The 133,197-nt window shown below is 49.7% G+C and overlaps 36 non-coding genes across 36 annotated transcripts; all 36 read left to right on the top strand.

Annotated features, from left to right (window-relative positions):
• The first annotated feature begins 1,373 nt into the window (after nt 1–1,373).
• Nucleotides 1,374–1,492, top strand: LOC139360533 (5S ribosomal RNA). Its single transcript, XR_011617981.1, has one exon. It is a non-coding gene; the product is annotated as a 5S ribosomal RNA (ribosomal RNA).
• Nucleotides 1,493–4,296: 2,804 nt separating this feature from the next.
• On the top strand, nt 4,297–4,415 carry LOC139360540 (5S ribosomal RNA). Its single transcript, XR_011617998.1, has one exon. It is a non-coding gene; the product is annotated as a 5S ribosomal RNA (ribosomal RNA).
• A 4,415-nt stretch (nt 4,416–8,830) lies between these two features.
• LOC139360543 (5S ribosomal RNA) lies at nt 8,831–8,949 on the top strand. Its single transcript, XR_011618010.1, has one exon. It is a non-coding gene; the product is annotated as a 5S ribosomal RNA (ribosomal RNA).
• Nucleotides 8,950–11,759: 2,810 nt separating this feature from the next.
• Nucleotides 11,760–11,878, top strand: LOC139360547 (5S ribosomal RNA). The gene has a single exon (XR_011618022.1). It is a non-coding gene; the product is annotated as a 5S ribosomal RNA (ribosomal RNA).
• A 4,394-nt stretch (nt 11,879–16,272) lies between these two features.
• Nucleotides 16,273–16,391, top strand: LOC139360551 (5S ribosomal RNA). The gene has a single exon (XR_011618027.1). It is a non-coding gene; the product is annotated as a 5S ribosomal RNA (ribosomal RNA).
• Nucleotides 16,392–19,183: 2,792 nt separating this feature from the next.
• On the top strand, nt 19,184–19,302 carry LOC139360392 (5S ribosomal RNA). The gene has a single exon (XR_011617733.1). It is a non-coding gene; the product is annotated as a 5S ribosomal RNA (ribosomal RNA).
• A 4,362-nt stretch (nt 19,303–23,664) lies between these two features.
• Nucleotides 23,665–23,783, top strand: LOC139360557 (5S ribosomal RNA). The gene has a single exon (XR_011618033.1). It is a non-coding gene; the product is annotated as a 5S ribosomal RNA (ribosomal RNA).
• A 2,800-nt stretch (nt 23,784–26,583) lies between these two features.
• LOC139360569 (5S ribosomal RNA) lies at nt 26,584–26,702 on the top strand. The gene has a single exon (XR_011618052.1). It is a non-coding gene; the product is annotated as a 5S ribosomal RNA (ribosomal RNA).
• Nucleotides 26,703–31,074: 4,372 nt separating this feature from the next.
• On the top strand, nt 31,075–31,193 carry LOC139360578 (5S ribosomal RNA). The gene has a single exon (XR_011618063.1). It is a non-coding gene; the product is annotated as a 5S ribosomal RNA (ribosomal RNA).
• Nucleotides 31,194–33,987: 2,794 nt separating this feature from the next.
• Nucleotides 33,988–34,106, top strand: LOC139360586 (5S ribosomal RNA). Its single transcript, XR_011618074.1, has one exon. It is a non-coding gene; the product is annotated as a 5S ribosomal RNA (ribosomal RNA).
• A 4,423-nt stretch (nt 34,107–38,529) lies between these two features.
• Nucleotides 38,530–38,648, top strand: LOC139360591 (5S ribosomal RNA). Its single transcript, XR_011618078.1, has one exon. It is a non-coding gene; the product is annotated as a 5S ribosomal RNA (ribosomal RNA).
• A 2,800-nt stretch (nt 38,649–41,448) lies between these two features.
• LOC139360600 (5S ribosomal RNA) lies at nt 41,449–41,567 on the top strand. Its single transcript, XR_011618104.1, has one exon. It is a non-coding gene; the product is annotated as a 5S ribosomal RNA (ribosomal RNA).
• Nucleotides 41,568–45,949: 4,382 nt separating this feature from the next.
• Nucleotides 45,950–46,068, top strand: LOC139360609 (5S ribosomal RNA). The gene has a single exon (XR_011618115.1). It is a non-coding gene; the product is annotated as a 5S ribosomal RNA (ribosomal RNA).
• Nucleotides 46,069–48,856: 2,788 nt separating this feature from the next.
• LOC139360393 (5S ribosomal RNA) lies at nt 48,857–48,975 on the top strand. The gene has a single exon (XR_011617735.1). It is a non-coding gene; the product is annotated as a 5S ribosomal RNA (ribosomal RNA).
• Nucleotides 48,976–53,364: 4,389 nt separating this feature from the next.
• LOC139360624 (5S ribosomal RNA) lies at nt 53,365–53,483 on the top strand. The gene has a single exon (XR_011618125.1). It is a non-coding gene; the product is annotated as a 5S ribosomal RNA (ribosomal RNA).
• Nucleotides 53,484–56,279: 2,796 nt separating this feature from the next.
• On the top strand, nt 56,280–56,398 carry LOC139360394 (5S ribosomal RNA). Its single transcript, XR_011617736.1, has one exon. It is a non-coding gene; the product is annotated as a 5S ribosomal RNA (ribosomal RNA).
• A 4,382-nt stretch (nt 56,399–60,780) lies between these two features.
• On the top strand, nt 60,781–60,899 carry LOC139360630 (5S ribosomal RNA). Its single transcript, XR_011618129.1, has one exon. It is a non-coding gene; the product is annotated as a 5S ribosomal RNA (ribosomal RNA).
• Nucleotides 60,900–63,691: 2,792 nt separating this feature from the next.
• On the top strand, nt 63,692–63,810 carry LOC139360640 (5S ribosomal RNA). Its single transcript, XR_011618158.1, has one exon. It is a non-coding gene; the product is annotated as a 5S ribosomal RNA (ribosomal RNA).
• Nucleotides 63,811–68,182: 4,372 nt separating this feature from the next.
• LOC139360648 (5S ribosomal RNA) lies at nt 68,183–68,301 on the top strand. The gene has a single exon (XR_011618180.1). It is a non-coding gene; the product is annotated as a 5S ribosomal RNA (ribosomal RNA).
• A 2,794-nt stretch (nt 68,302–71,095) lies between these two features.
• LOC139360658 (5S ribosomal RNA) lies at nt 71,096–71,214 on the top strand. The gene has a single exon (XR_011618191.1). It is a non-coding gene; the product is annotated as a 5S ribosomal RNA (ribosomal RNA).
• A 4,425-nt stretch (nt 71,215–75,639) lies between these two features.
• LOC139360659 (5S ribosomal RNA) lies at nt 75,640–75,758 on the top strand. Its single transcript, XR_011618192.1, has one exon. It is a non-coding gene; the product is annotated as a 5S ribosomal RNA (ribosomal RNA).
• Nucleotides 75,759–78,554: 2,796 nt separating this feature from the next.
• LOC139360662 (5S ribosomal RNA) lies at nt 78,555–78,673 on the top strand. Its single transcript, XR_011618193.1, has one exon. It is a non-coding gene; the product is annotated as a 5S ribosomal RNA (ribosomal RNA).
• A 4,386-nt stretch (nt 78,674–83,059) lies between these two features.
• LOC139360306 (5S ribosomal RNA) lies at nt 83,060–83,178 on the top strand. The gene has a single exon (XR_011617624.1). It is a non-coding gene; the product is annotated as a 5S ribosomal RNA (ribosomal RNA).
• Nucleotides 83,179–85,988: 2,810 nt separating this feature from the next.
• LOC139360307 (5S ribosomal RNA) lies at nt 85,989–86,107 on the top strand. The gene has a single exon (XR_011617626.1). It is a non-coding gene; the product is annotated as a 5S ribosomal RNA (ribosomal RNA).
• Nucleotides 86,108–90,480: 4,373 nt separating this feature from the next.
• On the top strand, nt 90,481–90,599 carry LOC139360309 (5S ribosomal RNA). Its single transcript, XR_011617631.1, has one exon. It is a non-coding gene; the product is annotated as a 5S ribosomal RNA (ribosomal RNA).
• Nucleotides 90,600–93,393: 2,794 nt separating this feature from the next.
• LOC139360313 (5S ribosomal RNA) lies at nt 93,394–93,512 on the top strand. Its single transcript, XR_011617636.1, has one exon. It is a non-coding gene; the product is annotated as a 5S ribosomal RNA (ribosomal RNA).
• A 4,377-nt stretch (nt 93,513–97,889) lies between these two features.
• On the top strand, nt 97,890–98,008 carry LOC139360314 (5S ribosomal RNA). Its single transcript, XR_011617637.1, has one exon. It is a non-coding gene; the product is annotated as a 5S ribosomal RNA (ribosomal RNA).
• Nucleotides 98,009–100,806: 2,798 nt separating this feature from the next.
• LOC139360317 (5S ribosomal RNA) lies at nt 100,807–100,925 on the top strand. Its single transcript, XR_011617639.1, has one exon. It is a non-coding gene; the product is annotated as a 5S ribosomal RNA (ribosomal RNA).
• A 4,355-nt stretch (nt 100,926–105,280) lies between these two features.
• Nucleotides 105,281–105,399, top strand: LOC139360318 (5S ribosomal RNA). The gene has a single exon (XR_011617640.1). It is a non-coding gene; the product is annotated as a 5S ribosomal RNA (ribosomal RNA).
• Nucleotides 105,400–108,177: 2,778 nt separating this feature from the next.
• On the top strand, nt 108,178–108,296 carry LOC139360319 (5S ribosomal RNA). The gene has a single exon (XR_011617642.1). It is a non-coding gene; the product is annotated as a 5S ribosomal RNA (ribosomal RNA).
• A 4,389-nt stretch (nt 108,297–112,685) lies between these two features.
• Nucleotides 112,686–112,804, top strand: LOC139360321 (5S ribosomal RNA). Its single transcript, XR_011617644.1, has one exon. It is a non-coding gene; the product is annotated as a 5S ribosomal RNA (ribosomal RNA).
• Nucleotides 112,805–115,595: 2,791 nt separating this feature from the next.
• Nucleotides 115,596–115,714, top strand: LOC139360322 (5S ribosomal RNA). Its single transcript, XR_011617645.1, has one exon. It is a non-coding gene; the product is annotated as a 5S ribosomal RNA (ribosomal RNA).
• Nucleotides 115,715–120,085: 4,371 nt separating this feature from the next.
• LOC139360323 (5S ribosomal RNA) lies at nt 120,086–120,204 on the top strand. Its single transcript, XR_011617646.1, has one exon. It is a non-coding gene; the product is annotated as a 5S ribosomal RNA (ribosomal RNA).
• Nucleotides 120,205–123,002: 2,798 nt separating this feature from the next.
• Nucleotides 123,003–123,121, top strand: LOC139360324 (5S ribosomal RNA). Its single transcript, XR_011617650.1, has one exon. It is a non-coding gene; the product is annotated as a 5S ribosomal RNA (ribosomal RNA).
• Nucleotides 123,122–127,498: 4,377 nt separating this feature from the next.
• LOC139360327 (5S ribosomal RNA) lies at nt 127,499–127,617 on the top strand. The gene has a single exon (XR_011617651.1). It is a non-coding gene; the product is annotated as a 5S ribosomal RNA (ribosomal RNA).
• A 2,800-nt stretch (nt 127,618–130,417) lies between these two features.
• Nucleotides 130,418–130,536, top strand: LOC139360329 (5S ribosomal RNA). Its single transcript, XR_011617652.1, has one exon. It is a non-coding gene; the product is annotated as a 5S ribosomal RNA (ribosomal RNA).
• The last annotated feature ends 2,661 nt before the right edge of the window (nt 130,537–133,197 follow it).

Raw genomic sequence — 133,197 nt, forward strand, 5'->3', positions numbered from 1 at the left:
CCAAAGGCAGATTGAAAATACAGTCTTCACAGAGCGCAAACCCTGAGGATACAGCGGCCTAACTTTTTTAATGCCCAGGTTTTACAGGGCCAACTGCAAGACTTGACTCTGTGTGGATTTTGGCCTACTTATGGGGTCCTGGAACCAATCCCCTGTGGATACTGACACCCAACTGTATTTTCTGATTTCTCTTGTGGTTTCTTCTTTAACCCATTGGTTGTTTAAGAAAATATCTGAATCTCTTCAAATACCTGAGACTGGATAATTTATTAAAAAGAGACATTTATTTCTCTCAGTTCTCAAGGCTGGGGTGTCCAAGGTCAAGTCATCAGCCCATTCAGTGTCTAAGGAGGGCCCAGTCTCTCCTTCCAAGATGACACAACGTTGCTTCATCTTTCAGAGGGGAAGAACATTGTGTCCCCACACGGAGGAGACGGAGGGAATGAACCCACTCAAGTCCTTTTCTAAGGGCTCTAATTTCATCCATAAGGACTTCTACCCTCATGAGATAATCGCCTCCTAAAGAATCCACCTTTTTACCCTTTTTTTTTTTTTGAGACAGGGTCTCATTGTATTGCCCCTACGGCAGTGCAGTAGCCTGTAGCCTGATCATGGCTCACTGCAGCCTTGACCTCCCAGGCTCAACCAGTCCTCCTGCTTCAGCCTCCTGAGTAGCTGGGACTACAGGCCTGCACCACCACGCCCACCGAATTTGGTGTTTATTCTAGAGACAAGTTTTGCCATTTTGCCCTGGCTGGTCTTGAACTCCTGGGCTCGAACAATCTGACTGCCTTTCCCTTCCAAAGTGCTGGGATGACAGCGTTAGCCACCACCCCAGGCCAGTGCCCACCTCTTAATACTATCATATTGGCAAATAAATTTCAGCATATAAATTTTGGGGGACATTCAGACCATAGCAGTGTGTTCTTTACTTTCCAAAAAGAAAACAGGTCAGTTTATCAGTTTTCCTTGTATTATTGATTTTTAACTCGATTTTGTTGTGGTCAGAGAAGACATTTGATAATACGCTGTTCGCCCTTCGCCAGCCTCGACGACTCTGGGTGAGGGGGCAAGAGGGGGCCTCGCAGGATTCCTGAGCGGCAGGGATCCCAAAGAATACCTGCGCGACAGCGCGGAGGACCCGACGGGGTCCCAGGATCGTGGGCTGTGGGCCCTGACGCCTCGGAGCACTCCCTGTTCCGAGCGGGCCCGACGTGGTGGAAGCTCGGGAGCTCGGCAGCCGGGAGAGGCAGCAGGCGAAGAGGCTCCGGGATCCCGATCCGAGCACGACGACCCCGGGCTGGCGGTGCGGGCTGGAAGCCGGCGGGCATGGCTGGGCCGGGCTCTTGGGGCAGCCAGGCGCCTCTGCCGGCGTCTACGGCCATACCACCCTGAACGCGCCCGATCTCGTCTGATCTCGGAAGCTAAGCAGGGTCGGGCCTGGTTAGTACTTGGATGGGAGACCGCCTGGGAATACCGGGTGCTGTAGGCTTTTTGGCTTGCTTTCTTCTCTTTCTTTCTTTTCTACCTTCCTTTCTTCCCTTCTCTCACTCACTCTTCTTTCTTTCTTTCCTTCTTTCTCTCTTTCTTTCCTTTCTTTCTTTCTTTCTTTCCTTTTTTCTCTCTCTCCCTCTATCTCGCTCTTTCTCTCTCTTGTGCTTTCCTTCTTACTTTCATTCTTTTCTGTTTCTTCCCTTGCTATCTTTCCTTTCTTTCTTTGTCTCTCTCTCTTTCTTTCTTTCGTTCTGCTGTCTTTCCTTCTTTCTTTCTTTCTACCTATCTTTCTTTCTATCCTTCCTCCTTTCTTTCCTTCTTTCTTTCTCTCTCCCTCTCTCTTGCTTGCTCTTTCTTTCTTTCCTTCTTTCATTCTTTTCTTTTTCTTCCCTTGCTATCTTCCTTTTCTTTCTTCTCGTTCTTTCTTCTTTCTTTCTTTCCTTCTTTCTTTCTTTCTCCTATCTCTCTGTCCCTTTCTTTCTCTCTCTTTCTTTATTTCATTCTTTCCTTGTTTCTTGCTTTTCTTTCTCACTTTCTTTTCTTCCTTTCTCTTTCTTTCTTTCTTTCTTTCTTTCTTTCTTTCTTTCTTTCTTTCTTTCTTTCTTCTCTTTTTGCTCCTTTCTTTCTTTCTTTCTTTCCTTCCTTCTTTCTTTCCTTCCTTCTTTCTTTCTTTCCTTCCTTCTTTCTTTCTTTCCTTCTTTCTTTCTGTCTTTCCTTTTTCTTCCAGACGGAGTCTCGCTGTCACCCAGCCTGGAGTGCAGTGGCAAGATCTCGGCTCACTGCAAGCTCCGCCTCCCGGGTTCACGCCATTCTCCTGCCTCAGCCTCCCAAGCAGCTGGGACTACAGGCGCCCGCCACCACGCCCGGCTCATGTTTTGTAGTTTTAGTGGAGACGGGGTTTCACCGTGTTAGCCAGGCTGGTCTGGATCTCCTGACCTCGTGATCCACCCGCCTCGGCCTCCCAAAGTGCTGGCATTACAGGCGTGATCCACCGCGCCCGGCCTGCTGTAGGCTTTTGTGGCTTCCCCTCTCCCTCCCTTGCCCCTACTATCGCCATGCTTCCCAACCTCCCCGGACTCTGCTCCCCCCTTGTCGCCCGCCTACACCCCCGCCGCAGCCGGGGACCTCCTCCTGGGGGTCCGCCACCAAAGCACCACCGGGCAGCAGCATCCCACCGCTTGCGCCTCGCCGCCGCCCGGCCAGGAGCCCGGCTCCAGCCCTGGAGGGCAGGAGGCCGGACCCCAAAGGCGCAGGCGCGGGTTCCCTGCCGTTCCCGGCGCCTTCCCGCTCCCGGAACGCACAGGCGATTCAATCCATTCACCGGGCGGGCGCCGCCGCAACCTTCCAAACCGGGGGAAGGGGCGGGCAGGGCCAGCGGGTGCCACAGACGCCAGCCGAGACCTCCGCTCCAGAACGCAGGGGCTGCTTTATCCGGGGGAAGGACATTGCTTCGCCAGCAACCAGGAAAACAGTCCCTGTGCACCCGGATTCCCATTGCCACCAACTTCGCGTAAACTCCAGTCCCGAGGACACGCCAGAGACCCAGGCCTCGGGCCCCGTGGGCACGCCCGGTGCCACGGCTCCCGCCAAAAGGGCGGGCGCACTCTGCAAATCAAGGGGCCCACCGCACCGCACCAAGAGCACAGGGAGGTGCCAACACAGGAAGGAGCCTACGAAACCCACCCCCAAAGCAAGCAATTAATCCAAGACAAAACCCGTCTCAGCGCTCCGTTGCTCCTCTCGCATGGACGGCCTGGCCACCCTGTTCTGGCCCAGCCCAAGCCCCCTCCACCCTATCCCGGCCTGCTCAAAAGGGCCCTGCCTACGGGAGCAGGGCGCTCCCTCTCCAAGGCTCTATCGCTCTCGCTCTCTAGCTCCCTGCCCCTCTCTCTTCTGGGTTTGCCCCTGCACCTCGCGCTATTTCTGTCGCCTTTCCTCTGTCTCTCCCTCTCTGTCTGTCTTTCTCGCTCTCTCTGTCCCTCTCTCTATCTCTGCCTCTCTGTCTCTTTCCCTCTCCACCTCCCCTGTCTCTCTCGATCGCTGTCTCTCTCCCTCCCTCGGTTTCAATCTCTCCATCTATCTCTTCCTTGCTCTCCTTCAAGCCGTTTGTGTGTGCACGTATGTGTGTGTGTGTGTGTGTGTGTGTGTGTGTGTGTGTGTCTGTGTCTGTGTCTGAGCGCGCGCGCGTGTGTGGGTTCCCGCGCGCGAGCGCCCGGGTGTGTCTGTGTGTGGGGCTGTGGATTTGCTGCTGGTGGTGGTGGGGTGTTTCTGGGTTTCTCTCAGCCCCTCTCGCCGGGGATCAGGCTGCCGGCTCTAGTGCCAGCCCGGGGCAAAGCAGGGCCATCCCCCAACACCCCAGCCCCCACGCCCTCTTGCCCACCGGCCGGGTCTTGGTCGGGACAAGCCACCGTGGTGGGGGCGTTGTGAGAAAAAGGCCAGGCGCGGCTGGGCCGGCTGTTCGCCCTTGGCCAGCCCTGACGCCTCTGGGGGTGTGGGCCAAGAGGGGGCCTCGCAGGAGCTCCCCAGCGGCCAGGGATCCAAAAGAATACCTCCACGACAGGGCGGAGGACCCGCCGGGGTCCCAGGATCGTGGGCCCTGGGCCCCGACGCCTCGGAGCACTCCCTGTTCCGAGCGGGCCCGACGTGGTGGAAGCTCGGGAGCTCGGCAGCCGGGAGAGGCAGCAGGCGAAGAGGCTCCGGGATCCCGATCCGAGCACGACGACCCCGGGCTGGCGGTGCGGGCTGGAAGCCGGCGGGCATGGCTGGGCCGGGCTCTTGGGGCAGCCAGGCGCCTCTGCCGGCGTCTACGGCCATACCACCCTGAACGCGCCCGATCTCGTCTGATCTCGGAAGCTAAGCAGGGTCGGGCCTGGTTAGTACTTGGATGGGAGACCGCCTGGGAATACCGGGTGCTGTAGGCTTTTTGGCTTGCTTTCTTCTCTTTCTTTCTTTTCTACCTTCCTTTCTTCCCTTCTCTCACTCACTCTTCTTTCTTTCTTTCCTTCTTTCTCTCTTTCTTTCCTTTCTTTCTTTCTTTCCTTCTTTCTTTCTCTCTCTCCCTCTTTCTATCTCGCTCTTTCTCTCTCTTGTGCTTTCCTTCTTACTTTCATTCTTTTCTGTTTCTCCCCTTGCTATCTTTCCTTTCTTTCTTTGTCTCTCTCTCTTTCTCTTTCTTTCTTCCTTCCTTCCTTTCTTCCTTCCTCTCTATCTCTCTATCACTCTTTCTTTCTTTCTTTCCTTCCTTCTTTCTTTCTCTTTGTTTTCTTTCTTTCTTTCCTTCTTTCTCTCTCTCTCTCTTTCTCACTCTTTCTCTCTTTCTTTCCTTCTTTTCTTTTTCTTCCTTTGCTATCTTTGTTTTCTTTCTTTCTCTTTTCTTTTCTTTCCTTCTTTCTTTCTTTCTCCTATCTCTCTGTCTCTTTCTTTCTCTTTCTCTTTCTTTATTTCGTTCTTTCCTTTTCTCTTGCTTTTCTTTCTTTCTCACTTTCTTCCTTTCTCTTTCTTTCTTTCTTTCATTCTTTCTTCGGTCTTTGCCTCTTTCTTCCTTTCTTTCTTTCCTTCTTACTTTCATTCTTTTCTTTTTCTTCCCTTACTATCTTTCCCTTCTTTCTTTCTCTCTCTTTCTTTCTCTCTCTTTCTTTCTCTCTCTCTCTTTCTCTCTCTTTCTTTCTTTCTTTCTTTTCTTTCTTTCTTTCTTTCTTTCTTTCTTTCTTTCTTTCTTTCTTTCTTTCTTTCTTTCTTTCTTTCTTTCTTTCTTTCTTTCTTTCTTTCTTTCTTTCTTTCTTTCTTTCCTACTTGGTTTCTTTCTTTCTTTCCTTTTTCTTCCAGACGGAGTCTCACTCTGTCACCCAACCTGGAGTGCAGTGGCAAGATCTGGGCCCACTGCAAGCTCCGCCTCCCGGGTTCACGCCATTCTCCTGCCTCAGCCTCCTGAGTAGCTGGGATTACAGGCATGCACCACCACACCTGGCTAATTTTGTATTTTTAGTAGAGACGGGGTTTCTCCATGTTGGTTAGCTTGGTCTTGGTCTGGAACTCCCAACTTCAGGCGATCCACCCACTTTCCCAAAGTGCTAGGATACCCAAAGTGCTAGGATTACAGGCGTGAGTCACCAGCGCCCGGTCAGACTAGGGGTATAGTTTTAGGCTTCTGCTTGGCTTTCCTTTTCTGTGATGAATTTCACCTCACAGTCTTAGGATATGGTGAGGAGTTTTAGGCATCGATCTTCATATGGGATATTATTCTACAGTTTTCTCTTGTAAAATCTTTGTCTTGCTTTGGTATCAGGGCAATTGTAGCCTCATAGAATGAGTTAGGGAATACTCCCTCCTCTTCAAGGTTTTGGCAGGATTAACAAGGATTACTATTCGTTCTCTAAATATTTGATAGAGAAGTCAAGTCCAAGGCTTTTTTTTTTTTTTTTTTTTTTTTTTTTTTTTTTTTTTTTTTGGCAGGAGATATTGGGTTACTGATTCAGTCTCCTTACTAGTTACTCGTCTATTCAGATTTTCACTTTCTTTGTGATTTAGTCTTGGTAGGGTTCATGTTCCTAGGAATTTGTCCATTTCATCCAAGTTATCCAATATGTTGGTGTACAATTGTTCTTAGCACTCTCTTACAATCCTATTCATTTATTTCTTTGAGACAGGATCTCATCTGTCACCCAGGCTAGAGTGCAGTGGTGTGATCTAGGCTCATTACAACCTCCACCTCCCAGGTTCAAGCGATCCTCCTACCTCAGCCTCCTCAGTAGCTGGGACAACAGGCTTTTGCCATCAAGATGGGCTGAATTTTCTTCTTTCTTTCTTTCTTTCTTTCTTTCTTTCTTTCTTTCTTTAATTTATTTTTTTTCTTTCCTTTTTATCTTTTTTTTTTTTTTTTTTTTTTTTTTTTTTTTGTAGAGACCGGGTTTGACCATGTCTCCCAGGCTGGTCTTGAACTCCTGAGCTAAAGTGATTCACCTGCCTGAACCTCCCGAGTAGCTGGGATTACAGGGGCCTACCACCACACCCGGCTATTTTTTTTTTGTATTTTTAGTAGAGATGGTTTCACCATGTTGGCCAGGTTAGTCTTGAACTCCTAACCTCAAGTGATCTGCATGCCTCGGCCTCCCAAAGTGCTGGGATTATAGGTGTGAGCCACTTCACCCTGCCAATCGTTTTCATTTTGACTGGATCCAATAGTAATGTCCCCACTTCCATTTCTGATTTTAGTAATTTGAGTATTCTCTCTTTTTTTCTTAGTCACTCCATAAAGTTTGTCAATTTTATCTTTTAAAAAACCAACTTTCAGTTTTGTTGATTTTCTCCATTTTTGTATTTTCTGTTTTATTTATTTCTGAATTAATCTTTCTTTCTTTCCTTCCTAGGGTTTAATTTGTTCTTTTCTAGTGCCTAAAGTGTAAATTTAGAGTGCTAATTTGAGGTCCTTTGGGTGTTTTTTGTTTTGTTTCCTTTTGAGAGGGAGTCTCGCTCTTGTTGGCCAGGCTGGAGTGCAATGGTGCGATCTCGGCTCACTGCAACCTCTGCCTCCCAGGTTTAAGCAATTCTCTTGCTTCAGCCTCCCAAGTCGCTGGGATTACAGGCGCCTGCCACCACAACCGGCTAATTTTGTATTTTCAGCAGAGACAGGGTTTCTCCCTGTTGTTCAGGCTAGTCTCGAACTCCTGACCTCAGGTGATTGGCTCACCTCAGCCTCCCAAAGTGCTGGGATTACAGGCATTAACCGCGACGCCTGGCTTTCTTTAGGTTTTTTTCATGTAAGCATTTCACACTATAAATTTCCCTGTTAGCACTGCTTTCACTGCATCCCAAAGTTTGGCTATGCTGTGTTTTCATTTTCATTCATTTCTGAGTACAGCTGAGCCTTGAACAACATGGGTTTGAACTGCAAGGGTGCACTTATACAGGAATTGTTTTCAATAAGTACAGTAGGTCCTCTGATTTCATTAATTCTGCATCTGTAACCAAAGGCAGATTGAAAATACAGTCTTCACAGAGCGCAAACCCTGAGGATACAGCGGCCTAACTTTTTTAATGCCCAGGTTTTACAGGGCCAACTGCAAGACTTGACTCTGTGTGGATTTTGGCCTACTTATGGGGTCCTGGAACCAATCCCCTGTGGATACTGACACCCAACTGTATTTTCTGATTTCTCTTGTGGTTTCTTCTTTAACCCATTGGTTGTTTAAGAAAATATCTGAATCTCTTCAAATACCTGAGACTGGATAATTTATTAAAAAGAGACATTTATTTCTCTCAGTTCTCAAGGCTGGGGTGTCCAAGGTCAAGTCATCAGCCCATTCAGTGTCTAAGGAGGGCCCAGTCTCTCCTTCCAAGATGACACAACGTTGCTTCATCTTTCAGAGGGGAAGAACATTGTGTCCCCACACGGAGGAGACGGAGGGAATGAACCCACTCAAGTCCTTTTCTAAGGGCTCTAATTTCATCCATAAGGACTTCTACCCTCATGAGATAATCGCCTCCTAAAGAATCCACCTTTTTACCCTTTTTTTTTTTTTGAGACAGGGTCTCATTGTATTGCCCCTACGGCAGTGCAGTAGCCTGTAGCCTGATCATGGCTCACTGCAGCCTTGACCTCCCAGGCTCAACCAGTCCTCCTGCTTCAGCCTCCTGAGTAGCTGGGACTACAGGCCTGCACCACCACGCCCACCGAATTTGGTGTTTATTCTAGAGACAAGTTTTGCCATTTTGCCCTGGCTGGTCTTGAACTCCTGGGCTCGAACAATCTGACTGCCTTTCCCTTCCAAAGTGCTGGGATGACAGCGTTAGCCACCACCCCAGGCCAGTGCCCACCTCTTAATACTATCATATTGGCAAATAAATTTCAGCATATAAATTTTGGGGGACATTCAGACCATAGCAGTGTGTTCTTTACTTTCCAAAAAGAAAACAGGTCAGTTTATCAGTTTTCCTTGTATTATTGATTTTTAACTCGATTTTGTTGTGGTCAGAGAAGACATTTGATAATACGCTGTTCGCCCTTCGCCAGCCTCGACGACTCTGGGTGAGGGGGCAAGAGGGGGCCTCGCAGGATTCCTGAGCGGCAGGGATCCCAAAGAATACCTGCGCGACAGCGCGGAGGACCCGACGGGGTCCCAGGATCGTGGGCTGTGGGCCCTGACGCCTCGGAGCACTCCCTGTTCCGAGCGGGCCCGACGTGGTGGAAGCTCGGGAGCTCGGCAGCCGGGAGAGGCAGCAGGCGAAGAGGCTCCGGGATCCCGATCCGAGCACGACGACCCCGGGCTGGCGGTGCGGGCTGGAAGCCGGCGGGCATGGCTGGGCCGGGCTCTTGGGGCAGCCAGGCGCCTCTGCCGGCGTCTACGGCCATACCACCCTGAACGCGCCCGATCTCGTCTGATCTCGGAAGCTAAGCAGGGTCGGGCCTGGTTAGTACTTGGATGGGAGACCGCCTGGGAATACCGGGTGCTGTAGGCTTTTTGGCTTGCTTTCTTCTCTTTCTTTCTTTTCTACCTTCCTTTCTTCCCTTCTCTCACTCACTCTTCTTTCTTTCTTTCCTTCTTTCTCTCTTTCTTTCCTTTCTTTCTTTCTTTCTTTCCTTTTTTCTCTCTCTCCCTCTATCTCGCTCTTTCTCTCTCTTTTGCTTTCCTTCTTACTTTCATTCTTTTCTGTTTCTTCCCTTGCTATCTTTCCTTTCTTTCTTTGTCTCTCTCTCTTTCTTTCTTTCGTTCTGCTGTCTTTCCTTCTTTCTTTCTTTCTACCTATCTTTCTTTCTATCCTTCCTCCTTTCTTTCCTTCTTTCTTTCTCTCTCCCTCTCTCTTGCTTGCTCTTTCTTTCTTTCCTTCTTTCATTCTTTTCTTTTTCTTCCCTTGCTATCTTCCTTTTCTTTCTTCTCGTTCTTTCTTCTTTCTTTCTTTCCTTCTTTCTTTCTTTCTCCTATCTCTCTGTCCCTTTCTTTCTCTCTCTTTCTTTATTTCATTCTTTCCTTGTTTCTTGCTTTTCTTTCTCACTTTCTTTTCTTCCTTTCTCTTTCTTTCTTTCTTTCTTTCTTTCTTTCTTTCTTTCTTTCTTTCTTTCTTTCTTTCTTTCTTCTCTTTTTGCTCCTTTCTTTCTTTCTTTCTTTCCTTCCTTCTTTCTTTCCTTCCTTCTTTCTTTCTTTCCTTCCTTCTTTCTTTCTTTCCTTCTTTCTTTCTGTCTTTCCTTTTTCTTCCAGACGGAGTCTCGCTGTCACCCAGCCTGGAGTGCAGTGGCAAGATCTCGGCTCACTGCAAGCTCCGCCTCCCGGGTTCACGCCATTCTCCTGCCTCAGCCTCCCAAGCAGCTGGGACTACAGGCGCCCGCCACCACGCCCGGCTCATGTTTTGTAGTTTTAGTGGAGACGGGGTTTCACCGTGTTAGCCAGGCTGGTCTGGATCTCCTGACCTCGTGATCCACCCGCCTCGGCCTCCCAAAGTGCTGGCATTACAGGCGTGATCCACCGCGCCCGGCCTGCTGTAGGCTTTTGTGGCTTCCCCTCTCCCTCCCTTGCCCCTACTATCGCCATGCTTCCCAACCTCCCCGGACTCTGCTCCCCCCTTGTCGCCCGCCTACACCCCCGCCGCAGCCGGGGACCTCCTCCTGGGGGTCCGCCACCAAAGCACCACCGGGCAGCAGCATCCCACCGCTTGCGCCTCGCCGCCGCCCGGCCAGGAGCCCGGCTCCAGCCCTGGAGGGCAGGAGGCCGGACCCCAAAGGCGCAGGCGCGGGTTCCCTGCCGTTCCCGGCGCCTTCCCGCTCCCGGAACGCACAGGCGATTCAATCCATTCACCGGGCGGGCGCCGCCGCAACCTTCCAAACCGGGGGAAGGGGCGGGCAGGGCCAGCGGGTGCCACAGACGCCAGCCGAGACCTCCGCTCCAGAACGCAGGGGCTGCTTTATCCGGGGGAAGGACATTGCTTCGCCAGCAACCAGGAAAACAGTCCCTGTGCACCCGGATTCCCATTGCCACCAACTTCGCGTAAACTCCAGTCCCGAGGACACGCCAGAGACCCAGGCCTCGGGCCCCGTGGGCACGCCCGGTGCCACGGCTCCCGCCAAAAGGGCGGGCGCACTCTGCAAATCAAGGGGCCCACCGCACCGCACCAAGAGCACAGGGAGGTGCCAACACAGGAAGGAGCCTACGAAACCCACCCCCAAAGCAAGCAATTAATCCAAGACAAAACCCGTCTCAGCGCTCCGTTGCTCCTCTCGCATGGACGGCCTGGCCACCCTGTTCTGGCCCAGCCCAAGCCCCCTCCACCCTATCCCGGCCTGCTCAAAAGGGCCCTGCCTACGGGAGCAGGGCGCTCCCTCTCCAAGGCTCTATCGCTCTCGCTCTCTAGCTCCCTGCCCCTCTCTCTTCTGGGTTTGCCCCTGCACCTCGCGCTATTTCTGTCGCCTTTCCTCTGTCTCTCCCTCTCTGTCTGTCTTTCTCGCTCTCTCTGTCCCTCTCTCTATCTCTGCCTCTCTGTCTCTTTCCCTCTCCACCTCCCCTGTCTCTCTCGATCGCTGTCTCTCTCCCTCCCTCGGTTTCAATCTCTCCATCTATCTCTTCCTTGCTCTCCTTCAAGCCGTTTGTGTGTGCACGTATGTGTGTGTGTGTGTGTGTGTGTGTGTGTGTGTGTGTCTGTGTCTGTGTCTGAGCGCGCGCGCGTGTGTGGGTTCCCGCGCGCGAGCGCCCGGGTGTGTCTGTGTGTGGGGCTGTGGATTTGCTGCTGGTGGTGGTGGGGTGTTTCTGGGTTTCTCTCAGCCCCTCTCGCCGGGGATCAGGCTGCCGGCTCTAGTGCCAGCCCGGGGCAAAGCAGGGCCATCCCCCAACACCCCAGCCCCCACGCCCTCTTGCCCACCGGCCGGGTCTTGGTCGGGACAAGCCACCGTGGTGGGGGCGTTGTGAGAAAAAGGCCAGGCGCGGCTGGGCCGGCTGTTCGCCCTTGGCCAGCCCTGACGCCTCTGGGGGTGTGGGCCAAGAGGGGGCCTCGCAGGAGCTCCCCAGCGGCCAGGGATCCAAAAGAATACCTCCACGACAGGGCGGAGGACCCGCCGGGGTCCCAGGATCGTGGGCCCTGGGCCCCGACGCCTCGGAGCACTCCCTGTTCCGAGCGGGCCCGACGTGGTGGAAGCTCGGGAGCTCGGCAGCCGGGAGAGGCAGCAGGCGAAGAGGCTCCGGGATCCCGATCCGAGCACGACGACCCCGGGCTGGCGGTGCGGGCTGGAAGCCGGCGGGCATGGCTGGGCCGGGCTCTTGGGGCAGCCAGGCGCCTCTGCCGGCGTCTACGGCCATACCACCCTGAACGCGCCCGATCTCGTCTGATCTCGGAAGCTAAGCAGGGTCGGGCCTGGTTAGTACTTGGATGGGAGACCGCCTGGGAATACCGGGTGCTGTAGGCTTTTTGGCTTGCTTTCTTCTCTTTCTTTCTTTTCTACCTTCCTTTCTTCCCTTCTCTCACTCACTCTTCTTTCTTTCTTTCCTTCTTTCTCTCTTTCTTTCCTTTCTTTCTTTCTTTCCTTCTTTCTTTCTCTCTCTCCCTCTTTCTATCTCGCTCTTTCTCTCTCTTGTGCTTTCCTTCTTACTTTCATTCTTTTCTGTTTCTCCCCTTGCTATCTTTCCTTTCTTTCTTTGTCTCTCTCTCTTTCTCTTTCTTTCTTCCTTCCTTCCTTTCTTCCTTCCTCTCTATCTCTCTATCACTCTTTCTTTCTTTCTTTCCTTCCTTCTTTCTTTCTCTTTGTTTTCTTTCTTTCTTTCCTTCTTTCTCTCTCTCTCTCTTTCTCACTCTTTCTCTCTTTCTTTCCTTCTTTTCTTTTTCTTCCTTTGCTATCTTTGTTTTCTTTCTTTCTCTTTTCTTTTCTTTCCTTCTTTCTTTCTTTCTCCTATCTCTCTGTCTCTTTCTTTCTCTTTCTCTTTCTTTATTTCGTTCTTTCCTTTTCTCTTGCTTTTCTTTCTTTCTCACTTTCTTCCTTTCTCTTTCTTTCTTTCTTTCATTCTTTCTTCGGTCTTTGCCTCTTTCTTCCTTTCTTTCTTTCCTTCTTACTTTCATTCTTTTCTTTTTCTTCCCTTACTATCTTTCCCTTCTTTCTTTCTCTCTCTTTCTTTCTCTCTCTTTCTTTCTCTCTCTCTCTTTCTCTCTCTCTTTCTTTCTTTCTTTTCTTTCTTTCTTTCTTTCTTTCTTTCTTTCTTTCTTTCTTTCTTTCTTTCTTTCTTTCTTTCTTTCTTTCTTTCTTTCTTTCTTTCTTTCTTTCTTTCCTACTTGGTTTCTTTCTTTCTTTCCTTTTTCTTCCAGACGGAGTCTCACTCTGTCACCCAACCTGGAGTGCAGTGGCAAGATCTGGGCCCACTGCAAGCTCCGCCTCCCGGGTTCACGCCATTCTCCTGCCTCAGCCTCCTGAGTAGCTGGGATTACAGGCATGCACCACCACACCTGGCTAATTTTGTATTTTTAGTAGAGACGGGGTTTCTCCATGTTGGTTAGCTTGGTCTTGGTCTGGAACTCCCAACTTCAGGCGATCCACCCACTTTCCCAAAGTGCTAGGATACCCAAAGTGCTAGGATTACAGGCGTGAGTCACCAGCGCCCGGTCAGACTAGGGGTATAGTTTTAGGCTTCTGCTTGGCTTTCCTTTTCTGTGATGAATTTCACCTCACAGTCTTAGGATATGGTGAGGAGTTTTAGGCATCGATCTTCATATGGGATATTATTCTACAGTTTTCTCTTGTAAAATCTTTGTCTTGCTTTGGTATCAGGGCAATTGTAGCCTCATAGAATGAGTTAGGGAATACTCCCTCCTCTTCAAGGTTTTGGCAGGATTAACAAGGATTACTATTCGTTCTCTAAATATTTGATAGAGAAGTCAAGTCCAAGGCTTTTTTTTTTTTTTTTTTTTTTTTTTTTTTTTGGCAGGAGATATTGGGTTACTGATTCAGTCTCCTTACTAGTTACTCGTCTATTCAGATTTTCACTTTCTTTGTGATTTAGTCTTGGTAGGGTTCATGTTCCTAGGAATTTGTCCATTTCATCCAAGTTATCCAATATGTTGGTGTACAATTGTTCTTAGCACTCTCTTACAATCCTATTCATTTATTTCTTTGAGACAGGATCTCATCTGTCACCCAGGCTAGAGTGCAGTGGTGTGATCTAGGCTCATTACAACCTCCACCTCCCAGGTTCAAGCGATCCTCCTACCTCAGCCTCCTCAGTAGCTGGGACAACAGGCTTTTGCCATCAAGATGGGCTGAATTTTCTTCTTTCTTTCTTTCTTTCTTTCTTTCTTTCTTTCTTTAATTTATTTTTTTTCTTTCCTTTTTATCTTTTTTTTTTTTTTTTTTTTTTTTTTTTTTTTTTTTTTGTAGAGACCGGGTTTGACCATGTCTCCCAGGCTGGTCTTGAACTCCTGAGCTAAAGTGATTCACCTGCCTGAACCTCCCGAGTAGCTGGGATTACAGGGGCCTACCACCACACCCGGCTCTTTTTTTTTTTGTATTTTTAGTAGAGATGGTTTCACCATGTTGGCCAGGTTAGTCTTGAACTCCTAACCTCAAGTGATCTGCATGCCTCGGCCTCCCAAAGTGCTGGGATTATAGGTGTGAGCCACTTCACCCTGCCAATCGTTTTCATTTTGACTGGATCCAATAGTAATGTCCCCACTTCCATTTCTGATTTTAGTAATTTGAGTATTCTCTCTTTTTTTCTTAGTCACTCCATAAAGTTTGTCAATTTTATCTTTTAAAAAACCAACTTTCAGTTTTGTTGATTTTCTCCATTTTTGTATTTTCTGTTTTATTTATTTCTGAATTAATCTTTCTTTCTTTCCTTCCTAGGGTTTAATTTGTTCTTTTCTAGTGCCTAAAGTGTAAATTTAGAGTGCTAATTTGAGGTCCTTTGGGTGTTTTTTGTTTTGTTTCCTTTTGAGAGGGAGTCTCGCTCTTGTTGGCCAGGCTGGAGTGCAATGGTGCGATCTCGGCTCACTGCAACCTCTGCCTCCCAGGTTTAAGCAATTCTCTTGCTTCAGCCTCCCAAGTCGCTGGGATTACAGGCGCCTGCCACCACAACCGGCTAATTTTGTATTTTCAGCAGAGACAGGGTTTCTCCCTGTTGTTCAGGCTAGTCTCGAACTCCTGACCTCAGGTGATTGGCTCACCTCAGCCTCCCAAAGTGCTGGGATTACAGGCATTAACCGCGACGCCTGGCTTTCTTTAGGTTTTTTTCATGTAAGCATTTCACACTATAAATTTCCCTGTTAGCACTGCTTTCACTGCATCCCAAAGTTTGGCTATGCTGTGTTTTCATTTTCATTCATTTCTGAGTACAGCTGAGCCTTGAACAACATGGGTTTGAACTGCAAGGGTGCACTTATACAGGAATTGTTTTCAATAAGTACAGTAGGTCCCCTGATTTCATTAATTCTGCATCTGTAACCAAAGGCAGATTGAAAATACAGTCTTCACAGAGCGCAAACCCTGAGGATACAGCGGCCTAACTTTTTTAATGCCCAGGTTTTACAGGGCCAACTGCAAGACTTGACTCTGTGTGGATTTTGGCCTACTTATGGGGTCCTGGAACCAATCCCCTGTGGATACTGACACCCAACTGTATTTTCTGATTTCTCTTGTGGTTTCTTCTTTAACCCATTGGTTGTTTAAGAAAATATCTGAATCTCTTCAAATACCTGAGACTGGATAATTTATTAAAAAGAGACATTTATTTCTCTCAGTTCTCAAGGCTGGGGTGTCCAAGGTCAAGTCATCAGCCCATTCAGTGTCTAAGGAGGGCCCAGTCTCTCCTTCCAAGATGACACAACGTTGCTTCATCTTTCAGAGGGGAAGAACATTGTGTCCCCACACGGAGGAGACGGAGGGAATGAACCCACTCAAGTCCTTTTCTAAGGGCTCTAATTTCATCCATAAGGACTTCTACCCTCATGAGATAATCGCCTCCTAAAGAATCCACCTTTTTACCCTTTTTTTTTTTTTGAGACAGGGTCTCATTGTATTGCCCCTACGGCAGCGCAGTAGCCTGTAGCCTGATCATGGCTCACTGCAGCCTTGACCTCCCAGGCTCAACCAGTCCTCCTGCTTCAGCCTCCTGAGTAGCTGGGACTACAGGCCTGCACCACCACGCCCACCGAATTTGGTGTTTATTCTAGAGACAAGTTTTGCCATTTTGCCCTGGCTGGTCTTGAACTCCTGGGCTCGAACAATCTGACTGCCTTTCCCTTCCAAAGTGCTGGGATGACAGCGTTAGCCACCACCCCAGGCCAGTGCCCACCTCTTAATACTATCATATTGGCAAATAAATTTCAGCATATAAATTTTGGGGGACATTCAGACCATAGCAGTGTGTTCTTTACTTTCCAAAAAGAAAACAGGTCAGTTTATCAGTTTTCCTTGTATTATTGATTTTTAACTCGATTTTGTTGTGGTCAGAGAAGACATTTGATAATACGCTGTTCGCCCTTCGCCAGCCTCGACGACTCTGGGTGAGGGGGCAAGAGGGGGCCTCGCAGGATTCCTGAGCGGCAGGGATCCCAAAGAATACCTGCGCGACAGCGCGGAGGACCCGACGGGGTCCCAGGATCGTGGGCTGTGGGCCCTGACGCCTCGGAGCACTCCCTGTTCCGAGCGGGCCCGACGTGGTGGAAGCTCGGGAGCTCGGCAGCCGGGAGAGGCAGCAGGCGAAGAGGCTCCGGGATCCCGATCCGAGCACGACGACCCCGGGCTGGCGGTGCGGGCTGGAAGCCGGCGGGCATGGCTGGGCCGGGCTCTTGGGGCAGCCAGGCGCCTCTGCCGGCGTCTACGGCCATACCACCCTGAACGCGCCCGATCTCGTCTGATCTCGGAAGCTAAGCAGGGTCGGGCCTGGTTAGTACTTGGATGGGAGACCGCCTGGGAATACCGGGTGCTGTAGGCTTTTTGGCTTGCTTTCTTCTCTTTCTTTCTTTTCTACCTTCCTTTCTTCCCTTCTCTCACTCACTCTTCTTTCTTTCTTTCCTTCTTTCTCTCTTTCTTTCCTTTCTTTCTTTCTTTCTTTCCTTTTTTCTCTCTCTCCCTCTATCTCGCTCTTTCTCTCTCTTGTGCTTTCCTTCTTACTTTCATTCTTTTCTGTTTCTTCCCTTGCTATCTTTCCTTTCTTTCTTTGTCTCTCTCTCTTTCTTTCTTTCGTTCTGCTGTCTTTCCTTCTTTCTTTCTTTCTACCTATCTTTCTTTCTATCCTTCCTCCTTTCTTTCCTTCTTTCTTTCTCTCTCCCTCTCTCTTGCTTGCTCTTTCTTTCCTTCTTTCATTCTTTTCTTTTTCTTCCCTTGCTATCTTCCTTTTCTTTCTTCTCGTTCTTTCTTCTTTCTTTCTTTCCTTCTTTCTTTCTTTCTCCTATCTCTCTGTCCCTTTCTTTCTCTCTCTTTCTTTATTTCATTCTTTCCTTGTTTCTTGCTTTTCTTTCTCACTTTCTTTTCTTCCTTTCTCTTTCTTTCTTTCTTTCTTTCTTTCTTTCTTTCTTTCTTTCTTTCTTCTCTTTTTGCTCCTTTCTTTCTTTCTTTCTTTCCTTCCTTCTTTCTTTCTTTCCTTCCTTCTTTCTTTCTTTCCTTCCTTCTTTCTTTCTTTCCTTCTTTCTTTCTGTCTTTCCTTTTTCTTCCAGACGGAGTCTCGCTGTCACCCAGCCTGGAGTGCAGTGGCAAGATCTCGGCTCACTGCAAGCTCCGCCTCCCGGGTTCACGCCATTCTCCTGCCTCAGCCTCCCAAGCAGCTGGGACTACAGGCGCCCGCCACCACGCCCGGCTCATGTTTTGTAGTTTTAGTGGAGACGGGGTTTCACCGTGTTAGCCAGGCTGGTCTGGATCTCCTGACCTCGTGATCCACCCGCCTCGGCCTCCCAAAGTGCTGGCATTACAGGCGTGATCCACCGCGCCCGGCCTGCTGTAGGCTTTTGTGGCTTCCCCTCTCCCTCCCTTGCCCCTACTATCGCCATGCTTCCCAACCTCCCCGGACTCTGCTCCCCCCTTGTCGCCCGCCTACACCCCCGCCGCAGCCGGGGACCTCCTCCTGGGGGTCCGCCACCAAAGCACCACCGGGCAGCAGCATCCCACCGCTTGCGCCTCGCCGCCGCCCGGCCAGGAGCCCGGCTCCAGCCCTGGAGGGCAGGAGGCCGGACCCCAAAGGCGCAGGCGCGGGTTCCCTGCCGTTCCCGGCGCCTTCCCGCTCCCGGAACGCACAGGCGATTCAATCCATTCACCGGGCGGGCGCCGCCGCAACCTTCCAAACCGGGGGAAGGGGCGGGCAGGGCCAGCGGGTGCCACAGACGCCAGCCGAGACCTCCGCTCCAGAACGCAGGGGCTGCTTTATCCGGGGGAAGGACATTGCTTCGCCAGCAACCAGGAAAACAGTCCCTGTGCACCCGGATTCCCATTGCCACCAACTTCGCGTAAACTCCAGTCCCGAGGACACGCCAGAGACCCAGGCCTCGGGCCCCGTGGGCACGCCCGGTGCCACGGCTCCCGCCAAAAGGGCGGGCGCACTCTGCAAATCAAGGGGCCCACCGCACCGCACCAAGAGCACAGGGAGGTGCCAACACAGGAAGGAGCCTACGAAACCCACCCCCAAAGCAAGCAATTAATCCAAGACAAAACCCGTCTCAGCGCTCCGTTGCTCCTCTCGCATGGACGGCCTGGCCACCCTGTTCTGGCCCAGCCCAAGCCCCCTCCACCCTATCCCGGCCTGCTCAAAAGGGCCCTGCCTACGGGAGCAGGGCGCTCCCTCTCCAAGGCTCTATCGCTCTCGCTCTCTAGCTCCCTGCCCCTCTCTCTTCTGGGTTTGCCCCTGCACCTCGCGCTATTTCTGTCGCCTTTCCTCTGTCTCTCCCTCTCTGTCTGTCTTTCTCGCTCTCTCTGTCCCTCTCTCTATCTCTGCCTCTCTGTCTCTTTCCCTCTCCACCTCCCCTGTCTCTCTCGATCGCTGTCTCTCTCCCTCCCTCGGTTTCAATCTCTCCATCTATCTCTTCCTTGCTCTCCTTCAAGCCGTTTGTGTGTGCACGTATGTGTGTGTGTGTGTGTGTGTGTGTGTGTGTGTGTCTGTGTCTGTGTCTGAGCGCGCGCGCGTGTGTGGGTTCCCGCGCGCGAGCGCCCGGGTGTGTCTGTGTGTGGGGCTGTGGATTTGCTGCTGGTGGTGGTGGGGTGTTTCTGGGTTTCTCTCAGCCCCTCTCGCCGGGGATCAGGCTGCCGGCTCTAGTGCCAGCCCGGGGCAAAGCAGGGCCATCCCCCAACACCCCAGCCCCCACGCCCTCTTGCCCACCGGCCGGGTCTTGGTCGGGACAAGCCACCGTGGTGGGGGCGTTGTGAGAAAAAGGCCAGGCGCGGCTGGGCCGGCTGTTCGCCCTTGGCCAGCCCTGACGCCTCTGGGGGTGTGGGCCAAGAGGGGGCCTCGCAGGAGCTCCCCAGCGGCCAGGGATCCAAAAGAATACCTCCACGACAGGGCGGAGGACCCGCCGGGGTCCCAGGATCGTGGGCCCTGGGCCCCGACGCCTCGGAGCACTCCCTGTTCCGAGCGGGCCCGACGTGGTGGAAGCTCGGGAGCTCGGCAGCCGGGAGAGGCAGCAGGCGAAGAGGCTCCGGGATCCCGATCCGAGCACGACGACCCCGGGCTGGCGGTGCGGGCTGGAAGCCGGCGGGCATGGCTGGGCCGGGCTCTTGGGGCAGCCAGGCGCCTCTGCCGGCGTCTACGGCCATACTACCCTGAACGCGCCCGATCTCGTCTGATCTCGGAAGCTAAGCAGGGTCGGGCCTGGTTAGTACTTGGATGGGAGACCGCCTGGGAATACCGGGTGCTGTAGGCTTTTTGGCTTGCTTTCTTCTCTTTCTTTCTTTTCTACCTTCCTTTCTTCCCTTCTCTCACTCACTCTTCTTTCTTTCTTTCCTTCTTTCTCTCTTTCTTTCCTTTCTTTCTTTCTTTCCTTCTTTCTTTCTCTCTCTCCCTCTTTCTATCTCGCTCTTTCTCTCTCTTGTGCTTTCCTTCTTACTTTCATTCTTTTCTGTTTCTCCCCTTGCTATCTTTCCTTTCTTTCTTTGTCTCTCTCTCTTTCTCTTTCTTTCTTCCTTCCTTCCTTTCTTCCTTCCTCTCTATCTCTCTATCACTCTTTCTTTCTTTCTTTCCTTCCTTCTTTCTTTCTCTTTGTTTTCTTTCTTTCTTTCCTTCTTTCTCTCTCTCTCTCTTTCTCACTCTTTCTCTCTTTCTTTCCTTCTTTTCTTTTTCTTCCTTTGCTATCTTTGTTTTCTTTCTTTCTCTTTTCTTTTCTTTCCTTCTTTCTTTCTTTCTCCTATCTCTCTGTCTCTTTCTTTCTCTTTCTCTTTCTTTATTTCGTTCTTTCCTTTTCTCTTGCTTTTCTTTCTTTCTCACTTTCTTCCTTTCTCTTTCTTTCTTTCTTTCATTCTTTCTTCGGTCTTTGCCTCTTTCTTCCTTTCTTTCTTTCCTTCTTACTTTCATTCTTTTCTTTTTCTTCCCTTACTATCTTTCCCTTCTTTCTTTCTCTCTCTTTCTTTCTCTCTCTTTCTTTCTCTCTCTCTCTTTCTCTCTCTTTCTTTCTTTCTTTCTTTTCTTTCTTTCTTTCTTTCTTTCTTTCTTTCTTTCTTTCTTTCTTTCTTTCTTTCTTTCTTTCTTTCTTTCTTTCTTTCTTTCTTTCTTTCTTTCCTACTTGGTTTCTTTCTTTCTTTCCTTTTTCTTCCAGACGGAGTCTCACTCTGTCACCCAACCTGGAGTGCAGTGGCAAGATCTGGGCCCACTGCAAGCTCCGCCTCCCGGGTTCACGCCATTCTCCTGCCTCAGCCTCCTGAGTAGCTGGGATTACAGGCATGCACCACCACACCTGGCTAATTTTGTATTTTTAGTAGAGACGGGGTTTCTCCATGTTGGTTAGCTTGGTCTTGGTCTGGAACTCCCAACTTCAGGCGATCCACCCACTTTCCCAAAGTGCTAGGATACCCAAAGTGCTAGGATTACAGGCGTGAGTCACCAGCGCCCGGTCAGACTAGGGGTATAGTTTTAGGCTTCTGCTTGGCTTTCCTTTTCTGTGATGAATTTCACCTCACAGTCTTAGGATATGGTGAGGAGTTTTAGGCATCGATCTTCATATGGGATATTATTCTACAGTTTTCTCTTGTAAAATCTTTGTCTTGCTTTGGTATCAGGGCAATTGTAGCCTCATAGAATGAGTTAGGGAATACTCCCTCCTCTTCAAGGTTTTGGCAGGATTAACAAGGATTACTATTCGTTCTCTAAATATTTGATAGAGAAGTTAAGTCCAAGGCTTTTTTTTTTTTTTTTTTTTTTTTTTGGCAGGAGATATTGGGTTACTGATTCAGTCTCCTTACTAGTTACTCGTCTATTCAGATTTTCACTTTCTTTGTGATTTAGTCTTGGTAGGGTTCATGTTCCTAGGAATTTGTCCATTTCATCCAAGTTATCCAATATGTTGGTGTACAATTGTTCTTAGCACTCTCTTACAATCCTATTCATTTATTTCTTTGAGACAGGATCTCATCTGTCACCCAGGCTAGAGTGCAGTGGTGTGATCTAGGCTCATTACAACCTCCACCTCCCAGGTTCAAGCGATCCTCCTACCTCAGCCTCCTCAGTAGCTGGGACAACAGGCTTTTGCCATCAAGATGGGCTGAATTTTCTTCTTTCTTTCTTTCTTTCTTTCTTTCTTTCTTTAATTTATTTTTTTTCTTTCCTTTTTATCTTTTTTTTTTTTTTTTTTGTAGAGACCGGGTTTGACCATGTCTCCCAGGCTGGTCTTGAACTCCTGAGCTAAAGTGATTCACCTGCCTGAACCTCCCGAGTAGCTGGGATTACAGGGGCCTACCACCACACCCGGCTATTTTTTTTTTGTATTTTTAGTAGAGATGGTTTCACCATGTTGGCCAGGTTAGTCTTGAACTCCTAACCTCAAGTGATCTGCATGCCTCGGCCTCCCAAAGTGCTGGGATTATAGGTGTGAGCCACTTCACCCTGCCAATCGTTTTCATTTTGACTGGATCCAATAGTAATGTCCCCACTTCCATTTCTGATTTTAGTAATTTGAGTATTCTCTCTTTTTTTCTTAGTCACTCCATAAAGTTTGTCAATTTTATCTTTTAAAAAACCAACTTTCAGTTTTGTTGATTTTCTCCATTTTTGTATTTTCTGTTTTATTTATTTCTGAATTAATCTTTCTTTCTTTCCTTCCTAGGGTTTAATTTGTTCTTTTCTAGTGCCTAAAGTGTAAATTTAGAGTGCTAATTTGAGGTCCTTTGGGTGTTTTTTGTTTTGTTTCCTTTTGAGAGGGAGTCTCGCTCTTGTTGGCCAGGCTGGAGTGCAATGGTGCGATCTCGGCTCACTGCAACCTCTGCCTCCCAGGTTTAAGCAATTCTCTTGCTTCAGCCTCCCAAGTCGCTGGGATTACAGGCGCCTGCCACCACAACCGGCTAATTTTGTATTTTCAGCAGAGACAGGGTTTCTCCCTGTTGTTCAGGCTAGTCTCGAACTCCTGACCTCAGGTGATTGGCTCACCTCAGCCTCCCAAAGTGCTGGGATTACAGGCATTAACCGCGACGCCTGGCTTTCTTTAGGTTTTTTTCATGTAAGCATTTCACACTATAAATTTCCCTGTTAGCACTGCTTTCACTGCATCCCAAAGTTTGGCTATGCTGTGTTTTCATTTTCATTCATTTCTGAGTACAGCTGAGCCTTGAACAACATGGGTTTGAACTGCAAGGGTGCACTTATACAGGAATTGTTTTCAATAAGTACAGTAGGTCCCCTGATTTCATTAATTCTGCATCTGTAACCAAAGGCAGATTGAAAATACAGTCTTCACAGAGCGCAAACCCTGAGGATACAGCGGCCTAACATTTTTAATGCCCAGGTTTTACAGGGCCAACTGCAAGACTTGACTCTGTGTGGATTTTGGCCTACTTATGGGGTCCTGGAACCAATCCCCTGTGGATACTGACACCCAACTGTATTTTCTGATTTCTCTTGTGGTTTCTTCTTTAACCCATTGGTTGTTTAAGAAAATATCTGAATCTCTTCAAATACCTGAGACTGGATAATTTATTAAAAAGAGACATTTATTTCTCTCAGTTCTCAAGGCTGGGGTGTCCAAGGTCAAGTCATCAGCCCATTCAGTGTCTAAGGAGGGCCCAGTCTCTCCTTCCAAGATGACACAACGTTGCTTCATCTTTCAGAGGGGAAGAACATTGTGTCCCCACACGGAGGAGACGGAGGGAATGAACCCACTCAAGTCCTTTTCTAAGGGCTCTAATTTCATCCATAAGGACTTCTACCCTCATGAGATAATCGCCTCCTAAAGAATCCACCTTTTTACCCTTTTTTTTTTTTTTGAGACAGGGTCTCATTGTATTGCCCCTACGGCAGTGCAGTAGCCTGTAGCCTGATCATGGCTCACTGCAGCCTTGACCTCCCAGGCTCAACCAGTCCTCCTGCTTCAGCCTCCTGAGTAGCTGGGACTACAGGCCTGCACCACCACGCCCACCGAATTTGGTGTTTATTCTAGAGACAAGTTTTGCCATTTTGCCCTGGCTGGTCTTGAACTCCTGGGCTCGAACAATCTGACTGCCTTTCCCTTCCAAAGTGCTGGGATGACAGCGTTAGCCACCACCCCAGGCCAGTGCCCACCTCTTAATACTATCATATTGGCAAATAAATTTCAGCATATAAATTTTGGGGGACATTCAGACCATAGCAGTGTGTTCTTTACTTTCCAAAAAGAAAACAGGTCAGTTTATCAGTTTTCCTTGTATTATTGATTTTTAACTCGATTTTGTTGTGGTCAGAGAAGACATTTGATAATACGCTGTTCGCCCTTCGCCAGCCTCGACGACTCTGGGTGAGGGGGCAAGAGGGGGCCTCGCAGGATTCCTGAGCGGCAGGGATCCCAAAGAATACCTGCGCGACAGCGCGGAGGACCCGACGGGGTCCCAGGATCGTGGGCTGTGGGCCCTGACGCCTCGGAGCACTCCCTGTTCCGAGCGGGCCCGACGTGGTGGAAGCTCGGGAGCTCGGCAGCCGGGAGAGGCAGCAGGCGAAGAGGCTCCGGGATCCCGATCCGAGCACGACGACCCCGGGCTGGCGGTGCGGGCTGGAAGCCGGCGGGCATGGCTGGGCCGGGCTCTTGGGGCAGCCAGGCGCCTCTGCCGGCGTCTACGGCCATACCACCCTGAACGCGCCCGATCTCGTCTGATCTCGGAAGCTAAGCAGGGTCGGGCCTGGTTAGTACTTGGATGGGAGACCGCCTGGGAATACCGGGTGCTGTAGGCTTTTTGGCTTGCTTTCTTCTCTTTCTTTCTTTTCTACCTTCCTTTCTTCCCTTCTCTCACTCACTCTTCTTTCTTTCTTTCCTTCTTTCTCTCTTTCTTTCCTTTCTTTCTTTCTTTCTTTCCTTTTTTCTCTCTCTCCCTCTATCTCGCTCTTTCTCTCTCTTGTGCTTTCCTTCTTACTTTCATTCTTTTCTGTTTCTTCCCTTGCTATCTTTCCTTTCTTTCTTTGTCTCTCTCTCTTTCTTTCTTTCGTTCTGCTGTCTTTCCTTCTTTCTTTCTTTCTACCTATCTTTCTTTCTATCCTTCCTCCTTTCTTTCCTTCTTTCTTTCTCTCTCCCTCTCTCTTGCTTGCTCTTTCTTTCTTTCCTTCTTTCATTCTTTTCTTTTTCTTCCCTTGCTATCTTCCTTTTCTTTCTTCTCGTTCTTTCTTCTTTCTTTCTTTCCTTCTTTCTTTCTTTCTCCTATCTCTCTGTCCCTTTCTTTCTCTCTCTTTCTTTATTTCATTCTTTCCTTGTTTCTTGCTTTTCTTTCTCACTTTCTTTTCTTCCTTTCTCTTTCTTTCTTTCTTTCTTTCTTTCTTTCTTTCTTTCTTTCTTTCTTCTCTTTTTGCTCCTTTCTTTCTTTCTTTCTTTCCTTCCTTCTTTCTTTCTTTCCTTCCTTCTTTCTTTCTTTCCTTCCTTCTTTCTTTCTTTCCTTCTTTCTTTCTGTCTTTCCTTTTTCTTCCAGACGGAGTCTCGCTGTCACCCAGCCTGGAGTGCAGTGGCAAGATCTCGGCTCACTGCAAGCTCCGCCTCCCGGGTTCACGCCATTCTCCTGCCTCAGCCTCCCAAGCAGCTGGGACTACAGGCGCCCGCCACCACGCCCGGCTCATGTTTTGTAGTTTTAGTGGAGACGGGGTTTCACCGTGTTAGCCAGGCTGGTCTGGATCTCCTGACCTCGTGATCCACCCGCCTCGGCCTCCCAAAGTGCTGGCATTACAGGCGTGATCCACCGCGCCCGGCCTGCTGTAGGCTTTTGTGGCTTCCCCTCTCCCTCCCTTGCCCCTACTATCGCCATGCTTCCCAACCTCCCCGGACTCTGCTCCCCCCTTGTCGCCCGCCTACACCCCCGCCGCAGCCGGGGACCTCCTCCTGGGGGTCCGCCACCAAAGCACCACCGGGCAGCAGCATCCCACCGCTTGCGCCTCGCCGCCGCCCGGCCAGGAGCCCGGCTCCAGCCCTGGAGGGCAGGAGGCCGGACCCCAAAGGCGCAGGCGCGGGTTCCCTGCCGTTCCCGGCGCCTTCCCGCTCCCGGAACGCACAGGCGATTCAATCCATTCACCGGGCGGGCGCCGCCGCAACCTTCCAAACCGGGGGAAGGGGCGGGCAGGGCCAGCGGGTGCCACAGACGCCAGCCGAGACCTCCGCTCCAGAACGCAGGGGCTGCTTTATCCGGGGGAAGGACATTGCTTCGCCAGCAACCAGGAAAACAGTCCCTGTGCACCCGGATTCCCATTGCCACCAACTTCGCGTAAACTCCAGTCCCGAGGACACGCCAGAGACCCAGGCCTCGGGCCCCGTGGGCACGCCCGGTGCCACGGCTCCCGCCAAAAGGGCGGGCGCACTCTGCAAATCAAGGGGCCCACCGCACCGCACCAAGAGCACAGGGAGGTGCCAACACAGGAAGGAGCCTACGAAACCCACCCCCAAAGCAAGCAATTAATCCAAGACAAAACCCGTCTCAGCGCTCCGTTGCTCCTCTCGCATGGACGGCCTGGCCACCCTGTTCTGGCCCAGCCCAAGCCCCCTCCACCCTATCCCGGCCTGCTCAAAAGGGCCCTGCCTACGGGAGCAGGGCGCTCCCTCTCCAAGGCTCTATCGCTCTCGCTCTCTAGCTCCCTGCCCCTCTCTCTTCTGGGTTTGCCCCTGCACCTCGCGCTATTTCTGTCGCCTTTCCTCTGTCTCTCCCTCTCTGTCTGTCTTTCTCGCTCTCTCTGTCCCTCTCTCTATCTCTGCCTCTCTGTCTCTTTCCCTCTCCACCTCCCCTGTCTCTCTCGATCGCTGTCTCTCTCCCTCCCTCGGTTTCAATCTCTCCATCTATCTCTTCCTTGCTCTCCTTCAAGCCGTTTGTGTGTGCACGTATGTGTGTGTGTGTGTGTGTGTGTGTGTGTGTGTGTGTGTCTGTGTCTGTGTCTGAGCGCGCGCGCGTGTGTGGGTTCCCGCGCGCGAGCGCCCGGGTGTGTCTGTGTGTGGGGCTGTGGATTTGCTGCTGGTGGTGGTGGGGTGTTTCTGGGTTTCTCTCAGCCCCTCTCGCCGGGGATCAGGCTGCCGGCTCTAGTGCCAGCCCGGGGCAAAGCAGGGCCATCCCCCAACACCCCAGCCCCCACGCCCTCTTGCCCACCGGCCGGGTCTTGGTCGGGACAAGCCACCGTGGTGGGGGCGTTGTGAGAAAAAGGCCAGGCGCGGCTGGGCCGGCTGTTCGCCCTTGGCCAGCCCTGACGCCTCTGGGGGTGTGGGCCAAGAGGGGGCCTCGCAGGAGCTCCCCAGCGGCCAGGGATCCAAAAGAATACCTCCACGACAGGGCGGAGGACCCGCCGGGGTCCCAGGATCGTGGGCCCTGGGCCCCGACGCCTCGGAGCACTCCCTGTTCCGAGCGGGCCCGACGTGGTGGAAGCTCGGGAGCTCGGCAGCCGGGAGAGGCAGCAGGCGAAGAGGCTCCGGGATCCCGATCCGAGCACGACGACCCCGGGCTGGCGGTGCGGGCTGGAAGCCGGCGGGCATGGCTGGGCCGGGCTCTTGGGGCAGCCAGGCGCCTCTGCCGGCGTCTACGGCCATACCACCCTGAACGCGCCCGATCTCGTCTGATCTCGGAAGCTAAGCAGGGTCGGGCCTGGTTAGTACTTGGATGGGAGACCGCCTGGGAATACCGGGTGCTGTAGGCTTTTTGGCTTGCTTTCTTCTCTTTCTTTCTTTTCTACCTTCCTTTCTTCCCTTCTCTCACTCACTCTTCTTTCTTTCTTTCCTTCTTTCTCTCTTTCTTTCCTTTCTTTCTTTCTTTCCTTCTTTCTTTCTCTCTCTCCCTCTTTCTATCTCGCTCTTTCTCTCTCTTGTGCTTTCCTTCTTACTTTCATTCTTTTCTGTTTCTCCCCTTGCTATCTTTCCTTTCTTTCTTTGTCTCTCTCTCTTTCTCTTTCTTTCTTCCTTCCTTCCTTTCTTCCTTCCTCTCTATCTCTCTATCACTCTTTCTTTCTTTCTTTCCTTCCTTCTTTCTTTCTCTTTGTTTTCTTTCTTTCTTTCCTTCTTTCTCTCTCTCTCTCTTTCTCACTCTTTCTCTCTTTCTTTCCTTCTTTTCTTTTTCTTCCTTTGCTATCTTTGTTTTCTTTCTTTCTCTTTTCTTTTCTTTCCTTCTTTCTTTCTTTCTCCTATCTCTCTGTCTCTTTCTTTCTCTTTCTCTTTCTTTATTTCGTTCTTTCCTTTTCTCTTGCTTTTCTTTCTTTCTCACTTTCTTCCTTTCTCTTTCTTTCTTTCTTTCATTCTTTCTTCGGTCTTTGCCTCTTTCTTCCTTTCTTTCTTTCCTTCTTACTTTCATTCTTTTCTTTTTCTTCCCTTACTATCTTTCCCTTCTTTCTTTCTCTCTCTTTCTTTCTCTCTCTTTCTTTCTCTCTCTCTCTTTCTCTCTCTTTCTTTCTTTCTTTCTTTCTTTCTTTCTTTCTTTCTTTCTTTCTTTCTTTCTTTCTTTCTTTCTTTCTTTCTTTCTTTCTTTCTTTCTTTCTTTCTTTCTTTCTTTCTTTCCTACTTGGTTTCTTTCTTTCTTTCCTTTTTCTTCCAGACGGAGTCTCACTCTGTCACCCAACCTGGAGTGCAGTGGCAAGATCTGGGCCCACTGCAAGCTCCGCCTCCCGGGTTCACGCCATTCTCCTGCCTCAGCCTCCTGAGTAGCTGGGATTACAGGCATGCACCACCACACCTGGCTAATTTTGTATTTTTAGTAGAGACGGGGTTTCTCCATGTTGGTTAGCTTGGTCTTGGTCTGGAACTCCCAACTTCAGGCGATCCACCCACTTTCCCAAAGTGCTAGGATACCCAAAGTGCTAGGATTACAGGCGTGAGTCACCAGCGCCCGGTCAGACTAGGGGTATAGTTTTAGGCTTCTGCTTGGCTTTCCTTTTCTGTGATGAATTTCACCTCACAGTCTTAGGATATGGTGAGGAGTTTTAGGCATCGATCTTCATATGGGATATTATTCTACAGTTTTCTCTTGTAAAATCTTTGTCTTGCTTTGGTATCAGGGCAGTTGTAGCCTCATAGAATGAGTTAGGGAATACTCCCTCCTCTTCAAGGTTTTGGCAGGATTAACAAGGATTACTATTCGTTCTCTAAATATTTGATAGAGAAGTCAAGTCCAAGGCTTTTTTTTTTTTTTTTTTTTTTTTTTTTTTTTTTTTTTTTTGGCAGGAGATATTGGGTTACTGATTCAGTCTCCTTACTAGTTACTCGTCTATTCAGATTTTCACTTTCTTTGTGATTTAGTCTTGGTAGGGTTCATGTTCCTAGGAATTTGTCCATTTCATCCAAGTTATCCAATATGTTGGTGTACAATTGTTCTTAGCACTCTCTTACAATCCTATTCATTTATTTCTTTGAGACAGGATCTCATCTGTCACCCAGGCTAGAGTGCAGTGGTGTGATCTAGGCTCATTACAACCTCCACCTCCCAGGTTCAAGCGATCCTCCTACCTCAGCCTCCTCAGTAGCTGGGACAACAGGCTTTTGCCATCAAGATGGGCTGAATTTTCTTCTTTCTTTCTTTCTTTCTTTCTTTCTTTAATTTATTTTTTTTCTTTCCTTTTTATCTTTTTTTTTTTTTTTTTTGTAGAGACCGGGTTTGACCATGTCTCCCAGGCTGGTCTTGAACTCCTGAGCTAAAGTGATTCACCTGCCTGAACCTCCCGAGTAGCTGGGATTACAGGGGCCTACCACCACACCCGGCTCTTTTTTTTTTTGTATTTTTAGTAGAGATGGTTTCACCATGTTGGCCAGGTTAGTCTTGAACTCCTAACCTCAAGTGATCTGCATGCCTCGGCCTCCCAAAGTGCTGGGATTATAGGTGTGAGCCACTTCACCCTGCCAATCGTTTTCATTTTGACTGGATCCAATAGTAATGTCCCCACTTCCATTTCTGATTTTAGTAATTTGAGTATTCTCTCTTTTTTTCTTAGTCACTCCATAAAGTTTGTCAATTTTATCTTTTAAAAAACCAACTTTCAGTTTTGTTGATTTTCTCCATTTTTGTATTTTCTGTTTTATTTATTTCTGAATTAATCTTTCTTTCTTTCCTTCCTAGGGTTTAATTTGTTCTTTTCTAGTGCCTAAAGTGTAAATTTAGAGTGCTAATTTGAGGTCCTTTGGGTGTTTTTTGTTTTGTTTCCTTTTGAGAGGGAGTCTCGCTCTTGTTGGCCAGGCTGGAGTGCAATGGTGCGATCTCGGCTCACTGCAACCTCTGCCTCCCAGGTTTAAGCAATTCTCTTGCTTCAGCCTCCCAAGTCGCTGGGATTACAGGCGCCTGCCACCACAACCGGCTAATTTTGTATTTTCAGCAGAGACAGGGTTTCTCCCTGTTGTTCAGGCTAGTCTCGAACTCCTGACCTCAGGTGATTGGCTCACCTCAGCCTCCCAAAGTGCTGGGATTACAGGCATTAACCGCGACGCCTGGCTTTCTTTAGGTTTTTTTCATGTAAGCATTTCACACTATAAATTTCCCTGTTAGCACTGCTTTCACTGCATCCCAAAGTTTGGCTATGCTGTGTTTTCATTTTCATTCATTTCTGAGTACAGCTGAGCCTTGAACAACATGGGTTTGAACTGCAAGGGTGCACTTATACAGGAATTGTTTTCAATAAGTACAGTAGGTCCCCTGATTTCATTAATTCTGCATCTGTAACCAAAGGCAGATTGAAAATACAGTCTTCACAGAGCGCAAACCCTGAGGATACAGCGGCCTAACTTTTTTAATGCCCAGGTTTTACAGGGCCAACTGCAAGACTTGACTCTGTGTGGATTTTGGCCTACTTATGGGGTCCTGGAACCAATCCCCTGTGGATACTGACACCCAACTGTATTTTCTGATTTCTCTTGTGGTTTCTTCTTTAACCCATTGGTTGTTTAAGAAAATATCTGAATCTCTTCAAATACCTGAGACTGGATAATTTATTAAAAAGAGACATTTATTTCTCTCAGTTCTCAAGGCTGGGGTGTCCAAGGTCAAGTCATCAGCCCATTCAGTGTCTAAGGAGGGCCCAGTCTCTCCTTCCAAGATGACACAACGTTGCTTCATCTTTCAGAGGGGAAGAACATTGTGTCCCCACACGGAGGAGACGGAGGGAATGAACCCACTCAAGTCCTTTTCTAAGGGCTCTAATTTCATCCATAAGGACTTCTACCCTCATGAGATAATCGCCTCCTAAAGAATCCACCTTTTTACCCTTTTTTTTTTTTTGAGACAGGGTCTCATTGTATTGCCCCTACGGCAGCGCAGTAGCCTGTAGCCTGATCATGGCTCACTGCAGCCTTGACCTCCCAGGCTCAACCAGTCCTCCTGCTTCAGCCTCCTGAGTAGCTGGGACTACAGGCCTGCACCACCACGCCCACCGAATTTGGTGTTTATTCTAGAGACAAGTTTTGCCATTTTGCCCTGGCTGGTCTTGAACTCCTGGGCTCGAACAATCTGACTGCCTTTCCCTTCCAAAGTGCTGGGATGACAGCGTTAGCCACCACCCCAGGCCAGTGCCCACCTCTTAATACTATCATATTGGCAAATAAATTTCAGCATATAAATTTTGGGGGACATTCAGACCATAGCAGTGTGTTCTTTACTTTCCAAAAAGAAAACAGGTCAGTTTATCAGTTTTCCTTGTATTATTGATTTTTAACTCGATTTTGTTGTGGTCAGAGAAGACATTTGATAATACGCTGTTCGCCCTTCGCCAGCCTCGACGACTCTGGGTGAGGGGGCAAGAGGGGGCCTCGCAGGATTCCTGAGCGGCAGGGATCCCAAAGAATACCTGCGCGACAGCGCGGAGGACCCGACGGGGTCCCAGGATCGTGGGCTGTGGGCCCTGACGCCTCGGAGCACTCCCTGTTCCGAGCGGGCCCGACGTGGTGGAAGCTCGGGAGCTCGGCAGCCGGGAGAGGCAGCAGGCGAAGAGGCTCCGGGATCCCGATCCGAGCACGACGACCCCGGGCTGGCGGTGCGGGCTGGAAGCCGGCGGGCATGGCTGGGCCGGGCTCTTGGGGCAGCCAGGCGCCTCTGCCGGCGTCTACGGCCATACCACCCTGAACGCGCCCGATCTCGTCTGATCTCGGAAGCTAAGCAGGGTCGGGCCTGGTTAGTACTTGGATGGGAGACCGCCTGGGAATACCGGGTGCTGTAGGCTTTTTGGCTTGCTTTCTTCTCTTTCTTTCTTTTCTACCTTCCTTTCTTCCCTTCTCTCACTCACTCTTCTTTCTTTCTTTCCTTCTTTCTCTCTTTCTTTCCTTTCTTTCTTTCTTTCTTTCCTTTTTTCTCTCTCTCCCTCTATCTCGCTCTTTCTCTCTCTTGTGCTTTCCTTCTTACTTTCATTCTTTTCTGTTTCTTCCCTTGCTATCTTTCCTTTCTTTCTTTGTCTCTCTCTCTTTCTTTCTTTCGTTCTGCTGTCTTTCCTTCTTTCTTTCTTTCTACCTATCTTTCTTTCTATCCTTCCTCCTTTCTTTCCTTCTTTCTTTCTCTCTCCCTCTCTCTTGCTTGCTCTTTCTTTCTTTCCTTCTTTCATTCTTTTCTTTTTCTTCCCTTGCTATCTTCCTTTTCTTTCTTCTCGTTCTTTCTTCTTTCTTTCTTTCCTTCTTTCTTTCTTTCTCCTATCTCTCTGTCCCTTTCTTTCTCTCTCTTTCTTTATTTCATTCTTTCCTTGTTTCTTGCTTTTCTTTCTCACTTTCTTTTCTTCCTTTCTCTTTCTTTCTTTCTTTCTTTCTTTCTTTCTTTCTTTCTTCTCTTTTTGCTCCTTTCTTTCTTTCTTTCTTTCCTTCCTTCTTTCTTTCTTTCCTTCCTTCTTTCTTTCTTTCTTTCCTTCCTTCTTTCTTTCTTTCCTTCTTTCTTTCTGTCTTTCCTTTTTCTTCCAGACGGAGTCTCGCTGTCACCCAGCCTGGAGTGCAGTGGCAAGATCTCGGCTCACTGCAAGCTCCGCCTCCCGGGTTCACGCCATTCTCCTGCCTCAGCCTCCCAAGCAGCTGGGACTACAGGCGCCCGCCACCACGCCCGGCTCATGTTTTGTAGTTTTAGTGGAGACGGGGTTTCACCGTGTTAGCCAGGCTGGTCTGGATCTCCTGACCTCGTGATCCACCCGCCTCGGCCTCCCAAAGTGCTGGCATTACAGGCGTGATCCACCGCGCCCGGCCTGCTGTAGGCTTTTGTGGCTTCCCCTCTCCCTCCCTTGCCCCTACTATCGCCATGCTTCCCAACCTCCCCGGACTCTGCTCCCCCCTTGTCGCCCGCCTACACCCCCGCCGCAGCCGGGGACCTCCTCCTGGGGGTCCGCCACCAAAGCACCACCGGGCAGCAGCATCCCACCGCTTGCGCCTCGCCGCCGCCCGGCCAGGAGCCCGGCTCCAGCCCTGGAGGGCAGGAGGCCGGACCCCAAAGGCGCAGGCGCGGGTTCCCTGCCGTTCCCGGCGCCTTCCCGCTCCCGGAACGCACAGGCGATTCAATCCATTCACCGGGCGGGCGCCGCCGCAACCTTCCAAACCGGGGGAAGGGGCGGGCAGGGCCAGCGGGTGCCACAGACGCCAGCCGAGACCTCCGCTCCAGAACGCAGGGGCTGCTTTATCCGGGGGAAGGACATTGCTTCGCCAGCAACCAGGAAAACAGTCCCTGTGCACCCGGATTCCCATTGCCACCAACTTCGCGTAAACTCCAGTCCCGAGGACACGCCAGAGACCCAGGCCTCGGGCCCCGTGGGCACGCCCGGTGCCACGGCTCCCGCCAAAAGGGCGGGCGCACTCTGCAAATCAAGGGGCCCACCGCACCGCACCAAGAGCACAGGGAGGTGCCAACACAGGAAGGAGCCTACGAAACCCACCCCCAAAGCAAGCAATTAATCCAAGACAAAACCCGTCTCAGCGCTCCGTTGCTCCTCTCGCATGGACGGCCTGGCCACCCTGTTCTGGCCCAGCCCAAGCCCCCTCCACCCTATCCCGGCCTGCTCAAAAGGGCCCTGCCTACGGGAGCAGGGCGCTCCCTCTCCAAGGCTCTATCGCTCTCGCTCTCTAGCTCCCTGCCCCTCTCTCTTCTGGGTTTGCCCCTGCACCTCGCGCTATTTCTGTCGCCTTTCCTCTGTCTCTCCCTCTCTGTCTGTCTTTCTCGCTCTCTCTGTCCCTCTCTCTATCTCTGCCTCTCTGTCTCTTTCCCTCTCCACCTCCCCTGTCTCTCTCGATCGCTGTCTCTCTCCCTCCCTCGGTTTCAATCTCTCCATCTATCTCTTCCTTGCTCTCCTTCAAGCCGTTTGTGTGTGCACGTATGTGTGTGTGTGTGTGTGTGTGTGTGTGTGTGTGTGTCTGTGTCTGTGTCTGAGCGCGCGCGCGTGTGTGGGTTCCCGCGCGCGAGCGCCCGGGTGTGTCTGTGTGTGGGGCTGTGGATTTGCTGCTGGTGGTGGTGGGGTGTTTCTGGGTTTCTCTCAGCCCCTCTCGCCGGGGATCAGGCTGCCGGCTCTAGTGCCAGCCCGGGGCAAAGCAGGGCCATCCCCCAACACCCCAGCCCCCACGCCCTCTTGCCCACCGGCCGGGTCTTGGTCGGGACAAGCCACCGTGGTGGGGGCGTTGTGAGAAAAAGGCCAGGCGCGGCTGGGCCGGCTGTTCGCCCTTGGCCAGCCCTGACGCCTCTGGGGGTGTGGGCCAAGAGGGGGCCTCGCAGGAGCTCCCCAGCGGCCAGGGATCCAAAAGAATACCTCCACGACAGGGCGGAGGACCCGCCGGGGTCCCAGGATCGTGGGCCCTGGGCCCCGACGCCTCGGAGCACTCCCTGTTCCGAGCGGGCCCGACGTGGTGGAAGCTCGGGAGCTCGGCAGCCGGGAGAGGCAGCAGGCGAAGAGGCTCCGGGATCCCGATCCGAGCACGACGACCCCGGGCTGGCGGTGCGGGCTGGAAGCCGGCGGGCATGGCTGGGCCGGGCTCTTGGGGCAGCCAGGCGCCTCTGCCGGCGTCTACGGCCATACCACCCTGAACGCGCCCGATCTCGTCTGATCTCGGAAGCTAAGCAGGGTCGGGCCTGGTTAGTACTTGGATGGGAGACCGCCTGGGAATACCGGGTGCTGTAGGCTTTTTGGCTTGCTTTCTTCTCTTTCTTTCTTTTCTACCTTCCTTTCTTCCCTTCTCTCACTCACTCTTCTTTCTTTCTTTCCTTCTTTCTCTCTTTCTTTCCTTTCTTTCTTTCTTTCCTTCTTTCTTTCTCTCTCTCCCTCTTTCTATCTCGCTCTTTCTCTCTCTTGTGCTTTCCTTCTTACTTTCATTCTTTTCTGTTTCTCCCCTTGCTATCTTTCCTTTCTTTCTTTGTCTCTCTCTCTTTCTCTTTCTTTCTTCCTTCCTTCCTTTCTTCCTTCCTCTCTATCTCTCTATCACTCTTTCTTTCTTTCTTTCCTTCCTTCTTTCTTTCTCTTTGTTTTCTTTCTTTCTTTCCTTCTTTCTCTCTCTCTCTCTTTCTCACTCTTTCTCTCTTTCTTTCCTTCTTTTCTTTTTCTTCCTTTGCTATCTTTGTTTTCTTTCTTTCTCTTTTCTTTTCTTTCCTTCTTTCTTTCTTTCTCCTATCTCTCTGTCTCTTTCTCTTTCTCTTTCTTTATTTCGTTCTTTCCTTTTCTCTTGCTTTTCTTTCTTTCTCACTTTCTTCCTTTCTCTTTCTTTCTTTCTTTCATTCTTTCTTCGGTCTTTGCCTCTTTCTTCCTTTCTTTCTTTCCTTCTTACTTTCATTCTTTTCTTTTTCTTCCCTTACTATCTTTCCCTTCTTTCTTTCTCTCTCTTTCTTTCTCTCTCTTTCTTTCTCTCTCTTTCTTTCTCTCTCTCTTTCTCTCTCTCTTTCTCTCTCTCTCTCTTTCTTTCTTTCTTTCTTTCTTTCTTTCTTTCTTTTCTTTCTTTCTTTCTTTCTTTCTTTCTTTCTTTCTTTCTTTCTTTCTTTCTTTCTTTCTTTCTTTCTTTCTTTCTTTCTTTCTTTCTTTCCTACTTGGTTTCTTTCTTTCTTTCCTTTTTCTTCCAGACGGAGTCTCACTCTGTCACCCAACCTGGAGTGCAGTGGCAAGATCTGGGCCCACTGCAAGCTCCGCCTCCCGGGTTCACGCCATTCTCCTGCCTCAGCCTCCTGAGTAGCTGGGATTACAGGCATGCACCACCACACCTGGCTAATTTTGTATTTTTAGTAGAGACGGGGTTTCTCCATGTTGGTTAGCTTGGTCTTGGTCTGGAACTCCCAACTTCAGGCGATCCACCCACTTTCCCAAAGTGCTAGGATACCCAAAGTGCTAGGATTACAGGCGTGAGTCACCAGCGCCCGGTCAGACTAGGGGTATAGTTTTAGGCTTCTGCTTGGCTTTCCTTTTCTGTGATGAATTTCACCTCACAGTCTTAGGATATGGTGAGGAGTTTTAGGCATCGATCTTCATATGGGATATTATTCTACAGTTTTCTCTTGTAAAATCTTTGTCTTGCTTTGGTATCAGGGCAATTGTAGCCTCATAGAATGAGTTAGGGAATACTCCCTCCTCTTCAAGGTTTTGGCAGGATTAACAAGGATTACTATTCGTTCTCTAAATATTTGATAGAGAAGTCAAGTCCAAGGCTTTTTTTTTTTTTTTTTTTTTTTTTTTTTTTGGCAGGAGATATTGGGTTACTGATTCAGTCTCCTTACTAGTTACTCGTCTATTCAGATTTTCACTTTCTTTGTGATTTAGTCTTGGTAGGGTTCATGTTCCTAGGAATTTGTCCATTTCATCCAAGTTATCCAATATGTTGGTGTACAATTGTTCTTAGCACTCTCTTACAATCCTATTCATTTATTTCTTTGAGACAGGATCTCATCTGTCACCCAGGCTAGAGTGCAGTGGTGTGATCTAGGCTCATTACAACCTCCACCTCCCAGGTTCAAGCGATCCTCCTACCTCAGCCTCCTCAGTAGCTGGGACAACAGGCTTTTGCCATCAAGATGGGCTGAATTTTCTTCTTTCTTTCTTTCTTTCTTTCTTTCTTTCTTTCTTTAATTTATTTTTTTTCTTTCCTTTTTATCTTTTTTTTTTTTTTTTTTTTTTTTTTTTTTTTGTAGAGACCGGGTTTGACCATGTCTCCCAGGCTGGTCTTGAACTCCTGAGCTAAAGTGATTCACCTGCCTGAACCTCCCGAGTAGCTGGGATTACAGGGGCCTACCACCACACCCGGCTCTTTTTTTTTTTGTATTTTTAGTAGAGATGGTTTCACCATGTTGGCCAGGTTAGTCTTGAACTCCTAACCTCAAGTGATCTGCATGCCTCGGCCTCCCAAAGTGCTGGGATTATAGGTGTGAGCCACTTCACCCTGCCAATCGTTTTCATTTTGACTGGATCCAATAGTAATGTCCCCACTTCCATTTCTGATTTTAGTAATTTGAGTATTCTCTCTTTTTTTCTTAGTCACTCCATAAAGTTTGTCAATTTTATCTTTTAAAAAACCAACTTTCAGTTTTGTTGATTTTCTCCATTTTTGTATTTTCTGTTTTATTTATTTCTGAATTAATCTTTCTTTCTTTCCTTCCTAGGGTTTAATTTGTTCTTTTCTAGTGCCTAAAGTGTAAATTTAGAGTGCTAATTTGAGGTCCTTTGGGTGTTTTTTGTTTTGTTTCCTTTTGAGAGGGAGTCTCGCTCTTGTTGGCCAGGCTGGAGTGCAATGGTGCGATCTCGGCTCACTGCAACCTCTGCCTCCCAGGTTTAAGCAATTCTCTTGCTTCAGCCTCCCAAGTCGCTGGGATTACAGGCGCCTGCCACCACAACCGGCTAATTTTGTATTTTCAGCAGAGACAGGGTTTCTCCCTGTTGTTCAGGCTAGTCTCGAACTCCTGACCTCAGGTGATTGGCTCACCTCAGCCTCCCAAAGTGCTGGGATTACAGGCATTAACCGCGACGCCTGGCTTTCTTTAGGTTTTTTTCATGTAAGCATTTCACACTATAAATTTCCCTGTTAGCACTGCTTTCACTGCATCCCAAAGTTTGGCTATGCTGTGTTTTCATTTTCATTCATTTCTGAGTACAGCTGAGCCTTGAACAACATGGGTTTGAACTGCAAGGGTGCACTTATACAGGAATTGTTTTCAATAAGTACAGTAGGTCCCCTGATTTCATTAATTCTGCATCTGTAACCAAAGGCAGATTGAAAATACAGTCTTCACAGAGTGCAAACCCTGAGGATACAGCGGCCTAACTTTTTTAATGCCCAGGTTTTACAGGGCCAACTGCAAGACTTGACTCTGTGTGGATTTTGGCCTACTTATGGGGTCCTGGAACCAATCCCCTGTGGATACTGACACCCAACTGTATTTTCTGATTTCTCTTGTGGTTTCTTCTTTAACCCATTGGTTGTTTAAGAAAATATCTGAATCTCTTCAAATACCTGAGACTGGATAATTTATTAAAAAGAGACATTTATTTCTCTCAGTTCTCAAGGCTGGGGTGTCCAAGGTCAAGTCATCAGCCCATTCAGTGTCTAAGGAGGGCCCAGTCTCTCCTTCCAAGATGACACAACGTTGCTTCATCTTTCAGAGGGGAAGAACATTGTGTCCCCACACGGAGGAGATGGAGGGAATGAACCCACTCAAGTCCTTTTCTAAGGGCTCTAATTTCATCCATAAGGACTTCTACCCTCATGAGATAATCGCCTCCTAAAGAATCCACCTTTTTACCCTTTTTTTTTTTTTGAGACAGGGTCTCATTGTATTGCCCCTACGGCAGCGCAGTAGCCTGTAGCCTGATCATGGCTCACTGCAGCCTTGACCTCCCAGGCTCAACCAGTCCTCCTGCTTCAGCCTCCTGAGTAGCTGGGACTACAGGCCTGCACCACCACGCCCACCGAATTTGGTGTTTATTCTAGAGACAAGTTTTGCCATTTTGCCCTGGCTGGTCTTGAACTCCTGGGCTCGAACAATCTGACTGCCTTTCCCTTCCAAAGTGCTGGGATGACAGCGTTAGCCACCACCCCAGGCCAGTGCCCACCTCTTAATACTATCATATTGGCAAATAAATTTCAGCATATAAATTTTGGGGGACATTCAGACCATAGCAGTGTGTTCTTTACTTTCCAAAAAGAAAACAGGTCAGTTTATCAGTTTTCCTTGTATTATTGATTTTTAACTCGATTTTGTTGTGGTCAGAGAAGACATTTGATAATACGCTGTTCGCCCTTCGCCAGCCTCGACGACTCTGGGTGAGGGGGCAAGAGGGGGCCTCGCAGGATTCCTGAGCGGCAGGGATCCCAAAGAATACCTGCGCGACAGCGCGGAGGACCCGACGGGGTCCCAGGATCGTGGGCTGTGGGCCCTGACGCCTCGGAGCACTCCCTGTTCCGAGCGGGCCCGACGTGGTGGAAGCTCGGGAGCTCGGCAGCCGGGAGAGGCAGCAGGCGAAGAGGCTCCGGGATCCCGATCCGAGCACGACGACCCCGGGCTGGCGGTGCGGGCTGGAAGCCGGCGGGCATGGCTGGGCCGGGCTCTTGGGGCAGCCAGGCGCCTCTGCCGGCGTCTACGGCCATACCACCCTGAACGCGCCCGATCTCGTCTGATCTCGGAAGCTAAGCAGGGTCGGGCCTGGTTAGTACTTGGATGGGAGACCGCCTGGGAATACCGGGTGCTGTAGGCTTTTTGGCTTGCTTTCTTCTCTTTCTTTCTTTTCTACCTTCCTTTCTTCCCTTCTCTCACTCACTCTTCTTTCTTTCTTTCCTTCTTTCTCTCTTTCTTTCCTTTCTTTCTTTCTTTCTTTCCTTTTTTCTCTCTCTCCCTCTATCTCGCTCTTTCTCTCTCTTGTGCTTTCCTTCTTACTTTCATTCTTTTCTGTTTCTTCCCTTGCTATCTTTCCTTTCTTTCTTTGTCTCTCTCTCTTTCTTTCTTTCTTTCTGCTGTCTTTCCTTCTTTCTTTCTTTCTACCTATCTTTCTTTCTATCCTTCCTCCTTTCTTTCCTTCTTTCTTTCTCTCTCCCTCTCTCTTGCTTGCTCTTTCTTTCTTTCCTTCTTTCATTCTTTTCTTTTTCTTCCCTTGCTATCTTCCTTTTCTTTCTTCTCGTTCTTTCTTCTTTCTTTCTTTCCTTCTTTCTTTCTTTCTCCTATCTCTCTGTCCCTTTCTTTCTCTCTCTTTCTTTATTTCATTCTTTCCTTGTTTCTTGCTTTTCTTTCTCACTTTCTTTTCTTCCTTTCTCTTTCTTTCTTTCTTTCTTTCTTTCTTTCTTCTCTTTTTGCTCCTTTCTTTCTTTCTTTCCTTCCTTCTTTCTTTCTTTCCTTCCTTCTTTCTTTCTTTCCTTCCTTCTTTCTTTCTTTCCTTCCTTCTTTCTTTCTTTCCTTCTTTCTTTCTGTCTTTCCTTTTTCTTCCAGACGGAGTCTCGCTGTCACCCAGCCTGGAGTGCAGTGGCAAGATCTCGGCTCACTGCAAGCTCCGCCTCCCGGGTTCACGCCATTCTCCTGCCTCAGCCTCCCAAGCAGCTGGGACTACAGGCGCCCGCCACCACGCCCGGCTCATGTTTTGTAGTTTTAGTGGAGACGGGGTTTCACCGTGTTAGCCAGGCTGGTCTGGATCTCCTGACCTCGTGATCCACCCGCCTCGGCCTCCCAAAGTGCTGGCATTACAGGCGTGATCCACCGCGCCCGGCCTGCTGTAGGCTTTTGTGGCTTCCCCTCTCCCTCCCTTGCCCCTACTATCGCCATGCTTCCCAACCTCCCCGGACTCTGCTCCCCCCTTGTCGCCCGCCTACACCCCCGCCGCAGCCGGGGACCTCCTCCTGGGGGTCCGCCACCAAAGCACCACCGGGCAGCAGCATCCCACCGCTTGCGCCTCGCCGCCGCCCGGCCAGGAGCCCGGCTCCAGCCCTGGAGGGCAGGAGGCCGGACCCCAAAGGCGCAGGCGCGGGTTCCCTGCCGTTCCCGGCGCCTTCCCGCTCCCGGAACGCACAGGCGATTCAATCCATTCACCGGGCGGGCGCCGCCGCAACCTTCCAAACCGGGGGAAGGGGCGGGCAGGGCCAGCGGGTGCCACAGACGCCAGCCGAGACCTCCGCTCCAGAACGCAGGGGCTGCTTTATCCGGGGGAAGGACATTGCTTCGCCAGCAACCAGGAAAACAGTCCCTGTGCACCCGGATTCCCATTGCCACCAACTTCGCGTAAACTCCAGTCCCGAGGACACGCCAGAGACCCAGGCCTCGGGCCCCGTGGGCACGCCCGGTGCCACGGCTCCCGCCAAAAGGGCGGGCGCACTCTGCAAATCAAGGGGCCCACCGCACCGCACCAAGAGCACAGGGAGGTGCCAACACAGGAAGGAGCCTACGAAACCCACCCCCAAAGCAAGCAATTAATCCAAGACAAAACCCGTCTCAGCGCTCCGTTGCTCCTCTCGCATGGACGGCCTGGCCACCCTGTTCTGGCCCAGCCCAAGCCCCCTCCACCCTATCCCGGCCTGCTCAAAAGGGCCCTGCCTACGGGAGCAGGGCGCTCCCTCTCCAAGGCTCTATCGCTCTCGCTCTCTAGCTCCCTGCCCCTCTCTCTTCTGGGTTTGCCCCTGCACCTCGCGCTATTTCTGTCGCCTTTCCTCTGTCTCTCCCTCTCTGTCTGTCTTTCTCGCTCTCTCTGTCCCTCTCTCTATCTCTGCCTCTCTGTCTCTTTCCCTCTCCACCTCCCCTGTCTCTCTCGATCGCTGTCTCTCTCCCTCCCTCGGTTTCAATCTCTCCATCTATCTCTTCCTTGCTCTCCTTCAAGCCGTTTGTGTGTGCACGTATGTGTGTGTGTGTGTGTGTGTGTGTGTGTGTGTGTGTGTCTGTGTCTGTGTCTGAGCGCGCGCGCGTGTGTGGGTTCCCGCGCGCGAGCGCCCGGGTGTGTCTGTGTGTGGGGCTGTGGATTTGCTGCTGGTGGTGGTGGGGTGTTTCTGGGTTTCTCTCAGCCCCTCTCGCCGGGGATCAGGCTGCCGGCTCTAGTGCCAGCCCGGGGCAAAGCAGGGCCATCCCCCAACACCCCAGCCCCCACGCCCTCTTGCCCACCGGCCGGGTCTTGGTCGGGACAAGCCACCGTGGTGGGGGCGTTGTGAGAAAAAGGCCAGGCGCGGCTGGGCCGGCTGTTCGCCCTTGGCCAGCCCTGACGCCTCTGGGGGTGTGGGCCAAGAGGGGGCCTCGCAGGAGCTCCCCAGCGGCCAGGGATCCAAAAGAATACCTCCACGACAGGGCGGAGGACCCGCCGGGGTCCCAGGATCGTGGGCCCTGGGCCCCGACGCCTCGGAGCACTCCCTGTTCCGAGCGGGCCCGACGTGGTGGAAGCTCGGGAGCTCGGCAGCCGGGAGAGGCAGCAGGCGAAGAGGCTCCGGGATCCCGATCCGAGCACGACGACCCCGGGCTGGCGGTGCGGGCTGGAAGCCGGCGGGCATGGCTGGGCCGGGCTCTTGGGGCAGCCAGGCGCCTCTGCCGGCGTCTACGGCCATACCACCCTGAACGCGCCCGATCTCGTCTGATCTCGGAAGCTAAGCAGGGTCGGGCCTGGTTAGTACTTGGATGGGAGACCGCCTGGGAATACCGGGTGCTGTAGGCTTTTTGGCTTGCTTTCTTCTCTTTCTTTCTTTTCTACCTTCCTTTCTTCCCTTCTCTCACTCACTCTTCTTTCTTTCTTTCCTTCTTTCTCTCTTTCTTTCCTTTCTTTCTTTCTTTCCTTCTTTCTTTCTCTCTCTCCCTCTTTCTATCTCGCTCTTTCTCTCTCTTGTGCTTTCCTTCTTACTTTCATTCTTTTCTGTTTCTCCCCTTGCTATCTTTCCTTTCTTTCTTTGTCTCTCTCTCTTTCTCTTTCTTTCTTCCTTCCTTCCTTTCTTCCTTCCTCTCTATCTCTCTATCACTCTTTCTTTCTTTCTTTCCTTCCTTCTTTCTTTCTCTTTGTTTTCTTTCTTTCTTTCCTTCTTTCTCTCTCTCTCTCTTTCTCACTCTTTCTCTCTTTCTTTCCTTCTTTTCTTTTTCTTCCTTTGCTATCTTTGTTTTCTTTCTTTCTCTTTTCTTTTCTTTCCTTCTTTCTTTCTTTCTCCTATCTCTCTGTCTCTTTCTTTCTCTTTCTCTTTCTTTATTTCGTTCTTTCCTTTTCTCTTGCTTTTCTTTCTTTCTCACTTTCTTCCTTTCTCTTTCTTTCTTTCTTTCATTCTTTCTTCGGTCTTTGCCTCTTTCTTCCTTTCTTTCTTTCCTTCTTACTTTCATTCTTTTCTTTTTCTTCCCTTACTATCTTTCCCTTCTTTCTTTCTCTCTCTTTCTTTCTCTCTCTTTCTTTCTCTCTCTCTCTTTCTCTCTCTCTCTTTCTTTCTTTCTTTTCTTTCTTTCTTTCTTTCTTTCTTTCTTTCTTTCTTTCTTTCTTTCTTTCTTTCTTTCTTTCTTTCTTTCTTTCTTTCCTACTTGGTTTCTTTCTTTCTTTCCTTTTTCTTCCAGACGGAGTCTCACTCTGTCACCCAACCTGGAGTGCAGTGGCAAGATCTGGGCCCACTGCAAGCTCCGCCTCCCGGGTTCACGCCATTCTCCTGCCTCAGCCTCCTGAGTAGCTGGGATTACAGGCATGCACCACCACACCTGGCTAATTTTGTATTTTTAGTAGAGACGGGGTTTCTCCATGTTGGTTAGCTTGGTCTTGGTCTGGAACTCCCAACTTCAGGCGATCCACCCACTTTCCCAAAGTGCTAGGATACCCAAAGTGCTAGGATTACAGGCGTGAGTCACCAGCGCCCGGTCAGACTAGGGGTATAGTTTTAGGCTTCTGCTTGGCTTTCCTTTTCTGTGATGAATTTCACCTCACAGTCTTAGGATATGGTGAGGAGTTTTAGGCATCGATCTTCATATGGGATATTATTCTACAGTTTTCTCTTGTAAAATCTTTGTCTTGCTTTGGTATCAGGGCAATTGTAGCCTCATAGAATGAGTTAGGGAATACTCCCTCCTCTTCAAGGTTTTGGCAGGATTAACAAGGATTACTATTCGTTCTCTAAATATTTGATAGAGAAGTCAAGTCCAAGGCTTTTTTTTTTTTTTTTTTTTTTTTTTTTTTTTTTTTTTTTTTTTGGCAGGAGATATTGGGTTACTGATTCAGTCTCCTTACTAGTTACTCGTCTATTCAGATTTTCACTTTCTTTGTGATTTAGTCTTGGTAGGGTTCATGTTCCTAGGAATTTGTCCATTTCATCCAAGTTATCCAATATGTTGGTGTACAATTGTTCTTAGCACTCTCTTACAATCCTATTCATTTATTTCTTTGAGACAGGATCTCATCTGTCACCCAGGCTAGAGTGCAGTGGTGTGATCTAGGCTCATTACAACCTCCACCTCCCAGGTTCAAGCGATCCTCCTACCTCAGCCTCCTCAGTAGCTGGGACAACAGGCTTTTGCCATCAAGATGGGCTGAATTTTCTTCTTTCTTTCTTTCTTTCTTTCTTTCTTTAATTTATTTTTTTTCTTTCCTTTTTATCTTTTTTTTTTTTTTTTTTTTTTTTTTTTTTTTTTTTTTTTGTAGAGACCGGGTTTGACCATGTCTCCCAGGCTGGTCTTGAACTCCTGAGCTAAAGTGATTCACCTGCCTGAACCTCCCGAGTAGCTGGGATTACAGGGGCCTACCACCACACCCGGCTCTTTTTTTTTTTGTATTTTTAGTAGAGATGGTTTCACCATGTTGGCCAGGTTAGTCTTGAACTCCTAACCTCAAGTGATCTGCATGCCTCGGCCTCCCAAAGTGCTGGGATTATAGGTGTGAGCCACTTCACCCTGCCAATCGTTTTCATTTTGACTGGATCCAATAGTAATGTCCCCACTTCCATTTCTGATTTTAGTAATTTGAGTATTCTCTCTTTTTTTCTTAGTCACTCCATAAAGTTTGTCAATTTTATCTTTTAAAAAACCAACTTTCAGTTTTGTTGATTTTCTCCATTTTTGTATTTTCTGTTTTATTTATTTCTGAATTAATCTTTCTTTCTTTCCTTCCTAGGGTTTAATTTGTTCTTTTCTAGTGCCTAAAGTGTAAATTTAGAGTGCTAATTTGAGGTCCTTTGGGTGTTTTTTGTTTTGTTTCCTTTTGAGAGGGAGTCTCGCTCTTGTTGGCCAGGCTGGAGTGCAATGGTGCGATCTCGGCTCACTGCAACCTCTGCCTCCCAGGTTTAAGCAATTCTCTTGCTTCAGCCTCCCAAGTCGCTGGGATTACAGGCGCCTGCCACCACAACCGGCTAATTTTGTATTTTCAGCAGAGACAGGGTTTCTCCCTGTTGTTCAGGCTAGTCTCGAACTCCTGACCTCAGGTGATTGGCTCACCTCAGCCTCCCAAAGTGCTGGGATTACAGGCATTAACCGCGACGCCTGGCTTTCTTTAGGTTTTTTTCATGTAAGCATTTCACACTATAAATTTCCCTGTTAGCACTGCTTTCACTGCATCCCAAAGTTTGGCTATGCTGTGTTTTCATTTTCATTCATTTCTGAGTACAGCTGAGCCTTGAACAACATGGGTTTGAACTGCAAGGGTGCACTTATACAGGAATTGTTTTCAATAAGTACAGTAGGTCCCCTGATTTCATTAATTCTGCATCTGTAACCAAAGGCAGATTGAAAATACAGTCTTCACAGAGCGCAAACCCTGAGGATACAGCGGCCTAACTTTTTTAATGCCCAGGTTTTACAGGGCCAACTGCAAGACTTGACTCTGTGTGGATTTTGGCCTACTTATGGGGTCCTGGAACCAATCCCCTGTGGATACTGACACCCAACTGTATTTTCTGATTTCTCTTGTGGTTTCTTCTTTAACCCATTGGTTGTTTAAGAAAATATCTGAATCTCTTCAAATACCTGAGACTGGATAATTTATTAAAAAGAGACATTTATTTCTCTCAGTTCTCAAGGCTGGGGTGTCCAAGGTCAAGTCATCAGCCCATTCAGTGTCTAAGGAGGGCCCAGTCTCTCCTTCCAAGATGACACAACGTTGCTTCATCTTTCAGAGGGGAAGAACATTGTGTCCCCACACGGAGGAGACGGAGGGAATGAACCCACTCAAGTCCTTTTCTAAGGGCTCTAATTTCATCCATAAGGACTTCTACCCTCATGAGATAATCGCCTCCTAAAGAATCCACCTTTTTACCCTTTTTTTTTTTTTGAGACAGGGTCTCATTGTATTGCCCCTACGGCAGTGCAGTAGCCTGTAGCCTGATCATGGCTCACTGCAGCCTTGACCTCCCAGGCTCAACCAGTCCTCCTGCTTCAGCCTCCTGAGTAGCTGGGACTACAGGCCTGCACCACCACGCCCACCGAATTTGGTGTTTATTCTAGAGACAAGTTTTGCCATTTTGCCCTGGCTGGTCTTGAACTCCTGGGCTCGAACAATCTGACTGCCTTTCCCTTCCAAAGTGCTGGGATGACAGCGTTAGCCACCACCCCAGGCCAGTGCCCACCTCTTAATACTATCATATTGGCAAATAAATTTCAGCATATAAATTTTGGGGGACATTCAGACCATAGCAGTGTGTTCTTTACTTTCCAAAAAGAAAACAGGTCAGTTTATCAGTTTTCCTTGTATTATTGATTTTTAACTCGATTTTGTTGTGGTCAGAGAAGACATTTGATAATACGCTGTTCGCCCTTCGCCAGCCTCGACGACTCTGGGTGAGGGGGCAAGAGGGGGCCTCGCAGGATTCCTGAGCGGCAGGGATCCCAAAGAATACCTGCGCGACAGCGCGGAGGACCCGACGGGGTCCCAGGATCGTGGGCTGTGGGCCCTGACGCCTCGGAGCACTCCCTGTTCCGAGCGGGCCCGACGTGGTGGAAGCTCGGGAGCTCGGCAGCCGGGAGAGGCAGCAGGCGAAGAGGCTCCGGGATCCCGATCCGAGCACGACGACCCCGGGCTGGCGGTGCGGGCTGGAAGCCGGCGGGCATGGCTGGGCCGGGCTCTTGGGGCAGCCAGGCGCCTCTGCCGGCGTCTACGGCCATACCACCCTGAACGCGCCCGATCTCGTCTGATCTCGGAAGCTAAGCAGGGTCGGGCCTGGTTAGTACTTGGATGGGAGACCGCCTGGGAATACCGGGTGCTGTAGGCTTTTTGGCTTGCTTTCTTCTCTTTCTTTCTTTTCTACCTTCCTTTCTTCCCTTCTCTCACTCACTCTTCTTTCTTTCTTTCCTTCTTTCTCTCTTTCTTTCCTTTCTTTCTTTCTTTCTTTCCTTTTTTCTCTCTCTCCCTCTATCTCGCTCTTTCTCTCTCTTTTGCTTTCCTTCTTACTTTCATTCTTTTCTGTTTCTTCCCTTGCTATCTTTCCTTTCTTTCTTTGTCTCTCTCTCTTTCTTTCTTTCGTTCTGCTGTCTTTCCTTCTTTCTTTCTTTCTACCTATCTTTCTTTCTATCCTTCCTCCTTTCTTTCCTTCTTTCTTTCTCTCTCCCTCTCTCTTGCTTGCTCTTTCTTTCTTTCCTTCTTTCATTCTTTTCTTTTTCTTCCCTTGCTATCTTCCTTTTCTTTCTTCTCGTTCTTTCTTCTTTCTTTCTTTCCTTCTTTCTTTCTTTCTCCTATCTCTCTGTCCCTTTCTTTCTCTCTCTTTCTTTATTTCATTCTTTCCTTGTTTCTTGCTTTTCTTTCTCACTTTCTTTTCTTCCTTTCTCTTTCTTTCTTTCTTTCTTTCTTTCTTTCTTTCTTTCTTCTCTTTTTGCTCCTTTCTTTCTTTCTTTCTTTCCTTCCTTCTTTCTTTCTTTCCTTCCTTCTTTCTTTCTTTCCTTCCTTCTTTCTTTCTTTCCTTCTTTCTTTCTGTCTTTCCTTTTTCTTCCAGACGGAGTCTCGCTGTCACCCAGCCTGGAGTGCAGTGGCAAGATCTCGGCTCACTGCAAGCTCCGCCTCCCGGGTTCACGCCATTCTCCTGCCTCAGCCTCCCAAGCAGCTGGGACTACAGGCGCCCGCCACCACGCCCGGCTCATGTTTTGTAGTTTTAGTGGAGACGGGGTTTCACCGTGTTAGCCAGGCTGGTCTGGATCTCCTGACCTCGTGATCCACCCGCCTCGGCCTCCCAAAGTGCTGGCATTACAGGCGTGATCCACCGCGCCCGGCCTGCTGTAGGCTTTTGTGGCTTCCCCTCTCCCTCCCTTGCCCCTACTATCGCCATGCTTCCCAACCTCCCCGGACTCTGCTCCCCCCTTGTCGCCCGCCTACACCCCCGCCGCAGCCGGGGACCTCCTCCTGGGGGTCCGCCACCAAAGCACCACCGGGCAGCAGCATCCCACCGCTTGCGCCTCGCCGCCGCCCGGCCAGGAGCCCGGCTCCAGCCCTGGAGGGCAGGAGGCCGGACCCCAAAGGCGCAGGCGCGGGTTCCCTGCCGTTCCCGGCGCCTTCCCGCTCCCGGAACGCACAGGCGATTCAATCCATTCACCGGGCGGGCGCCGCCGCAACCTTCCAAACCGGGGGAAGGGGCGGGCAGGGCCAGCGGGTGCCACAGACGCCAGCCGAGACCTCCGCTCCAGAACGCAGGGGCTGCTTTATCCGGGGGAAGGACATTGCTTCGCCAGCAACCAGGAAAACAGTCCCTGTGCACCCGGATTCCCATTGCCACCAACTTCGCGTAAACTCCAGTCCCGAGGACACGCCAGAGACCCAGGCCTCGGGCCCCGTGGGCACGCCCGGTGCCACGGCTCCCGCCAAAAGGGCGGGCGCACTCTGCAAATCAAGGGGCCCACCGCACCGCACCAAGAGCACAGGGAGGTGCCAACACAGGAAGGAGCCTACGAAACCCACCCCCAAAGCAAGCAATTAATCCAAGACAAAACCCGTCTCAGCGCTCCGTTGCTCCTCTCGCATGGACGGCCTGGCCACCCTGTTCTGGCCCAGCCCAAGCCCCCTCCACCCTATCCCGGCCTGCTCAAAAGGGCCCTGCCTACGGGAGCAGGGCGCTCCCTCTCCAAGGCTCTATCGCTCTCGCTCTCTAGCTCCCTGCCCCTCTCTCTTCTGGGTTTGCCCCTGCACCTCGCGCTATTTCTGTCGCCTTTCCTCTGTCTCTCCCTCTCTGTCTGTCTTTCTCGCTCTCTCTGTCCCTCTCTCTATCTCTGCCTCTCTGTCTCTTTCCCTCTCCACCTCCCCTGTCTCTCTCGATCGCTGTCTCTCTCCCTCCCTCGGTTTCAATCTCTCCATCTATCTCTTCCTTGCTCTCCTTCAAGCCGTTTGTGTGTGCACGTATGTGTGTGTGTGTGTGTGTGTGTGTGTGTGTGTGTCTGTGTCTGTGTCTGAGCGCGCGCGCGTGTGTGGGTTCCCGCGCGCGAGCGCCCGGGTGTGTCTGTGTGTGGGGCTGTGGATTTGCTGCTGGTGGTGGTGGGGTGTTTCTGGGTTTCTCTCAGCCCCTCTCGCCGGGGATCAGGCTGCCGGCTCTAGTGCCAGCCCGGGGCAAAGCAGGGCCATCCCCCAACACCCCAGCCCCCACGCCCTCTTGCCCACCGGCCGGGTCTTGGTCGGGACAAGCCACCGTGGTGGGGGCGTTGTGAGAAAAAGGCCAGGCGCGGCTGGGCCGGCTGTTCGCCCTTGGCCAGCCCTGACGCCTCTGGGGGTGTGGGCCAAGAGGGGGCCTCGCAGGAGCTCCCCAGCGGCCAGGGATCCAAAAGAATACCTCCACGACAGGGCGGAGGACCCGCCGGGGTCCCAGGATCGTGGGCCCTGGGCCCCGACGCCTCGGAGCACTCCCTGTTCCGAGCGGGCCCGACGTGGTGGAAGCTCGGGAGCTCGGCAGCCGGGAGAGGCAGCAGGCGAAGAGGCTCCGGGATCCCGATCCGAGCACGACGACCCCGGGCTGGCGGTGCGGGCTGGAAGCCGGCGGGCATGGCTGGGCCGGGCTCTTGGGGCAGCCAGGCGCCTCTGCCGGCGTCTACGGCCATACTACCCTGAACGCGCCCGATCTCGTCTGATCTCGGAAGCTAAGCAGGGTCGGGCCTGGTTAGTACTTGGATGGGAGACCGCCTGGGAATACCGGGTGCTGTAGGCTTTTTGGCTTGCTTTCTTCTCTTTCTTTCTTTTCTACCTTCCTTTCTTCCCTTCTCTCACTCACTCTTCTTTCTTTCTTTCCTTCTTTCTCTCTTTCTTTCCTTTCTTTCTTTCTTTCCTTCTTTCTTTCTCTCTCTCCCTCTTTCTATCTCGCTCTTTCTCTCTCTTGTGCTTTCCTTCTTACTTTCATTCTTTTCTGTTTCTCCCCTTGCTATCTTTCCTTTCTTTCTTTGTCTCTCTCTCTTTCTCTTTCTTTCTTCCTTCCTTCCTTTCTTCCTTCCTCTCTATCTCTCTATCACTCTTTCTTTCTTTCTTTCCTTCCTTCTTTCTTTCTCTTTGTTTTCTTTCTTTCTTTCCTTCTTTCTCTCTCTCTCTCTTTCTCACTCTTTCTCTCTTTCTTTCCTTCTTTTCTTTTTCTTCCTTTGCTATCTTTGTTTTCTTTCTTTCTCTTTTCTTTTCTTTCCTTCTTTCTTTCTTTCTCCTATCTCTCTGTCTCTTTCTTTCTCTTTCTCTTTCTTTATTTCGTTCTTTCCTTTTCTCTTGCTTTTCTTTCTTTCTCACTTTCTTCCTTTCTCTTTCTTTCTTTCTTTCATTCTTTCTTCGGTCTTTGCCTCTTTCTTCCTTTCTTTCTTTCCTTCTTACTTTCATTCTTTTCTTTTTCTTCCCTTACTATCTTTCCCTTCTTTCTTTCTCTCTCTTTCTTTCTCTCTCTTTCTTTCTCTCTCTCTCTTTCTCTCTCTTTCTTTCTTTCTTTCTTTTCTTTCTTTCTTTCTTTCTTTCTTTCTTTCTTTCTTTCTTTCTTTCTTTCTTTCTTTCTTTCTTTCTTTCTTTCTTTCTTTCTTTCTTTCCTACTTGGTTTCTTTCTTTCTTTCCTTTTTCTTCCAGACGGAGTCTCACTCTGTCACCCAACCTGGAGTGCAGTGGCAAGATCTGGGCCCACTGCAAGCTCCGCCTCCCGGGTTCACGCCATTCTCCTGCCTCAGCCTCCTGAGTAGCTGGGATTACAGGCATGCACCACCACACCTGGCTAATTTTGTATTTTTAGTAGAGACGGGGTTTCTCCATGTTGGTTAGCTTGGTCTTGGTCTGGAACTCCCAACTTCAGGCGATCCACCCACTTTCCCAAAGTGCTAGGATACCCAAAGTGCTAGGATTACAGGCGTGAGTCACCAGCGCCCGGTCAGACTAGGGGTATAGTTTTAGGCTTCTGCTTGGCTTTCCTTTTCTGTGATGAATTTCACCTCACAGTCTTAGGATATGGTGAGGAGTTTTAGGCATCGATCTTCATATGGGATATTATTCTACAGTTTTCTCTTGTAAAATCTTTGTCTTGCTTTGGTATCAGGGCAATTGTAGCCTCATAGAATGAGTTAGGGAATACTCCCTCCTCTTCAAGGTTTTGGCAGGATTAACAAGGATTACTATTCGTTCTCTAAATATTTGATAGAGAAGTCAAGTCCAAGGCTTTTTTTTTTTTTTTTTTTTTTTTTGGCAGGAGATATTGGGTTACTGATTCAGTCTCCTTACTAGTTACTCGTCTATTCAGATTTTCACTTTCTTTGTGATTTAGTCTTGGTAGGGTTCATGTTCCTAGGAATTTGTCCATTTCATCCAAGTTATCCAATATGTTGGTGTACAATTGTTCTTAGCACTCTCTTACAATCCTATTCATTTATTTCTTTGAGACAGGATCTCATCTGTCACCCAGGCTAGAGTGCAGTGGTGTGATCTAGGCTCATTACAACCTCCACCTCCCAGGTTCAAGCGATCCTCCTACCTCAGCCTCCTCAGTAGCTGGGACAACAGGCTTTTGCCATCAAGATGGGCTGAATTTTCTTCTTTCTTTCTTTCTTTCTTTCTTTCTTTCTTTCTTTCTTTCTTTCTTTCTTTAATTTATTTTTTTTCTTTCCTTTTTATCTTTTTTTTTTTTTTTTTTTTTTTTTTTTTTTGTAGAGACCGGGTTTGACCATGTCTCCCAGGCTGGTCTTGAACTCCTGAGCTAAAGTGATTCACCTGCCTGAACCTCCCGAGTAGCTGGGATTACAGGGGCCTACCACCACACCCGGCTATTTTTTTTTTGTATTTTTAGTAGAGATGGTTTCACCATGTTGGCCAGGTTAGTCTTGAACTCCTAACCTCAAGTGATCTGCATGCCTCGGCCTCCCAAAGTGCTGGGATTATAGGTGTGAGCCACTTCACCCTGCCAATCGTTTTCATTTTGACTGGATCCAATAGTAATGTCCCCACTTCCATTTCTGATTTTAGTAATTTGAGTATTCTCTCTTTTTTTCTTAGTCACTCCATAAAGTTTGTCAATTTTATCTTTTAAAAAACCAACTTTCAGTTTTGTTGATTTTCTCCATTTTTGTATTTTCTGTTTTATTTATTTCTGAATTAATCTTTCTTTCTTTCCTTCCTAGGGTTTAATTTGTTCTTTTCTAGTGCCTAAAGTGTAAATTTAGAGTGCTAATTTGAGGTCCTTTGGGTGTTTTTTGTTTTGTTTCCTTTTGAGAGGGAGTCTCGCTCTTGTTGGCCAGGCTGGAGTGCAATGGTGCGATCTCGGCTCATTGCAACCTCTGCCTCCCAGGTTTAAGCAATTCTCTTGCTTCAGCCTCCCAAGTCGCTGGGATTACAGGCGCCTGCCACCACAACCGGCTAATTTTGTATTTTCAGCAGAGACAGGGTTTCTCCCTGTTGTTCAGGCTAGTCTCGAACTCCTGACCTCAGGTGATTGGCTCACCTCAGCCTCCCAAAGTGCTGGGATTACAGGCATTAACCGCGACGCCTGGCTTTCTTTAGGTTTTTTTCATGTAAGCATTTCACACTATAAATTTCCCTGTTAGCACTGCTTTCACTGCATCCCAAAGTTTGGCTATGCTGTGTTTTCATTTTCATTCATTTCTGAGTACAGCTGAGCCTTGAACAACATGGGTTTGAACTGCAAGGGTGCACTTATACAGGAATTGTTTTCAATAAGTACAGTAGGTCCTCTGATTTCATTAATTCTGCATCTGTAACCAAAGGCAGATTGAAAATACAGTCTTCACAGAGCGCAAACCCTGAGGATACAGCGGCCTAACTTTTTTAATGCCCAGGTTTTACAGGGCCAACTGCAAGACTTGACTCTGTGTGGATTTTGGCCTACTTATGGGGTCCTGGAACCAATCCCCTGTGGATACTGACACCCAACTGTATTTTCTGATTTCTCTTGTGGTTTCTTCTTTAACCCATTGGTTGTTTAAGAAAATATCTGAATCTCTTCAAATACCTGAGACTGGATAATTTATTAAAAAGAGACATTTATTTCTCTCAGTTCTCAAGGCTGGGGTGTCCAAGGTCAAGTCATCAGCCCATTCAGTGTCTAAGGAGGGCCCAGTCTCTCCTTCCAAGATGACACAACGTTGCTTCATCTTTCAGAGGGGAAGAACATTGTGTCCCCACACGGAGGAGACGGAGGGAATGAACCCACTCAAGTCCTTTTCTAAGGGCTCTAATTTCATCCATAAGGACTTCTACCCTCATGAGATAATCGCCTCCTAAAGAATCCACCTTTTTACCCTTTTTTTTTTTTTGAGACAGGGTCTCATTGTATTGCCCCTACGGCAGCGCAGTAGCCTGTAGCCTGATCATGGCTCACTGCAGCCTTGACCTCCCAGGCTCAACCAGTCCTCCTGCTTCAGCCTCCTGAGTAGCTGGGACTACAGGCCTGCACCACCACGCCCACCGAATTTGGTGTTTATTCTAGAGACAAGTTTTGCCATTTTGCCCTGGCTGGTCTTGAACTCCTGGGCTCGAACAATCTGACTGCCTTTCCCTTCCAAAGTGCTGGGATGACAGCGTTAGCCACCACCCCAGGCCAGTGCCCACCTCTTAATACTATCATATTGGCAAATAAATTTCAGCATATAAATTTTGGGGGACATTCAGACCATAGCAGTGTGTTCTTTACTTTCCAAAAAGAAAACAGGTCAGTTTATCAGTTTTCCTTGTATTATTGATTTTTAACTCGATTTTGTTGTGGTCAGAGAAGACATTTGATAATACGCTGTTCGCCCTTCGCCAGCCTCGACGACTCTGGGTGAGGGGGCAAGAGGGGGCCTCGCAGGATTCCTGAGCGGCAGGGATCCCAAAGAATACCTGCGCGACAGCGCGGAGGACCCGACGGGGTCCCAGGATCGTGGGCTGTGGGCCCTGACGCCTCGGAGCACTCCCTGTTCCGAGCGGGCCCGACGTGGTGGAAGCTCGGGAGCTCGGCAGCCGGGAGAGGCAGCAGGCGAAGAGGCTCCGGGATCCCGATCCGAGCACGACGACCCCGGGCTGGCGGTGCGGGCTGGAAGCCGGCGGGCATGGCTGGGCCGGGCTCTTGGGGCAGCCAGGCGCCTCTGCCGGCGTCTACGGCCATACCACCCTGAACGCGCCCGATCTCGTCTGATCTCGGAAGCTAAGCAGGGTCGGGCCTGGTTAGTACTTGGATGGGAGACCGCCTGGGAATACCGGGTGCTGTAGGCTTTTTGGCTTGCTTTCTTCTCTTTCTTTCTTTTCTACCTTCCTTTCTTCCCTTCTCTCACTCACTCTTCTTTCTTTCTTTCCTTCTTTCTCTCTTTCTTTCCTTTCTTTCTTTCTTTCTTTCCTTTTTTCTCTCTCTCCCTCTATCTCGCTCTTTCTCTCTCTTTTGCTTTCCTTCTTACTTTCATTCTTTTCTGTTTCTTCCCTTGCTATCTTTCCTTTCTTTCTTTGTCTCTCTCTCTTTCTTTCTTTCGTTCTGCTGTCTTTCCTTCTTTCTTTCTTTCTACCTATCTTTCTTTCTATCCTTCCTCCTTTCTTTCCTTCTTTCTTTCTCTCTCCCTCTCTCTTGCTTGCTCTTTCTTTCTTTCCTTCTTTCATTCTTTTCTTTTTCTTCCCTTGCTATCTTCCTTTTCTTTCTTCTCGTTCTTTCTTCTTTCTTTCTTTCCTTCTTTCTTTCTTTCTCCTATCTCTCTGTCCCTTTCTTTCTCTCTCTTTCTTTATTTCATTCTTTCCTTGTTTCTTGCTTTTCTTTCTCACTTTCTTTTCTTCCTTTCTCTTTCTTTCTTTCTTTCTTTCTTTCTTTCTTTCTTTCTTTCTTTCTTCTCTTTTTGCTCCTTTCTTTCTTTCTTTCTTTCCTTCCTTCTTTCTTTCTTTCCTTCCTTCTTTCTTTCTTTCCTTCCTTCTTTCTTTCTTTCCTTCTTTCTTTCTGTCTTTCCTTTTTCTTCCAGACGGAGTCTCGCTGTCACCCAGCCTGGAGTGCAGTGGCAAGATCTCGGCTCACTGCAAGCTCCGCCTCCCGGGTTCACGCCATTCTCCTGCCTCAGCCTCCCAAGCAGCTGGGACTACAGGCGCCCGCCACCACGCCCGGCTCATGTTTTGTAGTTTTAGTGGAGACGGGGTTTCACCGTGTTAGCCAGGCTGGTCTGGATCTCCTGACCTCGTGATCCACCCGCCTCGGCCTCCCAAAGTGCTGGCATTACAGGCGTGATCCACCGCGCCCGGCCTGCTGTAGGCTTTTGTGGCTTCCCCTCTCCCTCCCTTGCCCCTACTATCGCCATGCTTCCCAACCTCCCCGGACTCTGCTCCCCCCTTGTCGCCCGCCTACACCCCCGCCGCAGCCGGGGACCTCCTCCTGGGGGTCCGCCACCAAAGCACCACCGGGCAGCAGCATCCCACCGCTTGCGCCTCGCCGCCGCCCGGCCAGGAGCCCGGCTCCAGCCCTGGAGGGCAGGAGGCCGGACCCCAAAGGCGCAGGCGCGGGTTCCCTGCCGTTCCCGGCGCCTTCCCGCTCCCGGAACGCACAGGCGATTCAATCCATTCACCGGGCGGGCGCCGCCGCAACCTTCCAAACCGGGGGAAGGGGCGGGCAGGGCCAGCGGGTGCCACAGACGCCAGCCGAGACCTCCGCTCCAGAACGCAGGGGCTGCTTTATCCGGGGGAAGGACATTGCTTCGCCAGCAACCAGGAAAACAGTCCCTGTGCACCCGGATTCCCATTGCCACCAACTTCGCGTAAACTCCAGTCCCGAGGACACGCCAGAGACCCAGGCCTCGGGCCCCGTGGGCACGCCCGGTGCCACGGCTCCCGCCAAAAGGGCGGGCGCACTCTGCAAATCAAGGGGCCCACCGCACCGCACCAAGAGCACAGGGAGGTGCCAACACAGGAAGGAGCCTACGAAACCCACCCCCAAAGCAAGCAATTAATCCAAGACAAAACCCGTCTCAGCGCTCCGTTGCTCCTCTCGCATGGACGGCCTGGCCACCCTGTTCTGGCCCAGCCCAAGCCCCCTCCACCCTATCCCGGCCTGCTCAAAAGGGCCCTGCCTACGGGAGCAGGGCGCTCCCTCTCCAAGGCTCTATCGCTCTCGCTCTCTAGCTCCCTGCCCCTCTCTCTTCTGGGTTTGCCCCTGCACCTCGCGCTATTTCTGTCGCCTTTCCTCTGTCTCTCCCTCTCTGTCTGTCTTTCTCGCTCTCTCTGTCCCTCTCTCTATCTCTGCCTCTCTGTCTCTTTCCCTCTCCACCTCCCCTGTCTCTCTCGATCGCTGTCTCTCTCCCTCCCTCGGTTTCAATCTCTCCATCTATCTCTTCCTTGCTCTCCTTCAAGCCGTTTGTGTGTGCACGTATGTGTGTGTGTGTGTGTGTGTGTGTGTGTGTGTGTCTGTGTCTGTGTCTGAGCGCGCGCGCGTGTGTGGGTTCCCGCGCGCGAGCGCCCGGGTGTGTCTGTGTGTGGGGCTGTGGATTTGCTGCTGGTGGTGGTGGGGTGTTTCTGGGTTTCTCTCAGCCCCTCTCGCCGGGGATCAGGCTGCCGGCTCTAGTGCCAGCCCGGGGCAAAGCAGGGCCATCCCCCAACACCCCAGCCCCCACGCCCTCTTGCCCACCGGCCGGGTCTTGGTCGGGACAAGCCACCGTGGTGGGGGCGTTGTGAGAAAAAGGCCAGGCGCGGCTGGGCCGGCTGTTCGCCCTTGGCCAGCCCTGACGCCTCTGGGGGTGTGGGCCAAGAGGGGGCCTCGCAGGAGCTCCCCAGCGGCCAGGGATCCAAAAGAATACCTCCACGACAGGGCGGAGGACCCGCCGGGGTCCCAGGATCGTGGGCCCTGGGCCCCGACGCCTCGGAGCACTCCCTGTTCCGAGCGGGCCCGACGTGGTGGAAGCTCGGGAGCTCGGCAGCCGGGAGAGGCAGCAGGCGAAGAGGCTCCGGGATCCCGATCCGAGCACGACGACCCCGGGCTGGCGGTGCGGGCTGGAAGCCGGCGGGCATGGCTGGGCCGGGCTCTTGGGGCAGCCAGGCGCCTCTGCCGGCGTCTACGGCCATACTACCCTGAACGCGCCCGATCTCGTCTGATCTCGGAAGCTAAGCAGGGTCGGGCCTGGTTAGTACTTGGATGGGAGACCGCCTGGGAATACCGGGTGCTGTAGGCTTTTTGGCTTGCTTTCTTCTCTTTCTTTCTTTTCTACCTTCCTTTCTTCCCTTCTCTCACTCACTCTTCTTTCTTTCTTTCCTTCTTTCTCTCTTTCTTTCCTTTCTTTCTTTCTTTCCTTCTTTCTTTCTCTCTCTCCCTCTTTCTATCTCGCTCTTTCTCTCTCTTGTGCTTTCCTTCTTACTTTCATTCTTTTCTGTTTCTCCCCTTGCTATCTTTCCTTTCTTTCTTTGTCTCTCTCTCTTTCTCTTTCTTTCTTCCTTCCTTCCTTTCTTCCTTCCTCTCTATCTCTCTATCACTCTTTCTTTCTTTCTTTCCTTCCTTCTTTCTTTCTCTTTGTTTTCTTTCTTTCTTTCCTTCTTTCTCTCTCTCTCTCTTTCTCACTCTTTCTCTCTTTCTTTCCTTCTTTTCTTTTTCTTCCTTTGCTATCTTTGTTTTCTTTCTTTCTCTTTTCTTTTCTTTCCTTCTTTCTTTCTTTCTCCTATCTCTCTGTCTCTTTCTTTCTCTTTCTCTTTCTTTATTTCGTTCTTTCCTTTTCTCTTGCTTTTCTTTCTTTCTCACTTTCTTCCTTTCTCTTTCTTTCTTTCTTTCATTCTTTCTTCGGTCTTTGCCTCTTTCTTCCTTTCTTTCTTTCCTTCTTACTTTCATTCTTTTCTTTTTCTTCCCTTACTATCTTTCCCTTCTTTCTTTCTCTCTCTTTCTTTCTCTCTCTTTCTTTCTCTCTCTCTCTTTCTCTCTCTTTCTTTCTTTCTTTCTTTTCTTTCTTTCTTTCTTTCTTTCTTTCTTTCTTTCTTTCTTTCTTTCTTTCTTTCTTTCTTTCTTTCTTTCTTTCTTTCTTTCTTTCTTTCCTACTTGGTTTCTTTCTTTCTTTCCTTTTTCTTCCAGACGGAGTCTCACTCTGTCACCCAACCTGGAGTGCAGTGGCAAGATCTGGGCCCACTGCAAGCTCCGCCTCCCGGGTTCACGCCATTCTCCTGCCTCAGCCTCCTGAGTAGCTGGGATTACAGGCATGCACCACCACACCTGGCTAATTTTGTATTTTTAGTAGAGACGGGGTTTCTCCATGTTGGTTAGCTTGGTCTTGGTCTGGAACTCCCAACTTCAGGCGATCCACCCACTTTCCCAAAGTGCTAGGATACCCAAAGTGCTAGGATTACAGGCGTGAGTCACCAGCGCCCGGTCAGACTAGGGGTATAGTTTTAGGCTTCTGCTTGGCTTTCCTTTTCTGTGATGAATTTCACCTCACAGTCTTAGGATATGGTGAGGAGTTTTAGGCATCGATCTTCATATGGGATATTATTCTACAGTTTTCTCTTGTAAAATCTTTGTCTTGCTTTGGTATCAGGGCAATTGTAGCCTCATAGAATGAGTTAGGGAATACTCCCTCCTCTTCAAGGTTTTGGCAGGATTAACAAGGATTACTATTCGTTCTCTAAATATTTGATAGAGAAGTCAAGTCCAAGGCTTTTTTTTTTTTTTTTTTTTTTTTGGCAGGAGATATTGGGTTACTGATTCAGTCTCCTTACTAGTTACTCGTCTATTCAGATTTTCACTTTCTTTGTGATTTAGTCTTGGTAGGGTTCATGTTCCTAGGAATTTGTCCATTTCATCCAAGTTATCCAATATGTTGGTGTACAATTGTTCTTAGCACTCTCTTACAATCCTATTCATTTATTTCTTTGAGACAGGATCTCATCTGTCACCCAGGCTAGAGTGCAGTGGTGTGATCTAGGCTCATTACAACCTCCACCTCCCAGGTTCAAGCGATCCTCCTACCTCAGCCTCCTCAGTAGCTGGGACAACAGGCTTTTGCCATCAAGATGGGCTGAATTTTCTTCTTTCTTTCTTTCTTTCTTTCTTTCTTTCTTTCTTTCTTTCTTTCTTTAATTTATTTTTTTTCTTTCCTTTTTATCTTTTTTTTTTTTTTTTTTTTTTTTTTTTTGTAGAGACCGGGTTTGACCATGTCTCCCAGGCTGGTCTTGAACTCCTGAGCTAAAGTGATTCACCTGCCTGAACCTCCCGAGTAGCTGGGATTACAGGGGCCTACCACCACACCCGGCTATTTTTTTTTTGTATTTTTAGTAGAGATGGTTTCACCATGTTGGCCAGGTTAGTCTTGAACTCCTAACCTCAAGTGATCTGCATGCCTCGGCCTCCCAAAGTGCTGGGATTATAGGTGTGAGCCACTTCACCCTGCCAATCGTTTTCATTTTGACTGGATCCAATAGTAATGTCCCCACTTCCATTTCTGATTTTAGTAATTTGAGTATTCTCTCTTTTTTTCTTAGTCACTCCATAAAGTTTGTCAATTTTATCTTTTAAAAAACCAACTTTCAGTTTTGTTGATTTTCTCCATTTTTGTATTTTCTGTTTTATTTATTTCTGAATTAATCTTTCTTTCTTTCCTTCCTAGGGTTTAATTTGTTCTTTTCTAGTGCCTAAAGTGTAAATTTAGAGTGCTAATTTGAGGTCCTTTGGGTGTTTTTTGTTTTGTTTCCTTTTGAGAGGGAGTCTCGCTCTTGTTGGCCAGGCTGGAGTGCAATGGTGCGATCTCGGCTCATTGCAACCTCTGCCTCCCAGGTTTAAGCAATTCTCTTGCTTCAGCCTCCCAAGTCGCTGGGATTACAGGCGCCTGCCACCACAACCGGCTAATTTTGTATTTTCAGCAGAGACAGGGTTTCTCCCTGTTGTTCAGGCTAGTCTCGAACTCCTGACCTCAGGTGATTGGCTCACCTCAGCCTCCCAAAGTGCTGGGATTACAGGCATTAACCGCGACGCCTGGCTTTCTTTAGGTTTTTTTCATGTAAGCATTTCACACTATAAATTTCCCTGTTAGCACTGCTTTCACTGCATCCCAAAGTTTGGCTATGCTGTGTTTTCATTTTCATTCATTTCTGAGTACAGCTGAGCCTTGAACAACATGGGTTTGAACTGCAAGGGTGCACTTATACAGGAATTGTTTTCAATAAGTACAGTAGGTCCTCTGATTTCATTAATTCTGCATCTGTAACCAAAGGCAGATTGAAAATACAGTCTTCACAGAGCGCAAACCCTGAGGATACAGCGGCCTAACTTTTTTAATGCCCAGGTTTTACAGGGCCAACTGCAAGACTTGACTCTGTGTGGATTTTGGCCTACTTATGGGGTCCTGGAACCAATCCCCTGTGGATACTGACACCCAACTGTATTTTCTGATTTCTCTTGTGGTTTCTTCTTTAACCCATTGGTTGTTTAAGAAAATATCTGAATCTCTTCAAATACCTGAGACTGGATAATTTATTAAAAAGAGACATTTATTTCTCTCAGTTCTCAAGGCTGGGGTGTCCAAGGTCAAGTCATCAGCCCATTCAGTGTCTAAGGAGGGCCCAGTCTCTCCTTCCAAGATGACACAACGTTGCTTCATCTTTCAGAGGGGAAGAACATTGTGTCCCCACACGGAGGAGACGGAGGGAATGAACCCACTCAAGTCCTTTTCTAAGGGCTCTAATTTCATCCATAAGGACTTCTACCCTCATGAGATAATCGCCTCCTAAAGAATCCACCTTTTTACCCTTTTTTTTTTTTTGAGACAGGGTCTCATTGTATTGCCCCTACGGCAGTGCAGTAGCCTGTAGCCTGATCATGGCTCACTGCAGCCTTGACCTCCCAGGCTCAACCAGTCCTCCTGCTTCAGCCTCCTGAGTAGCTGGGACTACAGGCCTGCACCACCACGCCCACCGAATTTGGTGTTTATTCTAGAGACAAGTTTTGCCATTTTGCCCTGGCTGGTCTTGAACTCCTGGGCTCGAACAATCTGACTGCCTTTCCCTTCCAAAGTGCTGGGATGACAGCGTTAGCCACCACCCCAGGCCAGTGCCCACCTCTTAATACTATCATATTGGCAAATAAATTTCAGCATATAAATTTTGGGGGACATTCAGACCATAGCAGTGTGTTCTTTACTTTCCAAAAAGAAAACAGGTCAGTTTATCAGTTTTCCTTGTATTATTGATTTTTAACTCGATTTTGTTGTGGTCAGAGAAGACATTTGATAATACGCTGTTCGCCCTTCGCCAGCCTCGACGACTCTGGGTGAGGGGGCAAGAGGGGGCCTCGCAGGATTCCTGAGCGGCAGGGATCCCAAAGAATACCTGCGCGACAGCGCGGAGGACCCGACGGGGTCCCAGGATCGTGGGCTGTGGGCCCTGACGCCTCGGAGCACTCCCTGTTCCGAGCGGGCCCGACGTGGTGGAAGCTCGGGAGCTCGGCAGCCGGGAGAGGCAGCAGGCGAAGAGGCTCCGGGATCCCGATCCGAGCACGACGACCCCGGGCTGGCGGTGCGGGCTGGAAGCCGGCGGGCATGGCTGGGCCGGGCTCTTGGGGCAGCCAGGCGCCTCTGCCGGCGTCTACGGCCATACCACCCTGAACGCGCCCGATCTCGTCTGATCTCGGAAGCTAAGCAGGGTCGGGCCTGGTTAGTACTTGGATGGGAGACCGCCTGGGAATACCGGGTGCTGTAGGCTTTTTGGCTTGCTTTCTTCTCTTTCTTTCTTTTCTACCTTCCTTTCTTCCCTTCTCTCACTCACTCTTCTTTCTTTCTTTCCTTCTTTCTCTCTTTCTTTCCTTTCTTTCTTTCTTTCTTTCCTTTTTTCTCTCTCTCCCTCTATCTCGCTCTTTCTCTCTCTTTTGCTTTCCTTCTTACTTTCATTCTTTTCTGTTTCTTCCCTTGCTATCTTTCCTTTCTTTCTTTGTCTCTCTCTCTTTCTTTCTTTCGTTCTGCTGTCTTTCCTTCTTTCTTTCTTTCTACCTATCTTTCTTTCTATCCTTCCTCCTTTCTTTCCTTCTTTCTTTCTCTCTCCCTCTCTCTTGCTTGCTCTTTCTTTCTTTCCTTCTTTCATTCTTTTCTTTTTCTTCCCTTGCTATCTTCCTTTTCTTTCTTCTCGTTCTTTCTTCTTTCTTTCTTTCCTTCTTTCTTTCTTTCTCCTATCTCTCTGTCCCTTTCTTTCTCTCTCTTTCTTTATTTCATTCTTTCCTTGTTTCTTGCTTTTCTTTCTCACTTTCTTTTCTTCCTTTCTCTTTCTTTCTTTCTTTCTTTCTTTCTTTCTTTCTTCTCTTTTTGCTCCTTTCTTTCTTTCTTTCTTTCTTTCCTTCCTTCTTTCTTTCTTTCCTTCCTTCTTTCTTTCTTTCCTTCCTTCTTTCTTTCTTTCCTTCTTTCTTTCTGTCTTTCCTTTTTCTTCCAGACGGAGTCTCGCTGTCACCCAGCCTGGAGTGCAGTGGCAAGATCTCGGCTCACTGCAAGCTCCGCCTCCCGGGTTCACGCCATTCTCCTGCCTCAGCCTCCCAAGCAGCTGGGACTACAGGCGCCCGCCACCACGCCCGGCTCATGTTTTGTAGTTTTAGTGGAGACGGGGTTTCACCGTGTTAGCCAGGCTGGTCTGGATCTCCTGACCTCGTGATCCACCCGCCTCGGCCTCCCAAAGTGCTGGCATTACAGGCGTGATCCACCGCGCCCGGCCTGCTGTAGGCTTTTGTGGCTTCCCCTCTCCCTCCCTTGCCCCTACTATCGCCATGCTTCCCAACCTCCCCGGACTCTGCTCCCCCCTTGTCGCCCGCCTACACCCCCGCCGCAGCCGGGGACCTCCTCCTGGGGGTCCGCCACCAAAGCACCACCGGGCAGCAGCATCCCACCGCTTGCGCCTCGCCGCCGCCCGGCCAGGAGCCCGGCTCCAGCCCTGGAGGGCAGGAGGCCGGACCCCAAAGGCGCAGGCGCGGGTTCCCTGCCGTTCCCGGCGCCTTCCCGCTCCCGGAACGCACAGGCGATTCAATCCATTCACCGGGCGGGCGCCGCCGCAACCTTCCAAACCGGGGGAAGGGGCGGGCAGGGCCAGCGGGTGCCACAGACGCCAGCCGAGACCTCCGCTCCAGAACGCAGGGGCTGCTTTATCCGGGGGAAGGACATTGCTTCGCCAGCAACCAGGAAAACAGTCCCTGTGCACCCGGATTCCCATTGCCACCAACTTCGCGTAAACTCCAGTCCCGAGGACACGCCAGAGACCCAGGCCTCGGGCCCCGTGGGCACGCCCGGTGCCACGGCTCCCGCCAAAAGGGCGGGCGCACTCTGCAAATCAAGGGGCCCACCGCACCGCACCAAGAGCACAGGGAGGTGCCAACACAGGAAGGAGCCTACGAAACCCACCCCCAAAGCAAGCAATTAATCCAAGACAAAACCCGTCTCAGCGCTCCGTTGCTCCTCTCGCATGGACGGCCTGGCCACCCTGTTCTGGCCCAGCCCAAGCCCCCTCCACCCTATCCCGGCCTGCTCAAAAGGGCCCTGCCTACGGGAGCAGGGCGCTCCCTCTCCAAGGCTCTATCGCTCTCGCTCTCTAGCTCCCTGCCCCTCTCTCTTCTGGGTTTGCCCCTGCACCTCGCGCTATTTCTGTCGCCTTTCCTCTGTCTCTCCCTCTCTGTCTGTCTTTCTCGCTCTCTCTGTCCCTCTCTCTATCTCTGCCTCTCTGTCTCTTTCCCTCTCCACCTCCCCTGTCTCTCTCGATCGCTGTCTCTCTCCCTCCCTCGGTTTCAATCTCTCCATCTATCTCTTCCTTGCTCTCCTTCAAGCCGTTTGTGTGTGCACGTATGTGTGTGTGTGTGTGTGTGTGTGTGTGTGTGTGTGTGTCTGTGTCTGTGTCTGAGCGCGCGCGCGTGTGTGGGTTCCCGCGCGCGAGCGCCCGGGTGTGTCTGTGTGTGGGGCTGTGGATTTGCTGCTGGTGGTGGTGGGGTGTTTCTGGGTTTCTCTCAGCCCCTCTCGCCGGGGATCAGGCTGCCGGCTCTAGTGCCAGCCCGGGGCAAAGCAGGGCCATCCCCCAACACCCCAGCCCCCACGCCCTCTTGCCCACCGGCCGGGTCTTGGTCGGGACAAGCCACCGTGGTGGGGGCGTTGTGAGAAAAAGGCCAGGCGCGGCTGGGCCGGCTGTTCGCCCTTGGCCAGCCCTGACGCCTCTGGGGGTGTGGGCCAAGAGGGGGCCTCGCAGGAGCTCCCCAGCGGCCAGGGATCCAAAAGAATACCTCCACGACAGGGCGGAGGACCCGCCGGGGTCCCAGGATCGTGGGCCCTGGGCCCCGACGCCTCGGAGCACTCCCTGTTCCGAGCGGGCCCGACGTGGTGGAAGCTCGGGAGCTCGGCAGCCGGGAGAGGCAGCAGGCGAAGAGGCTCCGGGATCCCGATCCGAGCACGACGACCCCGGGCTGGCGGTGCGGGCTGGAAGCCGGCGGGCATGGCTGGGCCGGGCTCTTGGGGCAGCCAGGCGCCTCTGCCGGCGTCTACGGCCATACCACCCTGAACGCGCCCGATCTCGTCTGATCTCGGAAGCTAAGCAGGGTCGGGCCTGGTTAGTACTTGGATGGGAGACCGCCTGGGAATACCGGGTGCTGTAGGCTTTTTGGCTTGCTTTCTTCTCTTTCTTTCTTTTCTACCTTCCTTTCTTCCCTTCTCTCACTCACTCTTCTTTCTTTCTTTCCTTCTTTCTCTCTTTCTTTCCTTTCTTTCTTTCTTTCCTTCTTTCTTTCTCTCTCTCCCTCTTTCTATCTCGCTCTTTCTCTCTCTTGTGCTTTCCTTCTTACTTTCATTCTTTTCTGTTTCTCCCCTTGCTATCTTTCCTTTCTTTCTTTGTCTCTCTCTCTTTCTCTTTCTTTCTTCCTTCCTTCCTTTCTTCCTTCCTCTCTATCTCTCTATCACTCTTTCTTTCTTTCTTTCCTTCCTTCTTTCTTTCTCTTTGTTTTCTTTCTTTCTTTCCTTCTTTCTCTCTCTCTCTCTTTCTCACTCTTTCTCTCTTTCTTTCCTTCTTTTCTTTTTCTTCCTTTGCTATCTTTGTTTTCTTTCTTTCTCTTTTCTTTTCTTTCCTTCTTTCTTTCTTTCTCCTATCTCTCTGTCTCTTTCTCTTTCTCTTTCTTTATTTCGTTCTTTCCTTTTCTCTTGCTTTTCTTTCTTTCTCACTTTCTTCCTTTCTCTTTCTTTCTTTCTTTCATTCTTTCTTCGGTCTTTGCCTCTTTCTTCCTTTCTTTCTTTCCTTCTTACTTTCATTCTTTTCTTTTTCTTCCCTTACTATCTTTCCCTTCTTTCTTTCTCTCTCTTTCTTTCTCTCTCTTTCTTTCTCTCTCTCTCTTTCTCTCTCTTTCTTTCTTTCTTTTCTTTCTTTCTTTCTTTCTTTCTTTCTTTCTTTCTTTCTTTCTTTCTTTCTTTCTTTCTTTCTTTCTTTCTTTCTTTCTTTCCTACTTGGTTTCTTTCTTTCTTTCCTTTTTCTTCCAGACGGAGTCTCACTCTGTCACCCAACCTGGAGTGCAGTGGCAAGATCTGGGCCCACTGCAAGCTCCGCCTCCCGGGTTCACGCCATTCTCCTGCCTCAGCCTCCTGAGTAGCTGGGATTACAGGCATGCACCACCACACCTGGCTAATTTTGTATTTTTAGTAGAGACGGGGTTTCTCCATGTTGGTTAGCTTGGTCTTGGTCTGGAACTCCCAACTTCAGGCGATCCACCCACTTTCCCAAAGTGCTAGGATACCCAAAGTGCTAGGATTACAGGCGTGAGTCACCAGCGCCCGGTCAGACTAGGGGTATAGTTTTAGGCTTCTGCTTGGCTTTCCTTTTCTGTGATGAATTTCACCTCACAGTCTTAGGATATGGTGAGGAGTTTTAGGCATCGATCTTCATATGGGATATTATTCTACAGTTTTCTCTTGTAAAATCTTTGTCTTGCTTTGGTATCAGGGCAATTGTAGCCTCATAGAATGAGTTAGGGAATACTCCCTCCTCTTCAAGGTTTTGGCAGGATTAACAAGGATTACTATTCGTTCTCTAAATATTTGATAGAGAAGTCAAGTCCAAGGCTTTTTTTTTTTTTTTTTTTTTTTTTTTTTTTTTTTTTTGGCAGGAGATATTGGGTTACTGATTCAGTCTCCTTACTAGTTACTCGTCTATTCAGATTTTCACTTTCTTTGTGATTTAGTCTTGGTAGGGTTCATGTTCCTAGGAATTTGTCCATTTCATCCAAGTTATCCAATATGTTGGTGTACAATTGTTCTTAGCACTCTCTTACAATCCTATTCATTTATTTCTTTGAGACAGGATCTCATCTGTCACCCAGGCTAGAGTGCAGTGGTGTGATCTAGGCTCATTACAACCTCCACCTCCCAGGTTCAAGCGATCCTCCTACCTCAGCCTCCTCAGTAGCTGGGACAACAGGCTTTTGCCATCAAGATGGGCTGAATTTTCTTCTTTCTTTCTTTCTTTCTTTCTTTCTTTCTTTCTTTCTTTAATTTATTTTTTTTCTTTCCTTTTTATCTTTTTTTTTTTTTTTTTTTTTTTTTTTTTGTAGAGACCGGGTTTGACCATGTCTCCCAGGCTGGTCTTGAACTCCTGAGCTAAAGTGATTCACCTGCCTGAACCTCCCGAGTAGCTGGGATTACAGGGGCCTACCACCACACCCGGCTATTTTTTTTTTGTATTTTTAGTAGAGATGGTTTCACCATGTTGGCCAGGTTAGTCTTGAACTCCTAACCTCAAGTGATCTGCATGCCTCGGCCTCCCAAAGTGCTGGGATTATAGGTGTGAGCCACTTCACCCTGCCAATCGTTTTCATTTTGACTGGATCCAATAGTAATGTCCCCACTTCCATTTCTGATTTTAGTAATTTGAGTATTCTCTCTTTTTTTCTTAGTCACTCCATAAAGTTTGTCAATTTTATCTTTTAAAAAACCAACTTTCAGTTTTGTTGATTTTCTCCATTTTTGTATTTTCTGTTTTATTTATTTCTGAATTAATCTTTCTTTCTTTCCTTCCTAGGGTTTAATTTGTTCTTTTCTAGTGCCTAAAGTGTAAATTTAGAGTGCTAATTTGAGGTCCTTTGGGTGTTTTTTGTTTTGTTTCCTTTTGAGAGGGAGTCTCGCTCTTGTTGGCCAGGCTGGAGTGCAATGGTGCGATCTCGGCTCACTGCAACCTCTGCCTCCCAGGTTTAAGCAATTCTCTTGCTTCAGCCTCCCAAGTCGCTGGGATTACAGGCGCCTGCCACCACAACCGGCTAATTTTGTATTTTCAGCAGAGACAGGGTTTCTCCCTGTTGTTCAGGCTAGTCTCGAACTCCTGACCTCAGGTGATTGGCTCACCTCAGCCTCCCAAAGTGCTGGGATTACAGGCATTAACCGCGACGCCTGGCTTTCTTTAGGTTTTTTTCATGTAAGCATTTCACACTATAAATTTCCCTGTTAGCACTGCTTTCACTGCATCCCAAAGTTTGGCTATGCTGTGTTTTCATTTTCATTCATTTCTGAGTACAGCTGAGCCTTGAACAACATGGGTTTGAACTGCAAGGGTGCACTTATACAGGAATTGTTTTCAATAAGTACAGTAGGTCCTCTGATTTCATTAATTCTGCATCTGTAACCAAAGGCAGATTGAAAATACAGTCTTCACAGAGCGCAAACCCTGAGGATACAGCGGCCTAACTTTTTTAATGCCCAGGTTTTACAGGGCCAACTGCAAGACTTGACTCTGTGTGGATTTTGGCCTACTTATGGGGTCCTGGAACCAATCCCCTGTGGATACTGACACCCAACTGTATTTTCTGATTTCTCTTGTGGTTTCTTCTTTAACCCATTGGTTGTTTAAGAAAATATCTGAATCTCTTCAAATACCTGAGACTGGATAATTTATTAAAAAGAGACATTTATTTCTCTCAGTTCTCAAGGCTGGGGTGTCCAAGGTCAAGTCATCAGCCCATTCAGTGTCTAAGGAGGGCCCAGTCTCTCCTTCCAAGATGACACAACGTTGCTTCATCTTTCAGAGGGGAAGAACATTGTGTCCCCACACGGAGGAGACGGAGGGAATGAACCCACTCAAGTCCTTTTCTAAGGGCTCTAATTTCATCCATAAGGACTTCTACCCTCATGAGATAATCGCCTCCTAAAGAATCCACCTTTTTACCCTTTTTTTTTTTTTGAGACAGGGTCTCATTGTATTGCCCCTACGGCAGTGCAGTAGCCTGTAGCCTGATCATGGCTCACTGCAGCCTTGACCTCCCAGGCTCAACCAGTCCTCCTGCTTCAGCCTCCTGAGTAGCTGGGACTACAGGCCTGCACCACCACGCCCACCGAATTTGGTGTTTATTCTAGAGACAAGTTTTGCCATTTTGCCCTGGCTGGTCTTGAACTCCTGGGCTCGAACAATCTGACTGCCTTTCCCTTCCAAAGTGCTGGGATGACAGCGTTAGCCACCACCCCAGGCCAGTGCCCACCTCTTAATACTATCATATTGGCAAATAAATTTCAGCATATAAATTTTGGGGGACATTCAGACCATAGCAGTGTGTTCTTTACTTTCCAAAAAGAAAACAGGTCAGTTTATCAGTTTTCCTTGTATTATTGATTTTTAACTCGATTTTGTTGTGGTCAGAGAAGACATTTGATAATACGCTGTTCGCCCTTCGCCAGCCTCGACGACTCTGGGTGAGGGGGCAAGAGGGGGCCTCGCAGGATTCCTGAGCGGCAGGGATCCCAAAGAATACCTGCGCGACAGCGCGGAGGACCCGACGGGGTCCCAGGATCGTGGGCTGTGGGCCCTGACGCCTCGGAGCACTCCCTGTTCCGAGCGGGCCCGACGTGGTGGAAGCTCGGGAGCTCGGCAGCCGGGAGAGGCAGCAGGCGAAGAGGCTCCGGGATCCCGATCCGAGCACGACGACCCCGGGCTGGCGGTGCGGGCTGGAAGCCGGCGGGCATGGCTGGGCCGGGCTCTTGGGGCAGCCAGGCGCCTCTGCCGGCGTCTACGGCCATACCACCCTGAACGCGCCCGATCTCGTCTGATCTCGGAAGCTAAGCAGGGTCGGGCCTGGTTAGTACTTGGATGGGAGACCGCCTGGGAATACCGGGTGCTGTAGGCTTTTTGGCTTGCTTTCTTCTCTTTCTTTCTTTTCTACCTTCCTTTCTTCCCTTCTCTCACTCACTCTTCTTTCTTTCTTTCCTTCTTTCTCTCTTTCTTTCCTTTCTTTCTTTCTTTCTTTCCTTTTTTCTCTCTCTCCCTCTATCTCGCTCTTTCTCTCTCTTTTGCTTTCCTTCTTACTTTCATTCTTTTCTGTTTCTTCCCTTGCTATCTTTCCTTTCTTTCTTTGTCTCTCTCTCTTTCTTTCTTTCGTTCTGCTGTCTTTCCTTCTTTCTTTCTTTCTACCTATCTTTCTTTCTATCCTTCCTCCTTTCTTTCCTTCTTTCTTTCTCTCTCCCTCTCTCTTGCTTGCTCTTTCTTTCTTTCCTTCTTTCATTCTTTTCTTTTTCTTCCCTTGCTATCTTCCTTTTCTTTCTTCTCGTTCTTTCTTCTTTCTTTCTTTCCTTCTTTCTTTCTTTCTCCTATCTCTCTGTCCCTTTCTTTCTCTCTCTTTCTTTATTTCATTCTTTCCTTGTTTCTTGCTTTTCTTTCTCACTTTCTTTTCTTCCTTTCTCTTTCTTTCTTTCTTTCTTTCTTTCTTTCTTTCTTTCTTTCTTCTCTTTTTGCTCCTTTCTTTCTTTCTTTCTTTCCTTCCTTCTTTCTTTCTTTCCTTCCTTCTTTCTTTCTTTCCTTCCTTCTTTCTTTCTTTCCTTCTTTCTTTCTGTCTTTCCTTTTTCTTCCAGACGGAGTCTCGCTGTCACCCAGCCTGGAGTGCAGTGGCAAGATCTCGGCTCACTGCAAGCTCCGCCTCCCGGGTTCACGCCATTCTCCTGCCTCAGCCTCCCAAGCAGCTGGGACTACAGGCGCCCGCCACCACGCCCGGCTCATGTTTTGTAGTTTTAGTGGAGACGGGGTTTCACCGTGTTAGCCAGGCTGGTCTGGATCTCCTGACCTCGTGATCCACCCGCCTCGGCCTCCCAAAGTGCTGGCATTACAGGCGTGATCCACCGCGCCCGGCCTGCTGTAGGCTTTTGTGGCTTCCCCTCTCCCTCCCTTGCCCCTACTATCGCCATGCTTCCCAACCTCCCCGGACTCTGCTCCCCCCTTGTCGCCCGCCTACACCCCCGCCGCAGCCGGGGACCTCCTCCTGGGGGTCCGCCACCAAAGCACCACCGGGCAGCAGCATCCCACCGCTTGCGCCTCGCCGCCGCCCGGCCAGGAGCCCGGCTCCAGCCCTGGAGGGCAGGAGGCCGGACCCCAAAGGCGCAGGCGCGGGTTCCCTGCCGTTCCCGGCGCCTTCCCGCTCCCGGAACGCACAGGCGATTCAATCCATTCACCGGGCGGGCGCCGCCGCAACCTTCCAAACCGGGGGAAGGGGCGGGCAGGGCCAGCGGGTGCCACAGACGCCAGCCGAGACCTCCGCTCCAGAACGCAGGGGCTGCTTTATCCGGGGGAAGGACATTGCTTCGCCAGCAACCAGGAAAACAGTCCCTGTGCACCCGGATTCCCATTGCCACCAACTTCGCGTAAACTCCAGTCCCGAGGACACGCCAGAGACCCAGGCCTCGGGCCCCGTGGGCACGCCCGGTGCCACGGCTCCCGCCAAAAGGGCGGGCGCACTCTGCAAATCAAGGGGCCCACCGCACCGCACCAAGAGCACAGGGAGGTGCCAACACAGGAAGGAGCCTACGAAACCCACCCCCAAAGCAAGCAATTAATCCAAGACAAAACCCGTCTCAGCGCTCCGTTGCTCCTCTCGCATGGACGGCCTGGCCACCCTGTTCTGGCCCAGCCCAAGCCCCCTCCACCCTATCCCGGCCTGCTCAAAAGGGCCCTGCCTACGGGAGCAGGGCGCTCCCTCTCCAAGGCTCTATCGCTCTCGCTCTCTAGCTCCCTGCCCCTCTCTCTTCTGGGTTTGCCCCTGCACCTCGCGCTATTTCTGTCGCCTTTCCTCTGTCTCTCCCTCTCTGTCTGTCTTTCTCGCTCTCTCTGTCCCTCTCTCTATCTCTGCCTCTCTGTCTCTTTCCCTCTCCACCTCCCCTGTCTCTCTCGATCGCTGTCTCTCTCCCTCCCTCGGTTTCAATCTCTCCATCTATCTCTTCCTTGCTCTCCTTCAAGCCGTTTGTGTGTGCACGTATGTGTGTGTGTGTGTGTGTGTGTGTGTGTGTGTGTGTCTGTGTCTGTGTCTGAGCGCGCGCGCGTGTGTGGGTTCCCGCGCGCGAGCGCCCGGGTGTGTCTGTGTGTGGGGCTGTGGATTTGCTGCTGGTGGTGGTGGGGTGTTTCTGGGTTTCTCTCAGCCCCTCTCGCCGGGGATCAGGCTGCCGGCTCTAGTGCCAGCCCGGGGCAAAGCAGGGCCATCCCCCAACACCCCAGCCCCCACGCCCTCTTGCCCACCGGCCGGGTCTTGGTCGGGACAAGCCACCGTGGTGGGGGCGTTGTGAGAAAAAGGCCAGGCGCGGCTGGGCCGGCTGTTCGCCCTTGGCCAGCCCTGACGCCTCTGGGGGTGTGGGCCAAGAGGGGGCCTCGCAGGAGCTCCCCAGCGGCCAGGGATCCAAAAGAATACCTCCACGACAGGGCGGAGGACCCGCCGGGGTCCCAGGATCGTGGGCCCTGGGCCCCGACGCCTCGGAGCACTCCCTGTTCCGAGCGGGCCCGACGTGGTGGAAGCTCGGGAGCTCGGCAGCCGGGAGAGGCAGCAGGCGAAGAGGCTCCGGGATCCCGATCCGAGCACGACGACCCCGGGCTGGCGGTGCGGGCTGGAAGCCGGCGGGCATGGCTGGGCCGGGCTCTTGGGGCAGCCAGGCGCCTCTGCCGGCGTCTACGGCCATACCACCCTGAACGCGCCCGATCTCGTCTGATCTCGGAAGCTAAGCAGGGTCGGGCCTGGTTAGTACTTGGATGGGAGACCGCCTGGGAATACCGGGTGCTGTAGGCTTTTTGGCTTGCTTTCTTCTCTTTCTTTCTTTTCTACCTTCCTTTCTTCCCTTCTCTCACTCACTCTTCTTTCTTTCTTTCCTTCTTTCTCTCTTTCTTTCCTTTCTTTCTTTCTTTCCTTCTTTCTTTCTCTCTCTCCCTCTTTCTATCTCGCTCTTTCTCTCTCTTGTGCTTTCCTTCTTACTTTCATTCTTTTCTGTTTCTCCCCTTGCTATCTTTCCTTTCTTTCTTTGTCTCTCTCTCTTTCTCTTTCTTTCTTCCTTCCTTCCTTTCTTCCTTCCTCTCTATCTCTCTATCACTCTTTCTTTCTTTCTTTCCTTCCTTCTTTCTTTCTCTTTGTTTTCTTTCTTTCTTTCCTTCTTTCTCTCTCTCTCTCTTTCTCACTCTTTCTCTCTTTCTTTCCTTCTTTTCTTTTTCTTCCTTTGCTATCTTTGTTTTCTTTCTTTCTCTTTTCTTTTCTTTCCTTCTTTCTTTCTTTCTCCTATCTCTCTGTCTCTTTCTTTCTCTTTCTCTTTCTTTATTTCGTTCTTTCCTTTTCTCTTGCTTTTCTTTCTTTCTCACTTTCTTCCTTTCTCTTTCTTTCTTTCTTTCATTCTTTCTTCGGTCTTTGCCTCTTTCTTCCTTTCTTTCTTTCCTTCTTACTTTCATTCTTTTCTTTTTCTTCCCTTACTATCTTTCCCTTCTTTCTTTCTCTCTCTTTCTTTCTCTCTCTTTCTTTCTCTCTCTCTTTCTCTCTCTCTCTTTCTTTCTTTCTTTTCTTTCTTTCTTTCTTTCTTTCTTTCTTTCTTTCTTTCTTTCTTTCTTTCTTTCTTTCTTTCTTTCTTTCTTTCTTTCTTTCTTTCTTTCTTTCTTTCTTTCTTTCTTTCCTACTTGGTTTCTTTCTTTCTTTCCTTTTTCTTCCAGACGGAGTCTCACTCTGTCACCCAACCTGGAGTGCAGTGGCAAGATCTGGGCCCACTGCAAGCTCCGCCTCCCGGGTTCACGCCATTCTCCTGCCTCAGCCTCCTGAGTAGCTGGGATTACAGGCATGCACCACCACACCTGGCTAATTTTGTATTTTTAGTAGAGACGGGGTTTCTCCATGTTGGTTAGCTTGGTCTTGGTCTGGAACTCCCAACTTCAGGCGATCCACCCACTTTCCCAAAGTGCTAGGATACCCAAAGTGCTAGGATTACAGGCGTGAGTCACCAGCGCCCGGTCAGACTAGGGGTATAGTTTTAGGCTTCTGCTTGGCTTTCCTTTTCTGTGATGAATTTCACCTCACAGTCTTAGGATATGGTGAGGAGTTTTAGGCATCGATCTTCATATGGGATATTATTCTACAGTTTTCTCTTGTAAAATCTTTGTCTTGCTTTGGTATCAGGGCAATTGTAGCCTCATAGAATGAGTTAGGGAATACTCCCTCCTCTTCAAGGTTTTGGCAGGATTAACAAGGATTACTATTCGTTCTCTAAATATTTGATAGAGAAGTCAAGTCCAAGGCTTTTTTTTTTTTTTTTTTTTTTTTTTTTTTTTTTTTTTTTTTTGGCAGGAGATATTGGGTTACTGATTCAGTCTCCTTACTAGTTACTCGTCTATTCAGATTTTCACTTTCTTTGTGATTTAGTCTTGGTAGGGTTCATGTTCCTAGGAATTTGTCCATTTCATCCAAGTTATCCAATATGTTGGTGTACAATTGTTCTTAGCACTCTCTTACAATCCTATTCATTTATTTCTTTGAGACAGGATCTCATCTGTCACCCAGGCTAGAGTGCAGTGGTGTGATCTAGGCTCATTACAACCTCCACCTCCCAGGTTCAAGCGATCCTCCTACCTCAGCCTCCTCAGTAGCTGGGACAACAGGCTTTTGCCATCAAGATGGGCTGAATTTTCTTCTTTCTTTCTTTCTTTCTTTCTTTCTTTCTTTCTTTAATTTATTTTTTTTCTTTCCTTTTTATCTTTTTTTTTTTTTTTTTTTTTTTTTTTTTTTTTTTTTTTTTTTTTTGTAGAGACCGGGTTTGACCATGTCTCCCAGGCTGGTCTTGAACTCCTGAGCTAAAGTGATTCACCTGCCTGAACCTCCCGAGTAGCTGGGATTACAGGGGCCTACCACCACACCCGGCTCTTTTTTTTTTTGTATTTTTAGTAGAGATGGTTTCACCATGTTGGCCAGGTTAGTCTTGAACTCCTAACCTCAAGTGATCTGCATGCCTCGGCCTCCCAAAGTGCTGGGATTATAGGTGTGAGCCACTTCACCCTGCCAATCGTTTTCATTTTGACTGGATCCAATAGTAATGTCCCCACTTCCATTTCTGATTTTAGTAATTTGAGTATTCTCTCTTTTTTTCTTAGTCACTCCATAAAGTTTGTCAATTTTATCTTTTAAAAAACCAACTTTCAGTTTTGTTGATTTTCTCCATTTTTGTATTTTCTGTTTTATTTATTTCTGAATTAATCTTTCTTTCTTTCCTTCCTAGGGTTTAATTTGTTCTTTTCTAGTGCCTAAAGTGTAAATTTAGAGTGCTAATTTGAGGTCCTTTGGGTGTTTTTTGTTTTGTTTCCTTTTGAGAGGGAGTCTCGCTCTTGTTGGCCAGGCTGGAGTGCAATGGTGCGATCTCGGCTCACTGCAACCTCTGCCTCCCAGGTTTAAGCAATTCTCTTGCTTCAGCCTCCCAAGTCGCTGGGATTACAGGCGCCTGCCACCACAACCGGCTAATTTTGTATTTTCAGCAGAGACAGGGTTTCTCCCTGTTGTTCAGGCTAGTCTCGAACTCCTGACCTCAGGTGATTGGCTCACCTCAGCCTCCCAAAGTGCTGGGATTACAGGCATTAACCGCGACGCCTGGCTTTCTTTAGGTTTTTTTCATGTAAGCATTTCACACTATAAATTTCCCTGTTAGCACTGCTTTCACTGCATCCCAAAGTTTGGCTATGCTGTGTTTTCATTTTCATTCATTTCTGAGTACAGCTGAGCCTTGAACAACATGGGTTTGAACTGCAAGGGTGCACTTATACAGGAATTGTTTTCAATAAGTACAGTAGGTCCTCTGATTTCATTAATTCTGCATCTGTAACCAAAGGCAGATTGAAAATACAGTCTTCACAGAGCGCAAACCCTGAGGATACAGCGGCCTAACTTTTTTAATGCCCAGGTTTTACAGGGCCAACTGCAAGACTTGACTCTGTGTGGATTTTGGCCTACTTATGGGGTCCTGGAACCAATCCCCTGTGGATACTGACACCCAACTGTATTTTCTGATTTCTCTTGTGGTTTCTTCTTTAACCCATTGGTTGTTTAAGAAAATATCTGAATCTCTTCAAATACCTGAGACTGGATAATTTATTAAAAAGAGACATTTATTTCTCTCAGTTCTCAAGGCTGGGGTGTCCAAGGTCAAGTCATCAGCCCATTCAGTGTCTAAGGAGGGCCCAGTCTCTCCTTCCAAGATGACACAACGTTGCTTCATCTTTCAGAGGGGAAGAACATTGTGTCCCCACACGGAGGAGACGGAGGGAATGAACCCACTCAAGTCCTTTTCTAAGGGCTCTAATTTCATCCATAAGGACTTCTACCCTCATGAGATAATCGCCTCCTAAAGAATCCACCTTTTTACCCTTTTTTTTTTTTTGAGACAGGGTCTCATTGTATTGCCCCTACGGCAGTGCAGTAGCCTGTAGCCTGATCATGGCTCACTGCAGCCTTGACCTCCCAGGCTCAACCAGTCCTCCTGCTTCAGCCTCCTGAGTAGCTGGGACTACAGGCCTGCACCACCACGCCCACCGAATTTGGTGTTTATTCTAGAGACAAGTTTTGCCATTTTGCCCTGGCTGGTCTTGAACTCCTGGGCTCGAACAATCTGACTGCCTTTCCCTTCCAAAGTGCTGGGATGACAGCGTTAGCCACCACCCCAGGCCAGTGCCCACCTCTTAATACTATCATATTGGCAAATAAATTTCAGCATATAAATTTTGGGGGACATTCAGACCATAGCAGTGTGTTCTTTACTTTCCAAAAAGAAAACAGGTCAGTTTATCAGTTTTCCTTGTATTATTGATTTTTAACTCGATTTTGTTGTGGTCAGAGAAGACATTTGATAATACGCTGTTCGCCCTTCGCCAGCCTCGACGACTCTGGGTGAGGGGGCAAGAGGGGGCCTCGCAGGATTCCTGAGCGGCAGGGATCCCAAAGAATACCTGCGCGACAGCGCGGAGGACCCGACGGGGTCCCAGGATCGTGGGCTGTGGGCCCTGACGCCTCGGAGCACTCCCTGTTCCGAGCGGGCCCGACGTGGTGGAAGCTCGGGAGCTCGGCAGCCGGGAGAGGCAGCAGGCGAAGAGGCTCCGGGATCCCGATCCGAGCACGACGACCCCGGGCTGGCGGTGCGGGCTGGAAGCCGGCGGGCATGGCTGGGCCGGGCTCTTGGGGCAGCCAGGCGCCTCTGCCGGCGTCTACGGCCATACCACCCTGAACGCGCCCGATCTCGTCTGATCTCGGAAGCTAAGCAGGGTCGGGCCTGGTTAGTACTTGGATGGGAGACCGCCTGGGAATACCGGGTGCTGTAGGCTTTTTGGCTTGCTTTCTTCTCTTTCTTTCTTTTCTACCTTCCTTTCTTCCCTTCTCTCACTCACTCTTCTTTCTTTCTTTCCTTCTTTCTCTCTTTCTTTCCTTTCTTTCTTTCTTTCTTTCCTTTTTTCTCTCTCTCCCTCTATCTCGCTCTTTCTCTCTCTTTTGCTTTCCTTCTTACTTTCATTCTTTTCTGTTTCTTCCCTTGCTATCTTTCCTTTCTTTCTTTGTCTCTCTCTCTTTCTTTCTTTCGTTCTGCTGTCTTTCCTTCTTTCTTTCTTTCTACCTATCTTTCTTTCTATCCTTCCTCCTTTCTTTCCTTCTTTCTTTCTCTCTCCCTCTCTCTTGCTTGCTCTTTCTTTCTTTCCTTCTTTCATTCTTTTCTTTTTCTTCCCTTGCTATCTTCCTTTTCTTTCTTCTCGTTCTTTCTTCTTTCTTTCTTTCCTTCTTTCTTTCTTTCTCCTATCTCTCTGTCCCTTTCTTTCTCTCTCTTTCTTTATTTCATTCTTTCCTTGTTTCTTGCTTTTCTTTCTCACTTTCTTTTCTTCCTTTCTCTTTCTTTCTTTCTTTCTTTCTTTCTTTCTTTCTTTCTTCTCTTTTTGCTCCTTTCTTTCTTTCTTTCTTTCTTTCCTTCCTTCTTTCTTTCTTTCCTTCCTTCTTTCTTTCTTTCCTTCCTTCTTTCTTTCTTTCCTTCTTTCTTTCTGTCTTTCCTTTTTCTTCCAGACGGAGTCTCGCTGTCACCCAGCCTGGAGTGCAGTGGCAAGATCTCGGCTCACTGCAAGCTCCGCCTCCCGGGTTCACGCCATTCTCCTGCCTCAGCCTCCCAAGCAGCTGGGACTACAGGCGCCCGCCACCACGCCCGGCTCATGTTTTGTAGTTTTAGTGGAGACGGGGTTTCACCGTGTTAGCCAGGCTGGTCTGGATCTCCTGACCTCGTGATCCACCCGCCTCGGCCTCCCAAAGTGCTGGCATTACAGGCGTGATCCACCGCGCCCGGCCTGCTGTAGGCTTTTGTGGCTTCCCCTCTCCCTCCCTTGCCCCTACTATCGCCATGCTTCCCAACCTCCCCGGACTCTGCTCCCCCCTTGTCGCCCGCCTACACCCCCGCCGCAGCCGGGGACCTCCTCCTGGGGGTCCGCCACCAAAGCACCACCGGGCAGCAGCATCCCACCGCTTGCGCCTCGCCGCCGCCCGGCCAGGAGCCCGGCTCCAGCCCTGGAGGGCAGGAGGCCGGACCCCAAAGGCGCAGGCGCGGGTTCCCTGCCGTTCCCGGCGCCTTCCCGCTCCCGGAACGCACAGGCGATTCAATCCATTCACCGGGCGGGCGCCGCCGCAACCTTCCAAACCGGGGGAAGGGGCGGGCAGGGCCAGCGGGTGCCACAGACGCCAGCCGAGACCTCCGCTCCAGAACGCAGGGGCTGCTTTATCCGGGGGAAGGACATTGCTTCGCCAGCAACCAGGAAAACAGTCCCTGTGCACCCGGATTCCCATTGCCACCAACTTCGCGTAAACTCCAGTCCCGAGGACACGCCAGAGACCCAGGCCTCGGGCCCCGTGGGCACGCCCGGTGCCACGGCTCCCGCCAAAAGGGCGGGCGCACTCTGCAAATCAAGGGGCCCACCGCACCGCACCAAGAGCACAGGGAGGTGCCAACACAGGAAGGAGCCTACGAAACCCACCCCCAAAGCAAGCAATTAATCCAAGACAAAACCCGTCTCAGCGCTCCGTTGCTCCTCTCGCATGGACGGCCTGGCCACCCTGTTCTGGCCCAGCCCAAGCCCCCTCCACCCTATCCCGGCCTGCTCAAAAGGGCCCTGCCTACGGGAGCAGGGCGCTCCCTCTCCAAGGCTCTATCGCTCTCGCTCTCTAGCTCCCTGCCCCTCTCTCTTCTGGGTTTGCCCCTGCACCTCGCGCTATTTCTGTCGCCTTTCCTCTGTCTCTCCCTCTCTGTCTGTCTTTCTCGCTCTCTCTGTCCCTCTCTCTATCTCTGCCTCTCTGTCTCTTTCCCTCTCCACCTCCCCTGTCTCTCTCGATCGCTGTCTCTCTCCCTCCCTCGGTTTCAATCTCTCCATCTATCTCTTCCTTGCTCTCCTTCAAGCCGTTTGTGTGTGCACGTATGTGTGTGTGTGTGTGTGTGTGTGTGTGTGTGTGTGTGTCTGTGTCTGTGTCTGAGCGCGCGCGCGTGTGTGGGTTCCCGCGCGCGAGCGCCCGGGTGTGTCTGTGTGTGGGGCTGTGGATTTGCTGCTGGTGGTGGTGGGGTGTTTCTGGGTTTCTCTCAGCCCCTCTCGCCGGGGATCAGGCTGCCGGCTCTAGTGCCAGCCCGGGGCAAAGCAGGGCCATCCCCCAACACCCCAGCCCCCACGCCCTCTTGCCCACCGGCCGGGTCTTGGTCGGGACAAGCCACCGTGGTGGGGGCGTTGTGAGAAAAAGGCCAGGCGCGGCTGGGCCGGCTGTTCGCCCTTGGCCAGCCCTGACGCCTCTGGGGGTGTGGGCCAAGAGGGGGCCTCGCAGGAGCTCCCCAGCGGCCAGGGATCCAAAAGAATACCTCCACGACAGGGCGGAGGACCCGCCGGGGTCCCAGGATCGTGGGCCCTGGGCCCCGACGCCTCGGAGCACTCCCTGTTCCGAGCGGGCCCGACGTGGTGGAAGCTCGGGAGCTCGGCAGCCGGGAGAGGCAGCAGGCGAAGAGGCTCCGGGATCCCGATCCGAGCACGACGACCCCGGGCTGGCGGTGCGGGCTGGAAGCCGGCGGGCATGGCTGGGCCGGGCTCTTGGGGCAGCCAGGCGCCTCTGCCGGCGTCTACGGCCATACCACCCTGAACGCGCCCGATCTCGTCTGATCTCGGAAGCTAAGCAGGGTCGGGCCTGGTTAGTACTTGGATGGGAGACCGCCTGGGAATACCGGGTGCTGTAGGCTTTTTGGCTTGCTTTCTTCTCTTTCTTTCTTTTCTACCTTCCTTTCTTCCCTTCTCTCACTCACTCTTCTTTCTTTCTTTCCTTCTTTCTCTCTTTCTTTCCTTTCTTTCTTTCTTTCCTTCTTTCTTTCTCTCTCTCCCTCTTTCTATCTCGCTCTTTCTCTCTCTTGTGCTTTCCTTCTTACTTTCATTCTTTTCTGTTTCTCCCCTTGCTATCTTTCCTTTCTTTCTTTGTCTCTCTCTCTTTCTCTTTCTTTCTTCCTTCCTTCCTTTCTTCCTTCCTCTCTATCTCTCTATCACTCTTTCTTTCTTTCTTTCCTTCCTTCTTTCTTTCTCTTTGTTTTCTTTCTTTCTTTCCTTCTTTCTCTCTCTCTTTCTCACTCTTTCTCTCTTTCTTTCCTTCTTTTCTTTTTCTTCCTTTGCTATCTTTGTTTTCTTTCTTTCTCTTTTCTTTTCTTTCCTTCTTTCTTTCTTTCTCCTATCTCTCTGTCTCTTTCTTTCTCTTTCTCTTTCTTTATTTCGTTCTTTCCTTTTCTCTTGCTTTTCTTTCTTTCTCACTTTCTTCCTTTCTCTTTCTTTCTTTCTTTCATTCTTTCTTCGGTCTTTGCCTCTTTCTTCCTTTCTTTCTTTCCTTCTTACTTTCATTCTTTTCTTTTTCTTCCCTTACTATCTTTCCCTTCTTTCTTTCTCTCTCTTTCTTTCTCTCTCTTTCTTTCTCTCTCTCTCTTTCTCTCTCTTTCTTTCTTTCTTTCTTTCTTTTCTTTCTTTCTTTCTTTCTTTCTTTCTTTCTTTCTTTCTTTCTTTCTTTCTTTCTTTCTTTCTTTCTTTCTTTCTTTCTTTCTTTCTTTCTTTCCTACTTGGTTTCTTTCTTTCTTTCCTTTTTCTTCCAGACGGAGTCTCACTCTGTCACCCAACCTGGAGTGCAGTGGCAAGATCTGGGCCCACTGCAAGCTCCGCCTCCCGGGTTCACGCCATTCTCCTGCCTCAGCCTCCTGAGTAGCTGGGATTACAGGCATGCACCACCACACCTGGCTAATTTTGTATTTTTAGTAGAGACGGGGTTTCTCCATGTTGGTTAGCTTGGTCTTGGTCTGGAACTCCCAACTTCAGGCGATCCACCCACTTTCCCAAAGTGCTAGGATACCCAAAGTGCTAGGATTACAGGCGTGAGTCACCAGCGCCCGGTCAGACTAGGGGTATAGTTTTAGGCTTCTGCTTGGCTTTCCTTTTCTGTGATGAATTTCACCTCACAGTCTTAGGATATGGTGAGGAGTTTTAGGCATCGATCTTCATATGGGATATTATTCTACAGTTTTCTCTTGTAAAATCTTTGTCTTGCTTTGGTATCAGGGCAATTGTAGCCTCATAGAATGAGTTAGGGAATACTCCCTCCTCTTCAAGGTTTTGGCAGGATTAACAAGGATTACTATTCGTTCTCTAAATATTTGATAGAGAAGTCAAGTCCAAGGCTTTTTTTTTTTTTTTTTTTTTTTTTTTGGCAGGAGATATTGGGTTACTGATTCAGTCTCCTTACTAGTTACTCGTCTATTCAGATTTTCACTTTCTTTGTGATTTAGTCTTGGTAGGGTTCATGTTCCTAGGAATTTGTCCATTTCATCCAAGTTATCCAATATGTTGGTGTACAATTGTTCTTAGCACTCTCTTACAATCCTATTCATTTATTTCTTTGAGACAGGATCTCATCTGTCACCCAGGCTAGAGTGCAGTGGTGTGATCTAGGCTCATTACAACCTCCACCTCCCAGGTTCAAGCGATCCTCCTACCTCAGCCTCCTCAGTAGCTGGGACAACAGGCTTTTGCCATCAAGATGGGCTGAATTTTCTTCTTTCTTTCTTTCTTTCTTTCTTTCTTTCTTTCTTTCTTTCTTTAATTTATTTTTTTTCTTTCCTTTTTATCTTTTTTTTTTTTTTTTTTTTTTTTTTTTTTGTAGAGACCGGGTTTGACCATGTCTCCCAGGCTGGTCTTGAACTCCTGAGCTAAAGTGATTCACCTGCCTGAACCTCCCGAGTAGCTGGGATTACAGGGGCCTACCACCACACCCGGCTATTTTTTTTTTGTATTTTTAGTAGAGATGGTTTCACCATGTTGGCCAGGTTAGTCTTGAACTCCTAACCTCAAGTGATCTGCATGCCTCGGCCTCCCAAAGTGCTGGGATTATAGGTGTGAGCCACTTCACCCTGCCAATCGTTTTCATTTTGACTGGATCCAATAGTAATGTCCCCACTTCCATTTCTGATTTTAGTAATTTGAGTATTCTCTCTTTTTTTCTTAGTCACTCCATAAAGTTTGTCAATTTTATCTTTTAAAAAACCAACTTTCAGTTTTGTTGATTTTCTCCATTTTTGTATTTTCTGTTTTATTTATTTCTGAATTAATCTTTCTTTCTTTCCTTCCTAGGGTTTAATTTGTTCTTTTCTAGTGCCTAAAGTGTAAATTTAGAGTGCTAATTTGAGGTCCTTTGGGTGTTTTTTGTTTTGTTTCCTTTTGAGAGGGAGTCTCGCTCTTGTTGGCCAGGCTGGAGTGCAATGGTGCGATCTCGGCTCACTGCAACCTCTGCCTCCCAGGTTTAAGCAATTCTCTTGCTTCAGCCTCCCAAGTCGCTGGGATTACAGGCGCCTGCCACCACAACCGGCTAATTTTGTATTTTCAGCAGAGACAGGGTTTCTCCCTGTTGTTCAGGCTAGTCTCGAACTCCTGACCTCAGGTGATTGGCTCACCTCAGCCTCCCAAAGTGCTGGGATTACAGGCATTAACCGCGACGCCTGGCTTTCTTTAGGTTTTTTTCATGTAAGCATTTCACACTATAAATTTCCCTGTTAGCACTGCTTTCACTGCATCCCAAAGTTTGGCTATGCTGTGTTTTCATTTTCATTCATTTCTGAGTACAGCTGAGCCTTGAACAACATGGGTTTGAACTGCAAGGGTGCACTTATACAGGAATTGTTTTCAATAAGTACAGTAGGTCCTCTGATTTCATTAATTCTGCATCTGTAACCAAAGGCAGATTGAAAATACAGTCTTCACAGAGCGCAAACCCTGAGGATACAGCGGCCTAACTTTTTTAATGCCCAGGTTTTACAGGGCCAACTGCAAGACTTGACTCTGTGTGGATTTTGGCCTACTTATGGGGTCCTGGAACCAATCCCCTGTGGATACTGACACCCAACTGTATTTTCTGATTTCTCTTGTGGTTTCTTCTTTAACCCATTGGTTGTTTAAGAAAATATCTGAATCTCTTCAAATACCTGAGACTGGATAATTTATTAAAAAGAGACATTTATTTCTCTCAGTTCTCAAGGCTGGGGTGTCCAAGGTCAAGTCATCAGCCCATTCAGTGTCTAAGGAGGGCCCAGTCTCTCCTTCCAAGATGACACAACGTTGCTTCATCTTTCAGAGGGGAAGAACATTGTGTCCCCACACGGAGGAGACGGAGGGAATGAACCCACTCAAGTCCTTTTCTAAGGGCTCTAATTTCATCCATAAGGACTTCTACCCTCATGAGATAATCGCCTCCTAAAGAATCCACCTTTTTACCCTTTTTTTTTTTTTGAGACAGGGTCTCATTGTATTGCCCCTACGGCAGCGCAGTAGCCTGTAGCCTGATCATGGCTCACTGCAGCCTTGACCTCCCAGGCTCAACCAGTCCTCCTGCTTCAGCCTCCTGAGTAGCTGGGACTACAGGCCTGCACCACCACGCCCACCGAATTTGGTGTTTATTCTAGAGACAAGTTTTGCCATTTTGCCCTGGCTGGTCTTGAACTCCTGGGCTCGAACAATCTGACTGCCTTTCCCTTCCAAAGTGCTGGGATGACAGCGTTAGCCACCACCCCAGGCCAGTGCCCACCTCTTAATACTATCATATTGGCAAATAAATTTCAGCATATAAATTTTGGGGGACATTCAGACCATAGCAGTGTGTTCTTTACTTTCCAAAAAGAAAACAGGTCAGTTTATCAGTTTTCCTTGTATTATTGATTTTTAACTCGATTTTGTTGTGGTCAGAGAAGACATTTGATAATACGCTGTTCGCCCTTCGCCAGCCTCGACGACTCTGGGTGAGGGGGCAAGAGGGGGCCTCGCAGGATTCCTGAGCGGCAGGGATCCCAAAGAATACCTGCGCGACAGCGCGGAGGACCCGACGGGGTCCCAGGATCGTGGGCTGTGGGCCCTGACGCCTCGGAGCACTCCCTGTTCCGAGCGGGCCCGACGTGGTGGAAGCTCGGGAGCTCGGCAGCCGGGAGAGGCAGCAGGCGAAGAGGCTCCGGGATCCCGATCCGAGCACGACGACCCCGGGCTGGCGGTGCGGGCTGGAAGCCGGCGGGCATGGCTGGGCCGGGCTCTTGGGGCAGCCAGGCGCCTCTGCCGGCGTCTACGGCCATACCACCCTGAACGCGCCCGATCTCGTCTGATCTCGGAAGCTAAGCAGGGTCGGGCCTGGTTAGTACTTGGATGGGAGACCGCCTGGGAATACCGGGTGCTGTAGGCTTTTTGGCTTGCTTTCTTCTCTTTCTTTCTTTTCTACCTTCCTTTCTTCCCTTCTCTCACTCACTCTTCTTTCTTTCTTTCCTTCTTTCTCTCTTTCTTTCCTTTCTTTCTTTCTTTCTTTCCTTTTTTCTCTCTCTCCCTCTATCTCGCTCTTTCTCTCTCTTTTGCTTTCCTTCTTACTTTCATTCTTTTCTGTTTCTTCCCTTGCTATCTTTCCTTTCTTTCTTTGTCTCTCTCTCTTTCTTTCTTTCGTTCTGCTGTCTTTCCTTCTTTCTTTCTTTCTACCTATCTTTCTTTCTATCCTTCCTCCTTTCTTTCCTTCTTTCTTTCTCTCTCCCTCTCTCTTGCTTGCTCTTTCTTTCTTTCCTTCTTTCATTCTTTTCTTTTTCTTCCCTTGCTATCTTCCTTTTCTTTCTTCTCGTTCTTTCTTCTTTCTTTCTTTCCTTCTTTCTTTCTTTCTCCTATCTCTCTGTCCCTTTCTTTCTCTCTCTTTCTTTATTTCATTCTTTCCTTGTTTCTTGCTTTTCTTTCTCACTTTCTTTTCTTCCTTTCTCTTTCTTTCTTTCTTTCTTTCTTTCTTTCTTTCTTTCTTTCTTTCTTTCTTTCTTCTCTTTTTGCTCCTTTCTTTCTTTCTTTCTTTCCTTCCTTCTTTCTTTCTTTCCTTCCTTCTTTCTTTCTTTCCTTCCTTCTTTCTTTCTTTCCTTCTTTCTTTCTGTCTTTCCTTTTTCTTCCAGACGGAGTCTCGCTGTCACCCAGCCTGGAGTGCAGTGGCAAGATCTCGGCTCACTGCAAGCTCCGCCTCCCGGGTTCACGCCATTCTCCTGCCTCAGCCTCCCAAGCAGCTGGGACTACAGGCGCCCGCCACCACGCCCGGCTCATGTTTTGTAGTTTTAGTGGAGACGGGGTTTCACCGTGTTAGCCAGGCTGGTCTGGATCTCCTGACCTCGTGATCCACCCGCCTCGGCCTCCCAAAGTGCTGGCATTACAGGCGTGATCCACCGCGCCCGGCCTGCTGTAGGCTTTTGTGGCTTCCCCTCTCCCTCCCTTGCCCCTACTATCGCCATGCTTCCCAACCTCCCCGGACTCTGCTCCCCCCTTGTCGCCCGCCTACACCCCCGCCGCAGCCGGGGACCTCCTCCTGGGGGTCCGCCACCAAAGCACCACCGGGCAGCAGCATCCCACCGCTTGCGCCTCGCCGCCGCCCGGCCAGGAGCCCGGCTCCAGCCCTGGAGGGCAGGAGGCCGGACCCCAAAGGCGCAGGCGCGGGTTCCCTGCCGTTCCCGGCGCCTTCCCGCTCCCGGAACGCACAGGCGATTCAATCCATTCACCGGGCGGGCGCCGCCGCAACCTTCCAAACCGGGGGAAGGGGCGGGCAGGGCCAGCGGGTGCCACAGACGCCAGCCGAGACCTCCGCTCCAGAACGCAGGGGCTGCTTTATCCGGGGGAAGGACATTGCTTCGCCAGCAACCAGGAAAACAGTCCCTGTGCACCCGGATTCCCATTGCCACCAACTTCGCGTAAACTCCAGTCCCGAGGACACGCCAGAGACCCAGGCCTCGGGCCCCGTGGGCACGCCCGGTGCCACGGCTCCCGCCAAAAGGGCGGGCGCACTCTGCAAATCAAGGGGCCCACCGCACCGCACCAAGAGCACAGGGAGGTGCCAACACAGGAAGGAGCCTACGAAACCCACCCCCAAAGCAAGCAATTAATCCAAGACAAAACCCGTCTCAGCGCTCCGTTGCTCCTCTCGCATGGACGGCCTGGCCACCCTGTTCTGGCCCAGCCCAAGCCCCCTCCACCCTATCCCGGCCTGCTCAAAAGGGCCCTGCCTACGGGAGCAGGGCGCTCCCTCTCCAAGGCTCTATCGCTCTCGCTCTCTAGCTCCCTGCCCCTCTCTCTTCTGGGTTTGCCCCTGCACCTCGCGCTATTTCTGTCGCCTTTCCTCTGTCTCTCCCTCTCTGTCTGTCTTTCTCGCTCTCTCTGTCCCTCTCTCTATCTCTGCCTCTCTGTCTCTTTCCCTCTCCACCTCCCCTGTCTCTCTCGATCGCTGTCTCTCTCCCTCCCTCGGTTTCAATCTCTCCATCTATCTCTTCCTTGCTCTCCTTCAAGCCGTTTGTGTGTGCACGTATGTGTGTGTGTGTGTGTGTGTGTGTGTGTGTGTGTGTGTGTCTGTGTCTGTGTCTGAGCGCGCGCGCGTGTGTGGGTTCCCGCGCGCGAGCGCCCGGGTGTGTCTGTGTGTGGGGCTGTGGATTTGCTGCTGGTGGTGGTGGGGTGTTTCTGGGTTTCTCTCAGCCCCTCTCGCCGGGGATCAGGCTGCCGGCTCTAGTGCCAGCCCGGGGCAAAGCAGGGCCATCCCCCAACACCCCAGCCCCCACGCCCTCTTGCCCACCGGCCGGGTCTTGGTCGGGACAAGCCACCGTGGTGGGGGCGTTGTGAGAAAAAGGCCAGGCGCGGCTGGGCCGGCTGTTCGCCCTTGGCCAGCCCTGACGCCTCTGGGGGTGTGGGCCAAGAGGGGGCCTCGCAGGAGCTCCCCAGCGGCCAGGGATCCAAAAGAATACCTCCACGACAGGGCGGAGGACCCGCCGGGGTCCCAGGATCGTGGGCCCTGGGCCCCGACGCCTCGGAGCACTCCCTGTTCCGAGCGGGCCCGACGTGGTGGAAGCTCGGGAGCTCGGCAGCCGGGAGAGGCAGCAGGCGAAGAGGCTCCGGGATCCCGATCCGAGCACGACGACCCCGGGCTGGCGGTGCGGGCTGGAAGCCGGCGGGCATGGCTGGGCCGGGCTCTTGGGGCAGCCAGGCGCCTCTGCCGGCGTCTACGGCCATACCACCCTGAACGCGCCCGATCTCGTCTGATCTCGGAAGCTAAGCAGGGTCGGGCCTGGTTAGTACTTGGATGGGAGACCGCCTGGGAATACCGGGTGCTGTAGGCTTTTTGGCTTGCTTTCTTCTCTTTCTTTCTTTTCTACCTTCCTTTCTTCCCTTCTCTCACTCACTCTTCTTTCTTTCTTTCCTTCTTTCTCTCTTTCTTTCCTTTCTTTCTTTCTTTCCTTCTTTCTTTCTCTCTCTCCCTCTTTCTATCTCGCTCTTTCTCTCTCTTGTGCTTTCCTTCTTACTTTCATTCTTTTCTGTTTCTCCCCTTGCTATCTTTCCTTTCTTTCTTTGTCTCTCTCTCTTTCTCTTTCTTTCTTCCTTCCTTCCTTTCTTCCTTCCTCTCTATCTCTCTATCACTCTTTCTTTCTTTCTTTCCTTCCTTCTTTCTTTCTCTTTGTTTTCTTTCTTTCTTTCCTTCTTTCTCTCTCTCTCTCTTTCTCACTCTTTCTCTCTTTCTTTCCTTCTTTTCTTTTTCTTCCTTTGCTATCTTTGTTTTCTTTCTTTCTCTTTTCTTTTCTTTCCTTCTTTCTTTCTTTCTCCTATCTCTCTGTCTCTTTCTTTCTCTTTCTCTTTCTTTATTTCGTTCTTTCCTTTTCTCTTGCTTTTCTTTCTTTCTCACTTTCTTCCTTTCTCTTTCTTTCTTTCTTTCATTCTTTCTTCGGTCTTTGCCTCTTTCTTCCTTTCTTTCTTTCCTTCTTACTTTCATTCTTTTCTTTTTCTTCCCTTACTATCTTTCCCTTCTTTCTTTCTCTCTCTTTCTTTCTCTCTCTTTCTTTCTCTCTCTCTCTTTCTCTCTCTTTCTTTCTTTCTTTCTTTTCTTTCTTTCTTTCTTTCTTTCTTTCTTTCTTTCTTTCTTTCTTTCTTTCTTTCTTTCTTTCTTTCTTTCTTTCTTTCTTTCTTTCTTTCTTTCTTTCCTACTTGGTTTCTTTCTTTCTTTCCTTTTTCTTCCAGACGGAGTCTCACTCTGTCACCCAACCTGGAGTGCAGTGGCAAGATCTGGGCCCACTGCAAGCTCCGCCTCCCGGGTTCACGCCATTCTCCTGCCTCAGCCTCCTGAGTAGCTGGGATTACAGGCATGCACCACCACACCTGGCTAATTTTGTATTTTTAGTAGAGACGGGGTTTCTCCATGTTGGTTAGCTTGGTCTTGGTCTGGAACTCCCAACTTCAGGCGATCCACCCACTTTCCCAAAGTGCTAGGATACCCAAAGTGCTAGGATTACAGGCGTGAGTCACCAGCGCCCGGTCAGACTAGGGGTATAGTTTTAGGCTTCTGCTTGGCTTTCCTTTTCTGTGATGAATTTCACCTCACAGTCTTAGGATATGGTGAGGAGTTTTAGGCATCGATCTTCATATGGGATATTATTCTACAGTTTTCTCTTGTAAAATCTTTGTCTTGCTTTGGTATCAGGGCAATTGTAGCCTCATAGAATGAGTTAGGGAATACTCCCTCCTCTTCAAGGTTTTGGCAGGATTAACAAGGATTACTATTCGTTCTCTAAATATTTGATAGAGAAGTCAAGTCCAAGGCTTTTTTTTTTTTTTTTTTTTTTTTTGGCAGGAGATATTGGGTTACTGATTCAGTCTCCTTACTAGTTACTCGTCTATTCAGATTTTCACTTTCTTTGTGATTTAGTCTTGGTAGGGTTCATGTTCCTAGGAATTTGTCCATTTCATCCAAGTTATCCAATATGTTGGTGTACAATTGTTCTTAGCACTCTCTTACAATCCTATTCATTTATTTCTTTGAGACAGGATCTCATCTGTCACCCAGGCTAGAGTGCAGTGGTGTGATCTAGGCTCATTACAACCTCCACCTCCCAGGTTCAAGCGATCCTCCTACCTCAGCCTCCTCAGTAGCTGGGACAACAGGCTTTTGCCATCAAGATGGGCTGAATTTTCTTCTTTCTTTCTTTCTTTCTTTCTTTAATTAATTTATTTTTTTTCTTTCCTTTTTATCTTTTTTTTTTTTTTTTTTTTTTTTTTTTTTTGTAGAGACCGGGTTTGACCATGTCTCCCAGGCTGGTCTTGAACTCCTGAGCTAAAGTGATTCACCTGCCTGAACCTCCCGAGTAGCTGGGATTACAGGGGCCTACCACCACACCCGGCTATTTTTTTTTTGTATTTTTAGTAGAGATGGTTTCACCATGTTGGCCAGGTTAGTCTTGAACTCCTAACCTCAAGTGATCTGCATGCCTCGGCCTCCCAAAGTGCTGGGATTATAGGTGTGAGCCACTTCACCCTGCCAATCGTTTTCATTTTGACTGGATCCAATAGTAATGTCCCCACTTCCATTTCTGATTTTAGTAATTTGAGTATTCTCTCTTTTTTTCTTAGTCACTCCATAAAGTTTGTCAATTTTATCTTTTAAAAAACCAACTTTCAGTTTTGTTGATTTTCTCCATTTTTGTATTTTCTGTTTTATTTATTTCTGAATTAATCTTTCTTTCTTTCCTTCCTAGGGTTTAATTTGTTCTTTTCTAGTGCCTAAAGTGTAAATTTAGAGTGCTAATTTGAGGTCCTTTGGGTGTTTTTTGTTTTGTTTCCTTTTGAGAGGGAGTCTCGCTCTTGTTGGCCAGGCTGGAGTGCAATGGTGCGATCTCGGCTCACTGCAACCTCTGCCTCCCAGGTTTAAGCAATTCTCTTGCTTCAGCCTCCCAAGTCGCTGGGATTACAGGCGCCTGCCACCACAACCGGCTAATTTTGTATTTTCAGCAGAGACAGGGTTTCTCCCTGTTGTTCAGGCTAGTCTCGAACTCCTGACCTCAGGTGATTGGCTCACCTCAGCCTCCCAAAGTGCTGGGATTACAGGCATTAACCGCGACGCCTGGCTTTCTTTAGGTTTTTTTCATGTAAGCATTTCACACTATAAATTTCCCTGTTAGCACTGCTTTCACTGCATCCCAAAGTTTGGCTATGCTGTGTTTTCATTTTCATTCATTTCTGAGTACAGCTGAGCCTTGAACAACATGGGTTTGAACTGCAAGGGTGCACTTATACAGGAATTGTTTTCAATAAGTACAGTAGGTCCTCTGATTTCATTAATTCTGCATCTGTAACCAAAGGCAGATTGAAAATACAGTCTTCACAGAGCGCAAACCCTGAGGATACAGCGGCCTAACTTTTTTAATGCCCAGGTTTTACAGGGCCAACTGCAAGACTTGACTCTGTGTGGATTTTGGCCTACTTATGGGGTCCTGGAACCAATCCCCTGTGGATACTGACACCCAACTGTATTTTCTGATTTCTCTTGTGGTTTCTTCTTTAACCCATTGGTTGTTTAAGAAAATATCTGAATCTCTTCAAATACCTGAGACTGGATAATTTATTAAAAAGAGACATTTATTTCTCTCAGTTCTCAAGGCTGGGGTGTCCAAGGTCAAGTCATCAGCCCATTCAGTGTCTAAGGAGGGCCCAGTCTCTCCTTCCAAGATGACACAACGTTGCTTCATCTTTCAGAGGGGAAGAACATTGTGTCCCCACACGGAGGAGACGGAGGGAATGAACCCACTCAAGTCCTTTTCTAAGGGCTCTAATTTCATCCATAAGGACTTCTACCCTCATGAGATAATCGCCTCCTAAAGAATCCACCTTTTTACCCTTTTTTTTTTTTTGAGACAGGGTCTCATTGTATTGCCCCTACGGCAGCGCAGTAGCCTGTAGCCTGATCATGGCTCACTGCAGCCTTGACCTCCCAGGCTCAACCAGTCCTCCTGCTTCAGCCTCCTGAGTAGCTGGGACTACAGGCCTGCACCACCACGCCCACCGAATTTGGTGTTTATTCTAGAGACAAGTTTTGCCATTTTGCCCTGGCTGGTCTTGAACTCCTGGGCTCGAACAATCTGACTGCCTTTCCCTTCCAAAGTGCTGGGATGACAGCGTTAGCCACCACCCCAGGCCAGTGCCCACCTCTTAATACTATCATATTGGCAAATAAATTTCAGCATATAAATTTTGGGGGACATTCAGACCATAGCAGTGTGTTCTTTACTTTCCAAAAAGAAAACAGGTCAGTTTATCAGTTTTCCTTGTATTATTGATTTTTAACTCGATTTTGTTGTGGTCAGAGAAGACATTTGATAATACGCTGTTCGCCCTTCGCCAGCCTCGACGACTCTGGGTGAGGGGGCAAGAGGGGGCCTCGCAGGATTCCTGAGCGGCAGGGATCCCAAAGAATACCTGCGCGACAGCGCGGAGGACCCGACGGGGTCCCAGGATCGTGGGCTGTGGGCCCTGACGCCTCGGAGCACTCCCTGTTCCGAGCGGGCCCGACGTGGTGGAAGCTCGGGAGCTCGGCAGCCGGGAGAGGCAGCAGGCGAAGAGGCTCCGGGATCCCGATCCGAGCACGACGACCCCGGGCTGGCGGTGCGGGCTGGAAGCCGGCGGGCATGGCTGGGCCGGGCTCTTGGGGCAGCCAGGCGCCTCTGCCGGCGTCTACGGCCATACCACCCTGAACGCGCCCGATCTCGTCTGATCTCGGAAGCTAAGCAGGGTCGGGCCTGGTTAGTACTTGGATGGGAGACCGCCTGGGAATACCGGGTGCTGTAGGCTTTTTGGCTTGCTTTCTTCTCTTTCTTTCTTTTCTACCTTCCTTTCTTCCCTTCTCTCACTCACTCTTCTTTCTTTCTTTCCTTCTTTCTCTCTTTCTTTCCTTTCTTTCTTTCTTTCTTTCCTTTTTTCTCTCTCTCCCTCTATCTCGCTCTTTCTCTCTCTTTTGCTTTCCTTCTTACTTTCATTCTTTTCTGTTTCTTCCCTTGCTATCTTTCCTTTCTTTCTTTGTCTCTCTCTCTTTCTTTCTTTCGTTCTGCTGTCTTTCCTTCTTTCTTTCTTTCTACCTATCTTTCTTTCTATCCTTCCTCCTTTCTTTCCTTCTTTCTTTCTCTCTCCCTCTCTCTTGCTTGCTCTTTCTTTCTTTCCTTCTTTCATTCTTTTCTTTTTCTTCCCTTGCTATCTTCCTTTTCTTTCTTCTCGTTCTTTCTTCTTTCTTTCTTTCCTTCTTTCTTTCTTTCTCCTATCTCTCTGTCCCTTTCTTTCTCTCTCTTTCTTTATTTCATTCTTTCCTTGTTTCTTGCTTTTCTTTCTCACTTTCTTTTCTTCCTTTCTCTTTCTTTCTTTCTTTCTTTCTTTCTTTCTTTCTTTCTTCTCTTTTTGCTCCTTTCTTTCTTTCTTTCTTTCCTTCCTTCTTTCTTTCTTTCCTTCCTTCTTTCTTTCTTTCCTTCCTTCTTTCTTTCTTTCCTTCTTTCTTTCTGTCTTTCCTTTTTCTTCCAGACGGAGTCTCGCTGTCACCCAGCCTGGAGTGCAGTGGCAAGATCTCGGCTCACTGCAAGCTCCGCCTCCCGGGTTCACGCCATTCTCCTGCCTCAGCCTCCCAAGCAGCTGGGACTACAGGCGCCCGCCACCACGCCCGGCTCATGTTTTGTAGTTTTAGTGGAGACGGGGTTTCACCGTGTTAGCCAGGCTGGTCTGGATCTCCTGACCTCGTGATCCACCCGCCTCGGCCTCCCAAAGTGCTGGCATTACAGGCGTGATCCACCGCGCCCGGCCTGCTGTAGGCTTTTGTGGCTTCCCCTCTCCCTCCCTTGCCCCTACTATCGCCATGCTTCCCAACCTCCCCGGACTCTGCTCCCCCCTTGTCGCCCGCCTACACCCCCGCCGCAGCCGGGGACCTCCTCCTGGGGGTCCGCCACCAAAGCACCACCGGGCAGCAGCATCCCACCGCTTGCGCCTCGCCGCCGCCCGGCCAGGAGCCCGGCTCCAGCCCTGGAGGGCAGGAGGCCGGACCCCAAAGGCGCAGGCGCGGGTTCCCTGCCGTTCCCGGCGCCTTCCCGCTCCCGGAACGCACAGGCGATTCAATCCATTCACCGGGCGGGCGCCGCCGCAACCTTCCAAACCGGGGGAAGGGGCGGGCAGGGCCAGCGGGTGCCACAGACGCCAGCCGAGACCTCCGCTCCAGAACGCAGGGGCTGCTTTATCCGGGGGAAGGACATTGCTTCGCCAGCAACCAGGAAAACAGTCCCTGTGCACCCGGATTCCCATTGCCACCAACTTCGCGTAAACTCCAGTCCCGAGGACACGCCAGAGACCCAGGCCTCGGGCCCCGTGGGCACGCCCGGTGCCACGGCTCCCGCCAAAAGGGCGGGCGCACTCTGCAAATCAAGGGGCCCACCGCACCGCACCAAGAGCACAGGGAGGTGCCAACACAGGAAGGAGCCTACGAAACCCACCCCCAAAGCAAGCAATTAATCCAAGACAAAACCCGTCTCAGCGCTCCGTTGCTCCTCTCGCATGGACGGCCTGGCCACCCTGTTCTGGCCCAGCCCAAGCCCCCTCCACCCTATCCCGGCCTGCTCAAAAGGGCCCTGCCTACGGGAGCAGGGCGCTCCCTCTCCAAGGCTCTATCGCTCTCGCTCTCTAGCTCCCTGCCCCTCTCTCTTCTGGGTTTGCCCCTGCACCTCGCGCTATTTCTGTCGCCTTTCCTCTGTCTCTCCCTCTCTGTCTGTCTTTCTCGCTCTCTCTGTCCCTCTCTCTATCTCTGCCTCTCTGTCTCTTTCCCTCTCCACCTCCCCTGTCTCTCTCGATCGCTGTCTCTCTCCCTCCCTCGGTTTCAATCTCTCCATCTATCTCTTCCTTGCTCTCCTTCAAGCCGTTTGTGTGTGCACGTATGTGTGTGTGTGTGTGTGTGTGTGTGTGTGTGTGTGTGTGTCTGTGTCTGTGTCTGAGCGCGCGCGCGTGTGTGGGTTCCCGCGCGCGAGCGCCCGGGTGTGTCTGTGTGTGGGGCTGTGGATTTGCTGCTGGTGGTGGTGGGGTGTTTCTGGGTTTCTCTCAGCCCCTCTCGCCGGGGATCAGGCTGCCGGCTCTAGTGCCAGCCCGGGGCAAAGCAGGGCCATCCCCCAACACCCCAGCCCCCACGCCCTCTTGCCCACCGGCCGGGTCTTGGTCGGGACAAGCCACCGTGGTGGGGGCGTTGTGAGAAAAAGGCCAGGCGCGGCTGGGCCGGCTGTTCGCCCTTGGCCAGCCCTGACGCCTCTGGGGGTGTGGGCCAAGAGGGGGCCTCGCAGGAGCTCCCCAGCGGCCAGGGATCCAAAAGAATACCTCCACGACAGGGCGGAGGACCCGCCGGGGTCCCAGGATCGTGGGCCCTGGGCCCCGACGCCTCGGAGCACTCCCTGTTCCGAGCGGGCCCGACGTGGTGGAAGCTCGGGAGCTCGGCAGCCGGGAGAGGCAGCAGGCGAAGAGGCTCCGGGATCCCGATCCGAGCACGACGACCCCGGGCTGGCGGTGCGGGCTGGAAGCCGGCGGGCATGGCTGGGCCGGGCTCTTGGGGCAGCCAGGCGCCTCTGCCGGCGTCTACGGCCATACCACCCTGAACGCGCCCGATCTCGTCTGATCTCGGAAGCTAAGCAGGGTCGGGCCTGGTTAGTACTTGGATGGGAGACCGCCTGGGAATACCGGGTGCTGTAGGCTTTTTGGCTTGCTTTCTTCTCTTTCTTTCTTTTCTACCTTCCTTTCTTCCCTTCTCTCACTCACTCTTCTTTCTTTCTTTCCTTCTTTCTCTCTTTCTTTCCTTTCTTTCTTTCTTTCCTTCTTTCTTTCTCTCTCTCCCTCTTTCTATCTCGCTCTTTCTCTCTCTTGTGCTTTCCTTCTTACTTTCATTCTTTTCTGTTTCTCCCCTTGCTATCTTTCCTTTCTTTCTTTGTCTCTCTCTCTTTCTCTTTCTTTCTTCCTTCCTTCCTTTCTTCCTTCCTCTCTATCTCTCTATCACTCTTTCTTTCTTTCTTTCCTTCCTTCTTTCTTTCTCTTTGTTTTCTTTCTTTCTTTCCTTCTTTCTCTCTCTCTCTCTTTCTCACTCTTTCTCTCTTTCTTTCCTTCTTTTCTTTTTCTTCCTTTGCTATCTTTGTTTTCTTTCTTTCTCTTTTCTTTTCTTTCCTTCTTTCTTTCTTTCTCCTATCTCTCTGTCTCTTTCTTTCTCTTTCTCTTTCTTTATTTCGTTCTTTCCTTTTCTCTTGCTTTTCTTTCTTTCTCACTTTCTTCCTTTCTCTTTCTTTCTTTCTTTCATTCTTTCTTCGGTCTTTGCCTCTTTCTTCCTTTCTTTCTTTCCTTCTTACTTTCATTCTTTTCTTTTTCTTCCCTTACTATCTTTCCCTTCTTTCTTTCTCTCTCTTTCTTTCTCTCTCTTTCTTTCTCTCTCTCTCTTTCTCTCTCTTTCTTTCTTTCTTTCTTTTCTTTCTTTCTTTCTTTCTTTCTTTCTTTCTTTCTTTCTTTCTTTCTTTCTTTCTTTCTTTCTTTCTTTCTTTCTTTCTTTCTTTCTTTCTTTCTTTCTTTCCTACTTGGTTTCTTTCTTTCTTTCCTTTTTCTTCCAGACGGAGTCTCACTCTGTCACCCAACCTGGAGTGCAGTGGCAAGATCTGGGCCCACTGCAAGCTCCGCCTCCCGGGTTCACGCCATTCTCCTGCCTCAGCCTCCTGAGTAGCTGGGATTACAGGCATGCACCACCACACCTGGCTAATTTTGTATTTTTAGTAGAGACGGGGTTTCTCCATGTTGGTTAGCTTGGTCTTGGTCTGGAACTCCCAACTTCAGGCGATCCACCCACTTTCCCAAAGTGCTAGGATACCCAAAGTGCTAGGATTACAGGCGTGAGTCACCAGCGCCCGGTCAGACTAGGGGTATAGTTTTAGGCTTCTGCTTGGCTTTCCTTTTCTGTGATGAATTTCACCTCACAGTCTTAGGATATGGTGAGGAGTTTTAGGCATCGATCTTCATATGGGATATTATTCTACAGTTTTCTCTTGTAAAATCTTTGTCTTGCTTTGGTATCAGGGCAATTGTAGCCTCATAGAATGAGTTAGGGAATACTCCCTCCTCTTCAAGGTTTTGGCAGGATTAACAAGGATTACTATTCGTTCTCTAAATATTTGATAGAGAAGTCAAGTCCAAGGCTTTTTTTTTTTTTTTTTTTTTTTTTGGCAGGAGATATTGGGTTACTGATTCAGTCTCCTTACTAGTTACTCGTCTATTCAGATTTTCACTTTCTTTGTGATTTAGTCTTGGTAGGGTTCATGTTCCTAGGAATTTGTCCATTTCATCCAAGTTATCCAATATGTTGGTGTACAATTGTTCTTAGCACTCTCTTACAATCCTATTCATTTATTTCTTTGAGACAGGATCTCATCTGTCACCCAGGCTAGAGTGCAGTGGTGTGATCTAGGCTCATTACAACCTCCACCTCCCAGGTTCAAGCGATCCTCCTACCTCAGCCTCCTCAGTAGCTGGGACAACAGGCTTTTGCCATCAAGATGGGCTGAATTTTCTTCTTTCTTTCTTTCTTTCTTTCTTTAATTAATTTATTTTTTTTCTTTCCTTTTTATCTTTTTTTTTTTTTTTTTTTTTTTTTTTTTTTGTAGAGACCGGGTTTGACCATGTCTCCCAGGCTGGTCTTGAACTCCTGAGCTAAAGTGATTCACCTGCCTGAACCTCCCGAGTAGCTGGGATTACAGGGGCCTACCACCACACCCGGCTATTTTTTTTTTGTATTTTTAGTAGAGATGGTTTCACCATGTTGGCCAGGTTAGTCTTGAACTCCTAACCTCAAGTGATCTGCATGCCTCGGCCTCCCAAAGTGCTGGGATTATAGGTGTGAGCCACTTCACCCTGCCAATCGTTTTCATTTTGACTGGATCCAATAGTAATGTCCCCACTTCCATTTCTGATTTTAGTAATTTGAGTATTCTCTCTTTTTTTCTTAGTCACTCCATAAAGTTTGTCAATTTTATCTTTTAAAAAACCAACTTTCAGTTTTGTTGATTTTCTCCATTTTTGTATTTTCTGTTTTATTTATTTCTGAATTAATCTTTCTTTCTTTCCTTCCTAGGGTTTAATTTGTTCTTTTCTAGTGCCTAAAGTGTAAATTTAGAGTGCTAATTTGAGGTCCTTTGGGTGTTTTTTGTTTTGTTTCCTTTTGAGAGGGAGTCTCGCTCTTGTTGGCCAGGCTGGAGTGCAATGGTGCGATCTCGGCTCACTGCAACCTCTGCCTCCCAGGTTTAAGCAATTCTCTTGCTTCAGCCTCCCAAGTCGCTGGGATTACAGGCGCCTGCCACCACAACCGGCTAATTTTGTATTTTCAGCAGAGACAGGGTTTCTCCCTGTTGTTCAGGCTAGTCTCGAACTCCTGACCTCAGGTGATTGGCTCACCTCAGCCTCCCAAAGTGCTGGGATTACAGGCATTAACCGCGACGCCTGGCTTTCTTTAGGTTTTTTTCATGTAAGCATTTCACACTATAAATTTCCCTGTTAGCACTGCTTTCACTGCATCCCAAAGTTTGGCTATGCTGTGTTTTCATTTTCATTCATTTCTGAGTACAGCTGAGCCTTGAACAACATGGGTTTGAACTGCAAGGGTGCACTTATACAGGAATTGTTTTCAATAAGTACAGTAGGTCCTCTGATTTCATTAATTCTGCATCTGTAACCAAAGGCAGATTGAAAATACAGTCTTCACAGAGCGCAAACCCTGAGGATACAGCGGCCTAACTTTTTTAATGCCCAGGTTTTACAGGGCCAACTGCAAGACTTGACTCTGTGTGGATTTTGGCCTACTTATGGGGTCCTGGAACCAATCCCCTGTGGATACTGACACCCAACTGTATTTTCTGATTTCTCTTGTGGTTTCTTCTTTAACCCATTGGTTGTTTAAGAAAATATCTGAATCTCTTCAAATACCTGAGACTGGATAATTTATTAAAAAGAGACATTTATTTCTCTCAGTTCTCAAGGCTGGGGTGTCCAAGGTCAAGTCATCAGCCCATTCAGTGTCTAAGGAGGGCCCAGTCTCTCCTTCCAAGATGACACAACGTTGCTTCATCTTTCAGAGGGGAAGAACATTGTGTCCCCACACGGAGGAGACGGAGGGAATGAACCCACTCAAGTCCTTTTCTAAGGGCTCTAATTTCATCCATAAGGACTTCTACCCTCATGAGATAATCGCCTCCTAAAGAATCCACCTTTTTACCCTTTTTTTTTTTTTGAGACAGGGTCTCATTGTATTGCCCCTACGGCAGCGCAGTAGCCTGTAGCCTGATCATGGCTCACTGCAGCCTTGACCTCCCAGGCTCAACCAGTCCTCCTGCTTCAGCCTCCTGAGTAGCTGGGACTACAGGCCTGCACCACCACGCCCACCGAATTTGGTGTTTATTCTAGAGACAAGTTTTGCCATTTTGCCCTGGCTGGTCTTGAACTCCTGGGCTCGAACAATCTGACTGCCTTTCCCTTCCAAAGTGCTGGGATGACAGCGTTAGCCACCACCCCAGGCCAGTGCCCACCTCTTAATACTATCATATTGGCAAATAAATTTCAGCATATAAATTTTGGGGGACATTCAGACCATAGCAGTGTGTTCTTTACTTTCCAAAAAGAAAACAGGTCAGTTTATCAGTTTTCCTTGTATTATTGATTTTTAACTCGATTTTGTTGTGGTCAGAGAAGACATTTGATAATACGCTGTTCGCCCTTCGCCAGCCTCGACGACTCTGGGTGAGGGGGCAAGAGGGGGCCTCGCAGGATTCCTGAGCGGCAGGGATCCCAAAGAATACCTGCGCGACAGCGCGGAGGACCCGACGGGGTCCCAGGATCGTGGGCTGTGGGCCCTGACGCCTCGGAGCACTCCCTGTTCCGAGCGGGCCCGACGTGGTGGAAGCTCGGGAGCTCGGCAGCCGGGAGAGGCAGCAGGCGAAGAGGCTCCGGGATCCCGATCCGAGCACGACGACCCCGGGCTGGCGGTGCGGGCTGGAAGCCGGCGGGCATGGCTGGGCCGGGCTCTTGGGGCAGCCAGGCGCCTCTGCCGGCGTCTACGGCCATACCACCCTGAACGCGCCCGATCTCGTCTGATCTCGGAAGCTAAGCAGGGTCGGGCCTGGTTAGTACTTGGATGGGAGACCGCCTGGGAATACCGGGTGCTGTAGGCTTTTTGGCTTGCTTTCTTCTCTTTCTTTCTTTTCTACCTTCCTTTCTTCCCTTCTCTCACTCACTCTTCTTTCTTTCTTTCCTTCTTTCTCTCTTTCTTTCCTTTCTTTCTTTCTTTCTTTCCTTTTTTCTCTCTCTCCCTCTATCTCGCTCTTTCTCTCTCTTTTGCTTTCCTTCTTACTTTCATTCTTTTCTGTTTCTTCCCTTGCTATCTTTCCTTTCTTTCTTTGTCTCTCTCTCTTTCTTTCTTTCGTTCTGCTGTCTTTCCTTCTTTCTTTCTTTCTACCTATCTTTCTTTCTATCCTTCCTCCTTTCTTTCCTTCTTTCTTTCTCTCTCCCTCTCTCTTGCTTGCTCTTTCTTTCTTTCCTTCTTTCATTCTTTTCTTTTTCTTCCCTTGCTATCTTCCTTTTCTTTCTTCTCGTTCTTTCTTCTTTCTTTCTTTCCTTCTTTCTTTCTTTCTCCTATCTCTCTGTCCCTTTCTTTCTCTCTCTTTCTTTATTTCATTCTTTCCTTGTTTCTTGCTTTTCTTTCTCACTTTCTTTTCTTCCTTTCTCTTTCTTTCTTTCTTTCTTTCTTTCTTTCTTTCTTTCTTCTCTTTTTGCTCCTTTCTTTCTTTCTTTCTTTCCTTCCTTCTTTCTTTCTTTCCTTCCTTCTTTCTTTCTTTCCTTCCTTCTTTCTTTCTTTCCTTCTTTCTTTCTGTCTTTCCTTTTTCTTCCAGACGGAGTCTCGCTGTCACCCAGCCTGGAGTGCAGTGGCAAGATCTCGGCTCACTGCAAGCTCCGCCTCCCGGGTTCACGCCATTCTCCTGCCTCAGCCTCCCAAGCAGCTGGGACTACAGGCGCCCGCCACCACGCCCGGCTCATGTTTTGTAGTTTTAGTGGAGACGGGGTTTCACCGTGTTAGCCAGGCTGGTCTGGATCTCCTGACCTCGTGATCCACCCGCCTCGGTCCCAAAGTGCTGGCATTACAGGCGTGATCCACCGCGCCCGGCCTGCTGTAGGCTTTTGTGGCTTCCCCTCTCCCTCCCTTGCCCCTACTATCGCCATGCTTCCCAACCTCCCCGGACTCTGCTCCCCCCTTGTCGCCCGCCTACACCCCCGCCGCAGCCGGGGACCTCCTCCTGGGGGTCCGCCACCAAAGCACCACCGGGCAGCAGCATCCCACCGCTTGCGCCTCGCCGCCGCCCGGCCAGGAGCCCGGCTCCAGCCCTGGAGGGCAGGAGGCCGGACCCCAAAGGCGCAGGCGCGGGTTCCCTGCCGTTCCCGGCGCCTTCCCGCTCCCGGAACGCACAGGCGATTCAATCCATTCACCGGGCGGGCGCCGCCGCAACCTTCCAAACCGGGGGAAGGGGCGGGCAGGGCCAGCGGGTGCCACAGACGCCAGCCGAGACCTCCGCTCCAGAACGCAGGGGCTGCTTTATCCGGGGGAAGGACATTGCTTCGCCAGCAACCAGGAAAACAGTCCCTGTGCACCCGGATTCCCATTGCCACCAACTTCGCGTAAACTCCAGTCCCGAGGACACGCCAGAGACCCAGGCCTCGGGCCCCGTGGGCACGCCCGGTGCCACGGCTCCCGCCAAAAGGGCGGGCGCACTCTGCAAATCAAGGGGCCCACCGCACCGCACCAAGAGCACAGGGAGGTGCCAACACAGGAAGGAGCCTACGAAACCCACCCCCAAAGCAAGCAATTAATCCAAGACAAAACCCGTCTCAGCGCTCCGTTGCTCCTCTCGCATGGACGGCCTGGCCACCCTGTTCTGGCCCAGCCCAAGCCCCCTCCACCCTATCCCGGCCTGCTCAAAAGGGCCCTGCCTACGGGAGCAGGGCGCTCCCTCTCCAAGGCTCTATCGCTCTCGCTCTCTAGCTCCCTGCCCCTCTCTCTTCTGGGTTTGCCCCTGCACCTCGCGCTATTTCTGTCGCCTTTCCTCTGTCTCTCCCTCTCTGTCTGTCTTTCTCGCTCTCTCTGTCCCTCTCTCTATCTCTGCCTCTCTGTCTCTTTCCCTCTCCACCTCCCCTGTCTCTCTCGATCGCTGTCTCTCTCCCTCCCTCGGTTTCAATCTCTCCATCTATCTCTTCCTTGCTCTCCTTCAAGCCGTTTGTGTGTGCACGTATGTGTGTGTGTGTGTGTGTGTGTGTGTGTGTGTGTGTCTGTGTGTGTCTGTGTCTGTGTCTGAGCGCGCGCGCGTGTGTGGGTTCCCGCGCGCGAGCGCCCGGGTGTGTCTGTGTGTGGGGCTGTGGATTTGCTGCTGGTGGTGGTGGGGTGTTTCTGGGTTTCTCTCAGCCCCTCTCGCCGGGGATCAGGCTGCCGGCTCTAGTGCCAGCCCGGGGCAAAGCAGGGCCATCCCCCAACACCCCAGCCCCCACGCCCTCTTGCCCACCGGCCGGGTCTTGGTCGGGACAAGCCACCGTGGTGGGGGCGTTGTGAGAAAAAGGCCAGGCGCGGCTGGGCCGGCTGTTCGCCCTTGGCCAGCCCTGACGCCTCTGGGGGTGTGGGCCAAGAGGGGGCCTCGCAGGAGCTCCCCAGCGGCCAGGGATCCAAAAGAATACCTCCACGACAGGGCGGAGGACCCGCCGGGGTCCCAGGATCGTGGGCCCTGGGCCCCGACGCCTCGGAGCACTCCCTGTTCCGAGCGGGCCCGACGTGGTGGAAGCTCGGGAGCTCGGCAGCCGGGAGAGGCAGCAGGCGAAGAGGCTCCGGGATCCCGATCCGAGCACGACGACCCCGGGCTGGCGGTGCGGGCTGGAAGCCGGCGGGCATGGCTGGGCCGGGCTCTTGGGGCAGCCAGGCGCCTCTGCCGGCGTCTACGGCCATACCACCCTGAACGCGCCCGATCTCGTCTGATCTCGGAAGCTAAGCAGGGTCGGGCCTGGTTAGTACTTGGATGGGAGACCGCCTGGGAATACCGGGTGCTGTAGGCTTTTTGGCTTGCTTTCTTCTCTTTCTTTCTTTTCTACCTTCCTTTCTTCCCTTCTCTCACTCACTCTTCTTTCTTTCTTTCCTTCTTTCTCTCTTTCTTTCCTTTCTTTCTTTCTTTCCTTCTTTCTTTCTCTCTCTCCCTCTTTCTATCTCGCTCTTTCTCTCTCTTGTGCTTTCCTTCTTACTTTCATTCTTTTCTGTTTCTCCCCTTGCTATCTTTCCTTTCTTTCTTTGTCTCTCTCTCTTTCTCTTTCTTTCTTCCTTCCTTCCTTTCTTCCTTCCTCTCTATCTCTCTATCACTCTTTCTTTCTTTCTTTCCTTCCTTCTTTCTTTCTCTTTGTTTTCTTTCTTTCTTTCCTTCTTTCTCTCTCTCTCTCTTTCTCACTCTTTCTCTCTTTCTTTCCTTCTTTTCTTTTTCTTCCTTTGCTATCTTTGTTTTCTTTCTTTCTCTTTTCTTTTCTTTCCTTCTTTCTTTCTTTCTCCTATCTCTCTGTCTCTTTCTTTCTCTTTCTCTTTCTTTATTTCGTTCTTTCCTTTTCTCTTGCTTTTCTTTCTTTCTCACTTTCTTCCTTTCTCTTTCTTTCTTTCTTTCATTCTTTCTTCGGTCTTTGCCTCTTTCTTCCTTTCTTTCTTTCCTTCTTACTTTCATTCTTTTCTTTTTCTTCCCTTACTATCTTTCCCTTCTTTCTTTCTCTCTCTTTCTTTCTCTCTCTTTCTTTCTCTCTCTCTCTTTCTCTCTCTTTCTTTCTTTCTTTCTTTTCTTTCTTTCTTTCTTTCTTTCTTTCTTTCTTTCTTTCTTTCTTTCTTTCTTTCTTTCTTTCTTTCTTTCTTTCTTTCTTTCTTTCTTTCCTACTTGGTTTCTTTCTTTCTTTCCTTTTTCTTCCAGACGGAGTCTCACTCTGTCACCCAACCTGGAGTGCAGTGGCAAGATCTGGGCCCACTGCAAGCTCCGCCTCCCGGGTTCACGCCATTCTCCTGCCTCAGCCTCCTGAGTAGCTGGGATTACAGGCATGCACCACCACACCTGGCTAATTTTGTATTTTTAGTAGAGACGGGGTTTCTCCATGTTGGTTAGCTTGGTCTTGGTCTGGAACTCCCAACTTCAGGCGATCCACCCACTTTCCCAAAGTGCTAGGATACCCAAAGTGCTAGGATTACAGGCGTGAGTCACCAGCGCCCGGTCAGACTAGGGGTATAGTTTTAGGCTTCTGCTTGGCTTTCCTTTTCTGTGATGAATTTCACCTCACAGTCTTAGGATATGGTGAGGAGTTTTAGGCATCGATCTTCATATGGGATATTATTCTACAGTTTTCTCTTGTAAAATCTTTGTCTTGCTTTGGTATCAGGGCAATTGTAGCCTCATAGAATGAGTTAGGGAATACTCCCTCCTCTTCAAGGTTTTGGCAGGATTAACAAGGATTACTATTCGTTCTCTAAATATTTGATAGAGAAGTCAAGTCCAAGGCTTTTTTTTTTTGGCAGGAGATATTGGGTTACTGATTCAGTCTCCTTACTAGTTACTAGTCTATTCAGATTTTCACTTTCTTTGTGATTTAGTCTTGGTAGGGTTCATGTTCCTAGGAATTTGTCCATTTCATCCAAGTTATCCAATATGTTGGTGTACAATTGTTCTTAGCACTCTCTTACAATCCTATTCATTTATTTCTTTGAGACAGGATCTCATCTGTCACCCAGGCTAGAGTGCAGTGGTGTGATCTAGGCTCATTACAACCTCCACCTCCCAGGTTCAAGCGATCCTCCTACCTCAGCCTCCTCAGTAGCTGGGACAACAGGCTTTTGCCATCAAGATGGGCTGAATTTTCTTCTTTCTTTCTTTCTTTCTTTCTTTCTTTAATTAATTTATTTTTTTTCTTTCCTTTTTATCTTTTTTTTTTTTTTTTTTTTTTTTTTTTTTTGTAGAGACCGGGTTTGACCATGTCTCCCAGGCTGGTCTTGAACTCCTGAGCTAAAGTGATTCACCTGCCTGAACCTCCCGAGTAGCTGGGATTACAGGGGCCTACCACCACACCCGGCTATTTTTTTTTTGTATTTTTAGTAGAGATGGTTTCACCATGTTGGCCAGGTTAGTCTTGAACTCCTAACCTCAAGTGATCTGCATGCCTCGGCCTCCCAAAGTGCTGGGATTATAGGTGTGAGCCACTTCACCCTGCCAATCGTTTTCATTTTGACTGGATCCAATAGTAATGTCCCCACTTCCATTTCTGATTTTAGTAATTTGAGTATTCTCTCTTTTTTTCTTAGTCACTCCATAAAGTTTGTCAATTTTATCTTTTAAAAAACCAACTTTCAGTTTTGTTGATTTTCTCCATTTTTGTATTTTCTGTTTTATTTATTTCTGAATTAATCTTTCTTTCTTTCCTTCCTAGGGTTTAATTTGTTCTTTTCTAGTGCCTAAAGTGTAAATTTAGAGTGCTAATTTGAGGTCCTTTGGGTGTTTTTTGTTTTGTTTCCTTTTGAGAGGGAGTCTCGCTCTTGTTGGCCAGGCTGGAGTGCAATGGTGCGATCTCGGCTCACTGCAACCTCTGCCTCCCAGGTTTAAGCAATTCTCTTGCTTCAGCCTCCCAAGTCGCTGGGATTACAGGCGCCTGCCACCACAACCGGCTAATTTTGTATTTTCAGCAGAGACAGGGTTTCTCCCTGTTGTTCAGGCTAGTCTCGAACTCCTGACCTCAGGTGATTGGCTCACCTCAGCCTCCCAAAGTGCTGGGATTACAGGCATTAACCGCGACGCCTGGCTTTCTTTAGGTTTTTTTCATGTAAGCATTTCACACTATAAATTTCCCTGTTAGCACTGCTTTCACTGCATCCCAAAGTTTGGCTATGCTGTGTTTTCATTTTCATTCATTTCTGAGTACAGCTGAGCCTTGAACAACATGGGTTTGAACTGCAAGGGTGCACTTATACAGGAATTGTTTTCAATAAGTACAGTAGGTCCTCTGATTTCATTAATTCTGCATCTGTAACCAAAGGCAGATTGAAAATACAGTCTTCACAGAGCGCAAACCCTGAGGATACAGCGGCCTAACTTTTTTAATGCCCAGGTTTTACAGGGCCAACTGCAAGACTTGACTCTGTGTGGATTTTGGCCTACTTATGGGGTCCTGGAACCAATCCCCTGTGGATACTGACACCCAACTGTATTTTCTGATTTCTCTTGTGGTTTCTTCTTTAACCCATTGGTTGTTTAAGAAAATATCTGAATCTCTTCAAATACCTGAGACTGGATAATTTATTAAAAAGAGACATTTATTTCTCTCAGTTCTCAAGGCTGGGGTGTCCAAGGTCAAGTCATCAGCCCATTCAGTGTCTAAGGAGGGCCCAGTCTCTCCTTCCAAGATGACACAACGTTGCTTCATCTTTCAGAGGGGAAGAACATTGTGTCCCCACACGGAGGAGACGGAGGGAATGAACCCACTCAAGTCCTTTTCTAAGGGCTCTAATTTCATCCATAAGGACTTCTACCCTCATGAGATAATCGCCTCCTAAAGAATCCACCTTTTTACCCTTTTTTTTTTTTTGAGACAGGGTCTCATTGTATTGCCCCTACGGCAGCGCAGTAGCCTGTAGCCTGATCATGGCTCACTGCAGCCTTGACCTCCCAGGCTCAACCAGTCCTCCTGCTTCAGCCTCCTGAGTAGCTGGGACTACAGGCCTGCACCACCACGCCCACCGAATTTGGTGTTTATTCTAGAGACAAGTTTTGCCATTTTGCCCTGGCTGGTCTTGAACTCCTGGGCTCGAACAATCTGACTGCCTTTCCCTTCCAAAGTGCTGGGATGACAGCGTTAGCCACCACCCCAGGCCAGTGCCCACCTCTTAATACTATCATATTGGCAAATAAATTTCAGCATATAAATTTTGGGGGACATTCAGACCATAGCAGTGTGTTCTTTACTTTCCAAAAAGAAAACAGGTCAGTTTATCAGTTTTCCTTGTATTATTGATTTTTAACTCGATTTTGTTGTGGTCAGAGAAGACATTTGATAATACGCTGTTCGCCCTTCGCCAGCCTCGACGACTCTGGGTGAGGGGGCAAGAGGGGGCCTCGCAGGATTCCTGAGCGGCAGGGATCCCAAAGAATACCTGCGCGACAGCGCGGAGGACCCGACGGGGTCCCAGGATCGTGGGCTGTGGGCCCTGACGCCTCGGAGCACTCCCTGTTCCGAGCGGGCCCGACGTGGTGGAAGCTCGGGAGCTCGGCAGCCGGGAGAGGCAGCAGGCGAAGAGGCTCCGGGATCCCGATCCGAGCACGACGACCCCGGGCTGGCGGTGCGGGCTGGAAGCCGGCGGGCATGGCTGGGCCGGGCTCTTGGGGCAGCCAGGCGCCTCTGCCGGCGTCTACGGCCATACCACCCTGAACGCGCCCGATCTCGTCTGATCTCGGAAGCTAAGCAGGGTCGGGCCTGGTTAGTACTTGGATGGGAGACCGCCTGGGAATACCGGGTGCTGTAGGCTTTTTGGCTTGCTTTCTTCTCTTTCTTTCTTTTCTACCTTCCTTTCTTCCCTTCTCTCACTCACTCTTCTTTCTTTCTTTCCTTCTTTCTCTCTTTCTTTCCTTTCTTTCTTTCTTTCTTTCCTTTTTTCTCTCTCTCCCTCTATCTCGCTCTTTCTCTCTCTTTTGCTTTCCTTCTTACTTTCATTCTTTTCTGTTTCTTCCCTTGCTATCTTTCCTTTCTTTCTTTGTCTCTCTCTCTTTCTTTCTTTCGTTCTGCTGTCTTTCCTTCTTTCTTTCTTTCTACCTATCTTTCTTTCTATCCTTCCTCCTTTCTTTCCTTCTTTCTTTCTCTCTCCCTCTCTCTTGCTTGCTCTTTCTTTCTTTCCTTCTTTCATTCTTTTCTTTTTCTTCCCTTGCTATCTTCCTTTTCTTTCTTCTCGTTCTTTCTTCTTTCTTTCTTTCCTTCTTTCTTTCTTTCTCCTATCTCTCTGTCCCTTTCTTTCTCTCTCTTTCTTTATTTCATTCTTTCCTTGTTTCTTGCTTTTCTTTCTCACTTTCTTTTCTTCCTTTCTCTTTCTTTCTTTCTTTCTTTCTTCTCTTTTTGCTCCTTTCTTTCTTTCTTTCTTTCCTTCCTTCTTTCTTTCTTTCCTTCCTTCTTTCTTTCTTTCCTTCCTTCTTTCTTTCTTTCCTTCTTTCTTTCTGTCTTTCCTTTTTCTTCCAGACGGAGTCTCGCTGTCACCCAGCCTGGAGTGCAGTGGCAAGATCTCGGCTCACTGCAAGCTCCGCCTCCCGGGTTCACGCCATTCTCCTGCCTCAGCCTCCCAAGCAGCTGGGACTACAGGCGCCCGCCACCACGCCCGGCTCATGTTTTGTAGTTTTAGTGGAGACGGGGTTTCACCGTGTTAGCCAGGCTGGTCTGGATCTCCTGACCTCGTGATCCACCCGCCTCGGCCTCCCAAAGTGCTGGCATTACAGGCGTGATCCACCGCGCCCGGCCTGCTGTAGGCTTTTGTGGCTTCCCCTCTCCCTCCCTTGCCCCTACTATCGCCATGCTTCCCAACCTCCCCGGACTCTGCTCCCCCCTTGTCGCCCGCCTACACCCCCGCCGCAGCCGGGGACCTCCTCCTGGGGGTCCGCCACCAAAGCACCACCGGGCAGCAGCATCCCACCGCTTGCGCCTCGCCGCCGCCCGGCCAGGAGCCCGGCTCCAGCCCTGGAGGGCAGGAGGCCGGACCCCAAAGGCGCAGGCGCGGGTTCCCTGCCGTTCCCGGCGCCTTCCCGCTCCCGGAACGCACAGGCGATTCAATCCATTCACCGGGCGGGCGCCGCCGCAACCTTCCAAACCGGGGGAAGGGGCGGGCAGGGCCAGCGGGTGCCACAGACGCCAGCCGAGACCTCCGCTCCAGAACGCAGGGGCTGCTTTATCCGGGGGAAGGACATTGCTTCGCCAGCAACCAGGAAAACAGTCCCTGTGCACCCGGATTCCCATTGCCACCAACTTCGCGTAAACTCCAGTCCCGAGGACACGCCAGAGACCCAGGCCTCGGGCCCCGTGGGCACGCCCGGTGCCACGGCTCCCGCCAAAAGGGCGGGCGCACTCTGCAAATCAAGGGGCCCACCGCACCGCACCAAGAGCACAGGGAGGTGCCAACACAGGAAGGAGCCTACGAAACCCACCCCCAAAGCAAGCAATTAATCCAAGACAAAACCCGTCTCAGCGCTCCGTTGCTCCTCTCGCATGGACGGCCTGGCCACCCTGTTCTGGCCCAGCCCAAGCCCCCTCCACCCTATCCCGGCCTGCTCAAAAGGGCCCTGCCTACGGGAGCAGGGCGCTCCCTCTCCAAGGCTCTATCGCTCTCGCTCTCTAGCTCCCTGCCCCTCTCTCTTCTGGGTTTGCCCCTGCACCTCGCGCTATTTCTGTCGCCTTTCCTCTGTCTCTCCCTCTCTGTCTGTCTTTCTCGCTCTCTCTGTCCCTCTCTCTATCTCTGCCTCTCTGTCTCTTTCCCTCTCCACCTCCCCTGTCTCTCTCGATCGCTGTCTCTCTCCCTCCCTCGGTTTCAATCTCTCCATCTATCTCTTCCTTGCTCTCCTTCAAGCCGTTTGTGTGTGCACGTATGTGTGTGTGTGTGTGTGTGTGTGTGTGTGTGTGTGTGTGTCTGTGTCTGTGTCTGAGCGCGCGCGCGTGTGTGGGTTCCCGCGCGCGAGCGCCCGGGTGTGTCTGTGTGTGGGGCTGTGGATTTGCTGCTGGTGGTGGTGGGGTGTTTCTGGGTTTCTCTCAGCCCCTCTCGCCGGGGATCAGGCTGCCGGCTCTAGTGCCAGCCCGGGGCAAAGCAGGGCCATCCCCCAACACCCCAGCCCCCACGCCCTCTTGCCCACCGGCCGGGTCTTGGTCGGGACAAGCCACCGTGGTGGGGGCGTTGTGAGAAAAAGGCCAGGCGCGGCTGGGCCGGCTGTTCGCCCTTGGCCAGCCCTGACGCCTCTGGGGGTGTGGGCCAAGAGGGGGCCTCGCAGGAGCTCCCCAGCGGCCAGGGATCCAAAAGAATACCTCCACGACAGGGCGGAGGACCCGCCGGGGTCCCAGGATCGTGGGCCCTGGGCCCCGACGCCTCGGAGCACTCCCTGTTCCGAGCGGGCCCGACGTGGTGGAAGCTCGGGAGCTCGGCAGCCGGGAGAGGCAGCAGGCGAAGAGGCTCCGGGATCCCGATCCGAGCACGACGACCCCGGGCTGGCGGTGCGGGCTGGAAGCCGGCGGGCATGGCTGGGCCGGGCTCTTGGGGCAGCCAGGCGCCTCTGCCGGCGTCTACGGCCATACCACCCTGAACGCGCCCGATCTCGTCTGATCTCGGAAGCTAAGCAGGGTCGGGCCTGGTTAGTACTTGGATGGGAGACCGCCTGGGAATACCGGGTGCTGTAGGCTTTTTGGCTTGCTTTCTTCTCTTTCTTTCTTTTCTACCTTCCTTTCTTCCCTTCTCTCACTCACTCTTCTTTCTTTCTTTCCTTCTTTCTCTCTTTCTTTCCTTTCTTTCTTTCTTTCCTTCTTTCTTTCTCTCTCTCCCTCTTTCTATCTCGCTCTTTCTCTCTCTTGTGCTTTCCTTCTTACTTTCATTCTTTTCTGTTTCTCCCCTTGCTATCTTTCCTTTCTTTCTTTGTCTCTCTCTCTTTCTCTTTCTTTCTTCCTTCCTTCCTTTCTTCCTTCCTCTCTATCTCTCTATCACTCTTTCTTTCTTTCTTTCCTTCCTTCTTTCTTTCTCTTTGTTTTCTTTCTTTCTTTCCTTCTTTCTCTCTCTCTCTCTTTCTCACTCTTTCTCTCTTTCTTTCCTTCTTTTCTTTTTCTTCCTTTGCTATCTTTGTTTTCTTTCTTTCTCTTTTCTTTTCTTTCCTTCTTTCTTTCTTTCTCCTATCTCTCTGTCTCTTTCTTTCTCTTTCTCTTTCTTTATTTCGTTCTTTCCTTTTCTCTTGCTTTTCTTTCTTTCTCACTTTCTTCCTTTCTCTTTCTTTCTTTCTTTCATTCTTTCTTCGGTCTTTGCCTCTTTCTTCCTTTCTTTCTTTCCTTCTTACTTTCATTCTTTTCTTTTTCTTCCCTTACTATCTTTCCCTTCTTTCTTTCTCTCTCTTTCTTTCTCTCTCTTTCTTTCTCTCTCTCTCTTTCTCTCTCTTTCTTTCTTTCTTTCTTTTTTCTTTCTTTCTTTCTTTCTTTCTTTCTTTCTTTCTTTCTTTCTTTCTTTCTTTCTTTCTTTCTTTCTTTCTTTCTTTCTTTCTTTCTTTCTTTCTTTCTTTCCTACTTGGTTTCTTTCTTTCTTTCCTTTTTCTTCCAGACGGAGTCTCACTCTGTCACCCAACCTGGAGTGCAGTGGCAAGATCTGGGCCCACTGCAAGCTCCGCCTCCCGGGTTCACGCCATTCTCCTGCCTCAGCCTCCTGAGTAGCTGGGATTACAGGCATGCACCACCACACCTGGCTAATTTTGTATTTTTAGTAGAGACGGGGTTTCTCCATGTTGGTTAGCTTGGTCTTGGTCTGGAACTCCCAACTTCAGGCGATCCACCCACTTTCCCAAAGTGCTAGGATACCCAAAGTGCTAGGATTACAGGCGTGAGTCACCAGCGCCCGGTCAGACTAGGGGTATAGTTTTAGGCTTCTGCTTGGCTTTCCTTTTCTGTGATGAATTTCACCTCACAGTCTTAGGATATGGTGAGGAGTTTTAGGCATCGATCTTCATATGGGATATTATTCTACAGTTTTCTCTTGTAAAATCTTTGTCTTGCTTTGGTATCAGGGCAATTGTAGCCTCATAGAATGAGTTAGGGAATACTCCCTCCTCTTCAAGGTTTTGGCAGGATTAACAAGGATTACTATTCGTTCTCTAAATATTTGATAGAGAAGTCAAGTCCAAGGCTTTTTTTTTTTTTTTTTTTTTTTTTTTTTTTTTTTGGCAGGAGATATTGGGTTACTGATTCAGTCTCCTTACTAGTTACTCGTCTATTCAGATTTTCACTTTCTTTGTGATTTAGTCTTGGTAGGGTTCATGTTCCTAGGAATTTGTCCATTTCATCCAAGTTATCCAATATGTTGGTGTACAATTGTTCTTAGCACTCTCTTACAATCCTATTCATTTATTTCTTTGAGACAGGATCTCATCTGTCACCCAGGCTAGAGTGCAGTGGTGTGATCTAGGCTCATTACAACCTCCACCTCCCAGGTTCAAGCGATCCTCCTACCTCAGCCTCCTCAGTAGCTGGGACAACAGGCTTTTGCCATCAAGATGGGCTGAATTTTCTTCTTTCTTTCTTTCTTTCTTTCTTTAATTAATTTATTTTTTTTCTTTCCTTTTTATCTTTTTTTTTTTTTTTTTTTTTTTTTTTTTTTGTAGAGACCGGGTTTGACCATGTCTCCCAGGCTGGTCTTGAACTCCTGAGCTAAAGTGATTCACCTGCCTGAACCTCCCGAGTAGCTGGGATTACAGGGGCCTACCACCACACCCGGCTATTTTTTTTTTGTATTTTTAGTAGAGATGGTTTCACCATGTTGGCCAGGTTAGTCTTGAACTCCTAACCTCAAGTGATCTGCATGCCTCGGCCTCCCAAAGTGCTGGGATTATAGGTGTGAGCCACTTCACCCTGCCAATCGTTTTCATTTTGACTGGATCCAATAGTAATGTCCCCACTTCCATTTCTGATTTTAGTAATTTGAGTATTCTCTCTTTTTTTCTTAGTCACTCCATAAAGTTTGTCAATTTTATCTTTTAAAAAACCAACTTTCAGTTTTGTTGATTTTCTCCATTTTTGTATTTTCTGTTTTATTTATTTCTGAATTAATCTTTCTTTCTTTCCTTCCTAGGGTTTAATTTGTTCTTTTCTAGTGCCTAAAGTGTAAATTTAGAGTGCTAATTTGAGGTCCTTTGGGTGTTTTTTGTTTTGTTTCCTTTTGAGAGGGAGTCTCGCTCTTGTTGGCCAGGCTGGAGTGCAATGGTGCGATCTCGGCTCACTGCAACCTCTGCCTCCCAGGTTTAAGCAATTCTCTTGCTTCAGCCTCCCAAGTCGCTGGGATTACAGGCGCCTGCCACCACAACCGGCTAATTTTGTATTTTCAGCAGAGACAGGGTTTCTCCCTGTTGTTCAGGCTAGTCTCGAACTCCTGACCTCAGGTGATTGGCTCACCTCAGCCTCCCAAAGTGCTGGGATTACAGGCATTAACCGCGACGCCTGGCTTTCTTTAGGTTTTTTTCATGTAAGCATTTCACACTATAAATTTCCCTGTTAGCACTGCTTTCACTGCATCCCAAAGTTTGGCTATGCTGTGTTTTCATTTTCATTCATTTCTGAGTACAGCTGAGCCTTGAACAACATGGGTTTGAACTGCAAGGGTGCACTTATACAGGAATTGTTTTCAATAAGTACAGTAGGTCCTCTGATTTCATTAATTCTGCATCTGTAACCAAAGGCAGATTGAAAATACAGTCTTCACAGAGCGCAAACCCTGAGGATACAGCGGCCTAACTTTTTTAATGCCCAGGTTTTACAGGGCCAACTGCAAGACTTGACTCTGTGTGGATTTTGGCCTACTTATGGGGTCCTGGAACCAATCCCCTGTGGATACTGACACCCAACTGTATTTTCTGATTTCTCTTGTGGTTTCTTCTTTAACCCATTGGTTGTTTAAGAAAATATCTGAATCTCTTCAAATACCTGAGACTGGATAATTTATTAAAAAGAGACATTTATTTCTCTCAGTTCTCAAGGCTGGGGTGTCCAAGGTCAAGTCATCAGCCCATTCAGTGTCTAAGGAGGGCCCAGTCTCTCCTTCCAAGATGACACAACGTTGCTTCATCTTTCAGAGGGGAAGAACATTGTGTCCCCACACGGAGGAGACGGAGGGAATGAACCCACTCAAGTCCTTTTCTAAGGGCTCTAATTTCATCCATAAGGACTTCTACCCTCATGAGATAATCGCCTCCTAAAGAATCCACCTTTTTACCCTTTTTTTTTTTTTGAGACAGGGTCTCATTGTATTGCCCCTACGGCAGCGCAGTAGCCTGTAGCCTGATCATGGCTCACTGCAGCCTTGACCTCCCAGGCTCAACCAGTCCTCCTGCTTCAGCCTCCTGAGTAGCTGGGACTACAGGCCTGCACCACCACGCCCACCGAATTTGGTGTTTATTCTAGAGACAAGTTTTGCCATTTTGCCCTGGCTGGTCTTGAACTCCTGGGCTCGAACAATCTGACTGCCTTTCCCTTCCAAAGTGCTGGGATGACAGCGTTAGCCACCACCCCAGGCCAGTGCCCACCTCTTAATACTATCATATTGGCAAATAAATTTCAGCATATAAATTTTGGGGGACATTCAGACCATAGCAGTGTGTTCTTTACTTTCCAAAAAGAAAACAGGTCAGTTTATCAGTTTTCCTTGTATTATTGATTTTTAACTCGATTTTGTTGTGGTCAGAGAAGACATTTGATAATACGCTGTTCGCCCTTCGCCAGCCTCGACGACTCTGGGTGAGGGGGCAAGAGGGGGCCTCGCAGGATTCCTGAGCGGCAGGGATCCCAAAGAATACCTGCGCGACAGCGCGGAGGACCCGACGGGGTCCCAGGATCGTGGGCTGTGGGCCCTGACGCCTCGGAGCACTCCCTGTTCCGAGCGGGCCCGACGTGGTGGAAGCTCGGGAGCTCGGCAGCCGGGAGAGGCAGCAGGCGAAGAGGCTCCGGGATCCCGATCCGAGCACGACGACCCCGGGCTGGCGGTGCGGGCTGGAAGCCGGCGGGCATGGCTGGGCCGGGCTCTTGGGGCAGCCAGGCGCCTCTGCCGGCGTCTACGGCCATACCACCCTGAACGCGCCCGATCTCGTCTGATCTCGGAAGCTAAGCAGGGTCGGGCCTGGTTAGTACTTGGATGGGAGACCGCCTGGGAATACCGGGTGCTGTAGGCTTTTTGGCTTGCTTTCTTCTCTTTCTTTCTTTTCTACCTTCCTTTCTTCCCTTCTCTCACTCACTCTTCTTTCTTTCTTTCCTTCTTTCTCTCTTTCTTTCCTTTCTTTCTTTCTTTCTTTCCTTTTTTCTCTCTCTCCCTCTATCTCGCTCTTTCTCTCTCTTTTGCTTTCCTTCTTACTTTCATTCTTTTCTGTTTCTTCCCTTGCTATCTTTCCTTTCTTTCTTTGTCTCTCTCTCTTTCTTTCTTTCGTTCTGCTGTCTTTCCTTCTTTCTTTCTTTCTACCTATCTTTCTTTCTATCCTTCCTCCTTTCTTTCCTTCTTTCTTTCTCTCTCCCTCTCTCTTGCTTGCTCTTTCTTTCTTTCCTTCTTTCATTCTTTTCTTTTTCTTCCCTTGCTATCTTCCTTTTCTTTCTTCTCGTTCTTTCTTCTTTCTTTCTTTCCTTCTTTCTTTCTTTCTCCTATCTCTCTGTCCCTTTCTTTCTCTCTCTTTCTTTATTTCATTCTTTCCTTGTTTCTTGCTTTTCTTTCTCACTTTCTTTTCTTCCTTTCTCTTTCTTTCTTTCTTTCTTTCTTTCTTTCTTCTCTTTTTGCTCCTTTCTTTCTTTCTTTCCTTCCTTCTTTCTTTCTTTCCTTCCTTCTTTCTTTCTTTCCTTCCTTCTTTCTTTCTTTCCTTCCTTCTTTCTTTCTTTCCTTCTTTCTTTCTGTCTTTCCTTTTTCTTCCAGACGGAGTCTCGCTGTCACCCAGCCTGGAGTGCAGTGGCAAGATCTCGGCTCACTGCAAGCTCCGCCTCCCGGGTTCACGCCATTCTCCTGCCTCAGCCTCCCAAGCAGCTGGGACTACAGGCGCCCGCCACCACGCCCGGCTCATGTTTTGTAGTTTTAGTGGAGACGGGGTTTCACCGTGTTAGCCAGGCTGGTCTGGATCTCCTGACCTCGTGATCCACCCGCCTCGGCCTCCCAAAGTGCTGGCATTACAGGCGTGATCCACCGCGCCCGGCCTGCTGTAGGCTTTTGTGGCTTCCCCTCTCCCTCCCTTGCCCCTACTATCGCCATGCTTCCCAACCTCCCCGGACTCTGCTCCCCCCTTGTCGCCCGCCTACACCCCCGCCGCAGCCGGGGACCTCCTCCTGGGGGTCCGCCACCAAAGCACCACCGGGCAGCAGCATCCCACCGCTTGCGCCTCGCCGCCGCCCGGCCAGGAGCCCGGCTCCAGCCCTGGAGGGCAGGAGGCCGGACCCCAAAGGCGCAGGCGCGGGTTCCCTGCCGTTCCCGGCGCCTTCCCGCTCCCGGAACGCACAGGCGATTCAATCCATTCACCGGGCGGGCGCCGCCGCAACCTTCCAAACCGGGGGAAGGGGCGGGCAGGGCCAGCGGGTGCCACAGACGCCAGCCGAGACCTCCGCTCCAGAACGCAGGGGCTGCTTTATCCGGGGGAAGGACATTGCTTCGCCAGCAACCAGGAAAACAGTCCCTGTGCACCCGGATTCCCATTGCCACCAACTTCGCGTAAACTCCAGTCCCGAGGACACGCCAGAGACCCAGGCCTCGGGCCCCGTGGGCACGCCCGGTGCCACGGCTCCCGCCAAAAGGGCGGGCGCACTCTGCAAATCAAGGGGCCCACCGCACCGCACCAAGAGCACAGGGAGGTGCCAACACAGGAAGGAGCCTACGAAACCCACCCCCAAAGCAAGCAATTAATCCAAGACAAAACCCGTCTCAGCGCTCCGTTGCTCCTCTCGCATGGACGGCCTGGCCACCCTGTTCTGGCCCAGCCCAAGCCCCCTCCACCCTATCCCGGCCTGCTCAAAAGGGCCCTGCCTACGGGAGCAGGGCGCTCCCTCTCCAAGGCTCTATCGCTCTCGCTCTCTAGCTCCCTGCCCCTCTCTCTTCTGGGTTTGCCCCTGCACCTCGCGCTATTTCTGTCGCCTTTCCTCTGTCTCTCCCTCTCTGTCTGTCTTTCTCGCTCTCTCTGTCCCTCTCTCTATTCTCTGTCTCTTTCCCTCTCCACCTCCCCTGTCTCTCTCGATCGCTGTCTCTCTCCCTCCCTCGGTTTCAATCTCTCCATCTATCTCTTCCTTGCTCTCCTTCAAGCCGTTTGTGTGTGCACGTATGTGTGTGTGTGTGTGTGTGTGTGTGTGTGTGTGTGTCTGTGTCTGTGTCTGAGCGCGCGCGCGTGTGTGGGTTCCCGCGCGCGAGCGCCCGGGTGTGTCTGTGTGTGGGGCTGTGGATTTGCTGCTGGTGGTGGTGGGGTGTTTCTGGGTTTCTCTCAGCCCCTCTCGCCGGGGATCAGGCTGCCGGCTCTAGTGCCAGCCCGGGGCAAAGCAGGGCCATCCCCCAACACCCCAGCCCCCACGCCCTCTTGCCCACCGGCCGGGTCTTGGTCGGGACAAGCCACCGTGGTGGGGGCGTTGTGAGAAAAAGGCCAGGCGCGGCTGGGCCGGCTGTTCGCCCTTGGCCAGCCCTGACGCCTCTGGGGGTGTGGGCCAAGAGGGGGCCTCGCAGGAGCTCCCCAGCGGCCAGGGATCCAAAAGAATACCTCCACGACAGGGCGGAGGACCCGCCGGGGTCCCAGGATCGTGGGCCCTGGGCCCCGACGCCTCGGAGCACTCCCTGTTCCGAGCGGGCCCGACGTGGTGGAAGCTCGGGAGCTCGGCAGCCGGGAGAGGCAGCAGGCGAAGAGGCTCCGGGATCCCGATCCGAGCACGACGACCCCGGGCTGGCGGTGCGGGCTGGAAGCCGGCGGGCATGGCTGGGCCGGGCTCTTGGGGCAGCCAGGCGCCTCTGCCGGCGTCTACGGCCATACCACCCTGAACGCGCCCGATCTCGTCTGATCTCGGAAGCTAAGCAGGGTCGGGCCTGGTTAGTACTTGGATGGGAGACCGCCTGGGAATACCGGGTGCTGTAGGCTTTTTGGCTTGCTTTCTTCTCTTTCTTTCTTTTCTACCTTCCTTTCTTCCCTTCTCTCACTCACTCTTCTTTCTTTCTTTCCTTCTTTCTCTCTTTCTTTCCTTTCTTTCTTTCTTTCCTTCTTTCTTTCTCTCTCTCCCTCTTTCTATCTCGCTCTTTCTCTCTCTTGTGCTTTCCTTCTTACTTTCATTCTTTTCTGTTTCTCCCCTTGCTATCTTTCCTTTCTTTCTTTGTCTCTCTCTCTTTCTCTTTCTTTCTTCCTTCCTTCCTTTCTTCCTTCCTCTCTATCTCTCTATCACTCTTTCTTTCTTTCTTTCCTTCCTTCTTTCTTTCTCTTTGTTTTCTTTCTTTCTTTCCTTCTTTCTCTCTCTCTCTCTTTCTCACTCTTTCTCTCTTTCTTTCCTTCTTTTCTTTTTCTTCCTTTGCTATCTTTGTTTTCTTTCTTTCTCTTTTCTTTTCTTTCCTTCTTTCTTTCTTTCTCCTATCTCTCTGTCTCTTTCTTTCTCTTTCTCTTTCTTTATTTCGTTCTTTCCTTTTCTCTTGCTTTTCTTTCTTTCTCACTTTCTTCCTTTCTCTTTCTTTCTTTCTTTCATTCTTTCTTCGGTCTTTGCCTCTTTCTTCCTTTCTTTCTTTCCTTCTTACTTTCATTCTTTTCTTTTTCTTCCCTTACTATCTTTCCCTTCTTTCTTTCTCTCTCTTTCTTTCTCTCTCTTTCTTTCTCTCTCTCTCTTTCTCTCTCTTTCTTTCTTTCTTTCTTTCTTTCTTTCTTTCTTTCTTTCTTTCTTTCTTTCTTTCTTTCTTTCTTTCTTTCTTTCTTTCTTTCTTTCTTTCTTTCTTTCTTTCTTTCCTACTTGGTTTCTTTCTTTCTTTCCTTTTTCTTCCAGACGGAGTCTCACTCTGTCACCCAACCTGGAGTGCAGTGGCAAGATCTGGGCCCACTGCAAGCTCCGCCTCCCGGGTTCACGCCATTCTCCTGCCTCAGCCTCCTGAGTAGCTGGGATTACAGGCATGCACCACCACACCTGGCTAATTTTGTATTTTTAGTAGAGACGGGGTTTCTCCATGTTGGTTAGCTTGGTCTTGGTCTGGAACTCCCAACTTCAGGCGATCCACCCACTTTCCCAAAGTGCTAGGATACCCAAAGTGCTAGGATTACAGGCGTGAGTCACCAGCGCCCGGTCAGACTAGGGGTATAGTTTTAGGCTTCTGCTTGGCTTTCCTTTTCTGTGATGAATTTCACCTCACAGTCTTAGGATATGGTGAGGAGTTTTAGGCATCGATCTTCATATGGGATATTATTCTACAGTTTTCTCTTGTAAAATCTTTGTCTTGCTTTGGTATCAGGGCAATTGTAGCCTCATAGAATGAGTTAGGGAATACTCCCTCCTCTTCAAGGTTTTGGCAGGATTAACAAGGATTACTATTCGTTCTCTAAATATTTGATAGAGAAGTCAAGTCCAAGGCTTTTTTTTTTTTTTTTTTTTTTTTTTTTTTTTGGCAGGAGATATTGGGTTACTGATTCAGTCTCCTTACTAGTTACTCGTCTATTCAGATTTTCACTTTCTTTGTGATTTAGTCTTGGTAGGGTTCATGTTCCTAGGAATTTGTCCATTTCATCCAAGTTATCCAATATGTTGGTGTACAATTGTTCTTAGCACTCTCTTACAATCCTATTCATTTATTTCTTTGAGACAGGATCTCATCTGTCACCCAGGCTAGAGTGCAGTGGTGTGATCTAGGCTCATTACAACCTCCACCTCCCAGGTTCAAGCGATCCTCCTACCTCAGCCTCCTCAGTAGCTGGGACAACAGGCTTTTGCCATCAAGATGGGCTGAATTTTCTTCTTTCTTTCTTTCTTTCTTTCTTTAATTAATTTATTTTTTTTCTTTCCTTTTTATCTTTTTTTTTTTTTTTTTTTTTTTTTTTTTTGTAGAGACCGGGTTTGACCATGTCTCCCAGGCTGGTCTTGAACTCCTGAGCTAAAGTGATTCACCTGCCTGAACCTCCCGAGTAGCTGGGATTACATGGGGCCTACCACCACACCCGGCTATTTTTTTTTTGTATTTTTAGTAGAGATGGTTTCACCATGTTGGCCAGGTTAGTCTTGAACTCCTAACCTCAAGTGATCTGCATGCCTCGGCCTCCCAAAGTGCTGGGATTATAGGTGTGAGCCACTTCACCCTGCCAATCGTTTTCATTTTGACTGGATCCAATAGTAATGTCCCCACTTCCATTTCTGATTTTAGTAATTTGAGTATTCTCTCTTTTTTTCTTAGTCACTCCATAAAGTTTGTCAATTTTATCTTTTAAAAAACCAACTTTCAGTTTTGTTGATTTTCTCCATTTTTGTATTTTCTGTTTTATTTATTTCTGAATTAATCTTTCTTTCTTTCCTTCCTAGGGTTTAATTTGTTCTTTTCTAGTGCCTAAAGTGTAAATTTAGAGTGCTAATTTGAGGTCCTTTGGGTGTTTTTTGTTTTGTTTCCTTTTGAGAGGGAGTCTCGCTCTTGTTGGCCAGGCTGGAGTGCAATGGTGCGATCTCGGCTCACTGCAACCTCTGCCTCCCAGGTTTAAGCAATTCTCTTGCTTCAGCCTCCCAAGTCGCTGGGATTACAGGCGCCTGCCACCACAACCGGCTAATTTTGTATTTTCAGCAGAGACAGGGTTTCTCCCTGTTGTTCAGGCTAGTCTCGAACTCCTGACCTCAGGTGATTGGCTCACCTCAGCCTCCCAAAGTGCTGGGATTACAGGCATTAACCGCGACGCCTGGCTTTCTTTAGGTTTTTTTCATGTAAGCATTTCACACTATAAATTTCCCTGTTAGCACTGCTTTCACTGCATCCCAAAGTTTGGCTATGCTGTGTTTTCATTTTCATTCATTTCTGAGTACAGCTGAGCCTTGAACAACATGGGTTTGAACTGCAAGGGTGCACTTATACAGGAATTGTTTTCAATAAGTACAGTAGGTCCTCTGATTTCATTAATTCTGCATCTGTAACCAAAGGCAGATTGAAAATACAGTCTTCACAGAGCGCAAACCCTGAGGATACAGCGGCCTAACTTTTTTAATGCCCAGGTTTTACAGGGCCAACTGCAAGACTTGACTCTGTGTGGATTTTGGCCTACTTATGGGGTCCTGGAACCAATCCCCTGTGGATACTGACACCCAACTGTATTTTCTGATTTCTCTTGTGGTTTCTTCTTTAACCCATTGGTTGTTTAAGAAAATATCTGAATCTCTTCAAATACCTGAGACTGGATAATTTATTAAAAAGAGACATTTATTTCTCTCAGTTCTCAAGGCTGGGGTGTCCAAGGTCAAGTCATCAGCCCATTCAGTGTCTAAGGAGGGCCCAGTCTCTCCTTCCAAGATGACACAACGTTGCTTCATCTTTCAGAGGGGAAGAACATTGTGTCCCCACACGGAGGAGACGGAGGGAATGAACCCACTCAAGTCCTTTTCTAAGGGCTCTAATTTCATCCATAAGGACTTCTACCCTCATGAGATAATCGCCTCCTAAAGAATCCACCTTTTTACCCTTTTTTTTTTTTTGAGACAGGGTCTCATTGTATTGCCCCTACGGCAGCGCAGTAGCCTGTAGCCTGATCATGGCTCACTGCAGCCTTGACCTCCCAGGCTCAACCAGTCCTCCTGCTTCAGCCTCCTGAGTAGCTGGGACTACAGGCCTGCACCACCACGCCCACCGAATTTGGTGTTTATTCTAGAGACAAGTTTTGCCATTTTGCCCTGGCTGGTCTTGAACTCCTGGGCTCGAACAATCTGACTGCCTTTCCCTTCCAAAGTGCTGGGATGACAGCGTTAGCCACCACCCCAGGCCAGTGCCCACCTCTTAATACTATCATATTGGCAAATAAATTTCAGCATATAAATTTTGGGGGACATTCAGACCATAGCAGTGTGTTCTTTACTTTCCAAAAAGAAAACAGGTCAGTTTATCAGTTTTCCTTGTATTATTGATTTTTAACTCGATTTTGTTGTGGTCAGAGAAGACATTTGATAATACGCTGTTCGCCCTTCGCCAGCCTCGACGACTCTGGGTGAGGGGGCAAGAGGGGGCCTCGCAGGATTCCTGAGCGGCAGGGATCCCAAAGAATACCTGCGCGACAGCGCGGAGGACCCGACGGGGTCCCAGGATCGTGGGCTGTGGGCCCTGACGCCTCGGAGCACTCCCTGTTCCGAGCGGGCCCGACGTGGTGGAAGCTCGGGAGCTCGGCAGCCGGGAGAGGCAGCAGGCGAAGAGGCTCCGGGATCCCGATCCGAGCACGACGACCCCGGGCTGGCGGTGCGGGCTGGAAGCCGGCGGGCATGGCTGGGCCGGGCTCTTGGGGCAGCCAGGCGCCTCTGCCGGCGTCTACGGCCATACCACCCTGAACGCGCCCGATCTCGTCTGATCTCGGAAGCTAAGCAGGGTCGGGCCTGGTTAGTACTTGGATGGGAGACCGCCTGGGAATACCGGGTGCTGTAGGCTTTTTGGCTTGCTTTCTTCTCTTTCTTTCTTTTCTACCTTCCTTTCTTCCCTTCTCTCACTCACTCTTCTTTCTTTCTTTCCTTCTTTCTCTCTTTCTTTCCTTTCTTTCTTTCTTTCTTTCCTTTTTTCTCTCTCTCCCTCTATCTCGCTCTTTCTCTCTCTTTTGCTTTCCTTCTTACTTTCATTCTTTTCTGTTTCTTCCCTTGCTATCTTTCCTTTCTTTCTTTGTCTCTCTCTCTTTCTTTCTTTCGTTCTGCTGTCTTTCCTTCTTTCTTTCTTTCTACCTATCTTTCTTTCTATCCTTCCTCCTTTCTTTCCTTCTTTCTTTCTCTCTCCCTCTCTCTTGCTTGCTCTTTCTTTCTTTCCTTCTTTCATTCTTTTCTTTTTCTTCCCTTGCTATCTTCCTTTTCTTTCTTCTCGTTCTTTCTTCTTTCTTTCTTTCCTTCTTTCTTTCTTTCTCCTATCTCTCTGTCCCTTTCTTTCTCTCTCTTTCTTTATTTCATTCTTTCCTTGTTTCTTGCTTTTCTTTCTCACTTTCTTTTCTTCCTTTCTCTTTCTTTCTTTCTTTCTTTCTTTCTTTCTTTCTTTCTTCTCTTTTTGCTCCTTTCTTTCTTTCTTTCTTTCTTTCCTTCCTTCTTTCTTTCTTTCCTTCCTTCTTTCTTTCTTTCCTTCCTTCTTTCTTTCTTTCCTTCTTTCTTTCTGTCTTTCCTTTTTCTTCCAGACGGAGTCTCGCTGTCACCCAGCCTGGAGTGCAGTGGCAAGATCTCGGCTCACTGCAAGCTCCGCCTCCCGGGTTCACGCCATTCTCCTGCCTCAGCCTCCCAAGCAGCTGGGACTACAGGCGCCCGCCACCACGCCCGGCTCATGTTTTGTAGTTTTAGTGGAGACGGGGTTTCACCGTGTTAGCCAGGCTGGTCTGGATCTCCTGACCTCGTGATCCACCCGCCTCGGCCTCCCAAAGTGCTGGCATTACAGGCGTGATCCACCGCGCCCGGCCTGCTGTAGGCTTTTGTGGCTTCCCCTCTCCCTCCCTTGCCCCTACTATCGCCATGCTTCCCAACCTCCCCGGACTCTGCTCCCCCCTTGTCGCCCGCCTACACCCCCGCCGCAGCCGGGGACCTCCTCCTGGGGGTCCGCCACCAAAGCACCACCGGGCAGCAGCATCCCACCGCTTGCGCCTCGCCGCCGCCCGGCCAGGAGCCCGGCTCCAGCCCTGGAGGGCAGGAGGCCGGACCCCAAAGGCGCAGGCGCGGGTTCCCTGCCGTTCCCGGCGCCTTCCCGCTCCCGGAACGCACAGGCGATTCAATCCATTCACCGGGCGGGCGCCGCCGCAACCTTCCAAACCGGGGGAAGGGGCGGGCAGGGCCAGCGGGTGCCACAGACGCCAGCCGAGACCTCCGCTCCAGAACGCAGGGGCTGCTTTATCCGGGGGAAGGACATTGCTTCGCCAGCAACCAGGAAAACAGTCCCTGTGCACCCGGATTCCCATTGCCACCAACTTCGCGTAAACTCCAGTCCCGAGGACACGCCAGAGACCCAGGCCTCGGGCCCCGTGGGCACGCCCGGTGCCACGGCTCCCGCCAAAAGGGCGGGCGCACTCTGCAAATCAAGGGGCCCACCGCACCGCACCAAGAGCACAGGGAGGTGCCAACACAGGAAGGAGCCTACGAAACCCACCCCCAAAGCAAGCAATTAATCCAAGACAAAACCCGTCTCAGCGCTCCGTTGCTCCTCTCGCATGGACGGCCTGGCCACCCTGTTCTGGCCCAGCCCAAGCCCCCTCCACCCTATCCCGGCCTGCTCAAAAGGGCCCTGCCTACGGGAGCAGGGCGCTCCCTCTCCAAGGCTCTATCGCTCTCGCTCTCTAGCTCCCTGCCCCTCTCTCTTCTGGGTTTGCCCCTGCACCTCGCGCTATTTCTGTCGCCTTTCCTCTGTCTCTCCCTCTCTGTCTGTCTTTCTCGCTCTCTCTGTCCCTCTCTCTATCTCTGCCTCTCTGTCTCTTTCCCTCTCCACCTCCCCTGTCTCTCTCGATCGCTGTCTCTCTCCCTCCCTCGGTTTCAATCTCTCCATCTATCTCTTCCTTGCTCTCCTTCAAGCCGTTTGTGTGTGCACGTATGTGTGTGTGTGTGTGTGTGTGTGTGTGTGTGTGTGTGTGTCTGTGTCTGTGTCTGAGCGCGCGCGCGTGTGTGGGTTCCCGCGCGCGAGCGCCCGGGTGTGTCTGTGTGTGGGGCTGTGGATTTGCTGCTGGTGGTGGTGGGGTGTTTCTGGGTTTCTCTCAGCCCCTCTCGCCGGGGATCAGGCTGCCGGCTCTAGTGCCAGCCCGGGGCAAAGCAGGGCCATCCCCCAACACCCCAGCCCCCACGCCCTCTTGCCCACCGGCCGGGTCTTGGTCGGGACAAGCCACCGTGGTGGGGGCGTTGTGAGAAAAAGGCCAGGCGCGGCTGGGCCGGCTGTTCGCCCTTGGCCAGCCCTGACGCCTCTGGGGGTGTGGGCCAAGAGGGGGCCTCGCAGGAGCTCCCCAGCGGCCAGGGATCCAAAAGAATACCTCCACGACAGGGCGGAGGACCCGCCGGGGTCCCAGGATCGTGGGCCCTGGGCCCCGACGCCTCGGAGCACTCCCTGTTCCGAGCGGGCCCGACGTGGTGGAAGCTCGGGAGCTCGGCAGCCGGGAGAGGCAGCAGGCGAAGAGGCTCCGGGATCCCGATCCGAGCACGACGACCCCGGGCTGGCGGTGCGGGCTGGAAGCCGGCGGGCATGGCTGGGCCGGGCTCTTGGGGCAGCCAGGCGCCTCTGCCGGCGTCTACGGCCATACCACCCTGAACGCGCCCGATCTCGTCTGATCTCGGAAGCTAAGCAGGGTCGGGCCTGGTTAGTACTTGGATGGGAGACCGCCTGGGAATACCGGGTGCTGTAGGCTTTTTGGCTTGCTTTCTTCTCTTTCTTTCTTTTCTACCTTCCTTTCTTCCCTTCTCTCACTCACTCTTCTTTCTTTCTTTCCTTCTTTCTCTCTTTCTTTCCTTTCTTTCTTTCTTTCCTTCTTTCTTTCTCTCTCTCCCTCTTTCTATCTCGCTCTTTCTCTCTCTTGTGCTTTCCTTCTTACTTTCATTCTTTTCTGTTTCTCCCCTTGCTATCTTTCCTTTCTTTCTTTGTCTCTCTCTCTTTCTCTTTCTTTCTTCCTTCCTTCCTTTCTTCCTTCCTCTCTATCTCTCTATCACTCTTTCTTTCTTTCTTTCCTTCCTTCTTTCTTTCTCTTTGTTTTCTTTCTTTCTTTCCTTCTTTCTCTCTCTCTCTCTTTCTCACTCTTTCTCTCTTTCTTTCCTTCTTTTCTTTTTCTTCCTTTGCTATCTTTGTTTTCTTTCTTTCTCTTTTCTTTTCTTTCCTTCTTTCTTTCTTTCTCCTATCTCTCTGTCTCTTTCTTTCTCTTTCTCTTTCTTTATTTCGTTCTTTCCTTTTCTCTTGCTTTTCTTTCTTTCTCACTTTCTTCCTTTCTCTTTCTTTCTTTCTTTCATTCTTTCTTCGGTCTTTGCCTCTTTCTTCCTTTCTTTCTTTCCTTCTTACTTTCATTCTTTTCTTTTTCTTCCCTTACTATCTTTCCCTTCTTTCTTTCTCTCTCTTTCTTTCTCTCTCTTTCTTTCTCTCTCTCTCTTTCTCTCTCTTTCTTTCTTTCTTTCTTTTCTTTCTTTCTTTCTTTCTTTCTTTCTTTCTTTCTTTCTTTCTTTCTTTCTTTCTTTCTTTCTTTCTTTCTTTCTTTCTTTCTTTCTTTCTTTCTTTCTTTCCTACTTGGTTTCTTTCTTTCTTTCCTTTTTCTTCCAGACGGAGTCTCACTCTGTCACCCAACCTGGAGTGCAGTGGCAAGATCTGGGCCCACTGCAAGCTCCGCCTCCCGGGTTCACGCCATTCTCCTGCCTCAGCCTCCTGAGTAGCTGGGATTACAGGCATGCACCACCACACCTGGCTAATTTTGTATTTTTAGTAGAGACGGGGTTTCTCCATGTTGGTTAGCTTGGTCTTGGTCTGGAACTCCCAACTTCAGGCGATCCACCCACTTTCCCAAAGTGCTAGGATACCCAAAGTGCTAGGATTACAGGCGTGAGTCACCAGCGCCCGGTCAGACTAGGGGTATAGTTTTAGGCTTCTGCTTGGCTTTCCTTTTCTGTGATGAATTTCACCTCACAGTCTTAGGATATGGTGAGGAGTTTTAGGCATCGATCTTCATATGGGATATTATTCTACAGTTTTCTCTTGTAAAATCTTTGTCTTGCTTTGGTATCAGGGCAATTGTAGCCTCATAGAATGAGTTAGGGAATACTCCCTCCTCTTCAAGGTTTTGGCAGGATTAACAAGGATTACTATTCGTTCTCTAAATATTTGATAGAGAAGTCAAGTCCAAGGCTTTTTTTTTTTTTTTTTTTTTTTTTGGCAGGAGATATTGGGTTACTGATTCAGTCTCCTTACTAGTTACTCGTCTATTCAGATTTTCACTTTCTTTGTGATTTAGTCTTGGTAGGGTTCATGTTCCTAGGAATTTGTCCATTTCATCCAAGTTATCCAATATGTTGGTGTACAATTGTTCTTAGCACTCTCTTACAATCCTATTCATTTATTTCTTTGAGACAGGATCTCATCTGTCACCCAGGCTAGAGTGCAGTGGTGTGATCTAGGCTCATTACAACCTCCACCTCCCAGGTTCAAGCGATCCTCCTACCTCAGCCTCCTCAGTAGCTGGGACAACAGGCTTTTGCCATCAAGATGGGCTGAATTTTCTTCTTTCTTTCTTTCTTTCTTTCTTTAATTAATTTATTTTTTTTCTTTCCTTTTTATCTTTTTTTTTTTTTTTTTTTTTTTTTTTTTTTGTAGAGACCGGGTTTGACCATGTCTCCCAGGCTGGTCTTGAACTCCTGAGCTAAAGTGATTCACCTGCCTGAACCTCCCGAGTAGCTGGGATTACAGGGGCCTACCACCACACCCGGCTATTTTTTTTTTGTATTTTTAGTAGAGATGGTTTCACCATGTTGGCCAGGTTAGTCTTGAACTCCTAACCTCAAGTGATCTGCATGCCTCGGCCTCCCAAAGTGCTGGGATTATAGGTGTGAGCCACTTCACCCTGCCAATCGTTTTCATTTTGACTGGATCCAATAGTAATGTCCCCACTTCCATTTCTGATTTTAGTAATTTGAGTATTCTCTCTTTTTTTCTTAGTCACTCCATAAAGTTTGTCAATTTTATCTTTTAAAAAACCAACTTTCAGTTTTGTTGATTTTCTCCATTTTTGTATTTTCTGTTTTATTTATTTCTGAATTAATCTTTCTTTCTTTCCTTCCTAGGGTTTAATTTGTTCTTTTCTAGTGCCTAAAGTGTAAATTTAGAGTGCTAATTTGAGGTCCTTTGGGTGGTTTTTGTTTTGTTTCCTTTTGAGAGGGAGTCTCGCTCTTGTTGGCCAGGCTGGAGTGCAATGGTGCGATCTCGGCTCACTGCAACCTCTGCCTCCCAGGTTTAAGCAATTCTCTTGCTTCAGCCTCCCAAGTCGCTGGGATTACAGGCGCCTGCCACCACAACCGGCTAATTTTGTATTTTCAGCAGAGACAGGGTTTCTCCCTGTTGTTCAGGCTAGTCTCGAACTCCTGACCTCAGGTGATTGGCTCACCTCAGCCTCCCAAAGTGCTGGGATTACAGGCATTAACCGCGACGCCTGGCTTTCTTTAGGTTTTTTTCATGTAAGCATTTCACACTATAAATTTCCCTGTTAGCACTGCTTTCACTGCATCCCAAAGTTTGGCTATGCTGTGTTTTCATTTTCATTCATTTCTGAGTACAGCTGAGCCTTGAACAACATGGGTTTGAACTGCAAGGGTGCACTTATACAGGAATTGTTTTCAATAAGTACAGTAGGTCCTCTGATTTCATTAATTCTGCATCTGTAACCAAAGGCAGATTGAAAATACAGTCTTCACAGAGCGCAAACCCTGAGGATACAGCGGCCTAACTTTTTTAATGCCCAGGTTTTACAGGGCCAACTGCAAGACTTGACTCTGTGTGGATTTTGGCCTACTTATGGGGTCCTGGAACCAATCCCCTGTGGATACTGACACCCAACTGTATTTTCTGATTTCTCTTGTGGTTTCTTCTTTAACCCATTGGTTGTTTAAGAAAATATCTGAATCTCTTCAAATACCTGAGACTGGATAATTTATTAAAAAGAGACATTTATTTCTCTCAGTTCTCAAGGCTGGGGTGTCCAAGGTCAAGTCATCAGCCCATTCAGTGTCTAAGGAGGGCCCAGTCTCTCCTTCCAAGATGACACAACGTTGCTTCATCTTTCAGAGGGGAAGAACATTGTGTCCCCACACGGAGGAGACGGAGGGAATGAACCCACTCAAGTCCTTTTCTAAGGGCTCTAATTTCATCCATAAGGACTTCTACCCTCATGAGATAATCGCCTCCTAAAGAATCCACCTTTTTACCCTTTTTTTTTTTTTGAGACAGGGTCTCATTGTATTGCCCCTACGGCAGCGCAGTAGCCTGTAGCCTGATCATGGCTCACTGCAGCCTTGACCTCCCAGGCTCAACCAGTCCTCCTGCTTCAGCCTCCTGAGTAGCTGGGACTACAGGCCTGCACCACCACGCCCACCGAATTTGGTGTTTATTCTAGAGACAAGTTTTGCCATTTTGCCCTGGCTGGTCTTGAACTCCTGGGCTCGAACAATCTGACTGCCTTTCCCTTCCAAAGTGCTGGGATGACAGCGTTAGCCACCACCCCAGGCCAGTGCCCACCTCTTAATACTATCATATTGGCAAATAAATTTCAGCATATAAATTTTGGGGGACATTCAGACCATAGCAGTGTGTTCTTTACTTTCCAAAAAGAAAACAGGTCAGTTTATCAGTTTTCCTTGTATTATTGATTTTTAACTCGATTTTGTTGTGGTCAGAGAAGACATTTGATAATACGCTGTTCGCCCTTCGCCAGCCTCGACGACTCTGGGTGAGGGGGCAAGAGGGGGCCTCGCAGGATTCCTGAGCGGCAGGGATCCCAAAGAATACCTGCGCGACAGCGCGGAGGACCCGACGGGGTCCCAGGATCGTGGGCTGTGGGCCCTGACGCCTCGGAGCACTCCCTGTTCCGAGCGGGCCCGACGTGGTGGAAGCTCGGGAGCTCGGCAGCCGGGAGAGGCAGCAGGCGAAGAGGCTCCGGGATCCCGATCCGAGCACGACGACCCCGGGCTGGCGGTGCGGGCTGGAAGCCGGCGGGCATGGCTGGGCCGGGCTCTTGGGGCAGCCAGGCGCCTCTGCCGGCGTCTACGGCCATACCACCCTGAACGCGCCCGATCTCGTCTGATCTCGGAAGCTAAGCAGGGTCGGGCCTGGTTAGTACTTGGATGGGAGACCGCCTGGGAATACCGGGTGCTGTAGGCTTTTTGGCTTGCTTTCTTCTCTTTCTTTCTTTTCTACCTTCCTTTCTTCCCTTCTCTCACTCACTCTTCTTTCTTTCTTTCCTTCTTTCTCTCTTTCTTTCCTTTCTTTCTTTCTTTCTTTCCTTTTTTCTCTCTCTCCCTCTATCTCGCTCTTTCTCTCTCTTTTGCTTTCCTTCTTACTTTCATTCTTTTCTGTTTCTTCCCTTGCTATCTTTCCTTTCTTTCTTTGTCTCTCTCTCTTTCTTTCTTTCGTTCTGCTGTCTTTCCTTCTTTCTTTCTTTCTACCTATCTTTCTTTCTATCCTTCCTCCTTTCTTTCCTTCTTTCTTTCTCTCTCCCTCTCTCTTGCTTGCTCTTTCTTTCTTTCCTTCTTTCATTCTTTTCTTTTTCTTCCCTTGCTATCTTCCTTTTCTTTCTTCTCGTTCTTTCTTCTTTCTTTCTTTCCTTCTTTCTTTCTTTCTCCTATCTCTCTGTCCCTTTCTTTCTCTCTCTTTCTTTATTTCATTCTTTCCTTGTTTCTTGCTTTTCTTTCTCACTTTCTTTTCTTCCTTTCTCTTTCTTTCTTTCTTTCTTTCTTTCTTTCTTTCTTTCTTCTCTTTTTGCTCCTTTCTTTCTTTCTTTCTTTCCTTCCTTCTTTCTTTCTTTCCTTCCTTCTTTCTTTCTTTCCTTCCTTCTTTCTTTCTTTCCTTCTTTCTTTCTGTCTTTCCTTTTTCTTCCAGACGGAGTCTCGCTGTCACCCAGCCTGGAGTGCAGTGGCAAGATCTCGGCTCACTGCAAGCTCCGCCTCCCGGGTTCACGCCATTCTCCTGCCTCAGCCTCCCAAGCAGCTGGGACTACAGGCGCCCGCCACCACGCCCGGCTCATGTTTTGTAGTTTTAGTGGAGACGGGGTTTCACCGTGTTAGCCAGGCTGGTCTGGATCTCCTGACCTCGTGATCCACCCGCCTCGGCCTCCCAAAGTGCTGGCATTACAGGCGTGATCCACCGCGCCCGGCCTGCTGTAGGCTTTTGTGGCTTCCCCTCTCCCTCCCTTGCCCCTACTATCGCCATGCTTCCCAACCTCCCCGGACTCTGCTCCCCCCTTGTCGCCCGCCTACACCCCCGCCGCAGCCGGGGACCTCCTCCTGGGGGTCCGCCACCAAAGCACCACCGGGCAGCAGCATCCCACCGCTTGCGCCTCGCCGCCGCCCGGCCAGGAGCCCGGCTCCAGCCCTGGAGGGCAGGAGGCCGGACCCCAAAGGCGCAGGCGCGGGTTCCCTGCCGTTCCCGGCGCCTTCCCGCTCCCGGAACGCACAGGCGATTCAATCCATTCACCGGGCGGGCGCCGCCGCAACCTTCCAAACCGGGGGAAGGGGCGGGCAGGGCCAGCGGGTGCCACAGACGCCAGCCGAGACCTCCGCTCCAGAACGCAGGGGCTGCTTTATCCGGGGGAAGGACATTGCTTCGCCAGCAACCAGGAAAACAGTCCCTGTGCACCCGGATTCCCATTGCCACCAACTTCGCGTAAACTCCAGTCCCGAGGACACGCCAGAGACCCAGGCCTCGGGCCCCGTGGGCACGCCCGGTGCCACGGCTCCCGCCAAAAGGGCGGGCGCACTCTGCAAATCAAGGGGCCCACCGCACCGCACCAAGAGCACAGGGAGGTGCCAACACAGGAAGGAGCCTACGAAACCCACCCCCAAAGCAAGCAATTAATCCAAGACAAAACCCGTCTCAGCGCTCCGTTGCTCCTCTCGCATGGACGGCCTGGCCACCCTGTTCTGGCCCAGCCCAAGCCCCCTCCACCCTATCCCGGCCTGCTCAAAAGGGCCCTGCCTACGGGAGCAGGGCGCTCCCTCTCCAAGGCTCTATCGCTCTCGCTCTCTAGCTCCCTGCCCCTCTCTCTTCTGGGTTTGCCCCTGCACCTCGCGCTATTTCTGTCGCCTTTCCTCTGTCTCTCCCTCTCTGTCTGTCTTTCTCGCTCTCTCTGTCCCTCTCTCTATCTCTGCCTCTCTGTCTCTTTCCCTCTCCACCTCCCCTGTCTCTCTCGATCGCTGTCTCTCTCCCTCCCTCGGTTTCAATCTCTCCATCTATCTCTTCCTTGCTCTCCTTCAAGCCGTTTGTGTGTGCACGTATGTGTGTGTGTGTGTGTGTGTGTGTGTGTGTGTGTGTCTGTGTGTGTCTGTGTCTGTGTCTGAGCGCGCGCGCGTGTGTGGGTTCCCGCGCGCGAGCGCCCGGGTGTGTCTGTGTGTGGGGCTGTGGATTTGCTGCTGGTGGTGGTGGGGTGTTTCTGGGTTTCTCTCAGCCCCTCTCGCCGGGGATCAGGCTGCCGGCTCTAGTGCCAGCCCGGGGCAAAGCAGGGCCATCCCCCAACACCCCAGCCCCCACGCCCTCTTGCCCACCGGCCGGGTCTTGGTCGGGACAAGCCACCGTGGTGGGGGCGTTGTGAGAAAAAGGCCAGGCGCGGCTGGGCCGGCTGTTCGCCCTTGGCCAGCCCTGACGCCTCTGGGGGTGTGGGCCAAGAGGGGGCCTCGCAGGAGCTCCCCAGCGGCCAGGGATCCAAAAGAATACCTCCACGACAGGGCGGAGGACCCGCCGGGGTCCCAGGATCGTGGGCCCTGGGCCCCGACGCCTCGGAGCACTCCCTGTTCCGAGCGGGCCCGACGTGGTGGAAGCTCGGGAGCTCGGCAGCCGGGAGAGGCAGCAGGCGAAGAGGCTCCGGGATCCCGATCCGAGCACGACGACCCCGGGCTGGCGGTGCGGGCTGGAAGCCGGCGGGCATGGCTGGGCCGGGCTCTTGGGGCAGCCAGGCGCCTCTGCCGGCGTCTACGGCCATACCACCCTGAACGCGCCCGATCTCGTCTGATCTCGGAAGCTAAGCAGGGTCGGGCCTGGTTAGTACTTGGATGGGAGACCGCCTGGGAATACCGGGTGCTGTAGGCTTTTTGGCTTGCTTTCTTCTCTTTCTTTCTTTTCTACCTTCCTTTCTTCCCTTCTCTCACTCACTCTTCTTTCTTTCTTTCCTTCTTTCTCTCTTTCTTTCCTTTCTTTCTTTCTTTCCTTCTTTCTTTCTCTCTCTCCCTCTTTCTATCTCGCTCTTTCTCTCTCTTGTGCTTTCCTTCTTACTTTCATTCTTTTCTGTTTCTCCCCTTGCTATCTTTCCTTTCTTTCTTTGTCTCTCTCTCTTTCTCTTTCTTTCTTCCTTCCTTCCTTTCTTCCTTCCTCTCTATCTCTCTATCACTCTTTCTTTCTTTCTTTCCTTCCTTCTTTCTTTCTCTTTGTTTTCTTTCTTTCTTTCCTTCTTTCTCTCTCTCTCTCTTTCTCACTCTTTCTCTCTTTCTTTCCTTCTTTTCTTTTTCTTCCTTTGCTATCTTTGTTTTCTTTCTTTCTCTTTTCTTTTCTTTCCTTCTTTCTTTCTTTCTCCTATCTCTCTGTCTCTTTCTTTCTCTTTCTCTTTCTTTATTTCGTTCTTTCCTTTTCTCTTGCTTTTCTTTCTTTCTCACTTTCTTCCTTTCTCTTTCTTTCTTTCTTTCATTCTTTCTTCGGTCTTTGCCTCTTTCTTCCTTTCTTTCTTTCCTTCTTACTTTCATTCTTTTCTTTTTCTTCCCTTACTATCTTTCCCTTCTTTCTTTCTCTCTCTTTCTTTCTCTCTCTTTCTTTCTCTCTCTCTCTTTCTCTCTCTTTCTTTCTTTCTTTCTTTTCTTTCTTTCTTTCTTTCTTTCTTTCTTTCTTTCTTTCTTTCTTTCTTTCTTTCTTTCTTTCTTTCTTTCTTTCTTTCTTTCTTTCTTTCCTACTTGGTTTCTTTCTTTCTTTCCTTTTTCTTCCAGACGGAGTCTCACTCTGTCACCCAACCTGGAGTGCAGTGGCAAGATCTGGGCCCACTGCAAGCTCCGCCTCCCGGGTTCACGCCATTCTCCTGCCTCAGCCTCCTGAGTAGCTGGGATTACAGGCATGCACCACCACACCTGGCTAATTTTGTATTTTTAGTAGAGACGGGGTTTCTCCATGTTGGTTAGCTTGGTCTTGGTCTGGAACTCCCAACTTCAGGCGATCCACCCACTTTCCCAAAGTGCTAGGATACCCAAAGTGCTAGGATTACAGGCGTGAGTCACCAGCGCCCGGTCAGACTAGGGGTATAGTTTTAGGCTTCTGCTTGGCTTTCCTTTTCTGTGATGAATTTCACCTCACAGTCTTAGGATATGGTGAGGAGTTTTAGGCATCGATCTTCATATGGGATATTATTCTACAGTTTTCTCTTGTAAAATCTTTGTCTTGCTTTGGTATCAGGGCAATTGTAGCCTCATAGAATGAGTTAGGGAATACTCCCTCCTCTTCAAGGTTTTGGCAGGATTAACAAGGATTACTATTCGTTCTCTAAATATTTGATAGAGAAGTCAAGTCCAAGGCTTTTTTTTTTTGGCAGGAGATATTGGGTTACTGATTCAGTCTCCTTACTAGTTACTAGTCTATTCAGATTTTCACTTTCTTTGTGATTTAGTCTTGGTAGGGTTCATGTTCCTAGGAATTTGTCCATTTCATCCAAGTTATCCAATATGTTGGTGTACAATTGTTCTTAGCACTCTCTTACAATCCTATTCATTTATTTCTTTGAGACAGGATCTCATCTGTCACCCAGGCTAGAGTGCAGTGGTGTGATCTAGGCTCATTACAACCTCCACCTCCCAGGTTCAAGCGATCCTCCTACCTCAGCCTCCTCAGTAGCTGGGACAACAGGCTTTTGCCATCAAGATGGGCTGAATTTTCTTCTTTCTTTCTTTCTTTCTTTCTTTCTTTAATTAATTTATTTTTTTTCTTTCCTTTTTATCTTTTTTTTTTTTTTTTTTTTTTTTTTTTTTTGTAGAGACCGGGTTTGACCATGTCTCCCAGGCTGGTCTTGAACTCCTGAGCTAAAGTGATTCACCTGCCTGAACCTCCCGAGTAGCTGGGATTACAGGGGCCTACCACCACACCCGGCTATTTTTTTTTTGTATTTTTAGTAGAGATGGTTTCACCATGTTGGCCAGGTTAGTCTTGAACTCCTAACCTCAAGTGATCTGCATGCCTCGGCCTCCCAAAGTGCTGGGATTATAGGTGTGAGCCACTTCACCCTGCCAATCGTTTTCATTTTGACTGGATCCAATAGTAATGTCCCCACTTCCATTTCTGATTTTAGTAATTTGAGTATTCTCTCTTTTTTTCTTAGTCACTCCATAAAGTTTGTCAATTTTATCTTTTAAAAAACCAACTTTCAGTTTTGTTGATTTTCTCCATTTTTGTATTTTCTGTTTTATTTATTTCTGAATTAATCTTTCTTTCTTTCCTTCCTAGGGTTTAATTTGTTCTTTTCTAGTGCCTAAAGTGTAAATTTAGAGTGCTAATTTGAGGTCCTTTGGGTGTTTTTTGTTTTGTTTCCTTTTGAGAGGGAGTCTCGCTCTTGTTGGCCAGGCTGGAGTGCAATGGTGCGATCTCGGCTCACTGCAACCTCTGCCTCCCAGGTTTAAGCAATTCTCTTGCTTCAGCCTCCCAAGTCGCTGGGATTACAGGCGCCTGCCACCACAACCGGCTAATTTTGTATTTTCAGCAGAGACAGGGTTTCTCCCTGTT

Source organism: Macaca nemestrina, chromosome 1 (genome assembly GCF_043159975.1).
Source record: "Macaca nemestrina isolate mMacNem1 chromosome 1, mMacNem.hap1, whole genome shotgun sequence".
NCBI lineage: Eukaryota > Metazoa > Chordata > Mammalia > Primates > Cercopithecidae > Macaca > Macaca nemestrina.